Raw genomic sequence first — 143,014 nt, 5'->3', positions numbered from 1 at the left:
GGGCGCCTGGGTGGCTCAGTTGGTTAAGCGACTGCCTTCGGCTCAGGTCATGATCCTGGAGTCCCGGGATCGAGTCCCACATCGGGCTCCCTGCTCGGCAGGGAGTCTGCTTCTCCCTCTGACCCTCCTCCCTCTCATGCTCTCTGTCTCTCATTCTCTCTCTCTCAAATAAATAAATAAAATCTTAAAAAAAAAAAAAGGCATTTCAAGAAAATCAAACTCAGTTAAAATCTCTAAAATTTAGAGATTGAAGATTGCAATAGGTTGTGGGAGATAGAGAAACACAATGAAAAATCTGCTTTCTTAGCCAGTACTTAAGACATGACAGATGATATAAAGTCTTTTCAAAAACACTAAGGACCTAAAAAACAGGGTTTTTAACATGCCAGTGTGTTTTAAAGGGGAAGAGAAAAGATTTTCTTCTCTTATATTTTACAAGGAATTGTACAAATTTCAACAATCTTTCTTTGGTTAAAAATGATTTCCATGAATCTGGTTTTATAAATACTCAAATTTATAAGGAATGAGTATAAAGCAATCTGACTTTTAGCTAATACCCCAAATAGCACTTGAATGAAATATTATTTCCTTCAAAGTAATCATCTTGGTAGACTGTGCTTATTTCAACAATGCAGGATTATTGCCCACAAGTTTTTGAAATTCCCTCTCAGAATTCCCTTCAAAACCTGAGGTACTTTCTCCTCTGTGGTGGCAAACATTTCTTCTCTGAGAGAGAATCTGATTTTTGGAAATGGCCAAGAATTAACCCAGTCAGTCCAGGTAAGAACAGCTTTTGTCAAAAAAGGATGAGATTATGATTCCAGAGTAATGATTTTTTTTAATATTTATTTATTTATTTATTTATTAGAGAGCGAGTGAGAGAGAAACAGCATGAGAGGGGAGAGGGTCAGAGGGAGAAGCAGGCTCCCTGCTGAGCCGGGAGCCCGATGTGGGACTCGATCCCAGGACCCTGGGATCATGACCTGAGCCGAAGGCAGTCACTTAACCAACTGAGCCACCCAGGCGCCCAGAGTAATGATTTTGAAACCAGTTCCCAAAGAGGTGTTTGAAAGGTGTTTTACACAATGGCAGCCTTTTGGAATAGGAGTTTGCCTTCCCCAAGATGGATGTTCACTCAGCTATATGAAAAGTCATTCTCTTTTCTTTTCAAGCCTAAATCGCAGTATTCAGGTTTTGCTAGTTTTTATGTTTTAAGTAATCTCTACACCCAACGTGGGGCTCAAACTCACAACCCCAAGAGTTGCGTGTTCACCAACTGAGCCAGCCAGGCGCCCCCACAAAGTTGTAATTAGACATTTACAACTTGATGATACTGTTTTCCCTTCCACCTGGGATCAGTCATTCTTCTTATTTCTGATGTAGAAAATTGGTTCTCTAGAACCCATATAACTAAGTAGCTCGCAGAAGGGCCACTGTGGATTTTCTTGATAGACTTCTTGTTTTGTTTACAACATTCTCTGGCATTCACAAACTGTTAAGATTAGTGCTAAATTGAAGCTTTACCATGTTTCTGATGCCAATAGCATGTGGGGGTTAGCCAGGTCTCCTCTCCTCTCTAATTTAAAAGCTCATTAGGAGACAGTTGCCTCCTTCAAAAGTGCATGAGCATCAAGGTTATCAAGTGCTAGTCTCTGCCATCCCATTACAAGAGCTGAGGAACAAAATCTCTCTACACCCCCAGTGTTTGTAACTGCTTTTTGCTCGGTTCCTATAGCACTTCTCCATATTCTGGAAAAAGATCAAGGCTGGTACCTCTGGGAAGAGAAACGATGCTCTCTGTGGACTCATTTGTGGCATCGGTACACCCCCTGTGGTCCACACTGCCCCTTTCATCCAACCCAAAAGAAAGCAGGTGGGCATCTTTCCTGGTCCATGGAATGCTGAGGCTCCAGACACAGCAGGCTGAGATGGCATCCTGCTGTTTGGGAACACAGTGGAGTCACCCAGGCTACCGGGGTGCCTGTTCAACAGAGGTCAGCTGTCACGAGCCCATCTAAAGTTGGCATCAGGCTATGACAGGGTGTGTGCTCCCTCGGGCCATGTCGGAGGAGAGCGCTTCGGGGAGGAGCCTCGGGCATCTTAGAAAACTCCAAGTGAGGAGGCACAGGGACCTGCCTACAAAGAGCCTTTCAGATGGCAGCTCCTAAGGTCCCGTGTTCCACCTATTGACCCCACCTGATATTTGGGGACCGGGGGGTCCAGGTTTCCCAGCTCCCCACCATCCCCCCACCCCCGACAAGAAGGAGGATGAAGGACTCCACGCCGGCCTACTATTACTGTGAGTGCTTACCTTTGTCACTGATGTTTACCTGGGGACTCTTATTTGATTCATAGAACTTAGTTCTTAATGTCATATGTGCAAGTGGAGCTCTGATGTATATATTCTTTTATTTCTTGAATCAAAGTTTTGTGCCTCTAGATGAGAAAAAGATACCATATTTATCCCTTTTAAATGGTCGTTTGGAATTACTAAACACCCAGGGTAGTTTACCAAAATGGAAAGTAAAGACAGGCTATTCTTTCTAACTAGTATCAAGTGAATTCTGGGCTCAGCAAGACGAAGAATGTCAAGTTAGATTCTCAACTGAATCCCTAAATTCGAAATGATGATTCGATACGGTGCATTCCACCGGCAAATGCGCGGCTGCTCTGGAACACGCAGAACCTGCTTTGGAAGATCGGTTTTGCGTGGAGTCAGTATTTTCCTGCAGGATCATGTGACTCGTCTCTGGCGGTTGGTTGCCTGAGAGGTATAGAAAGAAAGTACCAAAGAAAATTAAGGATAAACTAGAAGGTTATACCCTGTGGCCCTTCCCTCCTCTGCCCCCTGTTGCTTTATTTCTCAGTCCTCACCTGTGAAGCTGCCGCTAACTGGAACAGACATTGTTTGTGTAGGTAACTCTAATAATTTGTCACGGTAGTGTGAGCACGGAGCAAATCTTACGGAGAGAAATCTGCTTGTAAAACACCTCTCCTCCCACTCCACCCACACATCAAAATACCCTGTTTCTGACTCATAGAAATGGGACTGTAATCAGGTAATACAATATAGACCCAGCAAGCATTGCTGCATCCTTCCTTTTCCTTTCTTTCCTCAGCCTCTCTGTCTCTGTCCCTCTCTGTTTCTGTTGCCATCTATCCTCTTCATTTTTTATTTTTGAGTTTGCTGGTTTGCTGGGGAAGAGTAGGGGTGAGCGGGTCTTCGGTGGAGACAGTAGTGATGAAAATCTCTTACTCCCGAGTGACACAGGTCAAATTTCTCTGTACGCTGGCAAAGAAACCCATGGTCACTGCCAAAACCACAGAGTAAAGTCTTTTAAAAATCCCCTCAGACAGTGATGTTTTAGAGTTAAGCCTTCTCATTTATATTTGGACAACCACCTGTTGACTTCTAGTGGAGCTAGTCAAGGGCGGATAGATGGCGGGAACCTGGAGCCGAATTAGCCCATTCAAAGGGCTTGATATTCCCCTTTGAAGAGGTTGCCATTGTTTTCAATGGAGCCTAGTCCAAGCTCATCAGATCAAAACATGAAAAGCAAAAAGGAAAGCGTTTCCTTGGGGCAGGGTCTTTCTCTCCTCCTGTGATTATCACAGCATTCTCAGGCCATCCTTTTTAATCCAGGAATTGATTAGGGCAGTCTTCATAATGCATTTCCTAGTCCTGCAATGCAGGGTTGAGAGCCAGAGAGAACACAAGGGAGAAGGGAGGAAATCCACGCTGGACATGCAGGGCCTGTCGGCGGGGCTGGTTCCACGGCTCCTGCTATGCCTGCACGTGTTCCTGGGCAAGTTCCGCTTCTGCTACCATGACAAACAGGGGAGGATGAAGGCAAAGTAAAGCCAAAGGAAAGGGGACAAAGCGCAGAGTATGCTTCACTCATTTAAATCAAATCTCAGGCGCCTGGGTGGCACAGTGGTTGGACGGCCGTTCTTGATTTCAGCTCGGGTCGTGATCTCAGGGTCCTGGGATGGAGCCCCATATCGGGCTCCACGTTCACCCGGGAGTCTGCTTGAAGATTCTCTCCCTCACTCTGCCCCTCCCTCTGTGTACCTGCTCTCTCTCTCTCTCTCTCTCTCGTTTTCTCGCTCTCTCGTTCTCTCACTCTCTCTGTGTCTAAAATAAATAAATAAATCTTTAAAAAAATTTTTTTGAAAAAAAATTTAAATCAAATCTCAGATTTGTGATGGGAAAGTTGACCATTATATGGTGGAATCTCTGGTGAGATGTGGATAGTTCTAGGCATGACAGACTTGTGTAATTTTCCGGCCTGCCCAGATCAAGCCCCTTCACAAGTATTTTGTATCTACTATACTCTCGGCCCTATGGAAACTCAGTGATAAGCCCATCATAGATCCTGCCCAAATGAAAAGTGTATGTTGTCAATTATCCTTAACAATCTCTAAAAGAGACAAGACAAAACTCAAAACTGTATGTCTGGTTTTGATGCATAAAATATTCCACTGTCTCTCTTTGGAAGTAATTTCTTGGCCAATTCAACAGCATGAATATGTCCTTTATTTACCAACATAACATTTATTGTGTACCTCTACAGGGCCAGAATCACGTGAAAGACTAAGAGAAAGACGAAAGCCAGTCCTACCCTCCTACCAGATGCACTGTGGCTTCTCGCTGAGCTCCACCACCTCCCTCTCTAGCTCCTCTCCCCCCTCCCACGAGCCACTCGCTTCAGAGCCATGACTGCCCCCTCCCCCTGGCCAGGGATCATGCGTGTGCTCTGCCATAGCTTAGAATTCAATGCCCTTGACTTTCATCCACACCCATCCCGGCCAGCTCCCCAACCCAGCACCCAACTGGGCTTCGTCAGAGCCAGGGCAGGGTGAGCAGGCTCTGGAGTGGGGACTAGGGAATGAAAGCCAAACCCAGATGGTTTGTCCTTGCCCTCAAAGTCAACCCAGTCAGCCCTAAATTTGGGTGTCTGTGAACTGCTATGGGAATACTTGAGTATGTATTTGATTTTGCTAGGAAAGAAACAAAGACGGAGTCCCCATTGAATACAGCCTCAGCTGCAACTAGACGTGAGGCAGAGCTGGAGCAGACAATACAGGATGAGGGCTTCAGTGGCTGAATGCCTTGGGGGCAAAAGATATCACCTAGGAGGTTACTGGTCAAAGATCAGACAAGGACCCAGGCAGGGCCTTCCAAGACCCCTGCACTGAATAGTTCCTCCTTACTGGAAGGGAATTTTGTATTGCCTAGTGAGGCACAAAATGCCCTCCTCCATGAGGCCCCACACATGTCAACATTCCTTCTCACTGATTCCAGAGACAAACCAGCCTCTCTGGTTAAACCTGCCTGCATTACCCCAGCTCTTTCTCCTTTCCCACACTTGATGCCTCGTCTTCCCCATGCCCCACTCCTCCTCTGCCAATGCTTTGGCTTGGCTGATAGCTCCCTTTTGCCACCCCCGGTGGTCCCTACAGCTCTACCACACAGTACATGCTGTCTGACAGGGCTTGTGTCTTTGACTCCATCCCATATGGAGAGTTAGGTGCTCCGTATAGGTGGGATGGAGATGGATCTTAACACTTCTGTTTTGGAAGTGGCCAAATGGCGGTAAGGCCAACTTTTCTTGTTTGATTCAAACTAGCTCAACTCGTTTGTTGGACTAATTTGTTATTTCTAAAACAGCTCTCCAAACATAGTAGTGACAGCATGATTGGAATGTATGGTTAGACTTCCAACGGGGCTATATGAAAAGGGACAACACTTATTTGGATATGTAGTACAGTGGCTAAAGGCACAATGCGCTTGGGAGTCAGGGCGTCCATATTCAATTCTGCGCCTAGCACTTCCTTCGTTGTAACTGAGGGGCAAGACGTTTAATTTTTCTAAGTCTCAGTTTTCTTGCTTGTAATAGTGGTACCTAGTTCATAAGCTTGTCACACAGATCAAATGAGATAGTGCTTTAGCCCAGGACCTGACAGACAGTATAGGCCTTGATAAGTGTTAGATATCACTGTTATAATTACTTGTAGCTCATAAAGTCTAGCTTATTAGAGCTAGAAGAAACTGCACAGAAAATCTGGTCCAATCACTTCACTCATAGATGTAGAAATTGATGCTCAAAGATCAGGCCATGATCAGGTGAAGATCAGATATCACAAAACAAGGCTGTGATCTTTCCTCCACTGACTGCATTATTCAAGTGTTATATATGATGGTTTATAACTATACAGAGCCATGCTTTTACTTGTATTACAAGTGGTGGGGCAGAGGGACCTAAATCTGGTTTTTTTTTTAATTTTCTAAAGAAATACAACAGTTATCTTATCAAATCCAAACTACCTTGATCAGATGGAAAAAATACAATGAAGTATTTAAGACAAATTTTCATAAAGCAAAAGTTAGATTGGTCTTTAGTCACAAAAATCATTGCTGGTGATCCTAATTAATACCAATGCTTATGGGAATAATGAAAGCAAATATATGGAGAGTACACTTGGAGTAGAAGTCGTGGAAGTGTTTTGTGCCTGACAGTGTTTTGGTTTTGTTTTGGTTTTGAGACCATTATCTAGGTCACAGGAAAATAATTGTAATGAAAATGTCTGCCGATAGGTGGCAAACTTAGACTGCTAGCATTCTGTCCTTGACCGTCCTTGCAAATGTCACTGGGGATGGAGATCAAAGTGAAATTTAAAGAAAGAAAACAAGAAACCTAAATGGTTTCAGCAGTAACATTCTCACCCAAACTTGCAATTAAAAAAAAGAAAAAACAACCGCATGATTTCACAAAACAGTCTGATTTGTCTGCGAAAACCCCTCATGAAATTGTGCCAAATACATTTATTTTAAAATACATTTCCAGAGGTCCTAAAAACATAGCACACCCTGGCCAGGAGTCAAAGAGACGCAGATCCCTGCCTGGAGAGCTCCGATAGCCCAGTGGCCCATCTGGAGAGCTTCCAACTACAGCTCTCATTTCCCTGGAGCTGTCGTCCCTGATTTCACAGATAATGAGACAAGCTCAGAGATACTGGGCAAGCGGCACTTGAGACTGGAGCCCAGCCCCTTGGATTCCAAGTCCTATCTCTTTCTGCTACTTTCTACTGCCCCCATCATAAGGCAGAAAGTGACAAAATGATCCAGGATTTGGGGATAGAACTAATTCTGTTCAGGTTTATCTCTCAAAATGGGTGACAGCTGGTCCCTTCCAGAGCCTGTTATACTAGAATGGTCTTAGCTGCCCCAGACCCTGCCCCTTGCTCTGGCTAACCCAGACTCACTCCCTAACCATGGAGGTAGGGCTGTTTCCCAGACTGGGGGTCTGGATTTCCTGAGACCTCTAAGGAAGATAGTAAAGAATCTAACTACTTAACAAGAAAAAAATCCTTCTACTCCACTATAAAAAAAAAAAATCTTTGGATAAAATTCAATCTTTTTAAGTATGTTTAATTAGAACAGTATTAAATGTCTATTTAAACATATAAAGAGAATAAACTCCTTGCTCCTTTCAGAAGCTTCCTCCATACCATTCCAGACCTATTCCTGTGTATTTCCACATATTTGGGTAAGTGTGTGCACATAGAGCGTCTTCTTTACCCACTTCCTATATCATTCGGCATCTTGGTTTTTTTTTTTCACCTAACAGTGGACCTTGGAGAGCTTTATGTAGATATGTCGCTTGGTTTCATGTGGCATGTGGTTTGGATGGATCGTGGTCTATAACCCATTCCCCCACAGGCGGGTATTAGGGTTATTTCAATCTTTCACTATTACAGTTCTGTGGTGAAATCCCTTTACACATAACAGTGCACATGAACAAGTACCTCTGAAGGATAAATTGCTAAAAATGAAAAATTGTTAGAACAAAGCATTTATACATTTAAATTTTTTATGAACAGTGTTAAATCGTCCTCCTCCCCCCTCCCCCCCCCCCAACGAAGGCTGAACTGACATTTTTGTCGACTCTTTCCATTCTTCTTTTCTCTTTCTCTCTTGTTAACTTTCGGTTCTCATCCTATCCTTGGGGTTACTTTTACCCGGTGTTCTAACTTCAACCCTGAAGTCTTCCTTCTCCCTCTTTCTCTCATACATAACTCATCAGAAAGCCCTGTTGGATTTACCTTCAACTCAACCACTTCTCATCTCCACTGCTGTCACCTGGTGGAAAGCACCAGCAGCTCTGCCCCGGATCCCTGCAGAAGCCTCCCACACATCTCCCTGCTTCTGCTCCTGCCTCCCTCAAACTGTTCTCAGCACAGCAAGCAAGTCAGATCTTTGAGCCCCTGACACTCCACAGCCCACCATAACTTCTCACTTCACTCAGAGTGAAGTCCTCACAGTGGCCTCGGAGCCCCCCATGATCTGCCCCTCTTGCCTCTTCTCCTCTATTCTCCCTCTCCCCGCTCCGTTCTGCTCCAGACACTGACCTTCTTGCTCTTCCATGAACCCCGCAGGCGCCTCCACCTTGGGGTCTTTGCTCTGGCAGTCCCCTGCATGCAGACACCTACTTGAATAACTCCTTGTTCAAGTAGGCTTAAGTTGCACCTTTCAGCAAAGCCACCTGCACTCTTACTTAATACTGCACACATCCCCCTCCAGGGCTCTGCACCGTTTGCTCCTTTTTATCTTCCCACAGCACTTAGAATCCCCTTACCTACTATGTAATTTTTTTATTATGTTCATTGTCTATCTCCCCTCATCTGCATGTGCCACATGGATGCAGATCCTCGCTGTGTTGTTCACTGAAAAAGCCAGAGTACACAGAGCAGTACCTGGGACACAAGAGATGCTTAATAAGTATCAGTGGAATTGGAATTGCCATTCCTCCTCCTGTTACAATTATGAAACAGCCTCACAGAGCCGTGGTTTTGACATGGAGACATTCCCTTGTGGATGATGTTGTCCCTATGGCTTTTTGAAAATAAGTTTCAAAAAGGAAAAATGGAAAAATTGGACATCATGAAATTTTAAAATTTTTGATATGTGAAAGACCCTGGAAAGGGGATGAAAAGACAAATTTGTAAGAAAATATATTTGCAAATCATATATCCAACAAAGGACTTGCATATATAGAGTACATAAAAAACTCTCAAACCACCACAGTAAAAAAAAAAAAAAAAAAAAAGAATCCAATTGGAAAATGCACAAAGGACATGAACAGACATTTCATCAAAGGGGATAGAGAGATGGCACATCACATATGATAAGATGTTCACCATCATTAACCATTGGGGAGATGGAAATTAACAATATAAAGATATCAGACCTATCATAATGGCTAAAGTAGAACATAATGATAACACTGAGTGCTGACAAGGATCTGGAGAAACTCTATCACCCATACACTGTTGGTGGGAATGTAAAATAGTACATTTAATCTAGAAAACAGTTTGGCAGTTTCTTTTAAAACCTCAAAGTAGACATCCCACACAACTCAGCAATTGTATCCTTGACCATCTGTCCCTGAAAAATAAAAACATGTAACTATAGGAAACAAACTGAGGGTTGCTGGAGGGGAGGTGGGTGGGGGATGGGGCACTGGGTGATGGGCATGAAGGAGGGCACTTGATGTAATGAGCACTGAGTGTTATATGCAACTGATGAATCACTAAATTCTACCCCAGAAAGTAGTAATACACTATATGTTAACTAAATTGAATTTAAATAAATAAGTAAAGTTAAAAAACAAAAAAACCCATGTAGTTACACAAAAAAATTATATGTAAATGGTCATAATGGCTTTATACATCTATCAAAAAAAAAAAACTGGAAGCCACCAAAACGCTCTTCAGCGGATGATTAAATAAACTATGGTACCTCCATACCACAGAATATTATTCAACAATAAAAAGGAATGAACTACTAATGTATGTAACCACTTGGATGAACCTCAAGAGTCTTATGCTGAACAAAAGTGCCAATCTCAAAGGTTACATATTATATGATTCTCTTTATAAAACATTCTTGAAATAAAATAATAGAGACAAAAAGGTTAGTAGTTGCCAGGGTTTAGGGATGGGGCAGGGAATACAGGATAGGTGTGGCAGTAAAGGGTAGCATGAGGAAGGCTTGTTGTGATGTTCTAGCTCTGTATCTTAATTATGGTGATGGTTACACTAAGCTATGAGCGTGATAAAACTGCATATAACTACACACGCATGCACACACACACACACACACATGAGGGTATATATAACGGCAGAAGCCTGTGTAAATTCTGTGGATTGTACCAATGTTAATTTCCTGGCATCAGTAGGTACTAAAGTTATACAAGATGTTAACACTGGATCAGGCTGCATGACAAGCACACCAGACTTCCCTGTATGTTTCTTTGCAACTTCCTGTAAATCTGTAATTATTAAGAAAATTTCAAGAAGAAATCCGGGCTCACTGGTAAGCATCTCTTCTTTCCGCCCAGAGATGCTTCTGCTCCCTTGATTTCATGGAGATGTTTGCCCCCTGGGTTACACTATTTTCTTTTTTTTTTTTCCTTTTTTTATTATGTTATGTTAATCACCATACATTACATCATTAGTTTTTGATGTAGCGTTCCATGATTCATTGTTTATTTTCAATATACTTTTTTACTTGGTCTTTTTCTAAAAGTTTGAATCACTTTTCAAGGGAAAGTCTGGAAATTAATTGGGTGAACATTATCCCTGTGTGATTCTGGGGAAGCTACTCAGCTCTCTGTTCTTCAGCCTTCTCTCTGGAAACTTGGAGAAATATCATCTGTCTTCTTCCTCATAAGAATACTGAGCATTACAAATTCACAGAGGTTCCAGTGAACTCCTTTTATGCTGAAATCATAGAGCAAGTGAGAATTGGGTGAACCTCCCCTCTACTGAGTGCTTTCTACATTCTACTCACTGCACAGATGCTTCCAACACCCTGTCTCATTGGTCAGATTTCAGTTCATTCTAGAAAGATATGAAGGTCCTCTATAAGCTACAGCCTCACTGACCACTGGATTACTGGTAGCTAATAATATTATTAAATATTATGGACCTAGTGTGTTTATACTCTTCCTCAAATTTCCAATTAGTCAGGGACGCCTGGGTGGCTCAGTTGGTTAAGTATCTGCCTTCTGCTCAGGTCATGATCTCTGGGTCCTGGGATGGAGCCCCATGTCAGGCTTCCTGCTCAGCAGGGAGTCTGCTTCTCCTTCTCTCTCTGTGCTTCTCCCACTCCCGCTGATGCTCTTCCTCTCTCAAATAAATAAAATCTTTTTTAAAAATTTTACTTATTTGAAAAAGAGCAAGCAAGAGAGAGAGCACAAGTTGGTGGGGAGGGGAGAGGGAGAGGCCGGCTCCCCGCTGAGCAGGAAGCCAACCACAGCGCTCACACAGCGCTCGATCCCAGGACCCTGGGATCATAACCTGAGTCAAAGGCAGACGCTTAACCTACTGAGCCACCCAGGTGCCCCAATAAATGAAATCTTTTAAAAAAATTTCCAATTAGTCAAAGCAAGTGTGATATTTCAAAACTTACTTTTTGAAAAAATGCATAAACTGATTAGTAAATACAGTTTTAAAATAAATACATTCAGCTATCTTAAAGCATTTCCCCCAGAATTTGGTCAACAGATTTTTCAACCCATTTTGCTGCTGCATGTTGAGGTCAATTTTTTTGTCAAATTCTCCCTTCCATGCGTCCCACCTGCACATGCTCCTCTCTTTCTTCTTCTTCTCCTTCTCCTTCTCCTTCTTCTTCTTCTTCTTCTTCTTCTTCTTCTTCTTCTTCTTCTTCTTCTTCTTCTTCTTCTTCTTCTCTTACAGTCCCCTGGGATAAAGTGTTACTTGCCGGTCACTCACTAACCACTGAAGCCCCTGCCTGATTATTTCCAATGCATCACGATAAATCTTCCTTGATGTGTGTCACATAAGACTACTACCCACAAGGAGGGAAGTGTGGGCAGGGTGAGCTTTCCACCGTCCCAGTTATGAAAAGGTACTGTCCCCGGGGAGGACACGGGACAGCATGCTGGCTCAGTTCCAGTCCTGGCCTGCCCGGGCGTCACACAGCCTCCTGGCTGGACCAGAAGCTCCGGAGCAAGTTCGGGAGCACAAGCTGGGCTCCCCCACACCTCTACACTGACTCCATCACTGACTGTCAGTGTTTCTAAGAGCAATCTCTCTCTCTCTTTTTTTTTAACCATTTTTTTAAAGATTATTTATTTATTTATTTGAGAGAGAGTGTGGGAGCTAGCACGAGGAGGGGGAGGGGCAGACTCCCCGCCGAGCAGGAGCCTGACATGGGGCTCTATCCCAGGACTCCAGCATCACGACCTGAGCCAAAGGCAGACGCTTGACTGAGCCACCCAGGTGCCCAAGAGCAATCTCTTGACCCTTTTGTGACAACATTTCTCCCTGGGTCCCAGCAAAAATCATAAAACACTTCATCCTGAGGTTTTCCCAACCCATCCTGTTCCGGGTTTCTTTTTCTGTCACCAGGACAGAGGTGCCAATACTCTTTGGGAGGTGAGGAGATCACTCAGCTCTAGGAAAAGCTCCGACTATTTTGGTTTTCTTTAATGAGGAAGGGGGCCCTCTGGCTGGTCTGTGACTCACGGCCCAACACGCCCAACCCACCATCGGGGGCCTGATGCACGCATTCTCTTGAGCTGAATGAGAACATCGGACTCTGTGTCAATTAGCAGTGGGACACACTTTCCAGATTTTCTACACTATGTGAGACCAGCTCTGGACACTTCTCACTCGGTGTTCATCTCCGTCAGCTAGTCTGAAAATTGGAACCCGGAACATGTGACAAATCACTGGCCACATCATGGTTGCAGGTGGTGACATATTGCTGTTGCTGCTTATTCATGAAACCGGAGGTTAAGACTCCGTGTCTGAGCTGTAAACTAGGGAAAACCCCACATAAAGCACCAGTGTTGGACAGAATATCACACAGACAATTTCCGACCGAAATGCCGGTTATTAGAAGTCATGTGGAGTCAGGAGTTGCCATGGAAGCCATTTGTTTCTAAACCAGCTCCTCCTGCTGGAATAGTTTCTGATTATCATGTCTTATGGTAGGGAGAGGGGCACAGGAAGAGAGAGGAAGCGAGGGGGAGCCATCTGATATCAAACCATGTGTTATAATTCTAATACACTCGAGCCCTAAAATGAGTAAGAAATTAAAATGTGTAAGGAGACTTAATATCAGCTTGAACACACACTTACGTTCCTGTCTGGTTTGGAGTGAAAAAAAAAAAAATCACATTGCCATCATGGTTTCGTTTCTGGGACTTGTGATTATTCAGGGAGAAGATACACAATGGCTTGTCAGATGACATTTATCCTCACAAACAAGTTATCAGATCTCCAGGAGTAAAAATAAGTATCAAAGCAGATCTAAACCACCACAGGCTGCACATTTGCAGTACACTTGTTTCCTCCCATGTATCATTTTATTTAGATTCTTAACCAGACCATCACAGCTTTTCCTCCTGTGAAACGGCGGCCAGGATGAATCTATCCCCTGTTTCCTCCGAGTTACTTGTTTAAATCATGAGAAGTGATTGGCTGGCCTATGTTAATGCTTGAGTTGTTTTTGTGGTAAAGTCCCCGTGTGTTTGTAGGTAAAACACAAAAACAGGTTGATCAAATATCAGCTTGGGACAACTGAATTTCAAAACATACAGAATCCATAAATTAACCACTATTTTAACATATGTACAATATAATTGATTATAATTAGTCAAGAGATCTGTTAGATGAAGACACATTAAAAATATATTTGCATATTTATCTTCTGTGTTTTGTATTAAAGAGTATTAAATGTTTTATGGGAGGAAAAAAAAATGTTGGTAGATGATGCTAGGACCTTGACCCTGTATTTCTCTACCAGGGCTTCAAGAAACCCTCATCTTCATTAAGAGCCAAGTCCCAGCTTTTCCTCCTGCCCAAGGACCTTAACTCACTTCAGAGCCAAGAGGGTCCCACCTTCAAACGTTTCTGGACAATCCATAGGAAAGAAACTCAAAAGGCCCTCAGGGTATGACAAGATGTTCAACCTCCATAATTAGAGAAAAACAAAAGTAGGCTGATTTTTTTTCACCTCTCAGATTGGCCAAAAAAAAAAAAAAAAAAGTTACAACATGGTTCACTGCAAGGCTGGGAAACAGTCATCCTCATGCATTGCTGGTAGGAGTGTCAATTGGCACAACTCTTGTGGAGGGCAATTTGTCCCTATCTATTAGGAGTACCAATCTACGTGCCCTTGCTCTAGCAGCTCCACTTTTGGGGATCTGTCCCGTGGTTGCATTTGTACACAGGTAAATGATACCCGTGCAGTTTATTTATTGCTGCATTTTTTGCAAAAGCAATGATAGGAAACAACCTAAATGCCCTCAATGAGTGACAGGTTAAATAAATTACACGGATATGTTCTTAAAATGGAATAGTGTACAGATGTTTAAGAAAGGAAGGATGAGGAAGCCGTTATGGAAAATGAAAATACCAAGGTGCAGAACAGTATATAAAAGATCAATCTTAATGTTTTCTTAAATATGCATAAACAATCTAGAAGATAATAAGAAACTAACGAGTTGTAGAGCAGGTAGCCCAAAGGTGCACTTGCTTGGTTTGCATAGCATTTTAAAATTGGATTTCACTTAATAATCTGATATCCAAGTAACGATAGAAGTGAAGCTGGCCGGATGTTTAGAAATGGTGCTGATAACCTGTTTGCTTTTTCCACCCTGTTTTAGGGTACTACCTCGGACATAACTAAAGCAGGGTGGAAGGGCTCTGCAGTGGGAGCACTGATGAGCCAACCAGTTTCATACCAGGAGTAGAGGTATGGCTCATAGAGAGAAATCCTTGTACCAAGGCTCTCGCTAGGCTTCCTAAAGAGGCTTAGGAGCCACGGCTGGGAAAAGGCACTCGAAACATCCTCATCCTCCCCAATGTGCCCAAGAACAGCATTGACTTATCCATTTGTCACAGCTGGCACAGTGCATAGCGCCCATGATAGTTTTAGAGGCTCATTGAATGTTTTAATTTCTTTTACAATCAGAAAAAAGATACATATGAGAATAAGGAATATATGATAATGAATTCAGCCTGAATGACACAGTTGTAAAATATAACCTTTAATTTTTTTATGGAGGAAAGGACCCATAAAAACATGACAGAAATGCCCAAGGGCTGACAAAGTCATAATGTCCTAACGAAGCCATGCACGGGAGGGAGCCCTTGCCACTTGGGGGGAGGCCTAGACCTCACAGACCCAATGGGTACAGGCAGGGCCTCTTTCTCCAGGGACAGCTCCTCTGCACCAAGGCCACACACATCTTGGGCCCTTTATGTTTAAAGTACTCTGGCACAATTAGGGAACAGTTTCTGTGCCAAAAGGAGAACCAAAACTTATCTGCTATTTTTCCAATATGCCCTACTCCTGGTCGATTGACCCAAACCCTTTGGACTTCTTCTCTGTAGCCCAGCTAGAACCCTGGAAGCCTGGAACCTTCTGGGGATGCCCTGAGCACTTCCCCGCCCTTCTGAGGCCAATCTCCCCACTGAAGTGTGGCCTGGTTGGGTTCCTGGGCCTCCTTTCCTTCATCCTGAGGCCGTTATCTCAGGATCTTTCCTAAGGAGGCAACCTAATGACCTATCTTCAGGGACCCTATCCTATCACAGCTATGAGCCTCACCCCCAGACCTCAAATAGACAGTCATATCATTTTATACCATATGCCCAAGGTCCTACTTGGTACAAGGCTATCACTTCAAATCTTTCCCTTCCAGTCTTCTCCAAAAACAAACTGAGAAAAAGCAGACTGAGGCAATGGTTCTCACCTGGGCACTTGTCAGAAGAGCAAATTACTGGGTCCCAGCCCATTTCTGCTGAATCATAAAATTTGAGAGTGGGGACCAGCAATCTGTTTTAACAGGCCCTCCCGCAATTCCCATGCAAGCTGAAGTTCCAAAACCACCCAGTTAGGAGCAAGGGTGGCCAGATTTTTAAGGGCAGATTTCCATGTCCCCAGGGCCCAGAGATGATGAGTGGCTGGACGGTGGGACTCACGAATGTGCCCCAAATGCCCGAGGCACTTGGTCCCCGGCCCAGGCGAGCGCAGAGGTACTTCCCGGGGATCCCCGGAGGACGTCAGGAGGAGGGTAGACGCAGGCAGCACTTACTCGAGACCCCAGACCTAGGGCCTGGAGACTCAGCGACTTCTGTGGGGCCGTGCCCCGGCCGAGTTAAGCCCGGGCGTCTCGGAACCGGCCCGCCACCCTCACTGAACCTTGGGAGGCGGCGCCCTCGCCCCTCGCTCTGAGGTCGTTCTCATCCCTGCTCCTGCAGCTCTCAGAGCTGCTTTGTCTTTGGGCCACCCTCTCCCCTCCTACAATTTACGGAATGTCAACTCCAGAGTCCAACAGAGATTTCCAGTTTCTAAATCGGAGCGGGGTCCGAAAGTCCTTATTTTTAAAGCCACATTCGGCCACCACCTCCCCCCTCCAGGTGACCCTGAGGCTCGGCCCGGGCTGGAAGCCGGTCATTTGTGACAGATTAGCGAGATCAGTCTCACAAGAATACCTTACCCCCTCCTCCCAGGCAGTGCAGGGTTAGGGGGTCCTCTTTAGGCGCTCGCAGCATAGTCCCGGGGTTCATAGGTGCCAGGGAATAGACGCAAAGCTGGGGCTCAGAGAAGGGGAAAACTCTACAGAAGCCTAATTCAAAGGCTCTCAAAGCCAGAGGCGGGTGAATCACATGCTCTCTGGGTCCACCCAATTCTGATGCCCCTCACCCTTTTGGAGGCCACTGACCCCATTCCGTCCCCTTTCGGCCTCCCGCCTCACCCCCGCCCTCTCCGCCCCCTCCCCCCCACGCTGCATCTTGGCCACCCGCTCTCCAGCCCAGGCCTGGCATGCGCTCCTGAAGTGCAAGCGAGCATATTTTGGCCTGAAAATCAGAAACCGATTTAGGAATCAAAGTGTCTTTCAACCCAAAGTCACAAACCAACGTTCATCTTCAGCTTTTGAACCTTTTGGTCGTGCTCCTTTGCCCAGCTGTGGTGAAATATACAGACACATCATCCCCAGCTAGCAACAACAGCAGTAGTGTAAAAAGTGCTGGCACCCTTAAGGCAAGGCAGCGCCCTGCTCCTGTCCACAGAATGTGCATCATCAGAGTTTTCCAGCTGTTAATGTCTGAATAATCCATTTCTTTTAAAGTGGGCACAGTTTAAGAAATACTCTTGTTTCTCAGGGATCAACTCAAGATTCTATTAGACTATGGTTTCAAAACCTGAGTGGAAAATATTATCCAGAATACTTAGAAAACCTGCGTAAAATTCACCACTCTCATTTTTCAGGTTGGTGCCTTTCTTTTTCTTTCTTTCTTCCTTCCTTCCTTCCTTCCTTCCTTCCTTCCTTCCTTCCTTACTCTCTCTCTCTCTCTCCCTTACCTGCGCTCCCTTCCCTCCTTTCCCTCCCTTCTTCCTTTCCTTCTCTTTCCTCTCTTCCTTTATTTCTCCTTTCCTTCTTTTTTTCTTTCTTTGTAAATGTGTATTCATTGAAGCTAATTTTTTGGGCATTTCAAAGGTCAATTCAGTTAGGCGACCTCAGAAGCAGTGTCTCAGAAAAGGGCTGTGTTGTTTTGCATAAAATCTTACACTTTCCAAAACGTCCTTTTCAAACAAGTGATATATATCATAAGTTTTAGAAATATTAAATATGGCTATTTTTTGGAGGTTCCTTCTATTCTTTGTTTTCTAGCCGACTTGTCCCATCAGGTCGAAGTTGTAAGGGGCCCTTGTTTGCTTCTCAACATCAGAATGTCTAAATGTGATAATAAAATGAGGCTACAGCAGGATTCACTTACATACACCGAAGAAGAAAAGTGTTAGTATTTCCCTAGACATTAATATTCCCTAGATAAATTCTCCTTCTCAATGGTAGGGGGTGAACATCTGGATATAACTGAGATATTCAGGTGACTATCTTCAGATTATAAATAAATGTATCATTCATCCTGACCTTGGCCAGTGAGCAAAATCCGTGCCTGTGTGCTTTGCACAAATGTGTATATGTGATGTGAAAGCGAGTAAAAGTACATGTATGCATTCCTAGCAGTCCGTAAAAACAAAACAAAAAAGTGTGTTATGGGAGCAAGGAAGGGGCGACAGAAACCACTCCAGTTTTGCTAAGACGCTGAAGCAGCTGGGCGCAGAGAGGAGTTACCAGAAGGCAGGATAGAAGTCCGTGCCTGGGCACGGTCAGCATCACAATGCGCCCAGGTCGGGGCCAGTACGCTGAAACCCAGCTCCGTAGTTTGCACCGGAATTCCGCTGGGCGTTCTGGTTCTTTCCCAGCCCAGAGGTTTAGCTTCTCTAGTCTGGACTTTGCCTGCTGTTGGGAGGGGTCCGGCGGCCCTCGGAGGCCCCCTCCTCTTGGTTCCGGGAGCGCGCGGCGCGCGGGACTCCGCACGCACAGGCGCGTTGGCTCTCAGATCCGCCGCAGCGGGCACGCCTTGCCCCCTAATCTAGAGCCTTGGGCGGCCGCACGTCACATTCTCCGAGCGGACTGAAAAGGAGGGCTCCATGCGGGCAGCATCTGGGGTCGCCTCCGTGGTAGAAGAGACGCCCGGGGGTTCAACTTTGCTGTTTGCCCTCCTTGACCGAGGAAAGGAGGAAGATATTTGTTTACAAAGAGGCCCCGGTTTCTTCCCGCATTAGGAAATCGTTCCGTGGTTGCGTAGACAGTGCCCCCGCGCCAGAGGTACTCGCACAAGGAGGCAGCGGCCTAGACGGCCTTAGGATTCTTGTTTGGTGTTGCTGGGTCGCATGCGCCCATTTCTTTCTTTCCCGGGGCTTTCCCCCTTACTTTTTGGCAAAGAAGTGGGTAGGACTAGCTTCTTAAGCTCAAGAAATTATTTTAAAATTTCTCACGCTAGAGGCGAACGCAAATTCTCCGAACACGTGGGAGACACCTGCGGGTCCGGTTCACGCCCCTCGCTGGCGCGATGCTCCTGCGGGGCCGGCGCGCGGGGTCGCCGGGAGGGTGTGAGGCCGGGTCCCCGCACCCGGGCGGGGGAGGGCACGCAGGAGCCGCATTCCGGCTTCAGCCTAGGTTCAAAGATTAGAAAAACAGGTGTTACGTCGCCATGCTAATTCACTCACTCGGTAAACGCGGCTCAAACAGTTGTGTGCGGAGGACTTAGCGAGGGGGCCGTCCCCACATGGCCGTGCATTCACTTTGTTTATTAAACATCTACTCGGTTCATCGACTACTGAGTTTCACTGGGACGCAGGAACAGCCCGCTGGGCCCCCCAGGACGTCATCTTTGGTGTGAAGACCTACCTACTCATTTTGCCCATTTTGCTTCTGAGAGCAAAATACTGCTTTTCTTCCGGTGAAACGCTCTATTGTATGGGGAGCGGGGCCCCTCCTGACGCCCCAGGGTGTCTCTGCCGTGGGCAAGGGTTTCAGATCCTAATGAAGCACTAATACACCTGCACGTTGTTGAAGGAGAGGTAGGGTTTAAGTAACCAGTGACTTAACCGACATCCTTTCCAGAACATAGTCAGAATAGAAAACTGCTTAACTCTATAAAGTGCCATTGCTGCGCCTGACCCCTCCATTTACCCGTAAGATGTGTCCAGATTTGGGGGGGGGGGGGGGAGAAGGGTCACAGAAGGTTTTTTTCACCCTTCCCAAACACACACCCTCTCTCTTTAAATGCAGTAGTTAACTTGATCTTATCTGGTCTTCCTGGAATGTCGTGTGTAAGAGAGCCACACTACATCGCTCTCAGTATTCTTACTCCTCTCTTGTTAGGAGTGTATCACTTGGAGATCGGAACCCTCCCAGAGCCGGGTCTCTAAGTGTCCCCAGCCTCTGGGGAAATGACTCCTTCTAGATTGGAGCCTATCAGCTTGATTCCAGTTTTGAAACACCTGTAAAATCTATATGTTTCGTTTTGTCTTATTCTTTCTATCCAGACCGTTCACCTCTTCTTGCCAGGTGCTTCCCAGATGTGTAAATATCCCCAGAAAGCTCCCGTTGTCGTTCTGCGAGGTTACTGCCATTGGGCAGCAAGGAAGTTGCAGATGTCTGTATTTCTGAACACTCTTAAAGTTGTTCCGAATATCAGAAAAAATGGCACAACCCCTCTTCACAGTATATGTTTTCTTGGCGGCAGTTACGGCCACAAAGGAGAGGATGAGTGCAACGTCACTGGTGTTCTTACTGTTTTTTACCGCCGATGAAACAACTGCCTCCAAGTGCACCTCCAGGAGGAGAATGGTGGTCATCAGCTGCACCAAAAAACATGCGGGGAATCGCCTTTGTAGGGAGTGATTCCAAGTAGTAGTAATTATTTGGGGGGGGGGGCAAGTCAACTTTCCCCGTTGCTATCTGCTGTCTTTCCTCAGATGACAGAAGACAAGAGATTCAAATCAGAGGGTCTCTTAAATATAATTTGTCAGCGATAGTACTTACAAGCGTTTGTTTAAATGAGTCCTGTTGGGGAAACTGTGAATGTTGTAAATTTATTGATGCAGAATGTATCCTTTCGTAAGGAATATCACATTGGACTTGTGTTTCCTGAAACAAAACCCAACAACAACAAAAATCTTCGCTCGTTTAAGATAACAGATTGTTGTGAGATATCTATCTATGTATCAACCACTCTACCTAACTCTATTTTGTGCTGAAATGTTCACCTCTTTTCCTCTAGAGTCCCCTATCTGCTCCCCATAGGACAACTCCACCGCTGAGCTTTCCACGGTGAACAAATCAGCCCCCAAACTCGAGCCATTTCGAAAAAGACTCTCCTCTTTGGGATTAAAGACAGGTATATGTATCTTCTCTGGCGATGAATTCAGTGTCGCTGTGGTTTCAGAGAAACGTGAGAGAGAAAGCGCAACACTGGCCCCGCGCAAGCAGTGGGCCCCGCGACTTGCCCCATGGGAATGGCTCGGCCGCCAGGTCGGCCTTTGGGCCGCTCGCGCCCGCAGTCTGGGTGACTCCAGCCTCGTCGCCAGGAACCCCAGCCCCCCGGCCAGACTTCTGCGGCCTCAGGCCGCAGCCCGCGGGTTTCGGACGCGCCCGGCACAGCGGGGCCAGGTCTCGGGGCTGGGAGCGCAGCCACTCGACCCCGGGGAGAGCGGGAAGCGAGGGTCCTGAACATCACCCGCGAGGCCCCTGGAGGCCGGGAGCAGCGGCGGCTGCCGGGCAGCGCCGCCACCGGTGTCCAGGGCTCGTCGGGAGCGCTGCAGCCACGCGGGTAGCAGAGCGAGCCCCGAGCAGGGGCGCGCAAGGGGTGGTGCGGGTCGTGCTCGCGTCACTCAGCCCGGCCGGCCAATGAGGGCCTCTCCCCGGGGCAAGCCGAGCCAATTGGAGGCGAGGAAGTTTGTGAGTGGCATTAAGGGAGGGCGGGAGAGAGGGAGCCCGGGAGTGAAGTTGAAGCTAAACCCGGTGAGCTATAAAGAAGTTACAGGGGGGCGTTTTCGGCTTCCAGTTAGGAATAATACTGGCTTCGTAGCAACTACCGAGGAGGAGGATTCTAAAACCACCTCACCCGTGCCAAATCCTGCATCCCCCTCGTTCTCCCACGCACCCCTTCCCCAATTCATGACCAAGAAAAGAAAAGGGAGCCAGGGCGCGCTCTGCTCCTCTCTGCCGGTGGGAAGCCGAGAGGCCGGCGGAGTTGGATGGTAGGCATGAGTACAATTAAGCGGTGCGCGCCTCTGCACGCTTTGCCGCCAGCGGGGATTGAAGGTAGGTGAAGCGGAAGACACCTTGCGCCCGCCCAGAGGCACCCGCGGCTCTGCGGCGGAGGGGGACAGGCCGGGACGCCTCCCACCTCCCCCCTCCCCATGCCTGCGAGGGGCTGTCGTGAATGTGCCACCTGTTAACCTGGCGCTGCCATGCCCGGCGTGTTGCCGCCCCCGCTGGGCAGGGAGAGCCCTGGGTCGCCTTGGGAGTCCCGAGGGACTTGATGTGTAAGTGCCACTTTTTGAGGAATCCCTGAGACTTGAGACCCAAGTTAGAGAGGTAGCCAAATTCCAGATCTGCCCAAGTGGGGGGACAGAAAGGCGGCCTCGGCGCTGTGGAGGAATTCTGATTTGTGGAAACCTGCTTTCCTGGGACATGCGCTTGGCCTGGGCACAGGCACGGGGACCGGCGACTGAGGGTCTTCTAAGGGTCTTCAAAAATATGTATTTTGTTATTTGGGCAACTTCCCAGGGGGCTGGAGAATGTGGCTGGCATGGATGAGGGAATGGGAGCATTATTTGCAGGGGGCTCAGTCTCGCCCCTTCCTCCATATCTTAAACAAACAAACAAACAAAAACAAAAACGCGGAGCCTGGAGAGGCGCGCTGAGGCGAGCTGAGGCCTTTTCCGGCCGTTTTTCGGAATTCGGGCGAGTGCATGAGTGATTGCGGAGCTGCAGATCTCTTACGCTCTGATGCTGTTGTCTTCACAGTGGCCTGAAAGAGTTGCCCGGCATTCCTGTTCTTCCCAAAGGGGCTCGGAACCGCCTCAAACGCCGCGGGACTGAAGAGCAAACGTCGGGGATTATTATGTCGATCTTCTGGGGACCGGGGTTTGCCTCGCCGAACAGAAGAAAAGGCTGGCTTCTCAGGGGTCCCGCCGGCATTTGATACTCAGAGACGCCTAGGATTGTCCAGATTGCCGTTGGATCAGCAACTTTCCTACATTCACGTCCCCTATTTTTAAAGAAAATCATTTTCTGTTTGCTGCGTTGGTCTTTCACTGACATCAATACACTGAAGCAAAGACTTCGGTCTTTTCATTCAAAGTGTGCTTTATATTTTTGCCAAATATGATGTCTAATTGAAAGTTTATTGTTGCTTTTGGATGAATCTGTGGAGTTTATGCTGTAAGAAGAAAGGGAGAACAAGACACAATGAAAGAGAAGTCCAAAAATGCTGCCCGGACTAGGAGGGAGAAGGAAAACAGTGAATTTTATGAACTGGCTAAATTACTGCCTTTGCCCTCGGCTATCACCTCGCAGCTGGACAAAGCATCCATAATCAGACTCACCACCAGCTATCTCAAAATGAGAGTAGTGTTCCCAGAAGGTAAGTGACTCTGCCCAGATGGGATTTCAAAGGCAGAAGGGGTAAAGGTTTGCCAGTGAGTGAGCCTACACCACTGAACAGAGGCGTACGCTCACACATACATACATACTCTCTGCAAAGGGAAGTTTAGCATGGCTGCTTGACTAAGGACCTCTCTGAACTTAGAATTCCTGTTGCCTTTTTGTGGCCCTTTCTACTTCCCCATTACTACTTTCTCTCCAGTCCATCGGATATGTTTGGTTGGGAAGCAGCCCAACAGTGCTTTTGTCAACACTTCAGATACTGAGCTCCACTGAAAGTACAAGTAATCCAAACATGACTCTTTTTTTTTTTTTTTTTAATTCCTCTTGTTAGAATTGTATCTAGCAGAAGGCAGGAACATTGCCAAATTCTTGTATTTTGCTACATATAGACAGACCCATGTACATGGAGCTAGCTAAGCTAGAAAATAATTTCTCTCCAAGTTTATAATTCTGCAGAAGAGAAGCAGGCATATTTATGAACAAATTTGTCCTGAATTTACCAGTCTCTTGACTGCTTATAGCAAATTTATTCTGAGTTTTTGAGACATTCACACATTCTGAAACTAACTCGGGCTTAATGATTTGCAACTCTGAGTTTGATATTATCTCTGAGATAATAGGCTAGGACCCAAATACTAAAGGTTGACTCAAGAAGACTAGCCCGCGTGGAAAATATCTTCTAGGTGGCAGGTTGGCAAACGAGTCCTGGGAAAATTGTCTTTTAAGGCCTAGAAGGAAGAACAGCTGAGCTGGTCATGATTTAAAACATGTATTTAGATTATCAAGATTCACTGTGTGAGGACAGAGCAGCTGTCAAAGAACACTGTCCTGTATAAAATCATTTATACTCACTAGGAAAAGGATACTTCTCTCTTCCATCTCCCCATCCTTTCCTTTACCCACATTCAAATAATATGTACAGATTTTTAAAAAGTATTTAAGATACATTTTTGCTAGAGGAGAGAGATTGGGGAATATAAAGGAGAGAATACTAAACAAACAAAAAATTCCAAGAGAAAGAACCCTGTTTATTTACAAACCAGAATGTCTTATTTGACCCACAGAGGTTTATGTTATTGTTGATTTTGGGTGTTTGGGGTCTGCTGTTTTCTTTTAAGGAAATAGGGGGAAGGAAATAGCCATTATTGGGCATGGAGTTTCACTTTGTTTGATCTTGACTAGAAGTTATTATCTGAATCAAAATCTTGCAAAACGTGTCGACAAATTAGCCAGGAGCACTAAAGGAAAACTTTCAAATTATAGTTCAATTTTACCCCAGAACTACAAGTAGTGTTATAGTTGCTTTGTCTTAAAGCAGTTCCTTGAACAATCTCAAATGACCCTGGAAACCACAGGAAGAGAGGAATCAAAACCTAAAGTTCCTGAAAAGTTAAAAAAAAAAAAAGAAAGAAAGAAAAGAAAAGGGGGGAACTTATATATTAAAAAACCATATTTCCCATTCAAACTGTGCTGAGAAATGCTGGTGGGAAAAGTACTATTATGCTACACTGCCTTCTGTTTAAAAAAAAAAAGAGATTTCGTTGTCTTTTATACTGTCAGCGCCTACTTTATAAAAATAAAGCTATTGCGAACTCGGCTGGCCGCGCTGTTCCTAACAGGATTATTAGCAGTGATTTGTCAGCCCCTGCGGTCTCAGTGGGTTCCCTTTCTGCGTGATTTCTAGCGGGTCTCGTCAATTATCGGTGCCGATGTCGCTCGCTGTTTGATCAGAAGAAGCATATGGTGCTGCTTGTGGGGCTGCGAGTAATCGCGGGAGGAAAAGAATAGGGGATCGGCGTTCCCGGGCGGGCACAGAACGAGGGCTAGGAGCGCCCAGGGAGTTGCCGGGCCGGGGGCGCTGGTCTTTGTCGCGCAGACCCGGGCTGGCGCGGCCGGGAGGGTTGCGGGCTGGTTTTTTGTTGTTTTGGTTTTGTTTTCTAAGAGAGCAAGCTGTCTTAAATAAGTGCTAACTCCACAAATTATAAATCGCGTGGTAAATAGGAGGAACAGAAGGTAAACTCTCTTAGCCAACTTCTTATATTTTTAAAGAGAGCACTGGCGAAGAACCCCCCCCCAACCGCCCCCTGGAGTTCCCTTGGTGGCCGGGCGGATCCCCTGTGGCTACTTTAACTACGACTGTGCTTTCTGCAGCCCCCTTCACTTTCCTCCGGAGCCCCGGGCCCCTCCCTCCTCTCCCTTCTCCGGTGGACTAGTGTGAGTTTATGGGGAGGAGGGGATGGACGATGTGTGAACTCTGGGCACATCATTTATTTCTCCAGCTACTGTTGAGCTCATAACTCACCCGCAGTCTCCACCCGGTGAGTTAGAAGGGTTATCCGAACAGCTGGCTCCTAGGGATGAAGTTTTAATTTTAAGGATAGATTAGCTTCAAAAATCCAAAACCCAGACAACCTTTAAAATATTAAAGCCCTTTAAAATATTGAAGAATAACGACAACACACACACACACAAAACCCCAAAGAAAACAAAACAAAAAAAACCACAAAAAACCCAACATCTTTCAAAGGAGTGAAAAAACCACAAGCAGCAAAACCAGGCACAACCTGCAGAGGGTGCCAGATTTGGGTTCAGGTGTGGACTGAAGGCAGAAGAGTAGACCAAACTGGGCCCATGACAGTAGGGGAAACTGGGCACTTTATGTGGAGGTAACCTTTTTTTAGTGATGAGAAATAGAAAGAATTTGAAGCTGTAGTTCATGTTTACACCTATCTTGATGCCATTCTAGCACATAGTAGGTCTTAAATTTTGTTCTAAGGATGGAGTAAATGATAGCTATTTCATCATGGTAAGCATTCTGTCACATGTAACATATGGATTTTGCAAGGTATATAATCTAAAATAATTATAAATCTGATGACATCTTAGTTATAAGCACAAGGATGACTATAAAACTCCACTGTTTTGGCTCAGATTACATTTCATCTACAATACCCAGGTAATATCAAAAGGCTTAAATCAACACACAGAAATCTTTCCATACTTACATTTGAAAGACATAAAAAAATACTTAAAATATAGCTAATTCCCCATCACTAAATATAGCTCCCCCCTTCCCCAGGTTCTGGTAGATTCCTGGTCTGGGGCAAACTTCAGTTTTTACTTATCTGAGTGGATAAAATTGAGCTGTTGAAAGAAAAAATGAGAGAGAAAGAGAGATTGGGAACACAGGAACGGGATATGGGTGCCTGGAATAATTAAGAATAAAGCATTAGATTGGAGACTTCATACTTAAAAAAACACAGGGAAGATTACTGTGAAATCATTAAAACTGCGTATCTCCCATTGGCAGCATATTCCATTCTAAAATAGCCTTGCAAAGAAAAAACTTGAGAAATGTATGAGTCTTTGGTGTTATCAAAGCTAGAAAGACAGGATAAAAAAGAGAGATGGTGTGCCTTGTGTGCAAAATAAGACAAACTCAACTAAAAAGAAATATGTATTTGTTATCCAGATATAATACAGGTTTTAGCTGGGGGCGTAGTGGCTTGCTGAATAACCTTTGAAAGGATCAGACATGTTTTCAAATCTATAGCCATTGAGAATCTTGGTAACATCACACTACCATTTCATTGTCAAGATGTCCTGGGAAAATAAAAATAATCACAGAAATGAAATTAGTCACTGTGCAGGAAAGCGAGTCTCTACAAAGACTGGAAGGACAAGGATGATTAAACAAACCTCCACAGACCCCTTCTATAATATTCACCTCAAGATTGAAATCCTTAATCGCCTTATATTTTTTTGAGGCCGAGAACTGAAAGAGAAGAAGAGGCCCCATTTCCCACGTGGATGGGTGATTTAAGGTTGTTTTTCTTGCTGCTCGGGGAAATGATTGAGCATTAGGTTTCCATGTTTATTTTCTTACAGAAGTTTTTCTCATTTAAAAGCCTTTAAGCCCAGTTTACGCTCCACGCTGGTTTTCTCTGTTTAATTCCAGTTTTGATGTTGACTTAAAATGTAGAGGGCAGAACTAACCTCTGCACAGAGCACTTGCAAGGCAGATTTATGTGCTAGAAATTGTAGATTAGATCAATGAAAAAAATACTTTTTTTTTCTTTAAAGGGGACGGTCACTAATAAAAACAATAACAACAGCGAAATAGGACATTATAAGCTATGGCGAGATGCTTTTAAGCAGGGTACAATCACACACCTGAAGCTAAAATCAGGCTAATTTTCCAGAGGACAAACATGATTTCTAGGGGAGTTATTTTTCAATCCCGGGGGAAATCTCGGCAGCTTGGAGATTTGCAGACGCAAATGTGGACACAATTCGAACCCATGGATTCTGGCTCTATGTCGGCCCAGGTATTTCTCAATAGAATGAAGTTTAGACCCAGCTAACACCTTATAATGTTAGCTGTCCACCCATTGCCGGTCTCTGATTCATGGAATTTTAAGTTTTGCGTAGGGAAGGAGAGCCCTCAAGTATTTAGCAAGGGGCCTGCTACTTAGTACTAAAACATTGTTGGAGAAGTGTGGAGCAAACTTTCTGCAGGTAGTCCCATCCGGGAGGCGTGTCCTGCGCGGAGTCGCTCGACCTCGGTGGCTCGGGCCAGACCCGAGACAGCGACCTTGTAGAAACCTCTACCGCCCTCTGGTACGTAACGAAGCACGCAGCTGGGAGAAGCCTGCTTGCTGCCGCTCGCAGGCCAGGTCGGCCCGGCGAGGCCCATTCTGTCCCGGCCGCGGGTGGCCGCAGCCGAGAATGCGCCAGCTGGAGTCTCCGCACGGTCCAGACCAGGTCTCTGCCCTCCAAGGTTCGAAGACGTCCCAGCGCGCCTGCCCCAAGCAGGGGCCGGGCGGGTGCGGGAGTGCTCCCGCTGTCATTCGTGCTGCCCGGGCCACCGCCCCAAGGACGGGCCGTTGTTTAAACCTTAAGTGGAGACCCCGCCCGAGCGGACAGTAGTGCGGCGGTCGAGTCCCGGCAGCCAAATGGAACACAAGCGGGATACGCCTGAACAGCGGGGCAGCCTTGTCCGCCCACCCGCGCCTGCCTTTGGGGCGATGGCATTGCACCTTCCGGCCACGTTTGAAGACGTGGAGCCCTGGGGCGACACCGCTTGACGTTTTCCAGCGTCACGCGTGCACTATTGTCAACCCCGCGTGCATTTCCGTCCCACAATTTAGTTGGGACAAGGCTGAACCCCGCCTGTCCTTGGTTCCTGCAGCTCCTGCTCTCTTCGCGGCGGGTTCTGACGCCGGAGGCCAGCTTGACCGGCATTCTCGATCCCGACCTGGAAGCCCTAGCTCCAGGGCCAGAACACAGCGAGGGTGCAGAGACAATCAATGCTGGGACCATCAGGCTCCACCCCAGATTTATAACTAATATTTGCAGATTCCCCGGGCGCGGCCAGGGGTCTCAGAGGCGCGTAAGGGAGAGCAGGGTACACACCGCCACTGCGGAGTGCAGAACACACAGGGGAGTGCAGGACACACACTGTAGGGTTCAGGCTGCTGCGCGGCCGCGCACAGCTACCGTCGCCCTCTGGAGGTCGGCCACACCCGCCAGGTGGCCGGAGGGCGCCTCGAGCCGAGAGGGCCACGGCGCCCGAGGCGTGGGGGTGGGTACGCCGAGCCGCGGGAAGCAGCCTTCTACCCAGTGACCGCTCCGGGCTCTCTGTCTTGTCTAAGGGCGCCCAATCTCCGTCCCTCTCTTCCCCAGAGAGCACAGCTTCTGAGGCCTCCGGAGCCCTCACAGGAAGACCGCTAGATTGCTGGACGGGGGTGGTGGAGGGAACCCAGATGGCTGACACAAGTCCCTCCGGGACCCGAAGTTAGGAGCGCGGTCTCGGAGGGCATTTCCCCACCGTAGTCACCAAATTGTGGTCAGATCCTGGGACAGCTCTTCAGTCCCCTTCCCACCCCCATATTCCTAAAAGGTATATCGCGATCTGTCAATCAGATGAAGCTTTCTGGGAACTACTATAAGGAGGACACATTTCTATTGAGGTATAGTTTATTTATTAAAGGGAGGGGGGAAAGAACAGTAGAACAAGCTCTTCTCTTCCTCCTCTTCCTGTCTGAGTGAAGGAGGTGATGATGCCAGGTCTGTAATCTATATTTTGTCAAGGGTATGAAATTCATTCCGAAGGAAAAGCTCGATCAATTTATTTTTGCTGCTTGTAATAACACAGCTGGATGATGCTTTGAGCTCACGCTAGACTGGGGCTCATCATTCATTCGCCAAGAACGGGCCTAAATTGTGCCTGTGGGATTAGGTCAATTTTAGTGGATCTACTTCGCCTCATTTGGTTACTAATTGGTTTCTTGTTTTATAAATCGAAATCTCATTTTCAGGAAATTACAAAACCCGTGCAGTCAGTCCATTGAGGTAATCCTTGGGTCAGGGGGTATTTAAATGGAAATGGCTCAACCAAGCACTGAGGGTAAGAGTGAAACTTCGCCGGGGTTTTCACATGAAATGTGAGCTAGCCCTTCAGATCCATAATAGATACATCCCTTCTAGTACTACTTATGTAAATATGATAAACCAGACTTTAAGGGTAGAGGGGGGCGGGGAGAAGCAAAATTTATCTGCTAAGGTTAATGTGGCATATCTTGGAAATCTTCCAAAATAGATTATGTTTTCCTTTGTCTTCGGCCACTTTAGCTGGGGAAAATCCTTTTGTCTAAAACCCGATTTAGTTATCGCCTCCCTCACAGAGCTCCTTTTCTCCTTTGCAAAACCCTGTTCCCTCGGCCTCACCGAATTACAAGAGAATCTTTAGATCTTGTTCCCACTGTAATCCTGCCGCAAAGGGAGCTGGTTTCCTCCTCATTTTAAACAGACAATCAAAGGATTTGTGAATTTTCTGCGGTAGGTCAAGTGCAGAAACGAAATCTTAGCTTACCCCCCTCGCCAACTGAAATTGGGTGCGGGAGCACGTCACCGCCTGCAGGAGGTGAGGGGGTCCGGGGAGAGGGGTCTCTGGCCCACTCCAGGATTTTCGGGAGGCCGAACCTTTGACCGGGGCTTCAGAAGGTGTCCTGGGAAGGCTGAAGGGCGAGCTCAGCCCTAGGATTAGGTCAGGAAAGCCTGGCAGGTAGACGAGGGCAGCCAGTCCCTTATGAAACATTAACCCAGACAAAACCGTGTGACGGAGATTTCAACCGCAAACATAGAGGAGGCAATGCTCCGTGAAAGCAAAAGTTTCCTTAAAAGGTGTGGGGGCTGGGGCAGGAGAGGGCGAGGGAGGCCCCAGTTAACCTGCGCCAGGCCGGCTGTTTATTAACCTGAGGGGAAGTCTTGTTTTTCCCTCGTAGGCGCATACTAATGAGGCCGCAACCCGAGACAACAAACAGCCCAGGCTGGCGCTGGGGTTCGGAACCAGTACTTAACCCCGAGCCCAGCTCGGGGATTTTCAAATGATTCGGGTCGGGAGGCCGTTCCCGGGCTGTTTCCAGCCGACTTGGGAGAACTTCACAGTTTTTAGAATAAAGGCGTTTGTTGGCCCCAAGCGCAGGCTTCGCACCCTCCCGGAAGACAAGATTCCAGACGCGAGGAGGCCTCTGCCAGCTCCCAGGGCGCCGGAGCGCGCCGGCCCTTCACCTCCGCACAGCTTGGCGCTTTCAGGCCTCGGCTGGGCCCTGGCGTCCCCGGCCAGCGCCACCCGCGTCCCCGGCCCTCCCAGCAGGTTCCTTTCCCCTTTCCCCAGTTTGCCCTCCTAAACCAACAGCCCCGCCCCTTCCGCCACTTTTGGGGGTGTGTGTGTGTGAGCAGCGATGAAAAAATGAACGCGTCGTGCCGGAAACAAGGGAGGATAGCTTGGCCGAGACCCGAGGAGCAAAGGGAAGGTGACACGGAAGGGGTGTGTACAGGTGGCCGTGGCGGAGGCCCTCCTGAACAGTCCAGGAGGACCAAAGCGTCTGGGCAGTGGAGTCACTCAAGGGAGGGAAACTGGGGCGGGCTCAAGAGGCAGGCGGGATTGACGAGAGGCGAGGGAGGGAGAGGAGTCCGGCCGCGGGCGGGAGCCTCAGTGTTTGCAGAGCGGTGGGGAAATCGTTAGATTTATTTAGATGTGCAAACACCCAGAAAGACCCGATTCGAGCTTAAGGGGCGCTCATGGTTACTCGTTACCAGGGTTTTGATCGCTTGCTTAGGAAGCAGCTCCTGGCCAACACATTTTAAGAGTCCAACTCCATCTTTTATTCTGAAAGATCCGCCCTCACCCCCATATTACAATGCGAGTGTGTCTGTCATTGTGTACTTCACAGTGATTTGTACTTTAATGCAGTAAATCAGTAAATCATCCCCCTTTTTGTCATGTTAAACCTTGTTTATTGGTGTAAGAATAAAAGAGTTTAACTACCTAGTTAAATCAGCAGCAACACTGTTAAAAAATATTACCTGTAAGTAGTTACAGGTAGTATAACCTCTGTCTCCTCAGGTTTCCTCTGGCTTTTTTTTTTTTTTCCCTTTTCATTTTCTTTCTACAAACAGGTACTATAGCAGATTCCATATTAATTTTTTTAAAAAATCAGCCACAGGTATTCAGAGAATTTTATTTTTTAGGCATCACCGGAGAAATGATTTCTGGCAAAGCCTGGAAAGATCTTAACGTGGTAGCATCGAGGAGAGAAAGGGACTTTGTTAATAGATGGTACCTGGAAAGTAGAGAAACGGAATGATTGTCTATATCCAATAAGGAACGGGAATATTGCTAAGACGGTATTAGAACCTGAAAGTAACTTCAAAAGAGCGTATACCTTTTTTTTTTTTTTTTTTTTGAGTCAAAGTTAGGACGTGTAAGTCGAGGGCTGGCTAGGTGGGGAAGCAGAGGAAGGATTGCTCTGGGATGTTGGTGCTGGAAGCCATTCGCAAGCAAACGGATTTCTACGGAGGGAATCAAAGTCAGAGGCCTAGGGGAGGAAAATAGCTGGAGAGCCCCGCAGCCAATGAGAAAGCCCATCAAGGGCCAGCTGGACCTGGCTCGAAGCCTCAGGTATTCGCCGCGGCATTCCCTTGATGTATGGACATCCTTGGCCTCCTGATAAGGAAGATGATGAAACTTTGGGAGAGAAGTAGTGTCCCTCACCCGTCTAAGCACACTAGTGAACCTACCCAAAAGTTACCGCGGGGGTTCGGTGTCGGCCCCGTCGGGGCACAGGCGGTCCTCAAATTCAGCCACTTGGGGTACTGCCAGGAGGGGCGCTCCGCCAAGGCCCTGCCCTTCCTGAGAAGCGGTCCGGGAGGGGGAGTCTGACCTCTACGCAGTCCTTTGTAAGTGGAGAGGGCGGGGCCGAAATTTACCGGCTCGCGTCCCAGGCTGTCCTGGTGCCGGGGATCTCGGATGGTATCCAGTCATGGGTGCGAACTGTGTGTGACAGAACCGCGAGATTAGGCTCAAACTGCTAGCCAGGTCGGAGTCCCATCGCTAAAGGGTGTCTCTGTGTCTCCACAGGGCTCGGCGAGGCGTGGGGCCACTCGAGTCGCACCAGCCCCTTGGACAACGTGGGCAGAGAACTGGGCTCCCATCTGCTCCAGGTACCGGCGCGGAGGCACACATGCTTCGAGGGCCCGGGTGCTTGGCACCGGCGCCGGGCTTCTTGATTTTTAGGGAAATGGGATGAGGCGCAGACGTAGCCTTCTCGCAGCCCCTACAGCTTCTTCAAAATTAAAAAGTTGAGTTCTTAACCTCGTTGGGTGCTGATGGCACCTCTCGAGGCAGAGAGGAAGGCAAGGTGACAATGGGTACGTTGGGTTTAGAAGGGAGTCCCGCAAGGCCCCAAATCAGGATGGCTGAACCGAGGGAGGGAGCACCATTCGACACCATTCAGCTGAAGGAACGGGAGCGCGCCGGGCCAGGCTGCAAAACCGCCAGAAATGAAGGATTTACACAGGAATAACGGGAATCTGGTAGAAATGCCCATCAATGCTTTAAGCCCACACATTCCGGATCCAGCTGCGTCTGCAACTCTTTCGTCTCCTCCCTGTAGTTCGCGGGCCCTCTCCTCTCTCTCCATGAGCTCTCACCCCAGGCCAGCCCAACCCGTGTACAGACCCTCACGTACACACACACAGCTCCCCAGGTAATGAGTTTACCCAATGTGGAGGCGCCCATTACCGCCTTGTTTGCAGTGTACACCGTTTTAAATTGCCCGTTGCCCGCTTAAGTCGCATAGCAAATATTTAAAATAGCAAAACTCCCGGTGGCATTTTTAGGCTTGACACTTGTCTCCCACCCTCCACCCCCTTATTATTATCCATGTCCACCGCCAGCTCCTCATGTGGGAGCCTCAAACCTAAATAGCATGGTGGGAATCTGAGCTGGTTCTTCCTCCTGGGCCCGGCAGGAGTGCTGTGGCTTCCCCTGTCCTACGCTGTCCCTCCCTCAGTCCTGGAGGCCAAAGAGATTCTCCTGTCACAGAGCACACAAAAAGGCCCATGTAAGCATTCCCTCACAGGCCTGGCCTCCAAACCTCTGAATTAAATAGAAAGGCCTTGTCCCTCTCCTTTCTCAGGGACACCTTTCATCAGTTGTCTCTCAAAAAGCGCCACCCCCCCCAGTCTTTCCATGCTCCCAGCTAATTTCCCTCATCAATATAAAAAAGAGAATGAAACCCAAACAATCTTCCACTCCTAGTTCTTGCCCAATCTTTTCCCTCTTCTTCATCCCACACTGCTGGAAGGACTTAATTACCCCCTCAGTTTCCATCACTGCCTGCTGCCCTCACTTCCACACCCTTGCAGTCTGGCATCTCTCCTAACTGTTGTGCTCTGTCTTGGCCCCACCACATTTTGATATCCAGCATAAAGATGCTCATCTCTTATCCTACCCGACTTTGTTCATTCCACAAATATAGGAGGGCCAACTGTGTGCCAGACAGAATGTCCTGCCCACATGGAGTTTACATTCTAAGGAGAGCAGCCTTGCAAACCCACACAGGTGCTTTACATAGTATAACATAGTAACAGGTGGTGTAGGTGCTGTGGAGAAACATAAGAAGGGCGGGGGGGGGCTGTGTTTCAGTAGTGCCACTTAAAATGGAGACATTATAGAGGACCTCACTGAGAAGGGGACATTGGGGCAAGTACCTGACAGAGGTGGCACTGCTTACTTGACATTCACCCTCTCCCTTGGCTTCTAAAGTAACACAATTTCCTGGATTCTTCTCCCTCTCTACTTGCTCCTCTGGTTTCCCCCTTGCTGTCTGGCTGTAAATGCTGGCATTTCTCCAAAGTTCCACCTCTGTTTCTCCTCTCACAACTTCAAGGCCTCATGGGTGATCTCAGCCAAAACCATCACCTCAACTTCTTTCCCACATTTGCATGACTCCAGCTGGTTTCTCCAGTCTAGACACCCTTCTGGAGCTCCAGACCTTTATTTCTTACTGCCAACTGGAAATCTGCATAAACGTGAAGTTTAGCGTCTCCAAGACAAGAATTCATTTCTTCCCTCCTCCAGACTGCCACTCATACAAAAACTCACCATGCTTCCCTAAATTTTCAATTTTGGTTCATGGTGTTACCCTCTACTCAATGACCTTGAAGTCCCTCTCAGCTTCTCTTTCTGCCACTATAAATTCCACAGCTAGAACCATCTTTGACTTAAACTCTCCCTCTTTATCACCAACCGGTGACCACCCAGATTTAGGCTCAACCATCTCTGATCTCTTCATCCCCACTTGTTCCTCCTGTAGGTCACTGTCCACATTCTGCCATTAAAAACAAAACAAAATGAAACAAGGCACACACACACACACACACACACACACACACACACACACACACACCCCTAAGCATGCTATTTCCCTGCTTACTTGTGTAGAAACTGTTGGAAACCTGATGCCTACAAGAGCATCTCCAAATTCCTCAGACTGATATCTCAAATTCTCCAAAAACCCAGCAGTGGTGTACTTTCTTAGCCCATCTCTGGCACACCAAATCCATCACACCTGAGTACACCAGATACACCCTCCCCCCAGTCCCTGCCTTTCTCACGTCATTCCTTCTGCCTAGGATACCCTTTCTCCCATCTCCAGTTCAAGCTTCCTCTTCAAGGCTCTGCTCAAATAGTTCCTCTGAGGCCTCTCTGCTTCTCCCGCAGGCCTCTGGCCCCTCAGCCTCTGTGGCCCTACAACACTGTCTATTCAGCTGTGTGGTCATTATATCTGTCTTTAGCCAGTTACTGCTGCTGGACTTCCAGCAACTTGAGAGCAGGATCTGACTCATCTTTATGTCCCCACTGCCTGGACTGAAGCCTCATTCACAGAGATAAAGGGATATTGAAAGTCTAAGACTTTCTTTCATGGAAAGCCTGTCAGTTTGATGCATCAACATAAACACACATATGTACACACTATACCACTACTCTTACAGACTTGCTGCCTGGAAAGCCTCTCATTTCCTAAACCCCTTCTCCCAGATTCTTTCTGGAGCTATTGAGCAGCTGCCTTCTGTCTACAAACTTTTCAGGCTACCAGCCCTTCCATATGGTTCAGTGCCCATTTCCCAGCCCTGCTGGTACTCTTTCCATTATAGGATGCTGCCACTATGGAGTCCTCCAAGACTGAAACAGGAAACCTTTCGTTCTTTCAGTGACCATCACCCCAAGAACCTACCTTCTTATCACAGTCTGTGACCCCCTGCCCCCTGTATTTGTGTGTGTGTATGCTATAGATATGTCTGTATTGTCCATTTTGGTGAATCCCGAGTCTCGGAGGGCAGTAGCCTTGCCAGCTACTTCCTCCGGGCATCTCCCAGTGTGTTGCATGTCCCAGATGCTTACATATTTGGAATGAACAAGAGAGGGACTCTTGTGGCAAGTTTTCTACGCCCTATTTCCTATCAGCCTCTCTCTATCCCCTCTGTCCGCTCTTCCTGACTGAACATCTCTAACTTCTGCCCCCAACCCCAGTTTCTCCCCATGGCCCCGGGCGGGGGAGGGGGTCGTCTCCATTTAACTCTGTTTCTATCTCCCTAGACCCTGGATGGCTTCATCTTTGTGGTGGCCCCAGATGGGAAGATCATGTACATCTCGGAGACAGCCTCAGTCCACCTGGGTCTTTCTCAGGTAGGTGAGTGGTCCACACCTCCAGCCTTCCATGTTTACACTGAGAGCTGGAGGCCCGTGGTAAGGGTGCGGGTGCTTTCCCACAGCTCTTATATGTGCATTTCTGGGACTGGAAACATCTCAGCTGGCAGGTCTGCATCTCCCTTTTCCTCTACTTCCCTTATCCTTACCCCTTATCCTGCTGCCTTTTAGAGTCCCTACCGTAAGTCCAACACCATGGGTGTTGTTTACTTACTAATGTCTGATGTGTTCACCTGAACATTGTCAGGGCACTGCTGTACTGCTACTCTAATTACTATTATTATATTATCATTATTTCCTTTCATAGATGAGGGAGCTGAGGCTTAGATAGACTGCAATAGGTAGCCGGCAGCAGAACGGGAATTAAAACTCAGGGCTGACTCTAAAGTTCTGGCTCCTGTCCTCACAGTCCTGTAGACTCCCTGATCCAATCTTCTAGCCCTGCCGGGGCATTCCACCACCTCGGAGAAGGTGATACCCCCCTCTTTACAGGTAGAGCTGACTGGGAACAGCATTTATGAATACATCCACCCAGCGGACCACGACGAGATGACTGCTGTGCTCACGGCCCATCAGCCCTACCACTCTCACTTCGTCCAGGGTAAGCAGTGAGGACCGGCGACACTTGGGCTCATCTCCCCTCGCTTATTGCTTTTCCCCAATTAGCCACTGCAGGGGCAGGGACTGGGTCGCGGCCCCACCCGTTTCACTGGCTCACGACCTGCCCCTCCCTCCGCTCCTCTCTCCCAGAGTATGAGATCGAGCGCTCCTTCTTCCTGAGGATGAAGTGCGTCTTGGCCAAGAGGAACGCGGGCCTCACCTGTGGTGGCTACAAGGTACGTGGCTGAGAGGGACCATCCCAGCCGCGTGTAGCGGAAAAGGGCAGGACAAGAGGAGCTGGCGGCGTGGGAGGGACATTTCGGCGTCCCTGACTGCCCCGGAGGGCATCCCCCTGCACGCGCCACAGCGCTGTCTGCCCGGGAGCACCTCGAGAGTTGTTGAACTTTGTGAACACTTGGGGACTACTAAGTTTAAAGACTTAGTTTCATTGTGTCCGGTTACTGCCCGGCCGCTGGGACTCTTAATCTGGGGCTCATAATGGGCCTTGGGGGTGTGTAAAGCGTCTGAAATGGTCATTCATTTTGGCGGATCCTGGAGTTTACTCACAGCGTCAGATTCCGACCCCCAGAGGGGTTAAGAACCAGAGCTTTAGGTCGAATCCATGGTTCTCTTGTTTAATGAGAGGAAACACGATTAGAAGGCAGGTTCCAGGGCCCCACTTCCCGATTTTGAGGAGTTAGGGTTGGCAGGTGTTGCCAAGCCTCTGTATTTTTACAAGCTCCCAGGTGAGTTCCGTGTGGCAGGACAGTCATTCCCGTGAGACGCTGGAACACCAATAACTTTGGACACCTCAGTGCGGGGCGTGGCCCACACGGCCTTTGTGGCCCCGGGGGAGTCTCAAAATGTTTCAATCCCTTACCCACCTTTTTGGGGATGTTTCCTGGCTGTGGCTGAGTCTTCCCGCCCCCCCCCCCCACTACAGGTCATTCACTGCAGCGGCTACCTGAAGATCCGCCAGTACAGCCTGGACATGTCCCCCTTCGATGGCTGCTACCAGAACGTGGGCCTGGTAGCCGTGGGACACTCGCTGCCTCCCAGCGCCGTCACGGAGATCAAGCTGCACAGCAACATGTTCATGTTCCGCGCCAGCCTGGACATGAAGCTCATCTTCCTGGACTCCAGGTGGGTGGCTCAGGCGGGAAAGGATCACCCGAGCGGGAGGGCGGCCCTGCTTAGTGTCTGAGAGCTCTTCCTTGACCTTCGGAGCCCATTTTGCAGATGAGGCGACTCACCGGGCTCTGCGAAGTGGGGGCGGGCACCCAGGTCTGAGGAGGCTGTCTGGGGGGTGGGGGGCATCCCGGCACCCTGAGTTCATGCCGCGAGGATTGCTCTCCGCAGAGTAGCGGAGCTGACGGGGTACGAACCTCAGGACCTAATTGAGAAGACCCTGTACCACCACGTGCACGGCTGCGACACCTTCCACCTGCGCTGCGCCCACCACCTGCGTAAGGCGCCGCTCTTCCCGGCACCGGACTAACCCCAGCGCGTCCCGGGGAGGGGAGAGGGCGTGATTTAAGTCCACAGTAAGCGGATGGGTGGAAGCCCTGGTAGCGGGGGCGGGGGGGGGGTGGTGGTGGTGCAAGGTCCTTGCCAGCGAGCGGCCGCTCCAACGCTGAGCCCCACCTTGTTCCTCTAATATCCGCGGGACGAGTTTCTGAGTTTCTGGGTAAATTCCCCCAGGAGGGGTTTTCTGCTTCCCTCTCCTTGCCCTCTGCAAACCTCACTGAAGACGTGAATAAAAACTGGGGCTAGGCCACTTGGCTCACGTGCACTGATCTGCTTCGGCTTTTGATAGAGCTTTGCTTTGAACTTAATCTCCGGGAACAGGGACCATGAGCCTCGGAGTTCAGCTGCCCAGACACTACCTTCCTTAGAAAGTTGAATGGGGAAATCCCCCTATTTTAAGCGCCCTCCACCGCTTTGCCAATCGCAAGGGACTGGAGGACTCAATGCAAAGTAACAGGACAGTCGATTCCTTTGGGAATGCACGGGTTGTCTCTCCCTCCTGCCTGGCGCAGTTGTCAGAGCCCGTAGGGACCTGCACTCCCACCGCCAGGGTTTGCGTTTGAGCGGGCTCCTTCACCCCCAGCTGCCTCCTGTCTCTCCATCAGTGCTCGTGAAGGGGCAGGTGACCACCAAGTACTACAGGTTCCTGGCGAAGCACGGCGGCTGGGTATGGGTACAGAGCTATGCGACCATCGTCCACAACAGCCGCTCATCCAGGCCACACTGTATCGTCAGCGTCAACTATGTCCTCACGTGAGTGCAAATCTGGAACCCTTCGCCCACTCCAGGCAACCCTGGTCTCCAGGAGGGTGCGGGTGGTGGGCACTGCGGGTTAGAGGAGGCTGGGGTCCACTGGGACGCAGGTTCTGACCCCGAATGCAGGCTGTGCTGGGAGACGGCAGCTTGAGCACTTTCATCTTTATGAAGAAGCTTCCTTCGTTATATTCTAGGGAAAGACTTGGGAGTTTTTCCATCCACAGTCTATATTTGCTTTCTGCTCTCTCTCTCTTTTAACCTTTTAAGCAAACTCTGCATTAAATAAAACTTAATACGGCAGAAAGAAAAGAGAGAGAGAGGAAAGCATCCGACGTACGGAGCCATTTATGGTTAACAAACAGGACATCTGTTTCACTTTTTCAAATCTGGGTTTGAAGTTCTTAATATTAACCAGAGTCTCCAATCAAAGTTAAGAGTTCTGAGAGAGTGATTCTTACGCTGAACCACAAAGGGGGTTTAAGTGACCAGGAGGGTCTGAGTTTAACCTCCAGGAAGCAAAGGGACCCGAGCTAATGCTGCAAGTCTTGGCCGGTGCCCAGGCCCCGCGCGTCGTGTGACCGCATCACGAGGTGAAGAGCTGGTCTCGCGGTGCCACCTACAGGCACAAATGGCTGGACAGACGCGGTGGCGGCATTTGAGCCTTATTCTTTCTAGAAACAATAATCGTGTCTGGTCGGCGGTGTGGCCCTGCAGGCTGATCACGTGGTATGGTGTGTGGCTGGTGAAGAAAGCACCTTCTGTATAATGTTTGTGAAGTCGAATTGCTCAGGTTGGAAGCCTTTATGAAGAGCCCTTTTGTGTGCACAGTTGCCGGGTTTTTTTGGTAGTCACTGAAATTTTTGTGATTTTAGGGGACCTCAGGAGTTTACTTTGGAAGCATTGACACACCCGGCACTTAGTAGAAATGCTATTTTCACATTAGGAGTTGGTTAAGGGGTACTATTTGGAATCAGACTATACTACAGGCCATGAGGACTAGATTCATTCCACGTTGTTTTAAATTGCTGAGTTAAAAATGTAGTACTTGAAAATATTGTGCTTGGCAATAGACTATTTACTCTGTGTCCTGTTTAATAAGATAATTTAATTCAATAGACTTGGGAAATGAATTTGGTGTAAATGAGGATTCAGTATTCAAGAATAATAGCTGGTTATTAAGAAGAATCTTTTTATTCCTTTCATTTAATGAATGGTACTGAAATAAATACTGTTAGGTTTTTGTAATAGCAAGAAAGCTGTGGATTTTAATACAGAGCAGCAAACATACCAATATTTTGGGTATCATGAAACAAAACCGTCTATTTTATGAAAGCAATTTTTTATATTATTAAAATAAACATAAGAGAAAATGGCAAAACATAACTCATAAAATAAGCCACTCTGTGAAGCAGAAGTATTAAGGAGTGAAAAATTATGTCTGCTTACCATGGAAAGGAAACGGACATTCTTTAAGAAGGTGCTTTGTATGTCTGAGACATCACAAGCATTATACATACACTCTGTTCTCTGGTGGGTGCCTGTGGTTAGTAATCATTTTTTATCAAACAGCAGGGTATATAGTCACACAGACCCATATAAATGATCAGAATGCAAGTTAGACCTCCCAATGGGTAAACTTAATTTATGTTTGGAGTCATTTTGAAATATTCTGTTTTGTTTTCCAGTGGATAAGTGTACTTCCTTTCTTCTGTTAACTCTGTCATTCTTCACTTCACACACTTCTCCAGAGCTGCAGGATTAGGCTACCAACTCTACATCAGCTTAAAAAGATGTAATGAGGATAAATGATTTACAGAAGGAAAAATAGCATGGCTCATATTTTTCTAAATGTTTTCTACCTCCGAATGAAAATAGAAATAAACACACAGAAGCACACAAGATGAAAAGCTGAAATTGATTACCCTTTTATGAGTCTCAACTCCAATTCTTTGTATAAAAATTCTTAGGACAATTTTTATAGCTGCAAATGTGGAAGATGAAATGTCATCAAGTGGCTCTGTGTGTGTTGACAGGATTTTCATAATGAACAGGTTGCAGTTTGTTTGATGTGTATATCACACATCTGGCTGGAAGTTACTAATTTACATTGTCTTAGCAAATTAAATAGATGGCTATTGATTCTCTATGGTAGCAGTGAACTACCACATACATTTGTTTTCAAGGCTAGTTCTCTATGAAGCCTGAGAGTGATAAGTGAATTCTTTCCAAATATGCCACCTCAAACAATGTACTTAAAACAACAAGCCCCCCAAATAATTTGACAGATCAGATGTTTTCCCAATTTAGACATGTTAATAGCATACATTTTGAAGGGATTGTCATATCATGAAAGTAGAGAGAATTTTAAATAACCATTGGTTAAATGAAGGTGTGACATATTGACGGAAGCTACATTCATAAGAAACTCATTTTTCAAATTTCCTGTTGGCCAATTTATTGTTGAAGTTAAAATATGCCTAGAAATACCCATCATTATTATCTGACAAAAGTGATGATGAATAGAAATATTCAGTAATCTTGTTCTAATAAGCAGCTGCAACTGCGAATATAGGAATTTTAGAGGCAGGGGGTAACCGCCTTTGTACGACCATCACACAAAATGTTGGTGTTCTGAAAATCTAGAGGGGAGAGGGAGGGGACATTATGATTAAATTTTAAAAATTCTCTTAGTTTTTCTCAGGGTGCTTGAGGGTCTCTAAAGCTTATACAGCTCTTCATTAAAACTCAGAAACAAGAACAAAAACAAAAACAAAACAAAAAACTCCTTTCAAACCAAAAGACAGACCAGTTCATGATTTTCTATAAGACACACATATCCTGTTAGCTTTATGTTCCACCTTAAAAAAATCATTCTTATAGGTCTTGAGTGCCCACAGGCTTTGAAATAAGTGTTAAGTATGACAGGCCACACTCCCTGATTATTTCCAGGAGGATAGATGAATGGAGATAGTGTCTAGTAACAGTGAATATTGGGGAAAGTCCAGGCAAGTATGGAGAGTACAAGGAATTCTGTATGAAAACTGAGTAGTTTTCCTGAATTCATATTTCCTTGAGTTTGTTTAATTAGTAGTGTTAATTATTCATTGCCAGTTCAGATGGAAAACATTAGTGCTCAATGTGAAGAAAATTGAAAATGTGGAACACCCAATAAACTACGAAAAGTAATTTCTAGAAAAATGAAGAAGAGTCTTGATTATTTTTATGTTTCTAAACTTCATATGTTATAAAAATAAAACTTTTGGGCGCCTGGGTGGCTCAGATGGTTAAGCGTCTGCCTTCGGCTCAGGTCATGATCCCAGAGTACTGGGATCGAGTCCCGCATCGGGCTCCCTGCTAGGCGGGGAGCCTGCTTCTCTCCCTCTGCCTCTGCCTCTGCCTCTCTCTCTCTGACTTTCATGAATAAATAAATTAAAAAAAAATAATAAAAAAAAATAAAAAAATAAAACTTTTAAAATCTACTTTTAAGGATAAACCAATGAAGTATAAAAATCCCATTTTAAAATATTTAAGAACAATAATTTTTCAAACATACAGAAAAGTTGAAAGACTAGTACAATGAATACCCATACACACATCATCCATAATATAAGCCATTTTGTTTTATCTCCATTTCTACCTATATGTCTGTCTATTTGTATGTGCATTTTTCTCCACTGAATTATTTCAAAGTAAGCTACAGACATCATGATTCTTCATCCTAAATAACATTCTCCTACATAGGCACTGTACCATTTATGATGGCACATTTAAAGGGTTCAAAATTACTGTGTGTAGAAGGTTGCAAAAACATACATGAGATCTAGTTTACTGATACCATTAAAAACAATCTGTCACTGACATTCATCAAGTACTCACTGATATATGACCTCAGTAGATTGATTGATAGATGATATTTTGTGAGGGGACTTCGTTGGGACATAGTTGTGAAAGCTAGTGTATTTTAAATTAGACTTCTCGTAAGAATTGTTAAGTTAATAAAATTCTGGCATTTTCTTTCTGGAAAGTAAAAGAGATTTTGAGAGTGATTTTTGGTAACTTTGGAATCAGACAGATTTAATATTTTCAACCATTTTTGTTCGTAAAGAAGGCTTCTCTGCTTATATCCTAAGTTTAGGATAGAACATTGTTTTAGTGGAAAATCTCACATACTGTTTTAGAGTGATTCACTGAACACATAAAAGGAATTTTCTATGCTAAAATTTCTATTTCAGTGTTTCAAAAAGCAGAACAAATAGACAATTTACATTAGTGGTCTATGCAACACTATCTACTAAATAACCCTTTGCATTTGTAGAAAAGTTTGGGCAAAATGCCAAAGGAGACATACTTCCTTCATGTAAAAGAAAAAAAAAAAAAGGTCTCTATATTGTAATTATTGCAGGCCCAATATTTTTGCTTTTCTTTTTATAAAACCGCTATAGTTCCCACATTTAAAAAGGGTCTTTAAGTGTTAACATATTCTGTGAATGTAAAGCCTTATGGATTCTTATCACAAAGCAGCAAATGTTAAAATATGCTCATGTTAGTTTGCTCTTTCAAGTGTATTAATAGTGCTGAGTTAATTTGGGCATTTAAATTAAAAATTATTTTTTTATTAATTTAAAGCCCCAGTGATATTATTGTTATTACTACCAGGAAATTTTAGAAAATGCTTTTTAAAAACTTGACCAATAATATACATAATTATAGAAATAGATTTTATTTTTCTGGCTAGCAAAACCATTTTTAATATTATAAATAATGTCAAATGAAGTGCCTTTTGACTTAGCAAGCCATAGCAAAATGTACTCTCATGCCTTGGATCTGTGGAGCACTCATGGCATAGAATTAATTTTTTGATCATTAAAAATAATAATCATGCACTAATGTATACCCATAAATTAGATTTGAACCTTAATTGTGTTTAATCTTTATCATAATAATATTGAACATCAAAGTCCCAGTTGTCCTTTTCAAATGATCTTTTAAGTAACTGAATGATTATAAAAATGAATTGAAGACACATTTCTATGAATGGTAATTTATAACAACTAAAACTATTAATAGTAATTAATAGTGATTTTATAACTACTAAAACACTTTATTAAAAGAAAGAGCTGGGACATTTAGTCTGTTTTATAGTTCATACCACCAGTACTCACTTAAATAATGTTCTCCTTCATATCCTTTTTACTTATTGTAATTTTTTAATCAGAATGAGCTGTATTTAGTTTTGAATTCATCATTTATGTTAAAATTTTGTATTATTATTACAAATGTTGATTGCAGCATCATTACAAAAGCTGAATATTTCTTTCAAAGTGCTGTCACATTCATTACATAGCTCCTTTGACAGCTCTGTATGAGGGTTAGGGCAGGGATTTTCTAGGTGAGGAAACTGACATCAGATATGCTGAGTAAGAGTAAGCGGGGAGGGGCGCCTGGGTGTCTCAGTTGTTAAGCATCTGCCTTCGGCTCAGGTCATGATCCCAGGGTCCTGTGACTGAGCCCGGCATCGGGCTCCCTGCTCAGCAGGAAGCTTCTCCCTCTCCCCCTGCCCCTGCTTGTGTTCCTGCTCTCACTGTCTCTCTCTCTGTCAAATAAATAAATAAAATCTTAAAAAAAAAAAAAAAAACGGAAGCCAGGATTAAAGCTTGGGTGTTGACTCCTACTGTATGCCAAGTTTCTCTACATGGAGGTGGTAGTCAGGCGTGGTTGCAGGGGAGAAAATGTCTGGGAGAGAGGGATGGATTTAAATGGGTGAGGCCTGTGGTGTTCAGCCCACCCAACTTCTGGAGAGACTTTCATCTGATCTCATGATGGAAAATTAAAAAGCTGTTTCTGTGTTGCTGCTTCACAAATATGTACAGATATTGACAATTTAGTGGTTTAAATTTAGCAATGCTATCTTCTCAATAACATTCAATTAAGAATATATCTTTTTCCCCCCATAAGTCTCACTAAGGACATTTTCATTTTGTAAGAAAAAAAATGTGGCCTTGCAAACATTTCAGTTTCTCACTGAGTTGCTTGCCTTTAGTTTACATAGATACATTATTACTATTCCTAATTATTTCATTTCTGCAACCAGATTTAATATTTTATGTTTTTGTTAAATGTGTTAAAACAAATGTCAGTGGATTGGCAAGCTAAATCATCCTTTTCATCAGACGAGGCACAAATTACCTCCCATGGCAATGGGGTATTTCTTAGATGGTGTTCTGCTTTTGAGGGAGAATGGCAGGAGAGGTTGTCCCCTGGGGATCCTGTTGGTGGAGGGAGGCTAGGGATGGGGAGCCTCCCAACACTTTCTGAGCAGGTGAGTCATTCTTGGCCCTTTGGCAATGCTGCTCCTGGGCTTCTTCGCTCTCCCCAGTCCTTTCTGGCCTCCATTCCTTTCTTTGTTGTGGCCCTGACCTGGAGGGCATTGAGTCACAGGACCTCTTCTTTAAAAGGATCCTATGTGGAGGCCACTTGGTATGTGCTAAATGACCAGCCTGACCACTATTCTCTGGCTGTTGGGACAGAAAGGGTTCTGATCTTTGCGTCTTATCACGGAAAAACATGATCATTTTTGAATGCTCAAAAACCATACCTTCCTGAAGGCAGGGATATACATGTTATTGTGAATGGACAAATTCAAATGAAGCTTTACTTGAACTCCGGAAAAGTATGTTTTCATCTTTTGACTTCATCTATTTGACTTCACTATTTGTGTTGTGAGCACTGTTATGTTTGATTCAAGGTGTGTGTATGTGTGTGTGTGTTGCGGGGGGGGGGGGTGGATTATGCATATCTTGATGATTTAGTAAAAGGCTGCTACTTGTTTCCACGTATCCAGTGCTTTCCAGTCTGTTGTCTGTTCTCATGCCACATTGGCTTGTGGCATCTTTCCAGGCGAGCAGGTAGTGATAGAAAATTCATCTGGGTTGAAGTGCTGGTGTCTATGCCTAAGTAGTCCAGCAAAAAGGACTGACTGGAGTTTAGATGAAACCTGGAAATGCTTGAGTGCTTATCAGTAGAGGAATTTCATTCTGTCTTATCTGAAGGGGTAACTTGGCCACTTCCTTTCCCCTGCCTCAGGCATTCTGAGGTCTAGGGAGCTGGCTGGGGTGAGAAAGGTGGTCCATGGTGATGGCAGGGCTAAGGGGGATGAGAAGAGAACTTACTTTTATAGGGCATTGACAACGTTTAGGGTCTGGCTGAGTCTGGGCCATCTGTTTACCATCTGTGACTTTTATTCTGGGAGGTTATATCGCAGTTGGATTGTGATTTTGTCTTTATAAAAACCCACAGTATCATTTGAAGCAACCTGCAAGGGAAAGGCATGGGCTTTGGTGTCAGATGGATCTGGTTTGAATATGCTTTACTGCATTATAGCTATGAGACTTTGAGCACAGCTCTACTTCTTTGAGCCTGTTTCCCCATCTGTGCAATGGGGATATTTTTACCCACCTTTTAAGGATTGAGGAGGATTAAATGAAATAATGTATATATAGCACAGAATCTGGCAGAAAACAGGTGCTCAAAATAACTATTGTTATCAGCTCTTGCCAGTTATGTGATGTCAGCTGAAATAGCTTGAAAAGAGAGGAGTAGTTCCCTTTTTAACTTGAATTGCTAAATCTTCAAATTCACAAATTTAAGTGTTTATTTTCCTCCCCCTCCCCAGTTCCTCAACACACACATCTCCAAGTATTGTGCTCTTTGTGGGTGGTGGTTTCTCTACTTTGGTTAAGCTCACCCTGTTTTTCATTGCTGTCGTTGTGTACTCTATAGGGAGCTGAGTTTTGTGATTGGAGGGAAGGAAGCCAATAACTATTGAGCACCTTATTTGTCCCAGGCAAAGTGGAAGGTGCATTACATGGTGCTTTGCAGGGAAAAAGAGGGATCTAGGAAACCAAGCTTTTATCACATTTCTCAAGTTAATTTAGTTGGAGCCAATGTTTTGTCAACTTTACCAATGTCAGTAATTATAATTTAAAGTGAATAAAACATGCAGTACTGACATTTTTGATGGTGTCCAGTGGAACCCTTTGTATATTTCCCTTTACTCTGTATGGACTGGGTATGGCTAAATCAAGTGTTTCAGAGAGTATGGCAGAGTGCAATGATTTATTGCATGAATACATGAAGCAGAGGTCTTGGCGTCTCTTGAGTAGTTTACAATTTAGTTTGAAAAGTAGAAGAGTTCCATTTAAATATTTAAGAACTCAGATTAGCACAGTTTGAAATGATATGGCACACTTGTGCTATTTGTTGAGAGCAAAAATTCAGAGAAGCTTGAATGGTGGAGCTATTAGGGAAGGAGTAGAATGTAGGGGTGGAAGCAGAGGTAGGGTCTTTTGAGATGGAATGGTGACATATGCATATGCACATTTGTCTCACTGGTCTTTTTTCCATGAACATTATAGCACAATTAGTATTGCTCTTCAAATTAGATTCAGTGCCTGTCTTGTTGTTCTTATCTGACCTGGTTTTCTTTCCTTCTCTCACCTTTTTACCCTGAGCTTTTTTGTTGGAACTGAACATGCTTCATCAGGTTTGGTGATTGTTTTCTCTAAGCCTCTTACCTTTCTCAGATTAGTCCTGGTATATATCTTGAACATGTTCACCCAGCCTTAGTAACATATATATAATATATATTTATATATATTAGCATCTGGTATATAGCATTTAGACCTAGAACACAGTTTTTAAAAAATATTTATTTATTTGAGAGAGACAACACGAGTGGAGGCAGGGAGAGAGGGACAAGCAGACTTCTCCAGGGAGCCCGACATGGGGCTTGATCCCAGGACCCTGAGATCATGATCTGAGCTGAAGGCAGACGCTTAACTGACTGAACCACCCACGCACCCCAAGGACACAGTTTTTAAAGTTGGAAAGGATGTCAGTATTCTGAATGGAATGTAGAATCTTAGTGAAATGAATACACAGAATTGCCACATGTATAATGGTTGTATTTTAAAAATTATTTGTAGAAAGCAACGTGAGGTATACATTAGGACAATGAACATCAGCAGACTGGAGGAGAGGGAGGTGCAAAGAACCTGATTCTTTGGTTCCAGATTTGCAGGGCCAGCCAGAAGGCCTCCCCAGTGCTGTGTTTGACATCATAAGCATAATGCTATTAGAATATGATGCAGTCTAACCCCTAGGCTCTTTAGTTAGATGTTTCAACCCTGATAACCATAGGAATGCATTATAAGATACTTGCAAAACATATTATGAAATGAGATATCACTACTTTATTATGCAACATAGCATATTAGTTAAGAGCTTGGGTTATGGGTCTACTGCCTATTCGAATTCCAGTGCTGCTATTGGCTATCTCTGTGGCTGTGAGCAAATTGCTTACCTTGTTATTTTTTTTAACCTGTAAAATGTGGGTAGTAGTAATATCTATTTCAGTAATATCTATTTTATTGTGAACATTAAATCAGGAAATGTGTGAGGTTCTTGGCCCTGTGCCCTACACAAAGTAACATTGAGTAAATGTGAATTATTAGGGTGGTTATTTCAGTGAAATTAAATAAAATAATTTTTGGCTTGCCAATAAACACAAAATAAATGTCTGTGAGTCTTTGGGCTGGAGGAGGGAAAGCATGAGTCTTAGGAAGGCAGAGTGTTGCCCAAGAATGAGAAATCACCAATCATGCTGATCCATCTGGAATGGATGTTAGATCCTACTTCAGATGATTAGGACTAGTAGGCCTTTAAGCATTCATAAATGTTTTCTTGAGCACCTATTATGTGTCAGGCACTGTGCCAAGTTCTGGGTATATCAAAATGAATGAGACAGTACCTGCTGGAAAAAGAAATAAGCACAAGTACAAGCTCTATCCCAGTGTGATTTCCCTATAGGCTTGCTGATGACAGATTCCTTCCTGGAGGGAAGCGCTTCCATCCAAAATTAGAAGAAAGCCCAAAGTGCCTTGGCACTCTTAAGGTCACCTGGGGAATAAGCTTGCGGGTATGGTCAGACTCCCCTTGGTTAGATGGCGGGGAGGGAGTGGAGCAGGGAGAGCAGCTGAGCCCCCGGGGAGGGCTGTGCATATGTGTGTGTGAGGGAGATCAGGATGGGCTGCAAGGTAAGGAGTCCATCTTAACTCTGACAAAAACACTGTTGCCCATGGTGGGTCCTGTGTATCTCATTATGTCAGCCAGAGAGAGCAGTTGTGTGTGCCAAGTTGATTTTTATCCTGTTGGAATGATATTGAGCTGCTTTTTGTTCTGCTTTGAATGGAGTATTTCGGTGTTTTGTGGGGTTGACTTCTAATAGGATTAGGAATCTTAGTGAGTTTTAAAATGAAGAATCACATGAGAGTCAAAATAGTCTTTGCAGATTTATTACATTAAAAAAAGTTTCTAATGATTTTTAGGTCTTTGTAATACTTTTAACTTTTCTTTTGTAAGAGGTCATTCCCTGGCTGCCCTGCCCTGGAAAGACTGTGATTGTCAGGTGCAAGTGAGGGAGGGTGGGAAGGTGCTCTGTTTGTTGCCATACTTAGAAAGGTCAGGGAATAAGAAGGACTTATATTTGAGGGGCTGCTACTTTGTTCCAGAGGCTCAGAGAAGCCAAGTAACTTAGCCAACACAACACAGCTATTGAGTGGACGTGCCAACCCAGGGACGGGACTCCAGGGCCCACCTGATTTCCTCTTTGACAAGCTATCTTTAAGTTGGTAACATTGTACTAGGGTGAACCGTATGTAATTGCCATTTATGTACATTGAAGCAGTCCAATATTGGCAATTTCATATGATTCCACCTAATACTTGGGAAGTAATAGGACACTTTGAAGAGATTTTGCAAAAGTCTATGGATAGTTTACTAAAAGAGTTCAATACGGGGTCTCCACAAAGTGACCTAATAGCTTCACAGAAGTTTTGGCGTACTCAGAACCTAGTCAGCTGCCATGCAATGTGCTTAATCCCTGGGCCCGACCCCACCTCCCCTTCGCCAGTTTAGGCATCAACAGTTATGACATTCTCACAGAACAGCGATCCATCCCCACAGAACACTATTTTATTTGGAACATCTAATATTTTACCAGGATTCAAATGGGCATTGCTGTCTTTACTGGAAGGGTATTTTCCCCTTTGATTGATTGTTAAATGAGACTGTGAAAGGATATCTCTCTCTCTCTCTCTCTCTTTTTCCTGGGGATTTCTTGTTCAAACAGAATTTGTTGTATCCACATCAGTAAAGCCGTGTTAATATGGGCTGCTGGCCAGACCATGGAAATAGCCTCATTATATTGAACTGGATGTCATAATGGTACCCATTAAGGTGGGATTCTCTCTCTGTTTGTACTTTTAAACCCAAGTCCCTTGCCACTTTTTACATCTCTCTGAGAATAGCAACACTCTCTGGTAATGCAATCTGAGAACGTGCTGTCTCTTGCCTCCTCCTACTGAAAACCATTACAAAAATAGAATCCCTGGTTCTGAGCATTTTTAGGGGTTTACAGCTTGTTGTTGCTCCTTGGTCATTCATTTTACTCTCTGCACTTGGGATGATTATAATGGGTTCTGGTGGCTGAAGGTAAGAACCCATGAGATTTACTTCTTTCAACACTCCCATTAATTGATATTGGTGTCCAAATGTATGACAGGAAAAGAGCAGCTTTTTTTTTTTTTTGAAATGAACCAAATGCAACACAAGGTTTTGCATTTTAAATTTTATAAGGCGTTCAGAGACTAAGACTGTTGAAAGTCATAGCATTTCTATTAGCTGTTGAAATCTTACTACAGTCCTGGCAAAGTGAAGCATTTGTTGTGCTGGATTTGGGTAATGGAACCCTGCAGGGTTCCAGCTCAGGAATGGTGGAAGGATGAAGCCCATAAGCAGAGGGCAGAGTGAGTGTCAATTTCATTCTTCCAATTAGAGCAGTTAAAGAAATAACAAAATGCAGGGTAGCATTTTATTGTGAGAGCTAATTGAAAATCAGGGGAAAATATTTAGATACGCTACATTATCATCTCTTTTCTATTTGTGTCTCTTCCCCATTGACTCAATAGGACCTTCATTATAAACAAATCTCTATCATTAGAATTAGCTTAATTTTTGTTGCTATAACTAAGAGGATGGTAAGAAGAGTTGTAGAGTATAGTCCTTCCTTCTGCAAATGGGATGGTTCTTGCATTCACTCAGCAAGTCTTTCCCCAGTGCCTAATGGGTGCCAGGGTCTGTAGGAGGGTTGTAGCGTGACCAACACGGACAACATCCCTACCCTCGTGGAGGGTAAATTTTAGTGGGAAGAAACAGATAGTACTTATAAACAAATAAATATGTCTTACAATATCACGAAATGAAAGGAAAAAATTAAGCAGGACAAAGAGTGGTTGGGGAAGGCCTCTCTGAAGACTCCTGAATGAAGGGAGGGAGGCAGTCATGCTGAGACCCGTAAGAAGAGTATTCCCAGCAGTGGGAAGCAAATGCAAAAGCCCTGGGGTAGAAACAAACTAGGTAAGTAAGCCGATGAATGAGAAGGTCACTGTAGCTGGAGAAGAGAAAAGGAGGGGAAGGGCATAAGAAGTTGATGCTAGAATAGGCAGGGTCAGACCATGCTGGGTCTTGAAGGCTTTGGGAAGTCCCTGGATTTTTGAGCAGAGGCATGGCATGAACTAATTTAAGCTATGAAAAGGTCATCTGGCTGGTGTGGAAAATAGGCTTAGGGAAAGATGGAGGGTAGAGGCAGGGGGACCAGTTAGGAAATGATTGCCATCGCCTAGGTGAGGGAAGATGATGGCTTGAAAGAGGGAGGTAGTGATGGAGGGTCAGATTCAGGATGTGTTGAAAATAGACAAATAGGGTTTGCAGATGGACTAGATGGAAGTTGTGAAAAAATGAGGAGTCAAGGTCAGCATCTAAGTTTTTAGCCTGAGGGGCTTGGGTGAATGGTGGGAAGGGGCAGATTTGTAGACAGGGGCAACAATCAAGGGTTGTGTGTGGACATATTTAGTTTGAGATGCCTGTCATTCATTTAAGTGATAATGTCAGGCAGGCAGTTGGATCTGGGTATCATGGAGTGGGGAGGTCTGGCTAGAGATGGTGGGTCATCAATGTATAGGATTTAAAGCCAGCAAAAGTGCATGAGATCCCTGGAGAGTGAGTGGTAACTGAGATGCAGCCTAAAGACCAAGCCCTGTAGCTCTCCATGTTGTGGGATCTGCAGGAGCAGGCAGTGTCCCCAGAGGAGGCTGAAAGGACACGAACAGGGATCGGGATGGGAATAGGCTGGTGAAATATGCAGTAAGGCTGGGCCCTGGGGAAAGTGTGAAGTTTGTCTTTGGAATGTCCCCTCCCTTTACAGTGGTTTTCCATCTTCTCTTTGGGCCCCTTTCATCTGATTTCTTTAGTTTTCTTATCCCACATAACAATGGCTCCAGTTTTCAAAATATGGTCCCCTGACTGGCAGCATCAGCACCATCCCCCCCAGGAGCTTGTTAAAAATTCAAATTGCAGGCTCCTCCCGAGACCTGCAAATAAGAAACTCTAAGGGGTGGGGCTTAGCAGGCTGAGTTTTAATAAACTCTTCAGGGGCTTCTGATGCATGAAGTTTGAGAACCATTGCTCTAAAGAAAGTAGCTGCTAAACTGAACCAATGAAAAATAACAGATGAGACTTACTCTGTTAACCTTTTCTGAGCCATCTGTCTAAAGCCAAAGAAATAAATATCTAATAGTAGATTTTAAGTATAAGCCAGTAGACCATTCTTGAGATACCTTTGTGGGGGCCAAGGAAACTTCTCAAGCCCTACAAGTCATAAATGCAGGCAGCTGCCTATTGTATCTCTGGTAATGAACTCTAGTAATAACTTTATAGTCTGTGTAGTATTGTATAAGCTCTCTGACTCCAAATAGAAAGGCAATGAAAATTTGGGCATTTTGGTGGGCAATCCAAAATCTCTAGTGATAATTCAGAACTTATTTTGTTTAAACACTTACTTTGTTAAAAGTTGCTTATTTTTTTTTAAGATTTATTTATTTAGGGGCGCCTGGGTGGCTCAGTCGTTAAGCGTCTTCCTTCGGCTCAGGTCATGATCCCAGGGTCCTGGAATCGAGCTCCGCATAGGGATCCCTGCTCGGCGGGAAGCCTGCTTCTCCCTCTCCCACTCCCCCTGCTTGTGTTCCCTCTCTCGCTGTGTCTCTCTGTCAAATAAATAAATAAAATCTTAAAAAAAAAAGATTGATTTATTTATTTGGAGAGAGAAAGAGAGAGAGACGGAGAGAGAGCATGCACAAGAAGTGGGGAGGGCAGAGGGACAGGGAGACAGAATCCTCAAGCAAACTCCCCGCTGAGTGTGGAGCCCCTGGCAGGGCTCCTCCTGGGGCTGGACTTGGGACCCTGAGATCATGACCTGAGCTGAAATCAAAGAGGCAGCTGCTCAACTGACTGAGCCACCCAGGTGTCCCTATTTAAAGTTGTTTAAACACAACTTATCTACCAGGCAGTTTAAAATGCCTCAACAGCAATGCATATAATAATAATAATAATAATAATAATGATGATGATGATAATGGCAGAACATTTGTTGAATTGTGAATTTTTATTCATAAAATACACCTCAAATTTATTTTAGCCATTTAAATAATAGAGTTTAATGTATATTTAGTCAAGCATTACAGTAGTAAGGGCTTAGGGAGATTAGAAATAAATGAATCCAATTAAAGAACACGTCTGTGAGATTTGATATGTCATAGGTATGAATGAACTGTTTGCACAGCAACTGTAAAGAAACCGTTAATGATTAACTGTCTAGAAGAGGTTTAATCAAGAATAAATGCTATAGGACATATTTTAAAACATTTAAGTTAAACAAATGAAGATTTGTGCATTTGAAAACATCACATCATGCCATCATTTTTGCTGTGTCTTTTCCTGGAGAGTTCAAAGCCTGAGGTTCTACTTTTCTATTATCTGCAGAAATGCCCGCGCCTTTGTGTTGTGTTGAAAAGGGCAGAGATTTCAAAGGTGCCATGAGGTTTAGCCTTGTGGGGTCTCACCACAAACTGTGGGAGTTTTGGGACCCTCTGGTCTTGAGTTCAGAATGCAAATTTCTCAGTGTTGTGGGAAGATTATTTCTTTGTGATTACAAGTATTTTTTTCTGTTCTAGGAGTTTGTGTGAAGTTGAAAATAGGAGGTGTGCTTTTTCACCCTCTATGCCAGGGGGTTATTTTTAGGGTTTAAGAAGAAGCTTTGTAAGAGTCAGAACTGGGTGAGAAAGCTATTCCTGTGGAGAATAGAATCTCAACCAAATATAAGGTGTTAGGTGATGGGTTCCCCATTGCTTATCTATCTTGGGTATTGGCAAGTTCTGAAGGGAACATACATTTGAAAAACGTCAGCTTAATAAAATGACAGTGAGGTGAGGGGGATGGACACAGAGCATGGGGAGGTGAAAAAGAATGGAAAGACACGGAAAGCAGGGGGCCGGCAGAATAGCATGTATGCATTTTATTTGCTATTTGCGAACATTCTTAAAAGTATTGGCCTTTTTTTTTTTCCCCTAGAAGAGGCCTAATTAGTGGCCTTGATTGTAGAAAAGGAGATTGGCATTTTTAAACTTATGCCTTTGGTGAAAGAGGCAGCACATTTTCATTTAATTTGTTCGGATCTAACCTTTAAAGACCAATACCTCCCTAACTGCCCCCCATCCCTGGCCAAACTTTGAGAAAATAAGAAACAAAAAAAGCTATAATATCAATAGAATTTGGAACTTAGATCTGTAGGATTTACAAATACATCTAAACTTTACTAGCTATAGATACAGAATGAATTTCTGAGCATAAAAAATTAAGTTTTTCAGAACAAAAAATGTGGCCCCCAAAGTAAGGTTTACTCTATTTAAACAATGATAAATATGCCATCTATAACTCACAGGAAGCTGAACTGTTATAAGAAACTACATGGCAAGACTTTCTTTTTTTTCAACTATAAGTAATAATTTAAGTTATATTCTCCAACAAAGGAAACATAGAGTCATAGAGTTCACATGAAAGTCTTCAGAGACAGATAATTCTGTAAGGTAGGAAGGGTGGAAAATAGATCAGAAAGTAAGTGAAATGTATAGGCACCGAGAGAGCGTATGAACATTTGGACATTTTAAAATTATAAATGGTGTTCATGAGAAGTTGAGCCTATGGGAAAAGAAGTTCCATAATTTAATATTATTCACAAAGAAGAAATCCTGGAAATACAAGGAAGAGAAATTGGGGAACCATTTCAATATCAGGTGGGAGTACCTGAAGTTTGCCTCAGTTAGAGTTTCTTTTTCACGAAATATTTTTGATTATGAAAGTCATACATGTTTATTACAGAAAGAATTAAGATAGTATAGAGAGGAATAAAGAGAAGATAAAGAACATCTTTAATCTATTTTCCAGATAGTCACTGTTAACATTTTAATTTTTTGCTTCCCACCACATGTATGTGCAAATACGGGCATATATGGTACATGTTAATTTAAAAAGAGATAAGTTTTCACTCTATCAATAGTATTTTTCACATCATTAGAGTAAAAAAATTAATGACTGCATAATATTTTATCACATGGGTATGCCATAATTAAGTAATGGTTCTATTGTTGGTTTTTATTTACTTATTTACAATTAAATGTAAGAAATTATGCTAAGTACCCTTGTATATAGACTTTTGATACTCATCTCTGACTGTTTTCATAAGACATATTCCTAGAAGTGGAATTACTGAATTTAAGGAATGAACATTCTTAAGACTCTTGATAAACACTGATAGTTTACTCTTTTTAGCATTAGTATATAAGAACGCCAATTTATTTCACCTTGTCTTCATTGAGATTTATTGTCATTAAAATAAAATCTTCGTTGATTTGAAAGATAAAAATGACAAGAAAATCTGATAGTTGCCTTAATTCATATAGGTTATTACAAGTGGGCTAAACTTTAAAAAAAAAATTGTTCCTTAGCAATTTGTACGTTGTTTACATCCTTTTCACATTTTTCTATTTCAGAGATATTGTATTATCAATTTGTAGAAGTTATTTCTCTGAGGTTTAAAGTACTATTCCTCCTCGCTACTTCAATACAGTTATAATTATCCTGAATAAATTGTTGAGGATAAAATTAATTTAGTATTCTAGTTTAAGTATCACATATACCATGCCTGAATTGTAACTTGACGAAAAATAAGTGCATTTTCTTAATATGCATAATGCTAAAATAATAACATGATTTGTTTCTTTAAGATCTCACAGGATATCAGAATGATCATTATCAATTATAATCTTGGAATTTAAAAATCCCTCACATAAACTTGCTTACTTAGTAGATTTTTTTTTTCTTACTTATGTAGAAAGGTTTGCCAGTTTTTGAATTTTTGGTCATTTGGTCATTTGGATTTGAGAAGAATAAAAGTTTATTGCGTTGAGAATTATTTTGTTAATCACTTGCAAGTGGGCATCTGTTCTCTGTAAGATATGGTGCTAGACAGTCAATAGAGACTATCGTAAGAGAAGGAATTTGGGAGATTGTTGTCAGATACACCATTCACCACACTGTGTGACAGGAACTAGATGTGCTAAATGAGTGTTAGAAGCAGTGACCTGCGTAGGAGCTGAGAGGGGGGAGCAGGAAATCACTGTGGCCTGTGAGGGGAAGAAACGAATTCAGATGCATGTCGTGGCAGGTCTGGACTTAGCTATATTGCAACTTGTGTCATGGGTTTGTGCAAAGGTATTCCGTAATCCCTGTTGTGAGGATGGTTGACTTTGCAACATCTTACCAAAATATTACAGTTTTTTACTTCCTTTTTAGTTATTGTTTGCCTACTGTTTACACCCCCCCAATCTTTCCTTCTTGAAATTACAATGTGATGGCAGACTTTGTGCCTAAGCCATCCCTCCCCCTTGTCCTGCTATCCACTCCATAGCATGTTGGATAAGACCTACAAAATAGAGGAGAAAGATGTTTCTAGGCAGAGGCAGTGTTTATGTAAAACCAAAGACTTTTGGGGAACTACTGAAATCACCAAAGCAAATGGAGAAAACCACAAGGAGCAAACACAAATCCACTTATTAGTATGAGACTATTATATTTCCAAGGGTGCCTTAGCCTAATTTCCCAGCAGATGTCTTCGTTTGTGAACCTCTCACAGTATGGAATCCTCCTTATCAGCTGTTTCTGCTGGGCTCCATGGGAGCCTGAAAATGAAACATAAACTAGGTCTCTCTGCTGCAGAGGTTTACCCAGTGGCCAGGCGGTAACTCTGCCAGAATATAAAGAAGGTCATGCACTTCGTGTGACAGTGATTCGAGAATCCAATTAAAAAGTTTAGTATAGACGCAGTCGTTCCTACTTAATCCGATCACAGTTTAATGCAATCCTCTGCTTATTGCAGTCAGCGCCTTTGGAGCTAAATCAATTGTATGTCTCTGTTTCCACGTTTTCCTCTGTAATTTGATCACCTTCAGCTGTTTTGTTTTTTTTTAAATAGCTCAATTGGGAAATCTGGCAACATCTTTTAAGTATTGCCCATAACATAAAGCCAGCAAAGACACTTCACAATGGCCAGCTTCAAAACTGACATGACAGAAGCAAAAAGTTACTTGTCTAAAATGGAAGCGCAATAGGATATGGCAGAGTTGAAGAGGAAAGGTTCTTGCGAAGAATCTTGACTCAACATGAGCTGATCAAATACTGCTGATTGCTTCTCTGTGCAATCATTCCAACTCACTTGAAGGTTGTAAATATAGTAGTGCTGCTGTTGACATCATGGACACCAGTCTCCCGGTCAAAATGATAGAAATTATATTAATGCATTTCTCTGAAGCTAAAAGTACTCTTCGTGATGAAGATAACTCTTATTTGCTTTGCAAGGGTATCACACTGAGGTTCCCATATGGCACTTACCTCATGGGTGGTCATGGCATATTGCTGAAGGGAAGGCCGAGAAGGCCAATAATGCAAAAATGGCCCCTTTTATTCTATTGGAATTTGAGTAATTCCAAATATGTACATGACTATTACAAAGTTTAGAGTAGACTCAGATGGTTAATTCTGCAAATTGAATGATTTCTGACTGTCCATAATGGAATAAGAGGATTACTTTGGTCTGTGCAAATACGAGTGAGATTGACAAGCTGCAAGTCCTAGTGACTGCAAATTACCCATTTCACATTGCTTTCGGAGCTGAGGTACCTGATGTCTGCAGCTCTAGTAGAGGTCACTCAAGGGAGAAGAAAAAATGTAAATTGATATCAATAACCATTTTGAAAAATATGCCAAGAGGCATATGCCACAGTTCCTCTTTTGATATGCCGATTGTATCTGGGAGAACAGCATGAGCTGCCCTAGTGAGCGGAGACTGTGGAGTCCTGAACATGGTCTAGGTGGTACTTTTCAGGAAAGCTTTAGAAGTAGAGTAGGGCTGTGTCCTGTCCCTCCTTTATTAAAGTCAGCTAAGTCAAATTCCTCCCTATACTCATTGCAGAGTCCAAGGGCTGTGCACCCAAGTATTTTATTTTGTCCCGCTCCACAGGGGAACATTGAACAGCTTTACTAGGCATATACCTAACTTTGAGGATGTGTGTGGTGTGTGTGTGTGTGTGTGTGTGTGTGTCTGTGTGTGTGAGAGATACCAGAATATGCCTCACTGAGGAGAAGGGAGGGAGTGTCTGAGTTTGGAGGAGGGAAATGGAACCCATAATGTGATTCCCATCAGCATCTAGACCTTTAATCCATACAAATGAAATGCTCCAATTTAATAGAATTCTAAAAGTAAAACAAATGCTTTGTTCTTAGTGAATCTGTCATTCAGAGCTGCTCTTGGCAGCACATCAACTGTACTTGAAATGTCTTTAAGTGGGTATTTTTTTATTGTGCTTTTCGTCTTAACACATCTTTGAGTTGGTAGAGGAATAGGAAGGCTGAACTCCTTTCAGCATGTCAGGTCTGTGCAGCTCTGAAGTCCCCATTTGCTTACTTAGCCATGAAGAGCTTACCTTATTTAGTAAGTATTTTGGCCATAGTGCAATAGAGTTTACAGACTAAGAAGCAACAGAGCAAATTAATATGAGTTAGCGGTAGAGAGGAAAGAAATACACCATAAGGAGGTGTTTGTAATAAAATGTATCACAATCGCTACCAAAGTGGAACTATTGTTTTGGGGAAATCAGGTGCCAGAAAAGCACCACAAAGTGTGGAAGTGAAGAAATAATACTTAGTATTTATTGAGCATTTACTATGTTCTAGGCACTGTGCTATGAGTTTTTCGTATAATACTTTTCTAAACCTTAGCACATCCATCTCTATGAGCTATAAAGAGGAAATTGAGGTCTAGATGGGTTGTTACACAGTAAGTGGCTCAAACCATGGTCTATCTGACCTCATGATCTTTTGCTGTTTTGGTGGATTCTTTGTGGTCTTTTTAGATGTGCACCAAAATATTAAATTTTTTTTACCGAAAGTATTTGCATAACTATTCTTATAGTTCTTAACATTTTCATGTGACTGTGCAGAATTTCAAATCGTTTATTGGTTTTGAATTTTTATTTAAGCCTATTCAGAGTATTTCTATCATTGGAAACTATGCAAAAACTTCGGAAAGACTTCTTCAGTAGTTGAGATACATATTTTGGGGGTCTGATGGTGTACATGAGAGAAATGAATCCTTGTTTACTGTCTATTTATCACCATGAAGTCTCTGTGCTGAAATGTTGCATTAAGAGTGTGTTTTAAAAATTATGTGGCCATATGTTCAGGGGTGCAGGGTTTTTGTTTTCAGTCTAGGTCCTGTTGGGAAGGGACTGAATGGATATACTAGTACCCATTTGACACAGGAGATACCCAAGCAAGGGAGCTCTACCTCCTGTCAGAGCCCATCTTGCTCACTGTCACATGCATGTGATCTCAGGGCAGGTGGTTCATGGGACTCACCGCCCAGGAGGGTCTTTTCCAACAGAGACATACTGTTGGGCTGCTGGTTATTAATAGTCACTGAGGACAACAGTCCTTTCTGAGTTGCGTCTTTATCTTCTTCCTCTTCCAAATGTGTGAAATATTATGCAGTTGCCATTGGAACATACTAGAATGTCTCTTGACTCTTGCCCTCTAGGAACTTAGAATCCCTAGGAAAGATTAGACATTATCACTTGAAAAATAAGATTGGAGATAGTTTCTGGTCCCCGCCCTACTTCCCTCAGGAACTGGCCCTGGTGTCTTCTTCATGAGCACAGCAACTTAGTCCTTCTGTTTATTGATGTGTCCCCAGGGCCTCCACAGAGTCACTCACTCAGTAAACATGTGTTGAAGGAATGAATGGGGTTAGCAGTTGGGAAGGGCTTCAGAGGCAAGTAGGATTTAAGACAGTTCTTCATTAGAGGAGTTCTATAGGAATGTGTTGGAGGAGGAAGAGAGGAAAGTATGAGGTTAGTTTGGGGAGAACTATTTTGGGTAAAGTGAGGGGCTGATGAAGGAAAATTTTCAGATACTGTCAGAAAAATAGGTGGGAACCACATTTTGGAGGGCATTGAATTTCTGATCTGAGAGTGCAATGACTCTGTGTTGTGTGTTTTCCTTGGGAGATGATTAGAGTAGTAAAGCAGACCAGTCATATGATTCAACTTCCCAAGCCCAGAAGACAAATTGCATGCCCACCTTCTAAATTTTTGTTGCTAACATAGGATAATTTTTTTTAACTTGCACTGAGTAGATGCACTATTTGATATAAAGTCATTGTAACTTGCTGACATATACCAGCACACTGTAGTTTGTGGCAGTGATATTATTGAACCTGTTTTAGCTGATTTCTATCCCTTGTCACTTGAGGGACTCCTTGCCTGAATTATCCTTTTGCCTTTGCCTGATCTCTCTGTAGAAGAACAAATAGGGAAAAGGAAGAGAAGATAAATGAATCTTTGCTGATCCCTGGAAATCTACCTTTAACATATCTAACTTTATTAGTTTATTACATTTAATATACCTATCTTAATCCAAAGAGTATTTCGGAAAAATGCATGTACATTTTTTAGAAAGGTGAACCCATTAGAAAAAAAGGAAAAATAAAATTAGAAAAATGAAAGAAGCCAGTGAGGTTTGTTGCACAAAATGCCTGCCCCGAGGACTTGTCCACTTGTTAGAGGTGGTTACAAATCAGATTTGGGGCTCAGGGCTTTTTGACTTCCAGGGCAACGGGGGAAATATGATGGGTTATATGATTCACGGTGTCTGTGAGAGAAAAAGAAATCAATTACCCAGGAACAGCCCAACTAGTTCTAGAACCTGAAAGGAAATTCTCCCACGAGTCCTCATAAAGAAGGCTATGAAACATTTTATTTTGGCTGCCAGTGGGAAAGGTTGATATCCTCTTATGAAAACTGAGGAGTCAGTCAAGATTCTCTGCTGCCTGGAGCGGGCTGAGGTGATAGCTGTCATCTTCAGTCACTAAATACCTCATACCACATACCTTTGTAAAGAACTCTCCAAGACATACTCTTTATCCTCTTCACATCACAGTCTGCAGTGATTATGTTTAATTAATATTTGTTCACTGTTTCTTCTTGGAAATAGATTGTAATCTCCGGAAGGGCAGGGACTCTAGGCATCTTACTCATTCTTTCGTTTCCAGATAACACAAAACCTGGTATGTACTAGGAGCTTAATAGGTATTTATTGAAGATGAAGTGGAAATAACTGATGGTAAAATGTACCCTAATGTAACTGAATCAGTTAGCCTATTAAAAGGGATTTTTAATTACTTAGTAGCCTAGTTTCACTGGTTTGCTAGCTATAAAAATATTAGGAATGTTTGCCACAATGACTGATCTTGGAACAGCTGACCTTCTTCTTGCCAATAATCCGATAGCATCAGATGGTCAGTTGTCTGTTGAATTCACCCTAGACAGAAAATCCTTTAGAGTCGATTTTATAATCTATACCTCACCAATGAGGACACAAAAGCTCAGAGAAGTTGAATTATGGATTTATTTTCTACTTATAAAAATAATCAAAAATGTGTTTTAAAATCAAAACATTTTCATGAGCATATCATAATTTGGCTGTATACAGCTACCTCTGTATACATTAGTTAAATGTTAGGCATTTCTAAAATAATCAAGGTGTTCGTGGCGACCAGTTATATGGCTAACTTTTGCTTGCTTCCTTTTCAAATATGGATTACTGCCTTTCCTGGTGAGAGAACACATGTAGCCATTTCCTGTGGTGGCAGATTAAGGGCTGTGTCCTCTCACCCTACAGGGACACGGAATACAAAGGGTTGCAGCTCTCCCTGGATCAGATCTCAGTCTCTAAACCAGCCTTCTCCTACACCAGCAGCTCCACTCCTACCATGACTGACAACAGGAAGGGGGCCAAGTCCAGGCTTTCCAGCTCAAAGTCAAAATCCAGAACATCCCCGTATCCTCAGGTGGGTGCACTGCCATTTTGCAACTTTCTTGTGTGTGTGTGTGTGTGTGTGTGAGAGAGAGAGAGAGAGAGAGAGAGACTTGGTTTGGACTCAAAGTTGAGGAAATATTAAAACAGTTTGAAATTCATTATCTGGTTGTAATAAATTTAAAACTTCTATGTATCTGGAAAGCTTTCTAAAACTATCTTCATCCTGCTCCTCTCCTTTTAAAATAACTATGCTAGTAAAAATTTGAAATGATCTTGTGGTTTGCTGCTTTTATACGAAGATGGTGAGAGTCTCAGTTGCAGTTGGAGCCGTAACTTTGTTTTTTCAAAGAAATTGATCCTGACCAAAAAGATGTAGCCAGCATAGCAAAATATGGAAAACAAGAGCTTAACATAGTAAAACTGATTCTTAGGACAGGAACTGAAGTAGAAGGAAATGAAGAGGCAGAGGCAAAGAATCAAGGATGCATCTCGTCATGAGATTTGTGCACAGGAGGACTATCTGGGGAAGGAGGGAAATAGAATCTACCAGATGGGAGTAATGATAGGAAAAGCAACTCTCTTCTCATCTTTACAAGGTGGTGAGCTGATGAGACCCAGAGGAGATATTCCAGAAATACTGCAAGGCACAAGGATGAGTCTGTATTCTAGGAAGGAAAAAATTATTTTTCTGATCAGTCACTGAGATACAGAAACTAGACTGTGCCAAGATATGTGCACAGCTCTCTCCTGGCCTGAAAGAAGTAGGACAGAACTGGGGATTCTCTACTCCTAGGATCTTGGGACCATCTTACCTCTATCCTTTTGCTTATAGCACCACATCACTAGAGTAACCCAGGAGATGATTCCTAGGCTTATATAAAGCCAGACTGGATTTGGAGTTATTTTGTCTAAGTGGTCTTTATCATTTATGTTTTAAATATATTTTTTAGAGTAAAACTGGCCATCTACTAGTTACAGAAACTGTTATTTCCTTACTTCTCAGAGCTATATTACTCTGTTGATTTCTACAAATGTATATACTGTTTGAAGAAATGTCATTTATTGAACCAATGCTTACTAAGAAGCTACTATTTGCTAGATTATTTTAGCAGCTTGGTATCTAAAGATGAGAAGATCATGGCCCCCACAAGAGACTTATGTCACACAATTTAAAATCTCCCACAGAAGGCTAGATCTCTTTACTCTGACAAAAGAGAGGGAGTTGATACGTGATGTCTAGACAGTTTTCAGTGTCCACCCTCTGTTATGAGGACTGAACACTTTACTTAAAAAGTACATTTTAGTTAAAGTCACTGTGGAAGAGGAGTTGCTTCTTTTTATTGAACATCTGAGAAGCTTTTCTTATTATAATCTTGTACCTTGGGAAAAAAATTTTACTCTCTCTTTTTATTACTTGGAAGGGTCAATTATGCCTTCAGGTAATTTTATCCTTAAATATACAGGAATGTTTAACACATAGATGAAAGAAGAATTTAAATTAGGAAATACTAAGTTAAGAAGGAATTTATCTGTTGTTATGCAGAAATTAAGCCACAAAATATCTCCCCACTGGACTTCTAAAAACTCACTAATTCTGTATTCTTTCATGCATAGCTCTAACATCTAAAATTTCTGTTAGTTTGCTCTAATGGTAGACTACTCATTTTTTAAAAATATTTATTTATTTATTTGAGAGAGAGAGAGCATGCATGAGTGGGGGGAAAGCAGAGGGAGAATCTTAAGAAGGCTCCATGGCCAGCATGGAGCCCAATGTGGGGCTCGATCTAATGACCCTGAGATCATGACTTGAGCTGAAATCACAAATTGGACATTTAACCGACTGAACCACCCAGGCGGCCGTAGATGACTCATTTTTTAAAAAATGTTGTAACTGTCATTAGACTGCTCTTTGTGCATGTGGTCATACACAAAGGAGGAGGAGTTAATTTGAAAGTTATACATGTTCCCTAGTTTATTTTATTTTTTAAAAGATTTTATTTATTTGAGAGACAGAGAGGGAGGGAGGGAGGGAGAGCACGTGCAGGAGCAGAGGCGAGAGGCAGAGGGAGAGGGACAAGCAGGCTCCCCACTGAGCAGGGAGCCCAAGGAGGGGCTCAATCCCAGGACCCTGGGATCATGACCTGAGCTGAAGGCAGATGCTTAACCAACTGAGCCACTCAGGCACCCCACATGTTCCCTAGTTTAAAAAAAATACAGAAGATTGTCTACCTTGGACTGGCTGTTTCTGCCTTTGGTAACTCCTATATATAAATTCTCCAACCTACCAATGTTGACCCATAGGTAGGGACATCTCTATGCACCTATTTAGCAGGAAGAAGTTACAGAAGATAAGACCTTCCATCCTCAACAACTTTCATGATTTAACGGTCAAAATTGTTCAGGGGGGCATGATGTGGAGAACAAAGGCAAGAAAAGAAATGTAGATAAAATTAAATTTCCTTATAACCTGCAGCCCATCGACAAGTACTTGAGGCTGGTAGAGTAGACATTCCTCTAGGAAACTCCCATCTTAATGTTAATGCTTTGCTAGAGGGAAAAACAACCTTCCTTGACAATAGCAAGGCCTCCAGGATCCCTCGCATCTTCTTTAGCATATGAAAGTTCTTTTGGAAACTTCCCTTTTTCTTTACCTTCCTCAACTCCAAAGTATATAATCAATTGCTCCGCACAACTCCAGTGCTGCCCTTTCTGCCCATGGGTCCTGTCCCCCGTGCTATAATAAAAACACCTTTTGCACCAGGAAAAAATTATAATACAGAAGAGTGGAAAGTAGAAAAAACACCTCTATTCCCTTATTTTCCCTCTCTAAAATTGTGCTTTCTTCTAGAAATATTCTAGGATGTATAAAAATCATGCACATGCAAACATGTATGTCCATATAAGATTTCTCTTGATGTTTGTGTGTTCATTTTTGTGCTTAGTACTTACATATATGTAGTCCTTAAAATTTTGGCTATATGTCTCATTTGAAATCACACAGTCATGAATTAAGTTTCCTTAATGTTTATGTGCCTAGTAAAGGTTATTCTTCAATTGTGTTTACTTTAGACAATCATGGTGCTAGGTCAATCATTGACTGACTTCCTACTATATGGGCTACTAATATGTAGAGATCAGAAATGGAACATACTGCCTTTGCTTTCAAGGAGCTACTCCTATAGACAGATGAGGGAACAGGCATTTATCGTGAATTGTCATGGGGTGAGCAGAAGGCCCTCTGGGGGCTGGCACATTGGCAAAGCATGAAATCCAGGGCAAACTCATCACTGTATCTTCTGGAAGAAAACAATTTGGTAGCATCATCTTGGATTCCAAATCCTTAGAAGTGTTAAAGAAAAAAAATTAGCTACTCAGAAGTCTCATTTGTTTCAAATTGTCCTTGTATTATGAAAGGATACTTAACCTTTAATTTTCATGCATCATTGCTATTATGTGTCTTTGACTCAGTAGATGCTAGCTGAGCACCTCCATTGGAAAGATGCTGGCCATTGTGGTGAATGAGGGTAGGGGTTGGGTGAAAGGTGCTAGAATATAAAAAAGTGGTATAAGAAATGTCCTTAAGTTTTACAGCACAGCTGAAATAATTTACACATTAGAATCAGTAGTGTATAGGAAAGAGATGGTGTACACAAAGGGTTTTATGAGTGGTGTCAGTTGCAGGGACTGTGGCTTGGATGACTGGAGGAGGCATTGTGCCTGACCTGGCTTTGAGAGTAGGATTCAGGCACACAGGCATAAGGGAAAGGAGAGGACACTTCAGGAAGACCAAGATTATGAAGAAATGCAGGGATGCATTGTTACTGGAACTGGAGTGAAGTGGGGGAGAGTTTGTCCCTGTGGATGAGGACTAGGGATGATATGTTGGGAAGCATTGACTGGTACCAAATATCTGCCAGGCCAAGGAATTTAGAGTTTGTTTTGTGAAGAGCCAGTAAAGGCTTTTGAACAGGGAATGAAAACATAAGGTGGTTGAAGCAAGGCAGACTCCTCATGTGAATAGTCCCGGCGTGCATCTGTGAAGGTCTGAACTAAAGTTCTCTATGGAAGTAAAAGGCCTTATAGAGGAAGAATGGATGAAATCCTTTTTGTCCTTGGCTGCTTGCACCAATTCTCCTTACAGAGTAATTTGATCACTTAAAGATTTATCTTGAAATTATACTTTTAAAGCTTATTTTTTGTAGTTAATGACAAACTCATACTGAATTTTCCTTCATAGGTTAATAGATCCATAATATATGCATTTTTGGTTCCTAAATGATCAAGCTTTTGCATTTAATTTTAAATACTTCTGCCCCTTTTCTCAAAAATAAAAAGAAAATCTTGTCTGTTATTTCCATGGTTACATGCTTTTAGCGTGCAAATTCTTCTCATTAGAATTTTCAAGAGGCAGTTTCCAGAGCAAAGCTGAACTCACAGGGTACTGTCTTGCTCCTCTTATTAGTTATGTAAATGGAGATTTAATGATTCTATCAATGTTATTTATTAGGCTCCTTGCTCTATGATGTGTTGGGCATATCTAGAAATTTCTCAAAGATGTCTGCTGAATGGCAAATAGTAACGCTGCTTTTTGGAATTATTTAGGCGCCCTTCTTTGAACATGTGAGACATGCACAAATTGTAATTTGCTGTCACACCCAGTTTGCAGTAATAGATGAACCTTCAGGTCCCCTCCTGATATGAGATGCTCTTGGGAATGATTTTAGACTTGATTATATTATAGCCACTTAATGAATGACTCAATCACCTTTGTACCTCTATGTATTACTCAGGACAAGAAAGGTCAAAACAGAATTGTTTTTGAATGGTTTTGGAAAAATTCTCATAGGCACTATTATAGTTGATTTCCAAAGACTCTGCACAGAGCTACTGTGCTTTTCTGTACAGTGGCAAAACTGTTAAGGCCTGGGGATACATTATGACAGTTGTATTTTATTGTTATTGGGTTTATAGTCATGAAAATAGCAACTTGTTTTCATAGTTCTGTTGAATCAGAAATGTTGAATTTGTAGAATTTATTTTTCAGATCTTATCTATTATCAATTGTTACAATATTTTTCACCTGTTTTTATGGAAGGAGTCATGGCTACTTTAATATAGTTGGCTGTTATCTTGCTATGGTTTAATCATGTCAATCATGAATAAATTGCCTTCCTATCCCATAGCCCCCCCATTCCACCTCCTGATTCCTGTTTCCTTTTAAACTTCTCATTATAGCATGTTTATAATTGTCACGTTTATTATAGACAGTGCATGCCCTCTTGTTTTATTGCATCATCCTGCCCTCCTCTTGCTTTTTCCCTAGTCAGTAATAACCAATACACCATATAATTCTGTAATAACAGCGCATGCATAAGACTGTGTGTGCTTCTGAAATCTGAAAGTATTTAATCACTTGTTACAGATATGCTATAACACTTGCAGGTTTTACTCCACAGCCGTTACCTTAAATAATCCCACAGAACCCTCTTAATTTTCACTGCCAGCAATCTGGCTTTCTTTCGGTGAAGGTAAAAACTCTGTTTCTGCAAAGGTGCTTTCTGACCTCAAAAATACACCAGTGACTGCTATGCTAAGAGCCTAACTTTTTAAGTTCCAGAGAAAAGAAGGACCAAGGATTTCTCAAATATAGTACTTCTATGACTACCAGGAGAGACATCCCCTCATTTCATGTTTTATATGTAGCATGAAAACATGTAATCCTGGATCATTAACCACAAGAAAAGTTTTTAATGCATCTTTCAAATAAATGAAGTTATCTTTTCAGAAATTTTATAGGCTTGTTTATATTTTCTGGCCATGTATAAATTTGAGATTAGTGTCCCTCTCCTACAGAAATACCGGGAGATTATTAGAGTGGTCCTTTATGGTTTTTTAAAAACATCTTCATAGATGAAACTCTGAGTATTATTTTATTTTTAAATTTTTTATTGTTATGTTAATCACCATACATTACATCATTAGTTTTAGATGTAGTGTTCCATGATTCATTGTGCGTAACACCCAGTGCTCCATGCAGAACGTGCCCTCTTTAATACCCATCACCAGGCTAACCCATCCTCCCACCCCCTTCCCCTCTAGAACCCTCATTTGTTTTTCAGAGTCCATCATCTCTCATGGTTCGTCTCCCCCTCCGATTTCCCCCCCTTCATTCTTTCCCTCCTGCTATCTTCTTCTTCTTTTTTTTTTTTTTCTTAACATATATTGCATTATTTGTTTCAGAGGTACAGATCTGTGATTCAACAGTCTTGCACAATTCACAGCACTCACCATAGCACATACCCTCCCCAGTGTCTATCACCCAGCCACCCCATCCCTCCCACCCCACCCCTCTGAGCATTATTTTAGAAAAGATTCTGCTCAATAAGATGAGACCTCTGTGTTATGGGTTTGTTCTTTGTTTTTTACTAACTCTTATATTTAGTTAAATAACTAGTATGTACACTAAAAGCTAAAGGTAGGTCCTTAAGGAACCGTGTGCATGGTCTTGTTGGGGAGGCAAGGCAACATTTTAGAGAAGAATTATAAGATGTGGTCATTCGTGGGACCTCAAGACCACAGCTTCTGCCTTTTTATTCTCTTGGCACATGGTTGAGGCAGGGGCACAGTGGTGTCCAAGATTAATGGATGGATGAGCCCATGAAGAGGGTAGGGGAGGTAGAGAAAGAAATAGGGCAGTGATGAGATGTATTAAGTCCTGGAGATACAGTCTTTGCCCCAGAGGGCTTACAGATTCATTGGGAGAGATAAAAAAGTAACGGTAATTTTTTTTTTAAAGAAACAAAACAGATGAACATAGGGGAAGGGAAGGAAAAATAAGATGAAAAGGGAGAGGGAGGCAAACCATAAGAGATGCTGAACTCTAGGAAACAAACTGACGGTTGCTGGAGGGGAGGTGGGGGGAGGGATGGGATAACTGGGGGATGGACATTAAGGAGGGCACTTGATGGAATGAGCACTGGGTGTTATATGCAACTGATGAATCACTAAATTCTGAAAGTAATAATATGCTATGTGTTAACTACAATGAATTTAAATAAAGAATTTTAAAAAAATAAAAAATGTTAAAAAGGATTTAAAAAAACTGTAAAAAGATAATTGAAACCCAGTGTAGTGGACGTGTGATAAAGGCTGAGCTGCCCTTCTAGCAGTGGGCTGGAGGTCGGAGTTGGGGGCTGACAGTGAGAGAACCAATGGCCTCGAGGCCTAGAGACCTCACATGTCATGGGGAGTTATCAGCAAGTGCAAATTTATCCCTGTTTGCAAGGTTTGCAGTGGGACTATGGAATGACAGTCAATAAAGCCCTTTAGTTTGTGGGTGCTCCCTCAAGGACCAGACTCCATGCTTGCTCTAGCAGCTGTGCTTTTTTAGCTTCCCACCCACCTACCCTTCTCCCATTGCCTGTGTCCTAGAAGTTCTCTCACTCTGGAGGATTGCAATGGTATCTTAATTTTGCCCCCACTCTGGGACATTTTCCTCTACAGTTTGCCCTATTTCCCAGATGGACCTTAAAAGACCACCAACCATGTCAGTGCGTGGAGAACTGCCATGGCCCTAGCTGTTACTCGAGGTCATCTATAATTGGGTCCTTAATTGCCTGAACCCTGTGATGCAGCCAGATCAGTCTGCTCACTATTTGCTGAATCCCCTGTCCTTCCCTGCCTCCATGCTTGTGCTTGTGCATTTATTTCTGCCTGCATTGCTTCTATTTTTAAAAATTCTGCCTATCTTCCAAGGCCTAGATTGAATGCTACATTTTTCATGAAATATAACTGGATTATATTTCCCCTTGGTTCTCTACTTAGAATAATCTACCTTCTACTGCCTTCTAGTTATGTTGTGTCTCCTCTCTTGGATTATAATTTCTTTGAAAGTAGTAACCGTGTCTATTTCATATCCAACCCAACTCCACCCCAGCATCTAGTATGGTGTCTTCCACATATTTACTCACTAAATGTAAGGGAATGAATGAATGAATGAATGATTACATTAAAGTGTGAGAATACTTTGTTGGTTGCCTTTAGAGATATAAATACTCCAGGGAGGGAAAACATTCTGCTACTAAGGAATTTATATAACCTATGTAAAGAGGCAAAAAGTACACACCAAAAACAGCCTGGGAATGGTTTCATAGGTGCAAAATCCTGCAGCACAAATCAAACACCTAGGTGCTGAGGAGGAATTAGATGTGGTAGCATAAATTAGATGTGTTGTAAGAGTATAACTGTGAGAACCATCCACATCTCAAGTGGGCTTTCTATTCTCCATGTCCCCACTGCATCTTGAATGCAACAATGGAGATGTGACAGCTGATATTTGTGCACGCGCACGTGTGTGTATATGTGTGTGTGTGTGTGTTTTGATTACAAAATAATTGCATTGACATTTGAGTGTCTGCATGAAATGCCATTTTGGCAAGTCTTCCATCTCAGAGACCTGTCTTTGTTTATAGATTCAACCCTAGTTCTAGGGCTCAGTCCCATGATCAGTAGATACTTTCTAGATCACTCTTTTATTCTTTTAATAATCTATATGCACTTTTTGTATTATACCTTTAGTAATATTATGCTCTATGTGGGATAGATTTCTTCTATAAGAAAGGGAAAATTCTCTTAAAACACTTTTTTTGTTTGCTGGTTTGGTTTGGTTTTTGATTCTTTGAACACAAAGGGCCTTGTGAGGGTCATGTTGCTTCATGTTTCTTGGCCCTTGGCCCTTCTTCTACCTTATTCCTACTGTCTTTGTCTGGTTCCAGGCTCTCTGGAGTAGGACATCACATTTAGACTACCTCCTGTGCCTCCTTACTATTCTTTCAGTCTCTGATCATTCCTGCCAGAGCAAATCATTTTTGGCATATACCCACCTCATTACCCTCTGCCCCTGGCCCTACATAAAAACCTACAAGTGGTGCCTGGTGGCTCAGTCGGTTAAGCATCTGCCTTCGGCTCAGGTCATGATCCCCGGGTCCTGGGATCAAGCCCCATGTCAAGCTCCCTGCTCAGGGAGCACCTTCCTACCACTCCCCTCCCCACCACTCGTGCTCTCTCTCTCTCTCTCTCAAATAAATAAAAAAACCTACAGAGGCTCCTTGTTGGTTATAGTATGAGCTCCAGCCTCTAAATGTGGCCCAGGCCACATCTCTGCCTCTGCCTGCCTTACCTGCATGGGCTCCACCTTCCCCTACATCAACTCTCCACTCTAGCTGGAGTCCACTGTATGGATGCCTTGCCTGTGGGGTCTCTCAAATCGCAGCTACCCACAAAAGCCCAGCTGCAGACTGCCTCTCATCCCCATAGATTCCCGATTATAGGGCATAATTCATGTTACACACATCTGTGCCAAAACATAGGATGGTGTGAATCTGGGGGAGAGTTAGTGTCAAAAATCAAGTGGAAAGCCTCTGCTTTTGGCTTAGTAGAAGTGATAGCAATTCTGGAATTAGCAATTCTGCTCCCCAGCTGAGCAGAAAGAGGGGAATGGCTGAATCTCCCATCAAAATGTATCCAGGGGAATTTATTTTAACAAAAAATTTGTTTAGGGGTGCCTGGGCGGCTCAGTTGTTAAGTGTCTGCCTTCGGCTCAGGTCATGATCCCGGGGTCCTGGGATCGAGCCCCGCATCGGGCTCCCTGCTCTGCGGGAAGCTTGCTTCTCCCTCTCCCACTCCCCTTGCTTGTGTTCCCTCTCTCACTGTGTCTCTCTCTGTCAAATAAATAAATAAAATCATAAAAAAACACACACAAAAACCTCTTTAAAAAAATTTGTTTAAATAAAAATTATTAAAACTAAATAGTGAAATTAAAGACAGCAGTGCCTTATTTGACAGTTCATGGTGGGATTTGACCCACTCATAATGGGAACCTTCTAGAGTTAAGAAAGTTAGATTTGGATATCTTTAAGAAATCTAGATTTAACTCTTCCTTCTTTCATAACTTTTAGAAAACTCCTGTTGCATATTATACTGCATCGAATTGCTATGATTTTCTGGAAGAGTGAAGGTTCTGATTTATATTGTTTAATAGTTTGTGCTATTTTAATTTTCCTCATTATTTTACTGTGTTTGACTTAGCAGAAGAAAAGATAGAACCATTTTTCCTTTTACAGATACCACTTTGAAACTGATTAACTTGGTAGAGGGCCTTTGAGCTCCAATTTCTTTTCACAAAATTACAAAGCTGATAGATCTTCTCTTTTACCAGGCAGAAAGCAGGTAATACAACTGCCAGTCTGTTGGCCCAGTTCTAGGACACTGCCAAGAGTAGCGTGGGCAGCCAGTCCTTTGTCCAGACCCAGAACAAACCAGTAGAAGACCCAAAAACACTGCACTAAGGGGCTGGAGCAGGTGACACCACCTGTACCCATCTAATTCATGCCCATCTAACCTGCCACTTCTATGTGAAAAGTCAGAGGGTGAGTTAGAGCATTGATGAAAGAATGGAAGTGGTTCTGGCTCATGCCCGAAGCCCATCATGGAAGAACATCACCATTAAAACTAATGTTACTGGTCCTAGAAATCCAGGATTTACCCCATGGAATAGAGCTATTTCTGTATTGTCTATGCAAGTTGGGATATTCTTGATCATTTACAGCTGCATATGCCATGACATAAGGGGCTTAATTAAATGCTTCTTCTATGTTCATTACCTGTTTTAAAATCTTTGGTGCGATGAAAATGCCTGCAAGCCTTTAGGACTTTACCTTTGGATTTACAAAAGGATGTGAATTGTGGATTTCATGGTTTGGGAACAGCTCTCTCCATATGGAACGCTATAAGAGATTCCTTACAGAATTACATTGGAGGAAACCTAGCCTCGGGTCCGGAGTGCAGATTCCCTTCCAGCTGCATATCACCCTGACAGTTAATGAGATGTCAACTATGGTTACTTTTCTGTGAGAAAAAATGAGTGAACCAGATCCCAGGAGCATTTCTTTAACTGCGGGTGGGGGGGGTGGTGGGGGGTGGATTAAGAGAAGGCCTATGATGTTTCGAACCATACTTGAGGCACATTAAAAAACTTCCCATGTTTCTACTTCATGAAATGTATCGGGGAACTTACAGGTATGAAAGATTTCTCACCAGAATATTCTTTGAGCTAAAAATAACTAAAATGTGGATTAAAGCTAAAAGCAATGTCACAATAAATAATAGTTGTAAGTGGAGCAAATCATAAAAATAATGGGAGAAAATCTTGTGAACACATTTTTAAACAGTGATTATGAGAAGCTGACAATTAATACCATTTTCTAAGTGAAAGAAGAAATGGCCAAAATATTTAAAATTGCAAATAGTAGAATTTTGAGTCTGTATTTGCTTTCTAATTGTTTGTGGTATAAATGGAAATATTTATTGCTCAGTTCTTTTGGTAAAACCATCCTTGACTCTGGGATGTGACTCAATTGATTTTTTTTTTTTCTTTTAAAGTGCATTCTCTAATTTTTCTTGAGGAAGTTTTTTTTTTTTTTTTAACTTAACTCTTTAAGACCGACATGTAATTAAACCGGATTTCATAGAAAAACTCTTGAGGATTCTTTTCCAGTGCTAAATATTTTGCTACTTGTGTATAAATTATACTTAGCCTCTCTTAATGTGTAGCCTGTACAGAATTACTCTTGCTGTTGATTAATAAGACAATAAGTTAGAAATAAGTGGTGCAAGAAATCTCTACCTGCTACTAGCAGGAATTTAGGAATGTAGAAAGTAATGTCTACTTGATATCCTCTTTGCCGTTTCAGTTAGCTATGACTTCTAGGTAGTACAATTTTTTAAGTTAGAAATGGACTCTTATTTCACTGCTGTTCTCTTACATTATCACAGGCACGTGTTTTCACTCAGCTTCTCAGATTAGCACAAAATAACCTGCATAATTGTTTTTTAAAAATGCATTCGATTTTGATGTTAGTTTTTCTCTTCCCCTTCTGTTTATCCTTGAGAAAAACCCCGGCAATCTCCAATTTGTGTAAGCCAAAGTCATACTGTATAGTAAACACAACTCCTGTCTGAGGGAAGCAGCCCCAGCAGTGGGGGTTATTTTAATGGACATGCTGTATTACTTTAATCTAACCCTTTTACCATCTGTTCTTCCCAGAACAGTGAATGAAAAAAAAAAGAACATATTTCATGTTTCAGGGTTACATTAGTAAAAAGTAAGATAAAAGTGATTTAAAAGCATGCATATGTTCTTAGTACAATGTAGTCTGCATCTGTGATGTTTTTTCTCATGGTTCAGACACAAATCAAGAGGAAAGCTGCTCATGCCTGATAGAGTGAAAGTTTTTCATGGAAAACAGGACTTTACCATAAGAGGGTCTCTCTCTATATTTTACAGTTAAAAATGATAAAAACCTCAATGAGCTGCCAGAATAAAAATAGATAACTGTAACATCTATTGTTGGAACATCTGGCATTTTTCCTGAGTTGGGTTATTGCTGCCACATCCAGATGAATGCAGAGCACCTGTCTGGAACATACTGTGGAGGCAGGAATGAACCACCTGACTGTTACTGAAGGAAGACTATCTGTGGGTGTAATTGTGGTGGACGAACTTTCCTGGGATGGGAGAATACCACCCAAAGGTGTGTGGAGATAGTTTACTGTAGCGTAGGGCTTAGAGAAAGCGTCCTTAGTGAAAACACGCTTGGGGACCTGGCATCCATTACTGCTTAGAGAGTAGGACACTGTTGTCCTTGGTATCTAAATACACACATCTGGATGAGTCTGGGGAACCGGAAGGAGCAAGGGCTCTGGAATTGAATCTCTCCTCTTAAACTGCAGTCATGTGACCTTGGGCAAATTTTTTGTTTGTTTTTTGAGCTTCATTTGCTGCATCTGTAAAGGGATTAATAATACTTTTAAGATGTTAGCATTTAATAAGATAATGTCTGTGGGATCTCAGCATAGTGACTAGCGCATACAAGTATTTGGTAATGGTAGCTATTGTTATGGCTATTAGTTAGCATATGCCAATCATAGAGTCAATTGCCTCTTAATCAGTCATAAACTCCTGTTTACCTTCCCAAGCAACTACAGTGTTGAGAGAGAGAGAGAAAGATGGCTCCCTTCTTTGAACTCCTAAACTATATTGGTTTCCTCTCTATTCAGGCCAATGCCATTTTCTTACTTGTATTAAAGTTATGTTCTGTGCACTGTTTATGTTCTGTTCACTAGTGTGAAGGTGGAGCTGCATTTCTCATTTCACCAGGCATACTGCTCTGCAAATAGTAGGCACTCAATAAATATTAGACTGAATCACAGGATGAATTATTGCAAAAAGTTCCCATTGGATGCATATTAAGCCCCAGCTGATGGTTTAAACCTGTAACCAGATGAGATATCGGTCTCTTCTGGAAGGGATGATTCTTTCATGAACTGAATCCCAAAGGGGAGCTGGGATACGTGGATGTCATTGACATCCATTTCTGGCAGTCATCCAAGCTCTTTGCCTGCCAGCTTTAGCCCAACTTTGGTGGGTGGCATTTGGTTTCATATTTCGTGAGAACAAGGGCATCTTTCATCTGACCTACTTTTTAATTTGCCAACATGAATGCCTTTTTTGAAAATTAAATTTTATTTTTTTATTTTTTATTTATTTATTTTTTAAAGATTTTATTTATTTATTTGACAGAGAGAGAGAGCACAAACCGGGGGAGCAGCAGGCAGAGGGAGAAGGAGAAGCAGACTCTCCGCTGAGCAGGGAGCCCGATGTGCGGCTCGATCCCAGGACCCTGGGATCATGACCCGAGCCGAAGGCAGATGCTTAACGACTGAGCCACCCAGGCGCCCCTGTGGTCTTTTTTTTAAGTTGACTTTACTTATTTTATACTGACAGTGGTTTCTTAGTCTCCTTGCATCTTCTCTAGGTTTTTTTTTTTTTTTTGTACATAAGTGGTATTGATGTGTTCTTTGATGCACAGACAGAAAGACATAAAAAAAGAATGGTTTTAAGCAAGAAAGTGGTATGATTAGATAATAGTGCCAGAAAGATCTGCGAGGTGGCTAGGTTCTGGGAATACCCAGTGTTAGGGCAGTTTGGGGGTTCCTGGGATTCATTTGGTTTTCCTCTGACAGAAAGTAGAGTGGTGGTTTCCAGGGGCTAGAGGGAGGGGAGAATGAGGAGTTATTGTTTGATGGGTATAGAGTTTCAGTTTTGCAGGACACAGTGTTCTGGAGGTGGATGGTGCTGATGGTTGCACAGGAATGTGAATGTGCTGTCACTGAAATGTACACTTAAAAATGGATAAGACTGAAAATTTTATGTGCATTTTACCACAGTTAAAAATAACTTAAAAAAAAAAAGAGCACAATAACAAAGAGGACCAGACGGGCACCTGGGTGGCTCAGTCTGTTAAATAAGCATCCAACTCTTGGTTTTGGCGCAGGTCACGATCTCAGGGTCGTGGGATCAAGCCCAGAGCTCAGCTCTGAGTCTGCCTGAGGTTCTCTCTCTCCCTCTTCCTCTGCCTTTCCTGCTCATGCTTTCTCTCTCTCAAATAAATAAATAAATCTTAGAAAAAAAGAGGACCAGGAAGTGGAAAAAAAGATACTGTTCTAGACATTCATGTGTAGGTTTTTGTATGAATATAATTTTCCTTTATCTGGAAAAATGTCCAGGATTGCATATGGTAGTTGTATGTTTAGTTTTTTTTTAGAAGCTGCCAGACTGTTTTCCAAGGCAGCTGTACCATTTAACATTCCCACCAGCAATGTATGGATGATCCAGTTTTCCTGCATCTTTGTCAGCACTTGTTGTTGTCACTATTTTTAATGTTAGCCAGTCTAATAGGTATATGGTGATATTTCATTGCGGTTTTAATTTGCATCTCCCTAATTGCTAATGATGTTGAACATCTTTTCATGTGATTGTCATCCGTATATCTATTTGGTGAAATGTCTCTTCATGCCTTTTGCCCCTTTTTTTAATTGAGTTTCGAGAGTTCTTTATATATTCTAGATTCTAGTCCTTTTGTTGGATATGTGGTTTTGAAATGTTTTCTCCTGGTCTATAGCTTGTCTTTTCATCCTCTTAACAGAATTTTTAACAAAGCAAAAGTTTTCAATTTTGATCAAGTCCAATTTATCAAAAAATGTTTAATGCATTGTGTTTTGGTATCAAGTCTAAAAAATCTTTACCTAGTCCCAGATTTTAAAGATTTTCTTTTTTTATTTTCTAAAAGTTTTAGAATTTTATATTTATATTTTTAATTTAAGTCTTTTATATATTTATATTTTATATTTAAGTCTGTGATCCATTTGAGTTAATTTTTATATAAGGTATGAGACCTGGGTTGAGGTTCATTTTATTTTTGCCTGTAGATGTCCAATTATTTCAGCAACCTTTTTTTTTTTTTTTAAGATTTTATTTATTTATTTGACAGAGAGAGGCACAGCGAGAGAGGGAACACAAGCAGGGGGAGTGGGAGAGGGAGAAGCAGGCTTCCTGCCGAGCAGGGAGCCCAATGTGGGCCTCGATCCCAGGACCCTGGGATCATGACCTGAGCTGAAGGCAGACGCTTAACGACTGAGCCACCCAGGCGCCCCTATTTCAGCAACCATTTATTGAGAAGTCCATCTTTCCTTTCTTGAATCGTTTTTGCACCTTTGTAAAAAATCAGTTGGGCATATTTGTATGGGTTCCTTTATGGGTTCTGTATTCTGTTTTATTGATCTATACATGTACTTCTCCATCAATACCACACAGTTATGATGGTAAGTCTTGAAGTTGGGTAGACAGATTCTCTCTCACTATATTCTTTTTTTTCAAATTGTTCTAAAAATTCTAGTTCCTTTACCTTCTACATAAACACTATGCATACATTGAAACTTTTCTATCTTCTTTCAACCACTTTGACCTTTTAATTTTTTCTATCCAATTTTTTTAAAAGATTTTATTTATTTATTTGACAGAGAGAGACACAGTGAGAGAGGGAACACAAGCAAGGGGAGTGGGAGAGGGAGAAGCAGGTTTCCCGCTGAGCAGGGAGCCCGATGCGGGGCTCGATCCCAGGACCCTGAGATCATGACCCGAGCCCAAGGCAGATGCTTAATGACTGAGCCACCCAGGCACCCCTCTCTATCCAATTTTTGTATCCTTACATGTTTTCCAGCTTATCTTCAATTTCCCTCATTAAATGTTCATTCAAATCTGTACCCTTTTCACAACTTGTAACTTATTCTTCACTTATTCAATTTCTGTGAGTTTGGTCAGTTTTCACTGCATTTTTTCCTGTTTTGTTGTTGTTGGGTGGGGTTTTTGGGTCCATTTCTTAGTTTTAAAACTTCTGGTTCTGAGTGTGTGCACCCAGGTATGTCGTGTGTGCTTGTTGAAGGTACTTATTTTAGGTTGGTGTGTTGTCTTACAACTTTCCTTTGTGAAGTAGTGGCTTATTTGATGAGAATTTTTATCAGCTGAGATGATCGTATTTCCATTTCATTTTTTTTTTTCCTACAGGAGTTTTATAGCGAGTTTAATTTTTTCTCCTATTCCTTAGCATTTCATGGGTTGGGTTACTATTTAAAGAGCACCCTATCTTGTCAATTTTGTGAAATACGGTTGTGTAAATGGATGACAATGGTGGTAGAAAGGGGGTAGAGAGGAAAGAAGGGGTTCACCTGTCTTTTGTTTTTCTTTCCTGTCTTTTGGATCCTTAATTTCCCCCTTTTCCTTCTTTCCTTTCATGCTCTCTCTTCTATGGACACAACCCATTCTCGATTTACATTTTTCTCTTATGAAAATGACTCTTGTCCCAGGCTGCTACCTTAGATTTTGCTTGATTTTAAGCCTTTTCCTTGTGGCCAGTGTCGTGAACTACCAGACACTGACTTCTGTTCTTATTTTGGCACTTACTTGTGGTGTATTTTTTTCTTTCTGTGGACAATTTTGTCTGTTTTGCCTTTGTCCTAAACTTTTCTCTCTCTCTCTCTCAGACTTCTCTCTCTCTCTCCCATCTGTCTCTGTCTCTCTCTTGGAGTCTCTTATACCTGCCCTTACCCTACTCTCTGGACCCATAGGTTCATAGTGTTTGCTGTTTGACTTTTTATTTTTATTTTTCATAAATTGAAATTTAGCATACTCTCTACCTCCCAGTAATGCCGATAGCATGGGTCATGGGTGATTCCATTTGTGCTCTTTGTTCTAGGGTTAGGATTTGTGAAGAGGTACAGATTCAAATGGCTGCCATTATCCTGCCAGAAGCCTCTAGAATATAATAATTTATTGACCAAAAGACATCATGTAGTCCCTATAAAACTTGTGCTGTAAGGGGACACTTGGGGAAAAATTTACATAATAGTAAAATAAAACTTACATAACAACTTTCTTTTTATAACCATGACAATAAACATTCTTGGACTTGGATTATAGTTCTAAATAATTTATCTCCTTTAAATCAATGAAATATAAAGGCAGGCATAGGAATCCTATGTTTCAACACTAGAAATGATACCAAATAATGATTCTATCGTATAGAATTTTAAAGCTGAAAGAAAAGTTAGAGAGCATCTAATATAATCCAATGTATCATTCTATAGGTGAGGCTAAGAAAGGTAAAGTAATTTGCCCAAGGTTACCCTGAGAGTTACTAGAAGGGGTGGACCTGGAACCAGGTTCTCTTGGCTTCCTGGCCCTATTTCCTCTTCTGTTAAATGGCCCCCATTCTGGTTTGGCCTTTGGTAGGTTAAGTACCATCACGACCCTTTTCCTGTTGGTACAAAAGAAATTAAATCACTTGCCCAAGATTGTTTATGTAGTAAGCAGCAAAGGTAGGTGTGAGGAAGACCAGGAGCCTTCTTATGCAGCAGTCACTGATTGTATGGCACGGTCTGCATGTATCAGCTGCCCGCCTTCCCTTCTGCTCTCTCTCTTGCCTCTAAGACTTGATGAACACCTGAAATTTTTCAGATCAATGTATGGATCTATAGGGTTCTCAACAAAGTTTACATCCAGTGCAATTCATTTTAAAGAGGTGAATGTGGTTCAGAGGATTGATGGTACACACAGGTGCAAGTTTACAGGTCTTGAAAAACAAAGGTTTGCATCTAGGCTTTTCCTCTGTACCAATCTTCTTGGTCTAACTCAACCACCCAACTTCCGCCTGCTTTAAGGGCAGTGTGCTTGCTGTTATAGTTTCCTGACTATTGACAAGAGGCTTATCCATCAAATTCTTCTTTGGGTGCTCTTGAGACGTGTACCTCATGTCTGCCAGGGTTGCCTTGTGTTGAATTTTCTTTGTGAGCCAAGGACAGAATGTTCTTCTCTGCTGCGCCAATAGCACTTTCCCATACACACTCAGGGAAAGCTTTTTCACTCTCAACAGGCTCAAAAGTCTTGACTGGAGCACTTCAGAAATAGGCCTGGTTTATACTTTTATCAAAACAAGCAGAGCCTGGGCAATTCCTGGCTTGGAAGAGCACTGATGAGCTGAAATTCTCCCAGGCAGGTGCACATATGGTGTTACCAAAGGGCAAGTGTATAGCACTCTGATCCCCCCTCGATAAGGAAGGGGGTGCCAACGTTCACTTGGTGAAAGTGAAGGTGGTGTCTTATAAAATGAGAGGCTGGTGTTCACGGGGAGAAAAGGCCGATGGCATGTGGAGGTGTGATGTAGGGAAATGGCACTCGGGATACGTTATGGTGCTCATCTTACAGTTCTGCAGGGAGAGAATTTGCATTTACTATTTTTTTTTTGGTGGAATATACTGATAGTCCATATGTACATTTGGAAAATAATTAAAGTAATAATGAGATGTGGTAACAGAAAGATCTCGAGCTTGGAATTTGTGTAGAACTCCTTCCTGAACATGCTATGTTATTGGCATACTTTGGAGTTCCCCCAGAGGAACCTCTGCACCTCATCTCTCTGGCTCTAAGAGCCCCTAGATAGAGCTGCCTGAATTTCTCCTGGGCCCCCCACAGCACCACCAGCACCATCCCTCTTTCTTCTGGGATAAGAAAGAAAATGTAATGGACTCATATTTTGGTTCCAGAGACTGTATTTTGGTCCCTGCCACTTTTCTGGAAATGTCTCTAACACTGGATCCTTTTTTTTCTCTCTCCGCTCTTCCTTGACAGTGTTTTCCCTTGAGTGTAAAATCAAGGTTGGAGTGCAGGCTTTGAGCCAGATAGACTGCGGGGTAGCCATACCATCTTATTAAAACTCTCAGTGATGCAGTTTCCCCATCTGTAAAATGGAGATATGTTACAGTCCAGGGGGTTGTGAGGATTCAGTGATATGATATATGTACCATGGTTAGCAACTGCCAGACACACTGTAAGTTCTCAATAAATGGCATCTGTGATTATCATAGCAGGTAATCTCTGTATGGTACCTAGACTTGTGTTTAGCCTTAGTTAGCTAACCAAAAACTGGTAGAAATTATGTTACTAATTTGAGTGGCTCGTGAGGAACTTCAAACTGAGCATACCTCCTAGGGAGGTCTGCTAAACCTTTTGCGTTTTCTTTCAATACCAGATCAAATAACTCTGGCAACAGGTGAGCAGCGTGATTCCAGCAAGGCACATTGTTGCCTGCAGCTGTTTTGTCCTATGAGCCTGTGCATACTTGAAGTTTTACTTTGGGAAGCAAGAAAGGCCTCCTAGTGAGTAGGTTCAGCCTATATGGGCAAGTCTTTTTAACCATTGTATTGCCATTGAATTAGTTAAGCCTTTATTAACATGGCCCTCAGAGAGTTACCAGCCTAGTATAAAGAGTGAAGATGTAGCACTTTGGGCCTTAAACCTTATTTTTGTCTTGTTTTTAAATTAAGAAAAAGAAATCTGAACAGCAAATTGGAATAAAATATAGAGCTTTCTTGGACTCTCCTTTTGGCAATACCCTGTGGGTAGTGACGGAGGACTTGGGTTTGTATCTTGCCTCTGCCGCCTGCTCACCTGTGGCCTTGAGCAGATAATTTTCTCTCTTGGGCCTTAGTTTCTCTCTTCATGCAATGGGTTACTAATCTCTTCATTAAAGGGTTGATAGAGGAACTACGTGAAGTCACTCACTTCGTGAAGCGCTTCTGCAGCCTGCTATTTAGTTCCTCCATCTCTGGTATCATGTTTACCTCCTTTCAGCAGCCAAAAGGATTTTCTTTTGAGGCACCATGACTGATTAAGTGGTTCCAAGTCAGGGGTGCCCAGCGTGGTGCTAGAGTTTATAGAGCTTATTTTGGTGCCTTAAAGCTCACGTGACCATCGTGGTGCTTTTTTTGTTGTTGTTGTTAAATGTACTTTTCTCACTCTCTTGGTTTCAGTATTCGGGATTCCACACGGAAAGATCTGAATCTGATCACGACAGCCAGTGGGGTGGAAGTCCCCTGACCGACACAGCCTCTCCGCAGCTCCTGGACCCCGCGGAGAGACCCGGCTCTCAGCATGATGCGTCGTGCGCCTATAGACAGTTCTCTGACCGCAGCTCTCTGTGCTACGGCTTTGCGCTGGACCATTCCAGGCTGGTGGAGGAGAGGCACTTCCACACCCAGGCCTGCGAGGGCGGCCGGTGTGAGGCAGGCAGGTACTTCCTGGGAACGCCGCAGGCCGGGAGGGAGCCCTGGTGGGGCTCTCGCGCAGCCTTGCCCCTGACCAAGTCTTCCCCAGAAAGCAGAGAAGCCTATGAAAACAGCATGCCTCACATCGCTTCCGTCCACAGGATCCACGGTAAGGGCAGTTGAAATGAGTCCTGAGCTGGCAGCATTGGGCCCCTGGGCAGGTCTCTAAGATTCTAGGTTTGACACTGGAGGGAACAAGCCAGTGGTTTTCTCCTTTGAATTGACAAATCAGGAACTCACACCAGTGGGATTTTACAAACCACATCCACTCTTTTTAAGTGTATTAATTTTGCTCATGCTTGCCACATGCATTTATTTTTGACATGTGAGTAAAAATGATTCCCATTGTAAACATCATAAAAAGTATAGATATTAAGTCAAAGTCAATTGTTGAGTAAGTCTATTGAACTTGTAATATGTATGCATTTAAATTTCTTGTGCATGATTTTCTTCTGTATTCTGATGGTTCAAAAGTGGACCCCTGTAGTTTTGGGGCTCATTTAGTAATGCTTCTCAATGAGGGCCCCACTGACCTGTTGGGGAGTCCAGGCTTTGCTTTATGGTCTATCACTCACTTCATAGGTGGTTTAACCCTCCTGGTCCTCTGGGCATTAAATACTGGTAACCACCCCCTTCCCCCATTATTATGACAACCCACAATGTCTTCTGTGGGTGAAAGATGGAGTGATATATAGAACCCATGGAAATTTTCACCTTGGGATTATTATACAGTTCTATGACCACATAGAAACGGGCACTGTGGTTGAAGCCTTTAGTCCAGTAATGCTCTTATTTGTTCATTTCAAAGTAAACTGGTGAAGGAGAGCCCGTTCTGTCCATTCCAGGCTTGGGTCCGGGCAGGTCTCTGACACCCTCCCTGTTTCATTAAAAGTCAGTGACATTAAGATTGATTGAACAGGGTGATATTACTCTTCTTGCTGGATCTTTAGGGTGGGAAATGGGCTAGACAATGTTGTACTCATCCATGGTCTCTGTCAGATACCACCCAGGCACTGACGGCCTTCCACGAAGGATTTTAATTTGTTTCTGTTTTTGCTTTTTATTTTTTTACTTTTGCTTTGAGTTTCTTCAGTATGGTAGACTGGTAATGGAAACCCAGGGCAAAGGGCAATTGCTTGCCAAAGAATGGAGTGAAGTGAAAATCCTGGCTTAACCTACACAGTCTGGAAGAAAATATTAGAAATAAAATAAGAAGAAAGAGAAAAAGGAAAGCAATGAATAGTGTGATCCAGGGCTTCTCTTCTGCATTAAGCAGTTTACAGCTTTCATATGTCCCTTCCTGCTTTTCCTTTCCCTTTTTATATTGACTTCACACTGCTTTAAGAATAATACAGCTTATGGAATATTTTGGATGCATTGTTCCTCTGTATTAGATCTCTCTCCTGGGTTCAGAACAGATTGTTATTAACATTTTAAGTATTTATTTATTCTTCACCTTCAGAAACTAAGATACCAGAATTACCATATGAGTATATGTAAAACTGAGATTTATATCTCTAGATTTGAGGAGACAGTATTTATATTTTTGATTGGGACAAGATATATATATCCATGCATACATATACATATATATGTATTTATGAATATATATATATTGAACCCTCAAATAGTTTTAAAACTAACACTAGAGCTTTATTGTAATTCTACTTATGATACACTTAATAATTTTAACATTTTAGATGATTTATTTGGAATTGGGAAAGTAGTCCAGTCTCCATCATTGTCTTCCTCAAACCCAATGGAAGGCATTTTCAAAGCATCAGTTTAATGTAACATTTCTCTAGAAAGGATCATAAACCAAATGCTATGCATTTTTCTTTTATTATTATTTACAGTCAGACAGGTCCAACTATATGCATACACGGAGAAGTATAAACACTCTACCATTTTGTTAATTGGCATCCAGGACCTACGGGCAAGGTTTACCTTCTAAAAAACTTGTGATAAACTTCATCTGCACTTAAAAGCCACTGAAAACTAGGAATGCCAGTACGATATATTGACGCTTTGTCATGTGAGCCTGTGTCTGTTTCAAATATTGGTGCATACATTTAAAAATGAAAGATAAATGTTTCTTTTAATAGGAAAAAGAAACACACTTACAGTTTTGGGGATGAATTTTGAGACCACTTACTTTTTACTTTTTCTAATTTCTAGGGCGAGGTCATTGGGATGAAGATAGTGTGGTCAGTTCTCCAGACCCTGGGTCTGCCAGCGAATCAGGTGACCGATACCGCACTGAGCAGTATCAAAGTAGCCCACACGAGCCTAGCAAAATTGAAACTCTGATAAGAGCCACCCAGCAAATGATTAAAGAAGAAGAGAACAGATTGCAGCTAAGGAAAGCCCCCCCAGACCAACTGGCTTCCATTAATGGAGCTGGGAAAAAACACTCCCTCTGTTTTACAAACTACCAACAGCCCCCGCCAACAGGGGATGTCTGCCACAGCTCGGCTCTTGCCAACACTTCACCATGTGACCACATCCAGCAGAGAGAGGGAAAGATGCTGAGCCCCCACGAAAATGACTATGACAACAGTCCCACTGCACTGTCTCGAATAAGTAGTCCCAATTCGGATCGCATTTCAAAATCCAGTTTGATCCTAGCTAAAGACTATCTACATTCGGATATGTCTCCACATCAGACAGCGGGAGACCATCCTGCCGTCTCTCCAAACTGCTTTGGTTCTCACCGGCAGTATTTTGATAAGCATGCTTACACATTAACTGGATATGCCCTGGAGCACTTATATGACAGTGAAACCATTAGAAACTATTCCTTGGGCTGTAATGGCTCACACTTTGATGTAACTTCCCATCTAAGGATGCAGCCAGACCCGGCACAAGGACACAAGGGAACATCTGTTATAATAACCAATGGAAGCTGATGTTTTTCTAAAATATTTTGTTCTTTAAGGATCTCTGAAACATATTTATAGTTTAATGCCCCATTACCAGCATTTACTATGCCACAGATGGTTAGAGAGGATAATTTAAGTTACTGGATATTTGACATGTGTTCCTGCAAAATCAAAGAGCACTAGCATTCAGGGTTACACACAGACAATGTAGTTAAAATGAATACATAAATTGCCCATCTAATTATATGGAACCAGAATAGATAAATTTTGAATTGAAAAGTACTCTTGTAGATTAAGTGAGCATATATACCACATGAAAGGACTGGTAGAAGACAGTATTGCATTGTGATGTAAACCTCATACACACAGACCACTTATCCACAAACTGCTATGTACACTTTACATGCAGAAATGTCAACTATATACCTTAAATACAACCCACAAATGGGTAAGTTTTCTTAACCCTAGCACATTAAGCTTATTAAAGAAATTTCCATTCCTAAAATAACTAAGAAAGAGAGAGATACATCTTGTAAACTGGTTTCTTCATTGTGATTTCAACCAGTCAGCTCATTTGGTTCAGGCATAAATTAGGGAAATGGTTCTGGGCATGGTACAAGAATGAGTTTCCACCTGGTATCCATTTTAAGCAATCAGGAAGTGGTGATTTTTCACTTTATTTTTGAGTTAGACAAGGAACAGGATCACACTGACATAGCAGTAAGGGTTTTCTAAGTAAAAGCACCGAGATGTTGGGACACACATCAAAAATCTGGCATGCCCAATTGGAAATAGTTTAGTAAAGATGGAAAGGCCAGAGACAGAGAGAAATGAAATGATATCTCAACACAAACAATTTAAGCCTCCGAATATGTAATCAACATATTTCGGGCTATAAAACCAACCAAATTAAAAACTCAAACCGATTCACCAAGAAAAAAGGCTGCTAAGTGCAAGAAAGAACTAAGGAAAGCCAATGGAGGGCTATATGGCAGCAGTGTAAGTGAGAACATTTCAGAGCACAAATGTGCAAATGCGACAACATGTGGAAAGCCTCAGGAGAGAGCCTAAGATAAAAGCTCGGGCTGATGGACAAGTGGTTAAAAGGGTAAGAGTTACTTCAACTGAAGGAACACGCAAAGCGCTCGTTTTCCTTATTGTCTGTGAATGACAAAAACAACAAACTTGGTCTTAAGTTCGGGTGATAACGGTAGAAAAACCAGCAGACTAGAAAGCAAGATCTCTGGGTTCCAGTCCTGACCCCGCCTATAACTTAGTTTGGGAATATCGATGTATCACTCACCGTGCCTGGGCCCTAGTTTCTTTGTCTGTATGGCCGTTCTGACTTGCCATGGTTCTGTGGATCATCGGTGCGACAGAACTACACTTGTTAACCAGTTAACTCTCTGCTGTCAGTTGTCAAGACCGATCATTCTGGCTTGTCTGCACTCCTGCAGAGGTCCAGGTCCTTTGTAACTTCAGCAGGTGCATGGGCTCTTTTAGGCATGTGTAGTTACAGTCAACTTTCTGGTCCAGCCAGAATGTAGATGGTAGAAACTGATGAGGGAGTAGGAAAATGAGGACAATTTATTTCATGCACTAGTCTCTAGTAATCAAAGCAAAGTGACACAAATGATTAGAGAAGTTTCTTAGGCAGTCTTTTCTAGGCGCCCCATGCCTGCAACTCTTGCCATCTGCAAGGAGGGGAATGTTTTGGAAGAAACGGACTCATGATTTTCAAGACAGAACATGACACTGACACTCAGGGATTAGAACTCTAGTTGCATCACTTAACGGTTATTTGGCAGTTTATAGGCAGGTGACAATCTGAATGATGATAGTCTGAGAGATGAAGAGGGGGTCGTTTGTATATGACAAAAGAGGTGACATGAAATTAAATAAGTATTTCTTGGGTATGACATAGCGACATTTGTGTCATAAATGGAAAAAGTGCAAGTGAGAAAGTTAGTAGTTATCATATATACTTTCAAAAAAGTTCAAAGAACAAGAAAAACTACATGTTAAACCACAGAAGCAAAAGTGTTCAGTGACTTTGAGAAAAATACTCATTAAAAACCCCTGGAATACTTAAAATAGATTTTTGATCAATTTGAAACACGAAGTCAGGTTTTAGGAATGCTAAACTTTTTGGGGAATTCTGTAGGTGGGTTAATGGTTCAAAGACACAAACATCTGAAGAATATGGTGTATTTTGGAAAGGAAATCTATACAGATGGGTTTTACTGATGGATATACATCCTACCAAAAATGTCAGGGACAGATGCTATAAAATAAATAGAATCTTCAGAATCAAGGAAAAGGAACTGATATGAAAGAAAAGAATGTCATTGAAGAGACTTCAGTGAAATCTTAAAATGGCAGATAGTTAATTGGCAAAAAATAAATTATGAACTCTACAAATAAGGGGTAATCAGAAGAAATAAAGCCCTGTAAGGTGGTATGACCAATATTTTTAAGTGAAGACAGAAGTAACTACATTACATCCTAATTAAAAATTTTGGTAGGCTGACTCAGTTTTAAATACAAACCATTTATTTAATTTACATGTCAATAATTTTATAGTGGCAGATTTATTACATTACATATAATGCCTTACAGGCCCACAGTATTATAAGCTTACATTTTTGGCAATGTGGCATGATTATTACAAAATGCCCCCAAAATAAGATGAGACAGTTTATGACAAAGTACCTTTTTAATATGCACAAAAATGTATTAAAATGTATTTATAATCTACATTATCTTGTTCTGTCCAGGAACATATTTCCTCATAATGAAGATGTCATCTGTGTCTTTTTAAAATATGGGATGTAAAATGTGCATGTTACCAATAACTTAAAGTTAAATTGGCTTTAGTTTTAATCCTTGATTTCCATAACTTTGCTAAATGTTGAGAATCATGATACTAGATTGAAATAGAGAAGTATGATTTTTATATCACATTGGGGATTCATAAAAATGTGCTATATCCAGTTGCTAGTATAATATGTAGCAATTCATTAGATGATACAAAGTTCATGCTTTCTAGTAATAGTAAGAATATCTTTATTGCCCATTTACCTACCTGTCATACCTAATTTACCAATTTGGATGACCAAATAAATAAATAAATATTTCCCCAATGTTCCTTGAGAAAATTCTATTAAAACTATTGAGAATATACAGATTTGATGTATTATTTTTGGGTGCATACTATTAATGTCCTAATCACTACAGGTCAGACATTTAGGTGTCCTTCAGTTTCACAAGTCTTTTGACATACTATGCTGAATATAATTGGCTAGCTTTTCTAAACTGTAATTGCCTGATCTAGGATAATATGATGCAGTGCTGATGTGACATTCAAAATGAGACAGGATGCAATAAGTAATTAGCTTTCAGCGTTTATACAGAAAACCCACTCATTCTCTCTTGATTATATTTTATAGGGCTAGAATATTTCCATTGGGCACTATTCTTAATTCTCTCTACGCCCTGCTGCCACATGGTGCCTTTGGGCAGAGAATCCCACTTAAAATAAGCTTTAATGGGATCTTCCAGAAAAGGATAATATGCTCCATTTTCTTTTCTTTTTTAAATGGGGGATAAAGATCTATCCAATAAAAGATCATTTGGAAAATATGCATAGTTATCTTAAAATAAAATGAAAGGCTTTTTACCCCACAAGACCTAGACCAAATAAGTTTGCTAGAAGACACTGCAGCTAAAGAGACATTCTGAAGACAGGTATGTTTTTTATAGCTCTCTCTGCCTCTCAAGAGCAGGATGTTACTAAGATATTCAGTACATTTCTATTAGTACTAGTAGTATTTGGAAGTGACAGAGTGAATGCCAATATTTGGAAAACGGAGGGTTTGGTTATCTGGGGGTTACTTACCTTGCCCAGTGGAATAGCTTCCACTTTAATATACTTTCTTTGATTTAAACAAGTTTGAATGCCCAGATTTGGTTCTTCAGTTCATTCAAACCATAGAACATAGATCGACATTCTATTTACTGAATGATTTAAAGAATGTAAATTCAATGGCTCTCCAAATAAGTGATTCAACTTTCACGTAAATGTCAGTTTTTGTGAATAGGGATCTGACTCTAAGACAGCAGAAGCTACTGGTTAGTTCTTACTGGGACATGCATTGTGGATAAAAGATCATTCTAAACTTTAAATGAATGACAGAACAACTATGGACACATGCAAAGGGTATCTTACGTAGAAAATGTTCTTGGGGGAAATTACCATGTGGTGCTCATTTCTTGTGCACAAGAGTTGTACGGGTAGTGCTTAACTCAAAAAGTGATATTGTGCTCATATTCAAATAGGGGTTTGTTCAGAGTTCCTTCTCTAGGGCTGTACGCAGAGAGGCTATATGTGTGTGTGTATGTGTGTGTGTGTGTACACACACACACACAGTTGTCAAGCAAGTAACAAGATTCTGTTCCGCTGTGCTCCTTAAAAACCGATGGTTCACACAAGAAATTTTATTTTATTTATTGCAATTTTGCTGCATGGGACTTTGCTTTCATATACCTATACAGTGGAGAGTTTGTCCTAATTTGCTGATCTGGAACACATTTAATCACAGTTGAATTTACACCAACAACCCTGGTGTGTTTACATTTCAAAAGAAATGAAATTGGCGTGGAAAAATTTTTAGAAGTACTGTAACTTTTTTCCGTTTTTTTCCAAAGGGAAATATTTCAAAAAGTGAAACTTATGAGTAGGCATTTCAAAAAAGATAAAAATATTTTATGTTTGTTTTTTGACTGACATGCTATAAAAAGGATTATATTTGTGAAAGAAGATACTGATTGCCAATATTTCAAATACCATCTTGCAATGTATAGTTTTTAGTGACATCGTAGTATAAATCTGTAATTTGAACTTTTCCTTTGGAATGTAAAGTAGAAGATATTAGCTATGTCAATGATATCTTGCAAAGTGTTCCCATTTATAATTATTTATATTGTAAATAGCTTTCTGAAGTAAATTTGAAGTTAATGTGCATAAAATGTATTTATTATGTGAGGAATTTTTTTGGTTTAAAATATAGTTACCAATATGCAGTTTGAGTCTGAATTATTCATTGAATGAAAAGTTTCTATAGGACAAAACAGACTGTCCACTAGAAGACTGGAACTGTAAAGAAATAAGAACCATTTTAGCTCTAGATTGTGTTGGAATAGGTAACACACACACACATACACACACACTTTGAGGGACCTAGCAATAGAAGCTTACACATATACACAGTTAATATTAAGTAATCGGTCTGATTTTCATTAGATACTAGAAAATGGTTTCTCAATTTAGAACATCTTAGGGAGGACTCCTTTGATCTCCTCTTTGCTAAAATAAAGCAAGAAATGTAAAAGTACAGATTACATTTTTAATGCCCAAGGGAAAAGAAAACTTATAATACGAGATTTTTAAATTTGCTGTCATTCAAAAACACTTTAAAAAACACATCTTGAATTATTTATTTATTTTTAAGATTTTTTTTTTTAAATTTATTTGAGAGGGCGAGAGAGAGAGAGAGAGCAGGAGCACACGGGAGGAGCAGAGGGAGAGGGAGAAGCAGACTCCCTGCTGAGCAGAGAGCCTGGACTCGAGGCTTGATCCCAGCACCCCAGGATCATGGCCGAAGGCAGACACACAACCCACTGAGCTACCCAGGTGCCCCACATCTTGAATAATTTAGATTTTGGAATCCAAAGTAGTTTTTAAATCTAGAATTAGTAATTTAGGTCAAACAGAAATAGATTTCTGGGTAGTTCATAGCATCAAACATGTGTTTTTTTTTTCTTCCTTCAGGGTTTTTTGATATACCTTCATGTATTCTAGAAATTGTCAACCATTAGCCAATTTGACAAACTTACACAATATATTTTTAATTCAATGGAAATGTTTGTATTTCATAAAGCTTTTTTGATAAAGCCGCCCCAAATATCATTACCATTAATATTATAGCATTTATCAGATATTTTTTCACATGATTTTGTAAATAATTGTTTTAGTGCTTTAGTTTCTGAAAGTAAAATTGTTTTCACCACTTCATACTTCACAATAACTGCCCTTTCAATTTAATCTACAACATTTATGGAATACCTATATATTCCTCAAATGGGATAGACACCAAAAATCTTCCTCATTGTAGGACATTATAAAAAAGCACATAGGGAGGGTTCTTGATTTTCCCTTTGTGCTTTGAAAGTGTAAATTCTTCAGATAATCATAAAAATGACAAACATTTATTGAGTTGCCAAGTAACAGGCACTGAACCAGGCACTGTCACTGAAGGAAATACCAATATGCTCCATTTCACTAATGAGGAAAGTGAGACTCAGAGTCGTTAAGTAACTTAGTGACACAGCCAACCATGGTGGAGATGAAATTTGAACCCAGCCAGGTTTACTCCAAAACTTTACCTTACTTCATTCTGCTTTCTTTATGTAATTAAAAAAATAAATAAATAAAACAGTGTCTGCATGGCGGTCACATAAAGCAGATCACTCCATTCAGTCAAGGGCAGCTCCAGTAGCCCCATGAATGGTCTCAGGGCCAAGGATGCTGTTTCTCCCTTATTCCATGGACACATGATGGCCAGCCTGAGGGAGACAGAGGCCAGGTCCACTACCCTCTTACATAATATTTTGCTTCCTGCCAAATGAACATTCTGATGTTTCTTTAATAGGAACATGATACCAAGAAAAGTCTTTGGCACAATTAATTACAGGTAGAGTATCTTAACAGGATCCCTATTATTTGAAAAAATTTTTTGAGGCTTCTCAATAAAATACGAGTGGTTTAAGTTGTAATTGAAAACTATACTTAAAAAAAGCTATAAATTTTTTACCCAACGTTTTCAGGATATGCGCCAAAGCAAGTATTGCTTTTTCGTAATTGTCGTTAAATACTCTGCTTTATAAAACTTTCCTTCCTCTTTGCAGAAAGCCCAGTCAAAGCCCACACCACCGAGAACAGATGTGTCAACACTGCCTGTATTATTCAAGGGCCTAGTTTCGAGGGTACTTTGAGAGTAGCGCTTACTGGGCTGTTGCAAACTACCACATTATGGGATTTCCTCATGTGAAGGAAACCGCTCAAAATTTATCTGACAGGAAGGCTGCCCCTATGATGATTCCTATAAGATGTCTTTAAGCAACAGCAGGAGGCTGCTGGGATCTCGCTGCCCTGGGAACTGTGGTAACTCCTGGGTGCATGCAGCCCAGGCAGGCTGTTCAGCCACCCCTGGCCCTTGGCATCTGCCTCACAGTGTCAGGAGGGTGGATCCTTTGTAGCACTTCTTGGCCTTTTCATAATTATGCTTTATAACTTAACATGTGCTGTATCTACCGATGGAATTAGATCCAGGGTGGGAGAAATGTAAAACAGCCCCCGCTTTGGGAGTTTGTAAATAATCTTTGCTTTGTTCAGCTTCCCCCAGGTCAGGCTCCTGTGTGGGGAGTGATTCCATATGGGAATCTTACTTGAGTGCCATCTAAGTAAACCTTAAAGGAAATCTTGGCAGTATCTCCTGAGCCATAAGGAAATCATTCTCAGTTTCTGGTGAGGATTTTCTGACAGCTTTGTGTAGTATATATATTTTTTAAAAAGCTGAACCCAAGGAGTCTTTTTATAGGTAAAGTCTCCAGAGTTCACTTGGGAAAGTGTAATTGGGATCTAATGTGAGAAGAATCATCCAGGCAGTAATTGAGGTTCATTATTTAGTTCAGTTCTACAATTCTAATTTCTAATTTCTAATTTCAGCCCTTGTGTTAGTCACATGCCCCATTAGTTAGGCTAGACAGGTTTATGTATGGTGGCATGCTGAAACTTTTTTCATTTAAAAGGTCCGAGACACATTTTTAATAAACATTTGCTGTTCTGTTATATAACTAAAGGTTATCAATAGCTAAGAAATTTTTTCAAGGTGGTGAGAACAAGTGGAAAAACTAGCAAGTTTTTAGATTACTTAAAAACATCTCTCAGTCACCTGTGTACCTTACTTAGATACCTACATCTGCTATATAATTAACCCTGATATTTTTTCTGCATAAAACTAAGGTATGTAGAAGGTGTCTTTTTTTTAAATTTTATTTACTTGAGAGAGAGAGAGGAGGAGAGAGCAGGAGCAGGGGGAGGGGCAGAGGGAAAAGCAGGCTCCCTGCTCAGCGGGGAGGGACTTGATCCCAGGACCCCGGGATCATGACCTGAACCAAAGGCAGACACTTAACGACTGAGCCACCCAGGCGCCTCTGTAGAAGGTGTCTTTTAATGTAAGACATAGAATGTTTTATTTTTGAAATTCATTTTTCTTTCATGGACACTGCTATTGTTCCACTTAATGTCCCCAGAAGGAAATAAGATGGCTGAAAAATTCTAGCACTCGGTCATATTCCCTTTGGTTGGTTTATGGCCAGGTCTCCTTCTTTGGACAAAGACTTCCTGTCGTACTGTATGGCTCCAAAATTTTTACCTTTTTCTCCAGCTTCCCTCATCTTACAGACATGTTATTTTACTTCAATGACCATCTCTAAATGAGAAGGACTTTTAAAAATATGCATCTATAGCCATCATGCCACTGTCACACCTACAAAAATTAACAATAACTTCTTAATGTGACACTTTTTATTTATTTATTTATTTATTTTAAAGATTTTATTTATTTATTTGAGAGAGAGAGAATGAGAGACAGAGAGCACGAGAGGGAAGAGGGCAGAGGGAGAAGCAGACTCCCTGCCGAGCAGGGAGCCCAATGCGGGACTCGATCCCGGGACTCCAGGATCATGACCTGAGCCGAAGTCAGTCGCTTAACCAACTGAGCCACCCAGGCGCCCAATGTGACACTTTTTAAAAGGAGGAGATGGAGATCAGGCATGAAGTTCTGTCCTTATGTCTTATGGTCCTGATGCCTCTCTGGACCCTTCTTTCACCCGTCCACAGCTCTCTTCATCTACTTACCCTCCTCTCCTTCCTTTCCTTTCCTTTTTGGCTCTTCTCAGCTCCTCCCCCCAGATTTTTACATGTACTAGTGTTCTTTGGACACATACCTAGGCTAATAAACACATACATGCACACACGCGTGCACACACACACACACACACACACACTCCCAGATGAGCCCAGCCCTCAGTGCATCAGGCCTCATTCCTGCTCAGCTGCTCTTGGCTCAGTTCTCACAGCTTCTGTTTTAAAGCCTGAGAGCACCCTGAATCCTGCCCTGAGTTGAAGACCGAGGGCTCTGGGGTCCTTGCTTTCCTGAAATATCTTGATTTCTCTCCCCAACATCTCAAAATACCTCTGTATCTTTGCACTTCTTTTCTGCCTGCCTATCTCATGAACTAGGTGACTCTGCTCTGTCAAATGAGGATGTTATGTGAAGGCTTCCTATCCCAAAAAACTGTTGTGAGCATTCAAGGAAGAGTGCCCGTGGAGCCCTCAGCGTCCAGCAAACGCTCAGTAGATGTTGGCTCTGATAATATGCTCCTGCCATTTTCCACTTCCCCGCATTCATCATCCAGTCAGCGTCCAATTAACACTTACCAAGTGCCTCCATGTACGACGTTCAGCTTGCCACTGGCAGTGCAGATGAAACACATGGGGCCCCTGACTCGCGGGGTGGTGGGGACGGAGAACCCCAGCAGCCCTCCACTCCTGCTCCACTTCCCTGAGCGCTGCCCCTTCCCTGAACCCTGCGCTTGTGGCTGAGGCTTCGACTGACACCACCCCCAACCCCCTCCCACCCCAGGACTCCCTTTTTCTCTGAACTGCCCTTGCTGATGTCCTGAGCCAGCTTGGCAGTTACTCCCTCACGTTCTCCAGCTCTCCAGGGTGCTTGTCTGGGCTCCTTCGTTCGCAGCAAAGATCCTCGATGCAGGGACTGTTCCCTCTCCCACCTTTACCTCCTTGCCCTGGTGCCCAGAACAGTGCCCAACGACTCATCGCAGAAACGTGGCAAATATGCACCGGAAGGGTGAATAAATGCTCCCTCAGAAATGATGATGAGGTATTTCAAGTCACTGCATTTTGTTCTACTGTCCGTATTATTATGCTTCCCGTGGCTTGTACTACCCAAAAGAATACTCTGGATCCTATAAACATGATTATCATGGCTTCGTGTTTTTTCTCTTTTTTTCTTTGGGCGAGGGGGTTTGCAACTTGCTTTCAACATTCTGATTTTGAGACCTGAACAAGTCTCATCCATGTTCATGATTTTTTCCTATTACAGAGTAAAGGAGTGATATATATGTGACACTTTCTATCAGTTCCTGGCTTACTGCGAGTATGAGCACCCTTGTGTTCCACCTCTCCCCTCCCCCTATCAAATCCGCTTTTCCCCCTAATTTGCCCCTAAGTCTCTTTTCTGTATTTCTGATGCATATTACATGTCACATGAGACAGATCCATTTTTTAAAACACTTTTCTCGGATCTTACTCTGTCACTGTGTGAAATACCACCACAATTTGACTTTCTTACTCTCTTTCCAAAATTCTTTTCTTCCCCCTCTAATTTCCTCCTCCTGTTCTCCACAATGTATCTCCCTCACTGTTGGCAGGGTCTTTTTCCCACAGATTTTATGCCACTCACCTGCTTAAAAAGCTCTTTTGTGTCCCTATTGCATCTGAATGAAATTTAAATCCCTGACTTGTCACACGAGGTCTTCACAACTGAGCCACCAACTACCTCCTTGGTCGTTTCTCCACTTGGCCCCCCAGACACCCCAGGGTTCTGCTGCACCAAGTTTTCCCTCTTCCTGGAATGTGCCATGCCTTTTGCTCCCCTCGGTCTTGGCACTGCCTGTTCTCTGGACTTCTTTACAGCCATTCTTTATTGGGAAAATTCCTCTTCACCCTTCAGGGCACAGAGTTCTCATGTGATGCCTGAAGCCTGACTCCCCTTTGGGAAAGTTTTATACTTCCTTTCTGGGCTCGCACAGTACTTGGTTCATATTTCTGTTACAATATTTATAGAACATACTGGGAGTTGTAGGATCTTTATTAAATTATGAAAACATTTGGCCAGTTACAAAATTGACACAATACCGAAATGTGTGCAGTCATAAAGAGAATAACATACAATTTTGTGGCCTTTTTTGTTTTCATTCAACTATGTATTATGGGCAACCTTCATGTCAATTTCTATATATCTCTTTTATTCTCCTTGATGGATATATAATATTTTATAGTATTGATGTGCCATGGTTTATTTATTCCCTTTTTGATAAAGACCTACTTCTTTCCAATTTTTATTTATTATTTTACACTATATACATATATATATATATAAAATAAACATCTCTGCAAATAGATCCTTTTGCATCTGTCACTGAACGGATGAGAGTGTAGAACGGATTCTTAGAAGTAAAATTGCTGACTCAAAGGGTATCTTCAATTTTGATAAATACTACCCAATTGCCCTCCAAAGACATTGTAAAAGTGGACTCTCCCCTCAGTAGTATATGAGACTATATTCTTGTCCTTTAATGAAGTTTCATATAGGCCTTGTGTATTTCTTAACTCTATTCTTAGGTATTCAATAATTTAGTGATCTACTAACACATGGATCTTTTTATATAACTTTTTTTTTCTAATCTGGTATTGATAGCATATAAGGAAAGTGCTTAATTTTTATATACCTTATGCTAATGACATTTTATTTAACTCTTGTTGCTTCTAATAGTTTTTAGTTGATTCCTTTGGATTTTCTGGGTAGACAAGAATTTTTATTTTCCTATATTTATAATTATTTATTTTTTTATTTCTATATTAGTAAGTTTGTAAACCTCAGTAACAGATACTGTTTTATCAAATGCCATTTTGGCATTCAAGATGATAATATGTTTCCTTTTTAATTTCCCAACTTGAAACATTCTTTCCTAATGTTAAAAAATCCTGCCTGCCTGGCCAAAACCTGCTCAAATTATTCTTTTACCAAATTCTGTATTCAGTGTGCTAATGTTTAACTTGAGAATTTTTCCTCTATGTTTTCAGTTGTCATCAATTTGTTGTGTCTGTCTCTATTTGAATATGGGCTCTTTGAGGGCAGGAACCGAATGCTGTTCAGCTGTAAATACCCCTCACCTCATAGAACACCTGGTACATAGTAGATGCTAAAAACTGTGCCTCTATCTGTGCTTTGAAGAACTGGGTTCAAATCCCAATCCTGCCTCTTTCTAATGATGTAGGTGGGTCTCTTACTATCAGCCTGTTTCTTCCTTTGTTAAATGTGATGTTACTTCCTCTGAGGGCCCATGGAAAGATTAAATGAAAGAACATGTATAGAGTATTTATTACAGAGTTTAGAGCATAGAAAGAAATTAAGATTGGTTCTTTCTCTTTTCCCTTTGAAATAGAAAAATAATCTGAATTTATCTGTCATGGGAGAGTTATCAGGGCAATCTACGAGTTTTTAATAGACATGGTTATGGGTGACCCTGAGCCTCCACATTCTCACTGCAAAGTGAAATGATGCATGTCAACCTTTGATTACTGTCATTAAATAAATAAATAAATATTTACTATTTAAATAAATATTTGTTAGGCAGCTTATAATTACAACTTGAGAAGAAATTACTATTGGATAGGTGTCAGGGGCCAATTTGGAAGACATTTATGTTGAAATTATAGTTCATCACTTCATGCTTCTACTTTACTCACGTGTGTACACCTACCACACATCTTTTTTTTTTTTTTTACCGTTTTCCCCCCAGTTTATCTCTAACATGTTCCAAAAGGGTTGAATTGATTGCTGATTTCTTAAGTCACCAGTTTAGCAGTAAGCTTGAGAATTTCATAATAAGAATGGTCTAATTTGGGCTTTTTATTTCTACCAGAAGAGAAAAAAAGTAACTGGCCTGTTTAAACCTGAAATCTCCTTCTGCAAACTTAAATATTAATGTTTTATCATATACAGAAGAATAAATTCTATTGCCTATGCATGAAGTTGAATCAATGCCTCAGTAAAGCCCTCTGGTGTCATCTCACTGGATGGTTTCAAATAGGAATACAAAGCCCAGATGAAACTGAGATGAGATCGTAGAAATTGTGACAGGGCTATTTTTGAAATGATGCTCTTAGGAAAAGCTGCTGATTGAAATCAATATCTCAAGACCGGGAATTTGAAAAGACCATTTCTGAGACCTGAGAGGGTCACTGAATAGAAGTGTCAGTTGATGGTATTCAGACCATGCAATTGCTTTCACCAAGGTGCCTCCGTGTTTACTTAAGTGACTTGTGGTAGCTGGTGGCTGAGCATACATTGAGAGAGTATACCTCTATTCAGGCTCAGGGGAGGAGGAGGAGACTAGAGAGGACATTGTCTGTGGTTTAAATGAGAGGAAGTCCTAGTGCGCTATATTGGAAGAAATGAATTGAACTGGATTTTCTTTTTCATTTATCCCCTGGAAAAAAGAATCGGTGAAGGATATAAAGAACAGAAACCTTTTTAGTATTAAGAAAAATTAGTGTACCCCAAACTTTACAATATTCATTTCAGACCAAGTCCTATTTAATAAGTTATCATTGATCCGAAAAAAATCATTTGCACAGATCTCTGCTAATGTTTCCAATTTTCCACAAGGCACATGGAATCATTTTCTTTTTGTTAAGTGTGAGATTTTATTGGTGGTCTTGTCCTGGGGCGTGGGGTAGCACAGAGGCTATTCATGCAACTTCGAATTGCCTTATAGAGAAGTGGCCAGACCACTTAATTGCACTAAGATTTGAGATAATTTTGGGGGGATAAATGTAGTTTTTAATGAGGCCATTAACCTTTCAGGTTTTTTTTTACTGCATTTGATTTTAAAATTTGTATTATAGGGAAATTTGGTTTGTCTTTTTTATGTCAAAATGAGTAAATTACATTTTAGTGTCCTAGCACATGTGTATCTTAATTATTAATTTTGTTCACTATGTTTAGGATCGTTCATTTTGCACAAGATTGAATACTTTTATTTCAAGTACTGAGAACCTAAGCTCTCCACTTTACCATCAAGCCATGGCACTGTTCCAGATTCACATGCATGTCATAGGTATATAACAATCCTTTGTCCCATGTTGCTGGTCTGGACATGCTCTTCAGGACCATAAACTCGGCCAAGATGGATGCAAATTAAGCTTTGAAAATTGAAGCAACATTTTAAAATGTCAGAAGAACATCCCCATCAGTTGCCTTGGTTTTATAAGATCATGTTTAAAGGGCAGGGGATGGGGGCGGCTGGGGGAGGGACCCTGTTGTTGCTGCCAGTGTTCTGAGAAACTCCTCCAGTGGAGAAGCTGTGAACACAGACAGGATGAGAAGTAAGACAGGGTTGGGTTGTCAGGAGCATTAGGAGGAAAACAACAAGCTGAGTCTTATAGGTCATCCAATCGTGTCCTGTGTACCAACATATTTGATCTTGAATCAGAGCCCAATTCTTGGACATTTACATTACATGATTACTGTAGCCACTGAGACTCTGCTTACAAGACCCAACAGTGTAAGTTTGCTTTCTAGGTCTTTTATATGCAGGGGAAAAAAAAAAAAAAAAAAAGTTGATGAGATGGGCTGAAAGCCCACCTGGAGAAATACTCCGCCATCTCCGCTCCTAGCTTTTTTGGAATCTGCGGAATCATAAAAACAAGCAGTTTAATTAATGGACTTGAAGCCAAGTCTTGCTAATTATATTCTATCACACCAGCAATGTGACCTTGAGCAAAGTACTTGATCTCCAAGTCTCAGTGTCCTCAACCATAAAATGGAGAAAAGAAGAGTCCTTCCTATAAAGAATTGATAAAAGGATTAAAAAGTAATATCTTCAAAGCATGGAAACACTGGGTACTTAGGACATAATTAGCTCAGTACTCAATCAATATTATTTATTATGATTAGTGCTATGATTATTATAATCATTATGATTTTGAAATTGTTATTTGAGCTAAATTCTGTAATTTGTATTTCTAGGATTAAACTGAAGTTAGAATTAATATTGATGGATATTTTTAGTTCAGGGGTTTTAAAGGACATTGCCTCCCATCAAAAGGATTCTTCATAAAAAGAAAAAAAATGTTGGAATGTATGTGATAGTTTTATTTTTATTGTAGTTCTTTAGTGGAATTCCAATATTATTCAGCATGTTTTATGTTTACAGAATTATTTAGGGTATAATCAAGAATGCCATAATACTGTCTTCATAAATGGGCACTGTTTTAAAAACTAGGCACAATTAGCAGGAAGATATTCATAGTGTATGTCTGACATTATTATGACTGCAATATAAATTCCACGGGGTGGAGAAGGCCCAGAGAAAGAAGGCTACAGATTTATCATAGTATGATGCATTTGCAATATGGATTGTACTTATCTTTTTATTTGCCACAGACAATGTAAATTAGGAACATCTGAACGAAGATTCAAATAATTTAGCATCTGCAGCCCACTATAAAATATGCTGCTCTGATGCCTAGAGTGGAAACAGAAATTTACTGTTTCCTGCCTCTAATGAAATGATTTGGCTTTGGGTCCCAGAGGTAGCCTGCCACCAAAGATGGACCGGGAGCCATCGTGAAGGAAAAGTGGGGGAAATGGTGGTGGGTCACTTACCATTGTCTCCTCCTCTTCTCTCTTTAGTGCTCTAAAGAGCATATTGTTCTTTGGTCAAGACGTCAACAACAAACAAAACCCTTTGTGGGGATGACGTTTGGGGTAATGATGTCATCAACCCATTTTCCACCTTCCTGTTATTTATTCCTCTTTTGCTGAAATTAAAAGCAAGTGAACATTTTAAGTTCGTTTAAACACGAGCGATTTGGGGGAGTGTCCTTCATGGTTGAACCCCTTCTGGTTGGCTAACTGTCCCAGCAGGTAAGAACTCGACCGTGCTGGGAGCACGTGAGCCGCCATAGTGATAGACAAGAGCGAGAGGAATTACAACAAGCCTGGAAACCGGTCATGGATTTTCATGTTCGCTTTCCCCCTCCACCTGGTTATCCTCATTTGACAGATGAGGAAGCTGAGGCTCGGAGATTTTTTAAATGACTTGCTCTGGGTCACTTCCCGTTCTGTGACGGAGATGAAATACCACAATTGGGCTGTGGCTAGAGCTGCGGACACGTGTCAGGGTGGCGAGCCTCGGCCCTTCCGGTGCGCTGGGAGCACCTGCGAGCCCAGGAGCAAATGTCGGCTGCGAAGCTGCCGTGGAGAGAACATCAGATTGGGGGTGTGAGGCGTGTGGCCAGAGAGCTGTGAGGGCGAGAACCGGCGCGGGACAGAGAACAGGAAGAGCCCGGTGTCATCGGGGAACGTGCGCACAGCTTTCAGCCTCGGAGGCAAGAAGACCGACGGAGGACCGCACTTTCCTCCTGCACTCTGAGCAACTGGATGCATTTCTGAAGTGGTGTTCCAAGTTTTCTCATTACACAACAATTCGGAGAGTTTGAGTAAAAGCTGCAGACTCTCTACGGCCTGAGAGGTTGTCTCACTCCTGTTTCATCTGTGTCTGACTGAGCCATTTTTCCCACTGGGGGCAAGAGGGGCTTCTCCTTGCTGCACCCATTTAGCAACAAACAACAGCCGGCTAGTTTTGGTCCAATTATAGCTACTAATTTGCAAGTGGCTCTAAGCGGACCTGAGATATCCCATGACTTTCTCTGAGCTGTGTGTCTTAAGTTCAGAAAGTGGAAACACGATGTCCCTCTGGGCTCCCAGGCTACTATGAGAGACTCGCCTTAATGCGGAACTGATTTCTTTCTTTGAGCTATAATAGCAAAGCAAGCACTTCAAGAAGACCAATCCATCTCCTCTCCATAAAAGGTTAATACCCTTCAATGTGCAAAAAATAAAAAGGTACAGGCTCTTACTCTTTTCATGGCAAGCACCAACTGAGAAAAGCAATAAGGACCAAGAACTTTTGAATATCTTCTTTTGCAATCCATCCACTATCCATTTATCCGATACTGCAAGAGTTGGAGAATGTGCATCCTGCCTGTGGCTTGCCTGTAAGCTTGAGCTTTGCTTACACTTGGGGCGGGGGGGTGGGGTTGTCCGGGGTGGTGAGGAGGGACAGCATCCTCTGTGAAGCTGCCCCCCCCACCCCACAGCCCTCTCCAGGAGGCTGTCTGTGTGGGACTCTTGCTCCTGGGCACTTGCTGTGCAACTTCACATCAAAGCCAATCCCCCCCCCCCCGCCCCCCATGGGAATTAGGATCAGGGATATAGGAGAGGAGACGCTGTTTTCAAGAGACATGTGAACATGAACTTCTGAAGAGGCTTTGGTACTGTCATCATCTCCTGCCCAGTCCCAATTTGGGAGATTACACCACTGGATTATTAGTTTCTCTTTGCCCTCACCAACTTTCTACACTGTTCAGTTAGTCTGATGCTTGGAGCATGCAGTCACTTTTAGAGGGAGGTGTTTCTGGTGAGGAGAGGGGGCAGGAAATAACGAGTAAACAAGTAGCTTAGTCTCATCACTCTTTTTCCTTTGTTCAGGACTAGAGACCAACTCTTGGTTTGGAATACTAACTGGTAATTTTTCAACACAGAAGTGGCAGGAGAAATATTTAACACATTTCATCGACTATCAGTTTCAGAGTTTGTCACCCCCTGGCTGTTAAGGACTAGTAGCAGTTAACAACTTGCACCCTGGACCAAGGTTCCTTATTCAAATTCCAGCTTTGTCCCAAACCAGCACCAGGACCTTAAGGGAATTTGCTTAACTTCTCTTCGTCTCCATTTTCCCATCTGTACAATGAAGATAATAATAGAGCCTACCTCACAGGACCTCAAACCCTATCTGGCATGTAGTAAATACTCAGGATGTGTTAGCTGGTATTTTTTTTTATCGTAGGTATTAGGGAGCTTAATTCAATTTTATTTCGTGATACCATTTTGTCAACATTATATAGGTAGCTTATTCTTCTTGCTGGAAAATGATTGAAACAATTTCTCTTAGACTCAAAAAGTAAGATTTTCTACAAAAACCAACTTGTGCTCTTTTTTGGAGTGAAAATCATCCCTCATTGATAACCATGGCTTCTATAAAATAAACATAATTTCTGACACATTTCTGAGTTAACTCTCATAGGGTATCACCAGGGAAGAAATAATTTGCTAGTGTATTTCGATAGCCTGACAGACACAAGTCACCTTTAGATTTAAATCACATAATATTTTCTTCTTTCTTGGTTTATGTTTTTTGAAGGCTAATTGGTATAAGCTAATTACTCTTTTAATGATACTCCCGGGGCGCCTGGGTGGCTCAGTTGGTTGAGCCTCTGACTCTTGGTTTTGGCTCAGGTCGTGATCTCAGGGTTGTGAGACTGAGCCCTGAATCTGGCTCTGTGCTGGGCGTGGAGCCTGCTTAAGGTTCTCTCTCTCCCTCTGCCCCTGCACACTGCATGCTCAATCTCTCTCCCTCTAAAATAAACAAATAAATCTTCAAAAAAAATAAATAAAATGATACCCCCCATTTAATTGATTCTCAGGACTTTCTGCAAAATAGGTGAAATTCTAGATAATTTTTAAATGAGAGCTATGAGATATATAAATTGTGAAGAAGATCATGTTCCCAAATGATAACATAGTGGTGTTATCAGGTTACATAAAATATCCTTACGCCATTACTCTTTTCCATTTTCAATACTCTCGACAAAATAACTAAGAGAAGCTGAGATGAAGTCTAGGAGAAATAGGTAGCAGGATTGTTAGAAAATATAGAACGTAATATTGCTCTGGGACTTTGATTTCATCTTCTTACTGTGAAGGATATTCTGTTTTTCTCTGAGTCTAATAAAGGGAGGATGTGAAATATATACATCTAGGTGGGGCCATATGATTAAATGCTGGTCAATAAGAAGTGGTGAAAGCGATATCCAGGCTACTTCTAGGCCTGGCCCCTCAAATCTCCCGCACTTACCCGAGCTCTCTTTCTATAGGCTAGATGGAGAGGATCCAGTGATGGGCTCCAAGGCCATAGACTAAGGAGAAGCACCTAGATAGGAAGAGTCTGGGTCCCACACTGGTGAGCAGAATTACCCTCACAACCTGTCCTGTGATGTGGATGAAAACACTTCTGTTGTGTTAGGCTCACCGAAGTTTTGGAATTGTTTGTTATACCAGCTGACATTGCTTTCCCTGACTAAAACAGCTCATATAAGTGCTTCTTTACCAACATAGAAATGACTCAAAATAATAAATGTAGCTAATATCTATTGAATACTAATTCAATGCAAGGACTGAAGCTTAGAGAGGTTAAGTTCCTAGACCAAGGTCACAAGCTAATGAGCGATAGAACCAGGATTGAAAGCTGGGTAGAATGATCTCAAAGCTTATGCCCGAACCATTTTATTTTGATATTGTCTATGAAATATATCATTTATTATAATTATTTTTGCATTATAGAGGTAAATCATGGGGTGGAGTGAGCTTCAAATAAGTTTTTGCTCTAGTCATCATAGAAAATATTGTGACAAGTAGCTACAAGTAACTATAATTTTCATAGCTGAAAAATCTCAGTTCTTGGGTCATTCGTACCTATTTCAGTACATATAACAATGTAAATAGATATGCATCATCTTTATAGTTTTTTTTTCCACTTGGGCCAGGATACCTCAACTGAGTAAGACATTACACAATAGAATCGACCCACTTTTCTGTTTTTTATTTGGCGGGATTACTTTTTATTTCCATTAGTTCCACATCTCCCATGTGACTCTTTGCACCCCAGCTATCAAGGGAGTATAGCCTTTGAATCCCAATGGCCAAGGTCCTGATGATGATGGAGGTAGTCTCTGTGAGCTTGGGTCGGTGGGGGCCTAGAGAAATACCAGATGAGGGGCAAGATGGCTCTGTGTAGCTCTGTACATTTTTGCTCCATGAGAATCCATTCTTCGTACTTGTCTGTTAAGCCTCCTGAAGATCATTATTTATTTCCCAAGTAGAATGTGTACACTCAAACTCCATTGACCTTAAGGAATTTTAAGTCTGATTGTATGTGGTCCTTTCAGGAAAAAAACAAACAAAAAAAACCAACACCTTTAAAGTGTTGAAAAAAAAAAAAGGTTTTTTTTCTTTCTTTCTTTCTTCTTTCTTTCTTTCTTTCTTTCTTCTTTCTTTCTTTCTTTCTTTCTTTCTTTCTTTCTTTCTTTCTTTTCTGTAAAGCTAAATTAGAAACAAAAGATCTGAAAACTCTGGAGCCTATACATATAGAAATAGTTTTTTGGGGGGCCATATGTTCCTCTTTGTAATACAAACGTGTCGAAAGAGCAAATATCTGCAAAAAACAACTACAAAGAATACCATGCGAGTTAATGCATATCAAGCCATTCAGTCACGAGAAAAATTTGGAGTAACCAGCAGTGGGTCTGTCCAGACTCACTCTCTGCAGTGGTGATAAAATCCCAGATGCTGTGCCAGCCGTGTGTGTGGAGACTCCAGGTCGGAGGCACCCTTGGGATGTGTGTGCTTGGGGAGAGGACAAGACCAACTCAGCCTTGCCATTTCAAAGCTTTGAACAGCATGTTTGGAATGCTAATGGGTAATACTTTCTGCTTGTAGAGAAGGATGATTTTTCTGCAAAGCGTTAAATCATTCCCTTCCCTCCTGCCCTCACCCCCCTCCCCGCTCAGGTCTTTCCAGTAGTAGTTTTATCAAATTCTATCAAATGATTCTTTCTGGACTGATTTTTACATTCATATTTGGAGAATATATACCACGATCCACAGTGACGTAAGGAAGGCATAATAAGCAAAGCAGGCCAAATTCAAAAGAGGTAACACGGGAAAGTACTGAAAAGGTTCTTGGGGGAAGAGAAAGGGTGAGAAGGAGCAAGAGAAGGAGGGAGCTGTGGAGCCATTTGGCGTCCATGTGCAAGGCTGAAGCACAGAGTTCTCGAGCATGTAGTGGATCTTCACCCATGACCATGGCAATGTCAATATTAGCTGTGGGTTCAACTCCAGTTATAGCATATTAATTTATATATAGAACACATATTGCAAACAGAGAAAGCTGGGTTTGTTTTTTTTTTTTATCTGACAGACCTTCAGAGGGAATCGTGTTAACTAGCAATTTCACACATCTTCAGCTGAATGATAAATAGTGTTAAATGATGTGCCTGAAGCAGAATGAGATTCTCAAGGGCCTCCCACACCGTTAAGGGAAAAAGAAGTTTATCCCATTGAATGCAGGAAGTGTAATGTTTTGCTGTCGTATCTTCGGACACTGATAATCCATAGATAGCGTGTGTCTATGATAACCGGGGTATTTTCTTACCCAGGACTTTCATTTCTAACTAGGCTGCGAATAGTTTATACTCAAGGAACTCTTGAGTTTCTTGAACTTGTATTTCTTCTCATCTTGAAGTGGAGCTCTTTGGGGTGCATAGTTGTGTTCTCTGGGGTTGATGTCGAGGCTCCTTTGCTGAAGACCAGAGAGGAAGAATGCATTCTCGGACTTGCCGCAGTTCATTCTTGTCCCTCTTGTGCTGGTCAGGCTCTCCTTGTAGGGAGCCTGTGCTAATCAGCTCCAGGCTTCTGCTCTTACCGAGGCTGCCTCTAGGTCATCCTAGGAACACTCCTTGAGTTTGTTACCAGTCCTCGTTTCTCCTAATCTTACAACTCGGGTTCTTCCATCCCAGCTGTTGAACCTTTTGTTGCCTTGGCAGTTCCGTAAACAGAGCTGTGTAGTTAAGAGCGGAGTCATCTCTTTGAAAACCAGTGTGTTAATTGCCAGCATATGTGCTGTTGGAAAGCCGTGTGAGGCCATCCATGCGAGGCCATCCATGCGAGCGTGCGCCCAAGTCACCTGGCAGTGTGTCCACAGATTGCGGCAATGACTATGCGAAACACGGAGGAGGAGAGCCTTACCAGTACCACTTTGGGACCACTTGAACTTGTCTCCCCTCCAGCTAAAGCTAGGTCCTCAAAGACCTACTATCTGTTGCGAGCGAAAAGGCTGGTCCGGCACCAGACCTGACTGGCCTACACAACCACTGTCTGCCAGATGCCCCCTGTTTGGGAAATCTCCAGATCCTACAGCGTCTATCAGACCTGGCACCAAGCTGCTATCACACAACTGAAACATTTTATTTTTCATGACAATTTTATATCACTTCCAGACTTTCAAACTTTTTTCCATTTTATTGAAAATTCTTGGTTTGCTTGTTGGCAGATCAAACGCTGTTCTTAAGTGCACGTATTTTATTTTTATTTTTTTTAAAGATTTTTTTATTCATTTATTTGAGAGAGAATGAGATAGAGAGAGCATGAGAGGAGGGAGGGTCAGAGGGAGAAGCAGACTCCCCGCCGAGAAGGGAGCCCGATGCGGGACTCGATCCCGGGACTCCAGGATCATGACCTGAGCCAAAGGCAGTCGCTTAACCAACTGAGCCACCCAGGCGCCCAAGTGCACGTATTTTAAAATTAACTGTCCTTTAACTCCAGTGAACAAACCTGGTGGGGAAGCTTTTTACCCCCAACACAAACTCTTTTAATTCTCCCCCAACTCTTGTGAGTAAGGAAAAATCTAATTCCCAGCACCCGCGGGTTGAGTGTCTCTCTACATATGGTGTACAGGGTGTGGGCCTGACTGCTTTCGGAAGCAATAATTTTTCAAGTCTTGTGTTGTTAGTGAATTTTTTATGTTTCCTAGGCTTTGTTAGTGCACTGATTTAAACTGCAGTTTGAAGTTTGAAGATACTTACTTTACCTCATGAGAAAGGTGGCTGATATCTAGATGACATCGAGGAGGCACTTGGTTATATGTGACTGCGGCCCAGGGCGGCGTCAGTTTTCTCCCAGACTCCGGATTGGACAGACTGATTACTCGAAGGCCTCCACTGTGACTCCTTAGGTTGAAAACCTAGCTAGCTGTGTGATCTTTGAAAATTTACTTAACCTTTTTAAGCCTCAGCTTCATAGTTTGCAAAGTGGGGATGAAACTAGGACTTAATTGTAGGGTTGTCAAGATTATTAATTGAATTATTACACCTAGGAAACCTAGAAGAGTGTCTCAGAAAATGTTAGCCATTATTGTTAAGGGGACCATATTTGAAAGATAATCTTAAAAGTATTTTTTCTTGTTAAAAAATTAGTTCATGTAGTCAGACAAGAGGGGAAGAAGTCTCTCATCGCATCTTCTTCTCTGAAGTAAGGTTATGATATTCTACAAACCATTGCAATTCTGCTCCATTAATTTGCTCCTTAGACCTTTCCATTATTAGTATTAGTAATGGCATTTGACAATCTTCCTACATCTGTGGGACTGTCTGGCCTATCCATTTTCTCAAGACCCAATGTCAACTCCTTAACCTCTGTGCTCCCTATGGCTCTTTAGGAACTATCTCTCAGCTCCACAGGGTGGGCCCTTGGTGGTCATATTTATATGCTCTGACCTTTAACCAGTGCTATCAGGACACCTGAGCTAAAATGGACCAATCACATTCTTTCTCCCCAAAATTTGGCTTTGGGACTAAGACTTTTAGTCACTATATGTGGCTGGTTCTATAACATGTAAACCTGGGAGCCATAGGGCCGCCATATTGGGCCATTGGTGCAGAGAAGTAGAGAAAACCTGTCTGCAGAGAGAGGAAAGAATGGAGCAGACAAAAGAAGCCAAGACGTGATTCAGAGAGATTTGAAGAGAACTGGCCTACAGAATTTCTGGTTCCTTGGCAGTTCCAGCTGTATTCTTGCCCCTCAGTTTTATGAAGCCTCCTCTGTCTATATCATTAATTTCCTGTTTTTACTTAAGGTAGTTGAGTAGCAACCAAATCCCTTAAAGACTCTTAGTTCTGATTGGCGATGATTTCAAATCAAGTTCACAAGTCCATTGCCATCAACCCACAGGCCTCCACCACTCACCTGTGACCTCTCATTCTATTGTTTTTATTTACTTATTGATTGATTGACTGATTGATTTTTGGTGCAGTGGTACTTGATCTCCACGTATGTTTCAAACAGTTGTTTTTTTTGTTTGTTTTTAACACTTGGAACACTTGGAACATTTCATCTGGTTTAGTTATACAAATTTGGAATTAGTCTAATTTTATAATTGAGCTGAAAGTTTAAGAAATAATGATTGATTACATTCATTTACTTCTAACCCAGTGTTTGAGAGGTGCCTCAAATTCTGTTAAGATTATTTGTAATAGTGCTAATTCATGTTTAAGAAAGAAACTGTGCAACATTTCTGGTATCAACTAAAGTTGAATCTCAGAGGAGAGGATTCCTCACTTTGGGCAGCCCAGAAACCCAGACCCAGAGGGTGGTTATAGTCGAATTTCCCCAAGTATATTCCTTAGGACTCTTGTTTTCAGATGTTCATGAATGTAATGAGAAAAAAAGGTCCATGTTCAAATATTCTGTGAAATACTGAATTTAAACACAGTTCAGCTCTTTTCTTTATTGAAGCATTTTAAAGACTTTATACATGATACACATCGTGATTCTCCATTTGTTGTAGACTTGTAGTCATTCCTGAACAAACTGGCCATGGAATCCTTTTTCTGTAGAGGACATTTTCAGGACAAATGTTCCATGGGACATATTCTGGGTGTATTGTCGTAAGAGAAGTACTTAGGTAAGATTGGCATTTCCTGGGGTCGCTTGGCTTGTCACCATTGTCTTATTGCTTACACATGGCTCTTTCATTTATGAATCCTGCCAAAATCCCTTGGGAATCACAGGTATTTTTTTATCGGTACCAACTTTTAGTGACATGGCAATAATGAAACAATACTCCTAAAGGCACATCTGGGGACACATAGATGACCCTGACTCGATTATAAAATCCTTGCAGTGTCCCATTCATCCTCGGATCTCTGTGACAGGGCCTGTCGATGCCTATCATATCGGTTGAATTGAATTATTAATTTGCCGAAGATCTAGAATTAAATATTGTTCATTCTTTCAACAATTAGGAAACTATATTTCTTTTTCCAACAACACACTCCTTTAAAACATTAACTTTGATGTAACAAAGCTATAGCTAAACTGGCTACCTCAAGTGGCATGATTTTAATTCTTGGAGAGAGACTGCCAGGAAGTTTTTTACAAATTTCTTTATAATTTAGTGAAATATCTGTTCTGCCTTTGCTAAAGGAACGAACTAGAAATCCTTATGAGTCAGAGAAATCAAGATTTTGTTTTGGCACTGCTAAGAGGGCCTTAAGTAACAGACCATCAATATGATAATTTAATAAAATTGTAAGAGAATGTGATGCAGAACAGTTCCCTGTAAGATCTTGTTGTTCTTATATCATTAGCGGAATGGAGTCTGGCAATATGAAAACAAGCTGGGTAAAGTTAAGATGCTTTAGATAACATAAGTATCCATACTTATAATCCATCTAACATATGCCCTGCATTTTAATTTATGGGCTTAAGGGAACAGTGATTAAGTAGGAGAGAGAAGAGCTTTTTAAACACCTTCTGGGGAGTGATTTCTATTCTTTGCTGTCACATCTCCAATTATTCTTTCTCTTCAAATACTTATTCTCAATCTTTGAGTTTTCCTGGTACAGGTGGCTGCCATTTGTAGAGCTATCAATTTTGCTGCCCCGTTTTAAGGCGGCTATTATTTATGCCAGTTCCTGCTTATCCTTCTTTGGATTCGTTTGGACAAAAACAGCTACAAAACGTTTTAAACAGCTTCAAAAAAAAAAAAAAGGTTAACTTTAAGGATCACATGTTATGATGCATAACCTCCAGATAAAACGTGTGATCGGCTCCAGCACACCTCTCAGGGATCGCGGTTTTAACATGCTTTTAATTGGAGCCACCCTTTTAGGTGTCCGCAGTGCGGGGACCCAGGGGCCATGCCAGCAAGGCTGCTCCGTGGGAGGGGCCGCAAACCTGAGCTCTGTCCGAGGAAAGTTGTCTTCCTCTTCGAGACAGTGTGGAACTCATGTCCCTTGGAAGAATTGCTTTCCTTCTGTTAATTGGCGCTGTGTATTCTACTCTGCCCCATCGTTTGGTTTAAGGTTTGTTATTCAGAATTAATGTCAGGTTTCATAGTCTTTTAAACCATAAATTACCACTCCTTGTCTTGGTACTGAAAGAGATTACTTAGCCATTCACAATTTTCCATGGGATGTTCTCCGGATGTGTGCCATCTGAAGTCTCCTGACGCCTCTCTCCAGTGGACGAAGCCGGCCTCTTGCTGAGGAAACAAAGAACTGGGAAATATATACATCAACGTTAAAGCATGCAGGTCCTCAGACAGTGTTAAGACGCCTTCACACTTGCACGGAGTTCATTTGCGTCCCCTAACAATGCCCCTACTGTGGGGACCGAGTGCCACGGCTTTACTTGCCCTCCTGTATGGATAATTTTATGCTAATCCCTGAATTGTTGCAGGAGCCTTTAGTGGTCAGCTGCCTTTCTCTGTCTTTTGAGGTATCAAGTGATGTTACAACTTGGAAATCCCATAGAGGCAGCTGATGGTGTCTTCAGACAATTCGGGCCCATCGGGTTTTCTGATATGTGAGGTGTTCAGGACCAGGTTCTCTCCCGTCCACCCTGAAACAGGGCGGCGGATTCTCGATCTCAAAGTGGCCCAGAGGAGATAGCCATTAAGACGACGCTACCTCTAATCCAATTTCCCATCATCTCAAACTCTGTGCAAAAGCAAATGTTGAACCTGTAGCTGAACCCAGTCTTTTGAATGCCAAACCGAGACCCGTCATGTATTATTTTAACTATTTCGGGGAGAGGCTGATTGTTTGCAAAATATCTTTGGGTTGCCATTAGTTGGGGTTTAATCCTTTAGAAATATTCAGGGCTCAGGCCTATTCAAGCACGCCGGGCCCCTGCTCCTCGCAGCAGCTCGGCTCGGCCCGCGCTGTGGCTTGTGTACTCAGGCCCCACTTATTTTGTTCAGGTTCACGATCAGGCGAGACAGCGCTGTCAATTCAAAAAGACATTCTTTTTTCAAACTATTGATCTCCGTTGCTCTTGCAAATCCTTTCGTATTGGCTCTCAGGATTACTATAATGCTATAATCATTCTGTTAAGGATTCAGATTTGTGGTGGGCTAAAAGATGGGAACATCAAAAGGACTGAAATGCCCTTGAAGCAATCAATTTTTGTTCATCAAATACAAATGCTGAGAGGCTGCTTTCGGCTAATAATTTATAACTGAATTAATGACACATGGCTTCCTTCAGTCTTTTTTTCCTTGAGTTCCCCCCCGCCCCCCAATGATCTGATTTTATATTCTGGGAAGTGAATTTGAATCGCTTCGTGTTCTAAACAAGAGGACTGCTTTGGGGAGTGAAAAGCTCATTTCGCTTGCTTTCAAACTTCGAAGGCAGTACAAATCTTTCCTCTTCCTTTGGGCTCTACGAGAAGGTGAGCCCAACACCGTATCTGCTCCACTTCCTCTGGTAACAAAACAATGCTCTTGTGGTTACGGTGTAGGTCACATCCTGACAGAAGCTTCCACCAGCAAAATAATTTCTGCAAAATCACAAGCGGGCTGCTGTGTCTCTATCAACTTTTACATGAAACAGTTTCAACAAACACTGTTTATTAATCATAAGATGATGATGTTATAGGACAGGCTCTTCTTTGGTGTTAATAAGCACAGTTTGTAGATCTCTGTGAACACCATGATTAAACCTACTAAATGTTTAAAAAGTCCCGAAGGTTCTAAGTTATTTTCAGTTGCATTTCTCACTCACGGCTTGGAGCACATGATGTTCTAGAGGGCAGTCTTCAGCTTTCATGTTCCCTGTTGCCAAAAGACAAAGATGACATAGCTGTACTCTTGCAAGAGAACTGAGACAGACTAACATTTTCAGACATTGGGGGTTGGTTCTCTTTCTTTCTTTTTTTTTTTTAACATTCCAGTTGAAAGTCATCCTGGGGAAATAACAATATAATTTTCACTGAAGTGTAAATAATGCTTTCCTCATTGATGTAGGCCTGTTAATTTGAGACAAGCTATAAGTCACAGAAATAGCTTGTGATGGAGGAATTTTACTTAGCAGGAAATAAGGGAGGTCCTTTTAGCTAGCAATGTCTTGAAATCTTACCAGCCCGGAGCCTGCTACCGCCAAATTCACATCCTTTTAAAGACTGGTCTCGGGGCTCCTGGGTGGCTCAGTCGTTAAGCGTCTGCCTTCGGCTCAGGTCATGATCCCAGGGTCCTGGGATTAAGTCCCACATCGGGCTCCCTGCTTGGCGGGGAGTCTGCTTCTCCTTCTCCCTCTGCCTGCCGCTCCCCCCGCTTGTGCTCTCTCTCTCTCTGTCAAATAAATAAATAAAATCTTAATAAATAAATAAATAAATAGACTGGTCTCAGTGGCCCAGTTCCAAAATCTGCTTCTCATTGTCTGAGTCAAAATCCACTTCCAGAGGTGTTTAAACACTCATAGCTATACTATTATTTTCTCCAAGCTATTTTTATAAAGCTTTTGACATCTGCTTCTCCCCCCACAAATTTCCCACTGCTTTTTGCACTGTCAGGAGGAAGTCACATCTTAAGTTCTTTGCTTGCCTGAGTTTCTCAGTGTTGTCTGCCTTAATCTCTGTAAACTCAGATCTATCGAGGGCAATGGTAGAATGTTTGTTATCCTTTGTGTCATGTGATATTTATCTAGCTGCAGCAGTCATACTGTTGGTATTTGGAAAGAAATACCAGGCCACTTGTTTTAAATACCCCTGGCACTTTTATGCAGGTGTGGAGGGTAAGGGAGAGCTTCCTATCTTGGAATAACTGAGTTATCATCTTTTAAACAGAGCCTGGGTTTGTTACTAATGGCACCTAGGAGCTTACTACATGCAGGTGTGAGTATGGGTGGGGGAGAAGGAGACACTCTGCCTGCTGTTGTGGGGTCACTAAGTGGCAACGACATTTATAGATTAATAACCTGCTAGAAACTGGCACCCATGAGGAGTGATGTTTTTCTTCCTTGAAAATAAGAACTATCGCTTCCTGATTCATTATTCACACACTCCACATACTCATGCAGCCAGCTGCAACAGAAGAAAACACACACAGGGGTCACATACATTTTAGCTACAAGGCAGTCTAGTCCCTACTTATTTGTGTATTTATATTTATTTATTTATTTATTTATTTCCCTCCAGGGGCAGCAAAGCAGGGAGGGTGACTTTAACATAAAGCATGGTTTCACAAAGTAGGAGCTGACTCGCTCATCCTAACACAATTTCAGAGAGTGGGTTGCGTTGGAAAAGTAATGCTTACCCTGTAAGCCACAGGATATCAAGCCACACTTGCCAGGTCTACTTGAACTTAGTACCGGGTCTGGTCCCAGATCCTGGGGTGCTGCAGGCTCTGTCTAGACTCAGTACATTTAGCAGCATTGTGGTATAATTACAAAAATAAATAAAATGTGATATCTTTAAAATGAAAATCACAAGTGGCCTAAATAGAACTGCCAATCTGTTCATGGCACGGACATCATGTATTTGGTCCATTTCTGGCAAACACCATGTTCCTCGCTTTATTGGTTTCACAGATATTTCAGTGAGGGTGGGGAAGAGGGGAAGCTGAAAGCACTTCCTCTTTCCTGGTTTGAAGGTTTTTCTCTCCATCAGGAGTTGAAAACAGAATTTTGTTCAGGAAAATAAAACCATTGCCTCCCAATACGGAAACATTTGGTATTTATTATTGTGACTATCTCTTTCTCAATGATAAAAGATTGGATTTTTCTGATGAATCTAGAGAGAGTTTAATACCACTTCATACAATCAGTGGGTTGGCTTTTTCAAGTCGTAAGGAACAATAACATGTTCTGGGACCTTCGCTGGTGGAGTTGACCTGGAGAGAGTCCATGGGGAAAGGCAGAAGGCTGGGAAGCTGCCTCTGAATTAAAGAGCCAGACCTCAGTGAGGACTGGGACATTTTCTAGAACAAGTTGGCAACTCCATCAGGTGGAGTGGTGACTTTCTGGTGACTTGGCCTTTCCCCTTTACTTTTCTATCCATTCTCCCTTCTTGCTTCCCCAAGAACTCCTCTCACAGTCTATCTCCTGGGGTCGTAGTCAGTCGGTGAGGGGCCATCCAGCGTGGTGTCTGGCTGTGGGCATTGTCCTTTCTGCCAGGTGTTTGCTGGGCTGGGGATCTGAGCCGGCCAGTGTGGCGCGGTCCTAATGTATCAATCTCTTCAGATGTATTATGTACTACATACTTACTTGTGATGGATTATGTAATGTGCATCTTCTACTAATATATATGTCCTTGAACATGGTCTCCTAATTGTGCCGGGCCCACATCAGCTTTCAGTACGTGTTGCTGTAATTTGCAGAGGAATCTGACCTTCTGCTTCTCATGCTCATGGCTCTGTAAGAGCAAAGAATGCCTCCTATGCAGTTTAGGTAATAATACACACGTTAGAATCACTGGAAGCACCAGGCCACACCTCAGGAGTTCTTAAAACTTCCCAGGTGTTTCCGATGGGCAGCTGAGTTTGACACTCCCTGTTATAAAAAAGCATGGAATAGGGCTTACGTGTTCCTTGGGTTCTAGAGCCTCTGTTTGCATGCGGCTGTGTGTACACGTACATGCGCATAAAACTAGCTGAATGCATCCACTCTAGCCCAACGCCTAAAGCAGTTGTTTCCTTATTTGGGTCTTCTCCAGTGATCCAGACATGAAATAAGCCAGGGCTTTGGAGTCAGACCCCCTGGGGTTAAGAGCTCATTAGGCTGCTTTGTAGCTGTGTAACCCACAGCGAGTTCCTTTATTGGGGCGGTTCTGTTGTTTATGTGGAACGAACGTGATATGGTCCTTAAGATCCAAACATAGTAGGACCCCCTTCCCTCGCTGTGCTCCTCTAGAGAGATCGGTTTGGCAGCTGTTATTGCAACCAGCCTTTCCCAAAGTGTGGGTGTCTTACTGCTGGTGGCACGAGAGATGATGTTTGGGTCCCAACATGGCATTAAATAAAACTGAATCATAGTAAGAGAAAATTTTTGCCTTTTCAATTTTTTCCAGTTAAGTTATATTAAAGGGAAAGTTTCAACCTGGTGCTAGCATTGCCTTTACAGTAACTCTAACCTTGCTGATGATCCTTTTTAATAAAACAGAGATTGGGCCTTCAGCTCAGAGCCTTGATGGATTACGGCATCTAGCTAGAATTTACTGACATTGAACATATTTAGTTGTATTTATTTTTATGGAAGCTCTCTGTTTATGGTACCGATTTTTCATTTTTATAATGCCACATAGTTTTCTTTAGACAGATATTTTCTTTGAAAATACATAGGTTTCTTTAAAATAAGTGTATTTAAGTTTTAAAAGGTGAGTTTCATACTACTATAAAAAAACAATAACATCTGTGGTATGTGGTTTTCTGAGTTTTGGAAAAAGCATCGTGAACCATGGAATGTAAGGTATCCAAGGGATTCTTTTCCACTGCCTCTGCATCCTTCCAGAAGGCAAAGTCCCCAGCAGTGCTGGTGGTAAATTTAGCTAGTCATACCTCTTGTTTTCAATCCCAGCACTCATACTGCCCTCCGGCCTCTTACTCCCCGCTCTGGTGGGTTGGTGGGGGTACCTGTGGTACTTGTCCTGAACCTGGTCAGCGTCAAGAACCTTTGGTATCCCAGGCTTGTAGTCCATTGAGGGAACGGAGGGGCGTGGCTTACTGTAAACGTGGAGCCACACCCATCCCTAGAAGACTAACTCTGCAATCCAGTTTGCAACCCCCTGGTGTTGGTGGAATTGGATATGGCAGGCTTAATAATGCCCCCCCCCCCCCCAAGATGTCTATGTTGTAGTCCCTGGAACCTGTGAATATGTTACCTTACACGGCAAAAGGGACATTATTCCCCCCCTGATGTGATTAAATTAAGGATCTTGAAATGAAAAGATTGTCCTGGATTAGCTGGGCAGTCCCAATATAGTCATGAGGGGCCTCGAAAGAAGGAGGCAGGAGGATGAAAGACCAGGCAATGTAAAGACGGAAACAGAAGTTGCAGTTGTGCACTTTGAAGATGGAGGTGGGGGGCCACAAGCCAAGGAATAGAGGGTGCCTGAAGTAAAGGCAAAGGAGTGGATTGCCCCATGAAGCCTCTAGAAGGAGCTCAGCCCTGTCAAGACATTTTAGACTTATGAGCTCCAGAATTATCAGTTAATAAATTTCCATTGTTTTGAGCCATGAAGTTTGTGTACTTTGCCATGGCAACAATAGGACACTAATATGTGACCCATGGGACAGGCTTGGTGACAGATGGTGTCTGAGGCTCCAGGAGGAGCCCCTGCTGAAAGATTAGGCAGAACAGCCAGAGGGTCTGGACCTGTATCAAATCTGCCTGGTGCTGCTATTCCATGATGCATGATTCACCATGTTTGGGCTTGGTGGATCCAACATCCAGCCAGGCCTGAGAAAAGAGGAGGTCCTATAAGCCTGGGGGGAATGAAGTTAGGTTTGGGCGCAGTCAGAAGCTACAACTGAAGCAGACAGCTTTGGTTGCCAGCCTGACTTCTGTTTTCCCTTTCTCCCACCGAAGCAGAAACTTAATTTTGTTCTAATTTCCTCTCCCCAACCAAGTGATGTTCTCCTGGGGAAGCTGGCTCCATCAGCAAGTTCCAGTGAGAGTCAGTCACTAAGCCATTTCAGCACATGGCATTTCCTGATGGCTGTTATTGGTCCAGAAAGGGACACATGACCCTAGAAGCCCAATGGGACTGAAGCAAAGGTCCTATCTCCACATGGAGAACAGCTTTACTCTCTCGTGTGAATCTGAAGGCATGGCTCTGTCATTGTTGCAGCAATCTTTTGACCACAAAGGGAAACCAATTTTAGGAGAAGCTGTTACTGAGAACAGCTAGCAGATGGACAGAAAGAAGCTGAGTCCTTGAGAACATAATAGACAAAATAGCTGATATAACATCCGATGTGAGGTACATTATTACTTAAAACCAATTTGAGTTGGCGTTACTTATAGCAAGAATAATTCTATTAAAACACTTTCTCATGTCTGAGTCCACGTCTCACACCTTCCTTGGTGGATGGTAAATGTGGTTTTCACTGAAAGAAACATGTCTGTTGATAACACTTAGTACCTACAAAATAATGTCACTTTTCCCGTCTATTTTCTTCCGTCAAATTAAGTTTGTGATCTAAGTGGTAGGAAATAGGTATTTTTCTTCAAGAGACCCAATAAATGTTAATCTGAATAAAGACAAAAGCCACATGGATTATGAAATAACTTAATTTTTTCCCCAACTAGAGCATAAGCTCTTAAAAGTACCTTGCCCACATCTGGTACTCAAATGTGTTTGATTTTAATAGGCACTTTCTGAAACCATTACTTTATCCCAGGGATGGTAAATAGGTTTAATCTGGTGTGTCATCTCCTACTGATTGTTGTGGATTTCTGAAGATCTGCACTGAGAAGGATTCCAAGGCTTGCTGGCCCCAGTGTGAGAAGATGCTGAGGTTACTAGCAATGTCCATCATAGACATGGAATGGGGGTTGCTGAAATTGCTGCTAGTGTTCAGCATCCTCATCTTAACCCAAGAACATTTCTCTTGAATGAAGGGAGTTCTAAGTTCCCTGGAGGCTGATTATGTTTATATATGAAGGTGAGTGGCTTCTTTGCTTATGAGTGAGTCAACCCTGCAAGAAAACATTTCTCATTTGTTGGTTTTCTTTCTTGTGTGTGTTGTTGTTATTTTTTGGACAATACTTTCAGGAAATACAGTGGACACATAGAGGGTTAGGTTTAATCTCTGTAGAAATCATCTCTTTATCAAAGACGGTAGTAGGCAGCATTCTAAGATGGCCCTCAAGATTCTAACACTGGTGCACCTGTGTACGTGAATGTGGGCAGGACCTGTGAATATGATGGGATATCACTCTCGTGATCATGTCACATTTTCACAAGGGTGAAGGGATTCGGCAGATGTAATTAAAGATCCGAATCAGTTGATTGAGTTAATCCAAAGGGAGATTGTCTGAGTGGGCCCAATTTATTTTAAAAACATACTGGACCCTTCCTACAGAGAGATATTCTCTCTCTATCTTTTTAAGATTTTATTTATTTACTTGAGAGAGAGCACATAAGGGGGGAGGAGGAGCAGAGGGAGAGGGAGAAGCAGGTTCCCGGCTGAGCAGTGAGTCCCACATGGGATTCAGTCCCAGAACCCTGGGATCATGACCTGAGCCAAAGGCAGACACTTAACTGACTGAGCCACCCAGGCATCCAAGAAATATTCTCTTTTTGGCCTTGAAGAAGTAGGTAAGCCACTGTGTTGTGAGAAGGCCACGTAGCATGGAACTGAAGCAGCCTCTAGGAGCCACGAGGGACCCCAGATGAAGTCAGCAAGGAAGTAGGGACCTTGATCCTACAATTTCAAGGAAATGAATTCTGACAACAGTCATTTGAGCTTGGAAGAGGAGCCCAAGCTCCAGAAAAGAACACAGATACTTAGTGTGCCCTATAAATATTTAATTGAAAGATGACTTGGAAAACATATGGGAGATACAAGGGTTATTTGTGGTCAACATCAAACTTAGTTAATCAAAAAGACTTAATGAGGAACATGGGAGTTATGTTGAACCGTGACAGATGGTCATAAGTGTGTTTTGTTTTAAATTGGTACATTTGTGATAATTTGTAATGCAGCAAAAGAAAACTAATATAATTACCATTAAATCATAAATGATAGAGGGGAGAATGAAAGAAAAAGCCTGTGACAAATGAACTAGTGTGGACATCAGACCATGAAGAGAAAAGCCTTCATGGGTGAATGTGTACAAACTGTACCCTCAACGCCATTGGACACATTGATTTGTCCCTTTCCCAGCTGTATGAGCAGCATAGGGTCCACAAAATAGCTTATGATGCTTTTAAGTCACCTAGAAGGCACTCCTGGTCCTTCAGCATTTACTTGTTAACATTTTCTATGAACAGGGTAACATAAACAGAAATAAGTAAACAGCCTCGCCTGATATCATTACTTCTTCAAATATAAATGTTTATTTCCCCACAGTTCCCTTCACTTGTTGTCTACTTATAAACCAAATATTTTAGATATGTAATGCATATAGACACAATTTTGTATTCTTAAACATTACATGATACGTACTTTTCACGTTCTTTCATGATCTTCAGTTATTTTTAATGGTTGAATATCTTACTGAATTGATGTGCTGAAATTTCTATAATCATTTTCCCATTGTTAGGAATTTAGATGATTCCTTTTTAAAATTTCTACTTCTACTACTGTAAATAAAATGGATTTTTCCTACCAAAGTTAACAATTTCCTACATGTAGATTTTTTTAATGATTACATAATGTTTTTTTGGCTTAAAGGTACAAACATTTCTTTGGACCTAATTGTTTCCCCCAAATTTTGCCAATGTACACTCCGACCAGTAGTGTGAGTTGTGTTCATTTATTCATTTCAGGGTCCTCTTGCCAGCTTTAGAAATTCCCTTTTTAAATATTGGCCATTTATTTTTTTAGGCATAATCTTCACTGAGGTATAATTACATCTAATAAATGCACCCGTGTATAATTCAATAGCTCTTGGCAGTTGCAGACATCCATGTAACCACCACCACAATCAAGCTATAAACCATTTCCATTGCTCCTCAGAATTTTCTTGTGCCTGTTAGTAGTCAGTTTACCTCCCATCCTGTGCCCGTACAACACTGCTCGGCTTCCAGTAAATCAGTTTTGCTAGTTTTACTAGAATTTAATATAAATGGAATCATACGGTCCTAACTTTTTTTTTTTTTGGTCTGCCTTATATAATATATTTGAGATTTATACATGTTGTGTATATAGGTAGTTTGGGGTTTTTTTTTATTACTAAGTAGGAGTCCACTGTAGGGATATACCACAATTTGTTTATTAATTGACCTACCCATTGTTGAACATATGGGTTGATTTTAATTTTTGGTGTTATGAATAAAGCTGATCTAAATATTTGCACACAGTCTTTATATGGACATACATTTTCATTTCTCTTCGGTAAATACTTAGGAGTAGGATTGTTGGGTCATATGAAAGGCAAATACTTAGCTTTTTAGAAAATTGCCAGACTATTTTCCCAAGTAGTTTTATCAGTTTACATTCTCACTCTCCATGGATGGGCGTTCCAATTGCTCCATATCTTTGCCAACACTTGGTATAATCAGTCTTTTTAATTTGAACTATTCTAGCAGGTGTGAACTGGCATGTCATTGTGGTCGGTCATTTAATTTTTATATGATTGTTATATACAGTTTTTGGGGAAAAACCAGGCTATAAAATTTAATTTCTAATATTATATCAACAATAAGAGTAAATGAGATAAAGAAATACTAGAAATTTAATTTCTCTTTTTGTAATGAAAATGAGCGAAAATTAAAGAACCTGAAGAGAACGCATACTTTGCACAGGAAATGAGAATACATTAAATAGACTTTATCATGTAAGATGGTTTCACAAAGTAGGGCTACTTTGATTTGTTTGAAATGAACAGACTGCCAGACACCATGAGAGGGCCGTGGGGGCAGCATTAGCATCGCGAGCCGTGTGGGAAAGCTTGCGACAGGCAGGGCGCTTGCAGGTAGCCCGCAGCAGCGACAGACTTTCCCGAGGCAGTGCACTGAGGCTGCATGATTGCTTTTCTCATCTTGCTGATAGAGGTTGCATTATTAAATACAGAATGCCGCTTCCCAGGTTGACTCTCTCTTTCGCCTCCTAAACCCAGGGACAAAGGGGATGGAATTGAATATTTACTATTGTCGGACAGTGATCTCCCCTTCAATTTCTGCTCCGCTTTGGTGTGCTGGGATAACATTTGGATTAGGTCTGTGGGAGTAGGAAGGACAACGCCAGTCTATTGGCTAACCTGACCAGGGGTCAAGGAAAAGACAATACTCCCGAATCAGCAATAATCATGCCCCAAACCCTCAGTCTCCAATGTGCTTCATAGATGGTCAGTGGCTTATTTCTGAGTCTAAAATCTTTGTGCAGCTAATCCCCTATACCATGAGAATTAAACTTACCGCTTTATGCAGAACTTGATAAAATGTGGAGACATGAGGGAGATGTAATCTCAGTCAGGTGATCTTTAAAAGATAAGCACAAGATGATAAAAATGACGACATTCAATTTAGAAATTCTCACAAAACCAGTCGTACTCCATTCTCTGAAACATCACTGATGCTTATGTGTGTGCTGACGTATTTTGTCCTAATGGGATATCAGAAAGCTCACAACCTAAGAGAGATTGCCAAAGAATAGTGATTTTTGAGCAGCTTATCATCTGTGATGGGGGACAAAGTTCAACCAGTAACAGCCAGTGTGGATGAAATTGCTGTTTGGAATTATTTGAAACCACATCATCATCACTACCCACTAATGTATCTTTTCCATTAACATTTATTTATATCTTTCACAAAAAAGGAATTTGAAAGGGCAAATTATATATCTTGGTTTATGTGAGAGTCATAATCAAAGCACACAGATTTAACCCTGACCCACCCTCTATTCCTATTGGGACCAGATTTTCAAAATTCAGTCAAATGAATAATGCCTTACACTCTTATCCTCAGTTTTCTGAGATATGTCCTTTTCCAAATCATCTAAATAAAGACAAGACCACTTTGTTTATTTATTTTTGCCCCAAGTTTTGGTTTTTTAAATTTCAGTGCTGGGCTTGTAATACCATAAACTAATTAATATTCTTTAAAAAGATAGTTTAGGTGTGAAGTAATTGTGAGGTTACTCTTGCCACCAAATATATAACTTGGAACTTAATGCCTCCAAGCAATGAGTACTTCAGAGAAGACTCCTGAGAGAATTAGACCCAGAATTCTCTTCTAGAGCTTTGATACTTTTCAAACCCTACAAATGAAAAGGAATAACATATTGAAAATGGAGATCATATGTATGGTGTAGCTTTTCTGCAGAAATTCCTTAAAATAAAAAAAAAATGGCAATAAAGCCCTATTCCTTCAAGCTGAGAAATGGTGCCACGAAGCATCAGTAGGGACCTGGGTTAGATCCAACATGGTCCATCCTTAGTAAAGAATACTGTTCAGCTGTTGAAAAGAAAGAGGTAGACTTACACATACTGGCTTGGCAAGATCTCTAAGACATATTTTTAAGTAAAAAAAATACACGAAACAATAATATTGTATAATCCCATTTATACAAAAAAAGACATGAAGTATAATTGCGATATGAACACACATGTATGTAAATGCATGGCATACATACCAAACTATCGACAGAAGTTACTTCTGGGAGGGGAGTGGCCGAGTATGTGTGAGCATGTGCGGGTGTGTATGGATGTGTATGTGTGTTTGGCAGGTGGCACGAAAGTCAGTGAAATGGAAACTAACATGTTTGGTACCATATGATTCATTTTGTTTGACTATTTTGCAAGACGATATTTAGGCAGATGACAATTACCCCCAAACAGAAAAGGTTTAATTAGCTATATCTTCAATGAATCCAAGGTTATAACATAACACTGGTATATACCCAAATCTTCTACATTTTCTTTTTTAAAGATTTTATTTATTTATTTATTTGACACACAGAGAGAGTACAAGCAGGGGGAGTGGCAGAAGCAGGCCCCCAACAGAGCAGGGAGCCTGATGCGGGGCTCGATCCCATGATCCTGGGATCATGAACTGAGTGGAAGGCAGTTGCTTAACCAACTGAACCACCCAGGTGCCCCAACATTTTCATTAATAGCAAAATGGAATACTGTTCTGGAATTAGTTCTTCAGCACCAAATCATTGAAGAGGGAAATACAGACACAATCCAATGATGAATGGTAAACTCTGTAGGTGCCTTGCTCTCTACCCTATCCCTCATGCCTAGCACAGGTCCCAGCATTAAATAGGGATTCAAAAATATTAGTTGAATAAAAGTTTTCAGTGTGTTGGAAGCATATTATTTTTATGACTTAAAATGCAAATATGAAACGAATGCTATTATATTTGAGACACGGATGAATTTTACTACCTGAATTAATTCAGCTTCCTCCGCAAAGATAACCCCATCACAAACACTAGCAGCCAAGTGCTTTGTGAAACAGAAGACTGCCAGGAACCAACATGGCATCCAGCTCCACACCAAGTGGAAATTCTCTGGTATGACGGTAGTGCCCAACCTTCACTAGATGTCACATCTGGCTTCTTGAGCCCTTCCTTCGGCATCATCCACCAGCCCTACTTAACATGGAACGCAAAGCAGGATCACCCACCACGTGCTCCTGGAACTCAGCCAGGCTGCCTGCCCTGTGGCAAAGCTGTCTGCAACGCAGGATCTTTGGGGAGGACGTGTGTGGAGAATGGACGGCAATGCAGGCTGTGCACTGAGCTGAAATGGGATCGCGGCGAGCAGGGTGGGCGGAAGCGACACTGCGATTTAATATCAAATGATAGGCTATGGAGGCGGACTGCTGGGAAATCAGATGCAATGGAAAAATTCCTTTCAGGCCAAGAGTCTTGTTGTGGGGAAAGGGAAGAGGATAAAGAACGAAAGAATTTTTTTTTTTTTGTTAAGTTTTAGCTTTGATTGAAGGCATATTAGTGAATGGGTGGGGTATCAAATAATCTGCCCACCACTGGCTGTCGTCATTACGGTCATTGGCAACAGTTCTATTAGTTTTAGGCACATAGGGATTTTGTACGGTTGATAGAAAGTATGTCTATAGATGTTACATTTATAAGGAAAAAAGTGTTTTCACAGTCACCGGGTTTACCTAGGTTTGAGATTTGCAACCATGTCACATTTTAAAACTTTGGAAAATGATTCTATGTTCATAATTTCCAATGTAAAATGAAAACACAGACCATCTGGAAATTATCAAAATGCTATGTAAAGGCAATGATGCCGTTTACTGTATAGAATCAATTTAGCACACCAATAAAATCACGCACACGTATAAACCTCGAGAAAGGAGGCTATTTTTTTTCCATAGAACTTTCCATTTAAATTCTGTTGCCATTGTTGTGCAATAAATTTTGTTGTCACACAGCTATAGCTAAAGTGCTTTTTATTTGATGTAATCCTACTGCATCATCAAAATATCAGTATTTTTTATGTTTTGCAAATATTTGTGGACACCATTAGGCAGCATGAAGCATAGTGCAGTAACAAATGTCCATTTTATGGCCACTGTCAGACTATATATTGTATAATGCCCCAATATTATCAGCAATCTAGACCTAAATTATCACAAACCTAAGTCCATGAAACAGAAGACACATATATAATCTCCATTAGTCCATGTATTGAAATGCTAGAATTAAAAGGTTGGGCTATCAATTCAGGCAGAAAATGTCGTTTTCCAGAGGAATTTTTCACTCAGGACAAAAAAGGAGAAAAGGCAAAGGAATGAAGCTCAGGGCTGATTTTTGACAACTCTAAACCCAAAAGAAGATTTTTATGTCCCCGAAGAGGAAACACAGGTGAGAGGGGAAGTAAACGTGCAACTGGGAAAGTTGTTGGTCACTGGGTTTTATTATTATTATTTTAGTTAACAAAGACATCAGATTATCAGTAGACAATGTTGGTTTATGGTGTTAGAGAGTTTTCTCCCAATTCACAATTCTATTTGAAAGAAGCCAAGGAGATTGATGTTTTGAAACGATGATGACAAATTACCCACAACATACGGTTCATTGTAAATACTGAGCAAATAGTCTCTAAGGTGCTGTGGAATGTGACCAGCCAAGGGGCCGCAGGGAATCTGCATGAGATTGGATCAAAATTGGAAATATTTTGTCACATAACTAGGCAGAGTTAGTGTGGGACTTGTTGTAAACACCCCGTGGTTCAATCTGCCCTATAACAGAGCCCCCTAACTTACTGTTAAATATTTCCTTTCTTCTGCTGGATTTATCACTTCCGTAAATTATAAAAGACAAATCGCCTCCCGCCGGCGGCCATACATCCCCTGGTCTTCTTTTTGTACAGCTTTGAAGGTGATGAAAGAATCGATCTCATTGACTACAAATGACAGTATTAATCATAAGAGTTTGTCAGGACTCATCATGATGAATGTGTCTAGAGGAGTCAAGTTGGTAAAATAATTTGGCCCGCTGTAGTTTCCTTTTCATTGTGACCCTTGGTGGTGGCAGTTGGAAGGATGGGAGGGAGGTGCTGGATCTGGCTACCAAAGAGACAAGGCGGGGGGAGAAAAAGCACTTCTAAAAGCAAGTGTTATTTTCAATACACTTGTATTCCAACAGCAAGGGCATTTTGATGGAAGGCAAGCCGTTACTAATTATGAAGGAGATTTCAAAGTCTTCTTCTGAACTCTGCAGACCAAATGCACATAATCTGCTTCCCAAACATACTCTGCAATGCAGTGTTTTTATTTTTAATTGCCTGTTTATTATAAATTTCAGAGGCTCTCTTCCAATGGAAGAGTTGTATCTTCCCCTGACAGAAGCTGCCTTATCTATTAGATGATCAGTTTGAATTATAGCTTCTTCCCCAGGTGTTTCTTAATACGAGTGCTAATTGAGAAGTTTGATTTTCACTCTGTCGTGGGTCATGTTACTGATATTGGCAAGATTTGCTAATGTTAGGAGACACCTTGATCAATAATTTTGAAATAATAAAAAAAAAATCACAGATTTACTTGGAGAGTATTTTTTCCCATATGAGATAAATTGTTGTCAAAGAATTAAATGAGAGTTATATGATTTCTATCCCTAAATAATAATGAAGTTTTTGATAGATAAAAATGCAATTTCAGGTCAGAATATGTTGAAATGAAGGAATTGTTTCTTATTCATGTAAATGAACAAAATTGTGATTTTTTTTAAGAACTTAAAAATAAGGAACAGGACCATGAATTATTTTAATTAAAAATATTAAAAATATGTCTAAATGTAGTAGGCAACTGTTAAAATTTCAATTTGATGAGATTTCAAAAAAATTGAAATATTGAGACTTAAAAATTTCAGTTGCTCTTTTAAAAATCTAAATGGGAGCTTTTGGCAAGAGAGTTTTACTTATTTTTACATATGATATAAAATAAATGGGAATTTTAGAATATCAATTTTTAAAACATTTACATTTCTTAATTTCTATATCTTCCTATGTTCAATTTAAGCAGTGATGGTTAAAGTTAGGTTTTTCAGATTGCTTTAAGTAGTGGTTTATAAAAGAAATTTAAAATCATACAATCGGCACATAGGTCTTCCTTATGACTTGTTTCTCTTTTAAGGTTTTTATTTTTTTAAAAATATCAGCATTTGAAGTTTTTGTTGTTGTTGTTCCATTTTCCTTTGAACCTATGTAGAATTATGTGGATAATTCTCCCTATTACTTTTAGTGGAGATTTGGATGTGCTGCATGTTATGAGTCATTAGGATTAGTGACAGGGACTTGAGACAGCAGGAAACAAAGCACAAACAACTGATGAATTTATTTCAGAATCATGCTTCTTATAAAATGTAGTGAAGTCATCATAAAGAAAATGTTCACATTTTTCTACACCAGTTTTCTCTAAAGCATAGAGTGGAATAGTTGTTGCATTTGTGTTTTGAAATGGAAGAACATTATACACACGCTTGTACAGTGGTAGGTGAGTATTCATAAGTGTGAGTACAAATATAAACATGCATTTCTGGATGGATATATTAGAAAGTTTTAAACAATTTTAGGCAAAGTCCAGGGTAGCTGGGGATGAGGGAGGAGGGAGATGTTTACTTTTCATTTCGTTTCCCTCTGAATAGTTGGAATTTTTAAACTATGTGTGTTCTGCTCTTATTTTTTAAAGTCGATGATTATAATAAATATACTAGATGGAATTATGTATTATTTTCTTCATATTTTCCTGCGTTAAAATTTTTTTGGCTAGTAATTTTTTCCCAAATACAGGAGATTTTAATATATTTTTAAAAAGCTTGAAATCTGGCCACCTTGTTACTTGGCTTTTAGGAACAGGCCAAAGAGCAGTTACACAGGGTCAAAACTATCTTTTAAATTGATTTTGTCACTTGTTTTTGTGCTCCTTCTTGCTATACAGTTTCATATCTGGATATTTATGATGATCAGAGCATTGCTTGACTTAGAGTTAGTTGTTTTTCTGTTGATTTTCTTTAGAAAAAAATTAATATTGAGATCTTTCAGCAACATTGCCTAGATGCCACTCGCGGGTTTGAGAACTCACTGCTAAGCAGAAGTGCAATGTCCTCTGTAAGTCTATAGGAATTGCCTGTATTTGGTGTCCCTTAAAGAGATAGGATTTTCTTTATCAGCTTTGTTTCATTTGGAATGTTATGTTTGCTTGGCATAATGTTCTGGTCTGACTTTGGTTGTAATATGATAGGTCTGCAGTGGATATTATAGTGTCTTTTGGTTCTAAACATCCATTTGGATGTCATTAAATAACGTCTACTATTGTTTCTTGTTTTCTCCATTTCATCGTTATACATTTAGTATCTGGAAAGAACATTGTGTAATTTTGCCACATGCTAAAATAGGATTTTTAAAATTAAAAACAATGCCAACTTTCCAAGATGATACTCACCAACCCCTGTAGCTAGAACTACATATGTGTGAGGTAATAATTCATTTACTTCCAAGGCATATCTGCTGCTGGCAAGAGAAGACAGAATTAAGTAGTGCTAGCTTGTGTCTAAAAGATCCCAAAGCAATAAGTTTGGTAACAAAACTGTTTGAAACAATTGCCAGAAAATTTTTAGCCAAAACAACTGGCCATTGAATATTTCAATTTTTAAGGAGGTTTTCTGGTATCGCATTGAAGCAATAATAAAAAAGTAAATAATAAAACATGTTTCTATATAAAATCTAGTCTACAAAATAAATAAAAATAAGATAATTATTATTAAATGTATTTCTGTCTCAATCCAGAATGCAGAAAATAATTGGTGGAAGAATTTGATATCATATAGATAATAAGAGTGTGCTAAAGCTGTTACTTGGATTTTAAGGCAGAAGATTTGTTTTTAAATTTATAGATATGCAGATTTTCAAGATTAAGGTTAAAAATATATTTTGCTTTCAACTTTTTGTATTGTCATAAAAGGCCCTGTGGGAAATAATAAACATAGCACATTTAAGTTCAGGTTTATTTTGTTATGCATTTTTGTTGGAAATTATACTTTCTGCTTCCTTCAGAACCGCAAGTCACTGTGGTTTTTATACATCTAACAGATAATATTATGACAGAGATTCAAGAGTCTTATCACCAAAAGTGAAAATTGAAGGCCATTTACCATTAAGAAAGCACTATAACACCAAGATTTTTTTTTTTTTTTTTTTTTTTACTATTATGTACTCCTAAGCCTAAATGAAGTCTAGTTTTTCAGTTGCTGGAAATGGTTATAAGACTATGGTCTATGAAAATTTTATTTAATATAAAGACACAAAGATTAGTATTAAGTACAGGAGGAAAAACGCATTTATGATTCTGCATTTAGAAAGTTATTTTATTTGCAGATCATTTTAATCAGACCTCTTGTGAATTAATTTTTAAAGTAAAAGGATGGTTTTTATTCTTAAAAAGGAGTCAAACTCTTGGAGCAGCATTTTTAGCTTGATCTTAATTTTAAAACAATAAGGGCTTTTATATTTTCCAAGACTTTGATATTACACTATTGAGAAAGCAACTAACTGACTCAAATGTTTGAAAACACAAAAGTCAAAAACTTACAGTGTCAATTCCCCTTCATCTTTTTTTTTTAAACATAAGAATTTGTGAGATGTCTCATAGTTTGCTTTACATAATTCCTGTAACAGTGATTCAACACTTTTTATACAGGTATCTCTCTAAGTTATACTTTAAAAGCCATGATGGTTTGGTTGGAGATTTTTCAGGGAGTAATGCATCAACAGAATGATTTTTTTTTCTTGCCTCATAGCCACAACTTTCTGTCATAAAAATTTTTAGAATACTTCCATTTTGTAAACAGACATTTCTCTAAATTACCGCTCTACTGTTGCTATTATTACTACCAGTAGATATTATCAAACACTTAATTTTTCCAGTCACTTTGCTTAATGCATTATATGTATTATCCCATTTAATCCTTCTGACAACTGTAAGAGAAAGAAACACTGCATTTTACAGATGCAGAGGTGAAGGCACAGAGAGGTTAAATAACTTGGCAATTGTTTCATAGCTAATAGCTATGATCTAACTCATCCTTTAGTCATCTCCTAAGTAAGTTTTAAATCTATCCTCTTTTTGGGAGGTGAATTTCCATTTGGGAGTGTGAATTTCCATTTTTTGCTTGTTTTATACAATAACCACTTTTATGAGCAAAAAATTATAAAATTTTGAAAAATGATTTTAGTTGCTTAGTATTTTTCCTATCTGTAGATGGGCTTTACATTTATGGAAAACATAAATTGCATGTCCTCTTTAGATTCAAGAAAGCAGCTGCAGGTAACTAACTGGGGCAAATTGAACAAATGCAGATGAGTACTTTTTTTCATTTATTAGTTGCTGGCTTTGGGTGAACCACTGATATTTAGAAGAAAAGGGCACACTGCCTGTTTTCAATTCCTTGTAGTCTAGTTGGGGAATCAGTTGAGTAAATAGATAATTAGATGCAGTACAAACATGACTAGATCAGAGGCAAATGTGAATTCACAGAAAGGATCACCTACCTTCCTTAGTTTTAGGGCCGGTGGAAAGACTTCCTGGAGGTAGGGATCCTTGAGCTGTATACATTTTGAAGGATGTGTTAAAGTTTTCCAGGCAGAGAAGGGGTAGGATGGAGGGTCTTGTGGGCAGAGGAACAACATGTTCAAAGGTACAGGGACTTGTAACAGGGTGTGATTTGGAAACTTCATGGCTACAGCATGCGATGTGGAGCATAACAGATGAAGCTAGAGAAATAGCCAGAGCCTGTAAAATAAACTGCCTTGTATACTGTTCTAAGGGTCTAGGATTTTATCTTGAAGGTCACAGAGAACCACTTAAGGATTTTAAGTGAGGGAGAAAACATAATTAGATTTGTATTTTAGAAAGATTGCTTCAGACAAGTAATGAAGGTTTTGATGCAGTGGGGCAACATGCGTTAAAAGATGGTTGTACATGATTATAATAACCCTGGCGAGCTGTAATTAGAACTTGAATTAAAGCAATGGAAATGGGAATGAAGAAGAGAGAATAGATTTAAAACTTAACTTAGGAGACGACTAAAGGATGAGTTAGATCTAACCCAAAGGTAAAAAACCATTCTGGTTTTTGTACTACAGGTTAGTTTTAGTTGTTTTTGAATTTTATATAAAATCATACAATACTCTTTTTTTTTTGGTCTGGCTTTTACTCGACATTTATGTTATTGCATGTAACAATAAATTGTTCTTTATTCCTTGCTATAATTGTATTCCCTTATGTATTTATCACAATTTATTTAGCCTATTTATTATTGTTTGCCCATTGGGTTGTTTTTATTTTTGTGTTAATAGTGCATGAATATTCTTGTGCATTTTTTTGGTGTACATATATATGCATTTCTATTCAAAATGCTGGATCATGGGCTATAAGTATGATCAGCATTAGTGGATGTATCAAACAGTTTTCCAAAGTGGTTGTATCAGTTTTCACCACTCTCAACACTAAACAAGAGATTCAGGTGCTACCTACTTTCACCAATTGTTAGAATTTTTAGACTGTTTAACTTTAGCCAATCCCATGGTTGTGTTGTGGTATCTTACAGTTTTATTTTGCATTTTGCTAATGACTAATAATGCTGACCACCTTTTCATATTCTGGCTGACCATTTGGATATCCTCTTTTGTAAAGTTCCTGTTCAATCTCTTGCCCAGTTTTTAAAAATTGTGTTGTCTGTCGTTTGCTTATTGATTTTTAGGAAATGATTTTATATTCCAGATAAAAGTCCTTTGTTGGAAAATACTTTATTGGACCTATGTTCGGAATATCTCTTCCTGATCTGTGGCATTCCTTTCATGCTCTTAATGTCTTTTGGGTAACAGGAGTTCCAAATTTTAATAAAGTCTATTTTATTAATCTTCTTTGTGGTAAATGCTTTTTGTGTTCTGTATAAAAAATATTTGCCTATCTTAAGTAAGAGGACTTTTGTCTTTCTTTTCTTCTATTAATGTCATCTATGATAATCTAGAATTGATTTTTCTCTGTATTGTGAGGTAGGGGTCAAGTTTCTTTTCTTTGGTTTCTCTTCTCTTCTCTTCTTTCTCACGTATGTGTTTCCAGTGGATCCACTGTCCTTTCACCAGTACTGTTCACCTTTATCATAAATCAGATAACCATATATATGTAGGTCTGTTTCTCAACCATTTGTTCCACTAGTCTATTTGTATATCTTTGCTCTAATACCACACTATTTTATTATTGTAGATTTATAATGTCTTAATACCTAGTTGTGTGCATCCTCTAAATTTTCTCCTTCTTCTTTTTAAAAAAATATTTATTTATTTGAGAGAGATAGAGCACAAGCAGGAGGGGCAGAGGGAGAGGGAGAGAGAATCTCAAGCAGACTCCACTCTGAGTGTGGAACCCCATGCGGGGCTCGACACCAGGACCCTGAGATCATGACCTGAGCCTAAACCAAGAGTCAGACATTTAACCAACTGTGCCACCCAAGAGCCCCTAAATTTTCTTCTTTTTGACCATTACTTCTGTATTAGCATTTCCTTATAAATTTTGAAATTATTTGCAAATTTTCCCAAACCTACCATTACTAATATAGTCTGTTGCCTATTCATAATGGAAATAGCTGTTCTTTTTCTATTTGAGATTAGTAGAAATGAAGTTGTACATTTTCTCTTCCTATTTCATGGATCTTTTGAATTTTAGTCCCTAATTAAGAATTCCTGATATAGACATAGCTTTTACTGTTTCTTTCATGTTCCTTATAATTTTTATTATGCTTAGGTTAAAGTATTTTCCAATTTTCATTGTTATTTGTTTTTTTTTTTGACCATTATTATTTAGAATATTGCTCAAATTCTAAACATGTGTTATTGCTCTCTAGCTTGGCTTAATCTAGTCTGATAACATTTCAATACTTCGAAATTCATTGGACTTACTTTATGGCCTAGTATATGGCCTATTCTGATAAATATATCTTGTGTCCTTAGAAGTCTAAGAGGTCTATTTGGTTAATCATGTTCAAATCTTCTACAGATTCAGTGATTTTTTTTTCTCTTTCTTCTATAAATCACTGAAAGGCATGTAAAATAATGTTAGTTTTTGCTTTACATGTTTTGTTACTAGGCACATATAAATTTTGGATTGTTATATCTTCTTGTTAAATTGACACTTCTGTTATTACAAAGTATCTTTCTTTATCTCTAATAATACTTATTGCCCTAAAGTTTTTGTCTGATATTATTATAGCTATAGAAGCTTTACTTTGATTGATACTTGCATAATATACCTTTTTTAAATCCATATACTTTGAAATTTTTTGTGTCATTGTATAAAAAGTACAACTCTTATAAGTAATATAGTTGACCATTGAACAACATGGGTTTGAATTGTGCAGGTCCACTATACAAGGATTTTTTTTTTTTAAATCAATACAGGACTGTAAATGTATCTTCCCTTTGTTATGATTTTTTAAAAGATTTTATTTATTTATTTATTTATTTATTTATTTGTCAGAGAGAGAGAGAGTGTGTGAGCACGAGCAGGGTGAAGGGCAGAGGGAGAAACAGGCTCCATACTGAGCAAAGAGCCCAATGCGGGACTTGATCCCAGGACCCTGGGATCATGACTTGATCTGAACGCAGACACTCAACCGACTGAGCCACCCAGGCATCCCTCCTTATGATTTTCTTAAGAACATCTTCTTTTCTCTAGCCTACTTTATTGTAAGTATACAGTATGTAATACATATAACATAAAATATGTGTTAGTCGACTGTTTATGTCATCAGTAAGGCTTCTGGTCAACAGTTGACTATTAGTAGTTAAGTTTTGGAGAATCAAAAGTTACATGTAGATTTTTGACTGTGTAGGGAGTCAGTTTCCCTAACCCCCACATTGTTTATATAAAATATTATATATATACAGTATACACATGATCATTGCCTTTTAATTGGGTTATTTATTCTATTTATATTTAATGTAATTACTAGCACATTTTGGTTTAAATTAGTTTTATATACATTTTGTCTCCTCTGTTCTTCTTTCCCTTTTTTGGCATTTATTTAATTATTAATTAATTTTATTACTCCATTTCCTCCATGTTTTAGATTACTAGTAATATATTGCTTAAGGATTACTCTAGCCTATAGCATGCATCCCTATCTTCTTAGAGCCTACCTTCAATTAGTGTCTAATTAGGCTCTGATTTTCCATACAATGGAAAAACTTTAGATGCTTTAATTTCATTTACCACATTTCTGTCCTTTGTGATGCTGTTGTCATATATTTTACCTCTGCATTGTTATAAACCTCACTATACATCAATATTACTGCTTTAAACAATTGAAATTCATTTAGAATTAGCCACATGATTACCCCTTTCCAGGCTTTTCCAGGCTTCCCATTCCTTCTTGCATTACCATAATTCCATCTGAGATCATTTTTATTCTTCCCGAAGAACTGACTTTCTGATTTCTTTTAGTTCAGACTTGCTGACTATGAATTATCTCAGGTTTTGTTTGTCTGGAATCAGCTTTGTCTTCATTTTACAAGATTATTTTCACTGATCATAGAATTCTAGTTTGGCAGTCATTTTTCTTTCATCATTGGCTTCCATTGATTCTGTTAAAAACTCAGCTGTCAGTCTTATAGTGGCTTCTCTGAAAATGTGTCTTTTCTCTTTGGACGCTTCTAAGACTTTTCTCTGTGTCTTTAGTTGCCTAGTTCTGGTTCTATTTGCATTTATCCTTCATAGTATCATGGAGTTTCTTGAATCTATGGGTAAATTATTATTCAGTTATCTCAACAAATATTGCCTTTGCTTCCTTCTTTCTTCTCCTTTGGGACTCCAATTACATGTGTGCTATTGATGTCATATATGCTTTTCCTCTGTTTTTTTATTATTTTTTTCTCTCTGAGTATCAATCCTAATTTTTAATTTTTATTGATCAATATGTTATTTCTCTTTTTTTGTTGTCTGTAGAAACCATCTATTGAATTCTTTTTTATATTGTATTTTTCAGTTCTATAAGTTCCATTTGATTCTTTTCTTATAGGTCTCAGTATGCTGATTAAATAGTCCATCTCATTGTTTTTAATAAAATGCTAATCATAGTTATTTTAATGTCTGTTTTATACAACTCCAACATTTGTATTGCCTCTCAATGTATTTTTATTACTTGCTTTCTCAGTTTTCAGTCATTGGGCTCTGTTTTATTTCATACTTAGAATGTTTTATTAGATGATGTGCAGTTGGTTTTCCTGTCTCTTTTTTTCCTTTATGATCATTTGTTTTGTTTCTTAAATTCTACATATGAGTGAAATCATATAGTATTTGTCTTTCTCTGCCTGACTTATTTCACTTAGCATAATACACTCTAGTTCCATCCATGTCATGTAAATGGCAAGATTTCATTCTTTTTCTATGGCTGAGTAATAGTCCATTATAGATCTATACCACTATAGAGAACAAACTGATGGTTACCAGAGGGAAGGTGGATGGGGGGATGGGTTAAATAGGTAATGGAGTTTAAGGAGTGCACTTGTTGTGATGAGCACTAGGTGTTGTACCTAAATGTTGAACCACTAAATTGTACATCTGAAACTAATATTACACTGCATGTTAACTAACTGGAATTTAAATAACAAAAAAAAAAAAAGCTATTTTCCTTTATAAAATCCTTTAGATTTCTTCTGGCTGTATGATACATACAATAGGAGAAGGTCACTAAATCTCATTGAGGCTGAACTATTTCCAGTTTGCCTTTATTTCTATGGGGTAGCCCTTTCAGAGATCTCAAAAAAGATCAGAACCCCTCTTCTTTGGTAAGCTCTGTACTCCAACTTTTGTAACACCATAAGAGTGTCACAAATCTCTGCCTAACTTTTAACCTCTTATTAGATGCCTTCTGCTTGGTTTCTCAGAGATTCACCTTGTACATGCACATTCACATTTCATGTAGACTATTGGTTATGCTTTCCTGTAGCTCTGTTTCTCTGGGACCTTGATCCCTCAAGACCTGGCTGTTTTTGTAGCATTGAATATCAACTGTATACTGCTGTTTCTGTTTGGCATTTTAAACTTCCCTTGTGATTTGACAAATGTCCTGAGAGGGAAACCTGCCTTGAACATAGATAGGCCTTTCCTCAATGTACTTCCCTTTCCCACATAATCCTATCACCTCAAATGCTGGCTGCCTTCATTGCTCTTAGTTATTTTATAGTAACATTTTTTAAACAATTTATTGTTTTCTGAGATTTTATTTATTCATTTGAGATAGAGAGAGTGAGTGAGAGAGAGAACACAAGCAGGGAGAGGGGCAAGGGGGTAGGAAGAAGCAGACTCCCCGCTGAGCAGGGAACCAGACATGGGGCTCTATCCCAGGACCCTGGGATCATGACCTGAGCCAAAGGCAGATGCTTAACTGACTGAGCCACCCAGGCACCCCTATTGTAACTTTATTGGGTATTGTCTTAGTTGTTATAATTATTACCAGTGGGAGAATTATTGTCCTAGCTTGGATATGTTAAGTTGAGGCACCTGCTCAAATGGAGATGTCTAATAGGCAGTATGGTACATAAGGAAGGAATTCGGGACTGAAATTTGTATTGGGACCATGGATTAAGAGTTAACATCACACAGGGGTTCCTGGATATTATGAGAGTGAATGAATCTCCCAAGGACAATGTGGAATGTGCAAGAACAGCTGAGGAGGTTAATTTTGCCAAATATTATGTTTTGGGAGTGAGTAGAGCAAAAGGAAGTGGCCATAGATGTTGGAGGAAATCCAGGAAATGATAATGTCACTGACAGTAAGGAAGGAGTCTCAAGAAAATTTGGAGTGTCAAGAAAAGTCAAGGTAAGCGAAGAAATCTTAAAAGTGTTCCATTGTATTATATGGGCATTCCATTCATGACTTTGGCTAGAGAGATTTTAGAAGTCAGAGGTTAAAGAATAAAGTGGTTTTAGAAGTCAGGTAGGTTAAAGATTAGAGCCAGTAAAAACAGTAACTAGAGACGTAGTTTGATAAGCTTGGTTGTGAGGAGACAGAGAGAGAAAGAAAAGACTTGAGCATTTTTATAGGCTGAAAGAAAAGTCCCATCGGAGAACAAGAGATAGTGCCTAAACTCTGTGAAGGCGGGGGTCACATCTCTATTGTGATATTGTGATTAGCTGAATCCTCATCGTGAAACAGAATGCTGGGACATGCCTGGGTTTCGGTATTTATCTGTTGAATGAAAGACTTAAATGAAGCTGATGAGGATAAATTTGAGAGGCAGGATATGGCTGGAAGGAGATCACAAAGAAGTTTGAGAGGGAAAAATGCAAAGAGATGTACCGACCCGGGAAAGATGCAGATGAGGAAGGGAGAAGGTGCATATAGTTTGTAGGTCAGGAAGTTGAGGGAATTCTTATTTTATTTTCTCTGGGAAGAAGGAAGTGAGAGTGATGGAGGATGCTGACTATGCCTGAAAGCTTACAGGATATTTAAGGTTGAGACCATGAATTTATTTAATCTGATTTTTATTTCTAAACATAATATATTTCAGATATATAGAAATAATGTAAATTAATGTAACACACACCCTCTAGAAGCCCAGATATGCACCATCTAAGTGTAAATTGCTAATATTCTTTTCATATTTGTATAAGATCTAGGAGATAAAATTTTACTGAAATATTAACCATCTGACATTCTCCTTCCATGACCTTTCTCCTTTCCTTCTCTCCTCATGTTCCTAAAGATAGTGCACATCATTGCCATATAGATTTTAAATTTTTATCATAATGTATCTACTCATAAACACTACCAGAATACCTCCGAGATATTCCGGGTTTGGTTCCAAACCATCGCAATAAAGCAAACCTCACAATAAAGCGAGTCAAATGAATTTTTTTTGGTCTCCTAATACATATAAAAGTTATGTTTACACTGTTCTGTAGTCTATTAAATGTGCAGTAGCATTATGTCTAAAAGAACAGTGTAAATACCTTAATTTAAAAGTACTTTATTGCTAAAATATACTAACCATCATCTGAGCTTTCAATGAGTCAGAATCACTGATCACAGAATATATAATAATGATGAAAAAGTTTGAAAGGTTGTGGGAGTCACCAAAATGTGCCACAGAGACACAAAGTGAGCAGATGCTGTTGGAAAAAATGGCACTGACAGACTTGCCCAATTCAGGGTTGCCACAAGCCTTCCTTTTGTAAACCAACGCAGTATCTGGGAAGCACAATAAAGCAATTAAGTGCAGTAAGATGAGGTGTGCCTAAATATGCTGCGGTTGTTGTGTTTGAATTTCTCATAAATGTAATACTCTATCATTTTACAACTTTTAAGCATGATTTTTATTTTTTAGGTATATCATGCTAATGCATCTAGACTATTCATTTCAGCTGCTATGTAGTATTACAGTGTTTGAATATACCAGAAAGTACTGATCCACGGCCCTGAATGACAACTGGGTTGTTTCTGCCTTTCTGCCTTTGCAAACAGAGCTCTACTGAGCTCTCTTGTACATGTCTCCTTGTCTACATGTACAAGAGTCCTTCAAGGGTATTGGTAAAGTTTCTAGGGTTTATGGTTTGTATGTCTTCAGCGTTACTCAATATTGCTAAAGTGCTTGCTACGAAATTATGAATTTATAATGGAACAATACTATGTGTGTGTGAGGGAGAGAGATTTTTCACTCATCAGCTTAAGGTTTGGAAGGCAGAAAGTAAATGTTTGGGGTGGCCTATGGTTGAAATATTACTGGTAGTGTGGCGAGGGTCGATAAAGTTGAAACATCAAAGGAAATGAAGACTGGAAGAGAAAGGTAGATTGAGAGGAAATGGAGGATGAAAGAATTGAAGATTTCAGCCAGGCCAAAAGCAAGCCTATGAGAGAACAGGAAGTTCTATGGCTAGGATGTGGTTAGCTTGTGGAATGCTGTTATTTAAATTTTTGGCTCTATATCAGTTATGTTAATTATAAGGTATAAGAGCAGAAATAAAGTGGAGGTGAAGGCAAATGGGAAGACTGGGTGTTAAACCCATCACCTACAAACACCATTGAATTTGTCCAGGATAATAGTGGGATTTCACCCCAAATGATGTCACACATTTTGAGGGGTCTTTTTCTGCCAGGTAGCAGATGGGAGGTAGACCCTGAAAGCTCAGTACAGCAGCGTGTGATCTTTGCTGAGAGAAGTTGGGAGCAGTCTTTTTTTTTTTTTTGGCAGAGAGAAGGCTTTTGAATAAGCGGTGCTTGGAATTAAGATGGAGGTGTTAAAAACGCAATGGTTATTGCATATGCTCAGTCTGGGAAGTGGTCAGGGCTGAGCTGGAGCAGATGGAGGGAGGAAAGGATGGCAAATAACAATTCATGTCACATTTTACTCTATAATTGGATGTTTGGGGATCATTTGGGATCAGTTGCTCAGTTGGGATGTCTATGACAAATTTCTATGCTTGTGATAACATCCCACCCCAAAGCTATGGATGCTACTAGTGGAGAGAGAAGCTTGAGAAGATGAGAGAACAGGTTAAGGAAGACAGCACTCCCAAGTGTGCTTTAGGTTCATTCCGTAATCCATATAGAATGGGAAATAACTTCCCAGGCTGGAGTAGCGGCGAAGGCACCATGCCATGTAGTGCCTTGGTTTTTTTTTTTTTTTTTTTAAAGATTTTATTTATTTATTCATGAGAGACAGAGAGACAGAGAGAGAGAGGCAGAGGGAGAAGCAGGCTCCCAAGGAGCAGGGAGCCTGATGCAGGACTCGATCCCAGGACCCTGGGATCATGACCTGAGCCGAAGGCAGACGCTTAACCATCTGAGCCACCCAGGCGCCCCCAAGCGCCTTGGTTTTGAAAATGGAATTTACCAGGCAGCTTGGCAAACTCAACAGTCCAAGTATGTCATTATGATGATAAAGCAACATAGGGATGATGAGGCTCACTATCCTCAAGAGTGTTGTTTATTCCAGGCGGACACTGTGGAATCATACCGAGTTAGAGCTCTGTCACGGCTGCCAGGTTTATATTGTCCTTGAACCTTTCTTCTCTCCGTCCGAGCCAGGTGGGTTACAAGCTGTGTCTCTTATGTCTCTACCGTGGTACTTTGCTTGACCATATACTGATTAATTCATGATTTCTTGCCTGAAAAATAAAACAAAATAAAAACTATTGTATGCCCCCAGCTAGAGAATCTGGACATGTCCTATTAATTCATTTTCCAAGTGAACAGATCCATTTCTCATTTGGTTGCTTGGCTAGAATTTACACTTGCAGTTTAGTGGAAAGCTGTTTTGCTTAAACTTTCTGAATTAATCTTTGTCTCTGGATAGCTCTCTTTTTAAGGAAAGAAATCTGAAGTTTAGCTGCCATGCTAGACAAAGGACTACCTATATATTCATTCTTACTATCATCCTATATTATAGATGTGACAGTTTCTTCTTATGCAATTTGTCACACCTTTTGGGCAGCTGTGCCTTACACTGTTTCACAAGGAACACCCTTACATGACGCATTGGGATGGAATTTCCAAAATCAGAGTTAAACTTCTTAGTATTTTCCTTCTTAACATATAGGGTTTTCCCCAATCTCACTTAGGGACAAAAAGCCAAAATCTTCTCTAAAAGATTGTCTTCCATCCCTACACTGCTCTGTTAACCCATCTGACTGGGGGAATTCCCAACTGTCTTCCTAAGAAAACCAGGCCTCTTGTGTTCACAGATAGTTTTTAATTTAGCTCTATAGATAATTTTCTCTCTGGGCATTATTTTAATCCTTAAATTATATTTAACATTTTTAGTTAATACATTTATCATCCTTATAGGTAGTATATTGAGGTGAAATTATTATATATATATATATATATATTAATATACCTAATTTGGCAAATAATCTTTTCTTTACAAGCTCCACCTACAACAATTCATATTCATAAAAACATTTCCACAACAGATATATCAGGGACGTAGTCATTACCAAGCGGTATGGTTAAAGAAAAAGTGCTGTGGGGAATATCCAGTTAGAATTTCTTCCATCATTCTCTCCAAATGTATCTTCCTCTTTTACTTATTTATTTTTTGGCATGTCTTTAAAGCTAAGAAACGCTGTGAGTGTTTGGTAGCATGCACTAACAAGAAATCTCATGAGGGATTTGTGAATTGTTTAAATGACTAAGTCATGTGGCAGCAAATGAGATGTGTGCAGAAAGGGTTTGCACTGAGTATCAACAAGGTAAGTTCCAAATTCCCTCATATTTGGAAGGTGGCCAGTTGAAGCAAATGGTATAGAAAGTATTCCATGGTGAGAAGGGCTTGATCCCAGTCTGATTGCTCAAGACTGAGACCCATGGGCCAGGCAGAGGAGGGTGGATTGGGGTGCAGAGGAAGTGATTGGAGAAAAGTGAGTTCCAAAGTATTGAGAACACTTCAGTGGCACTCTTATCTAAGGACCCCTCTCTCCAGAGCTCTAGGTTGGTTGTAGAGGTTCCTTGCTAATTTAAGGCAGTGTCCTGCTTCAGGCCAAGGGCATGCATCATATGACCTCCTGGGCTCTTCTCAACGCTATGACTACCACTTTAGGCCTTACCATGCAGTGGGATTTAATCAGGAACCACAGGTACATCCTTACACGCTTTCCAAAGCTCTGGGATTTTGTGGTGGGGCGGCCTCATTCTACTTATCCTCAGCTCTAAGAGAGTTTGATGTTGGGCTGGCTAGAGGATAAAGTTTCCAAGGACAGGGATGCAAACACGACCTGTACTGAATAGCTTTGTAAAGCACAGAGCACAGGGCTCTGCATCTTGTTGAGGACATTCTCTGAGCACCCATAAACCCCCTTGAGATAGGTGCCACTCTTTTCTCCACTTTATGGGAGAGAAGCTGTAGCCCAGAGGAGGTAAAGAACTTACATACAGTAGTAAACAGCAGGGGTGGAGTTCAAACCCAGAAGTCTGCCTCCAGAGACTATGTACCCTGAGATTTGTTGAATTAATTTTAAATGCTTTGCTAAGGGAGGAAACTGTTGCTGGAAGTGGGAAATGCTGTTTTTAGGATTGTACTTAGTACAAGCTACAAAACCTAAGGTTGGCCTCAGTGGAGGTGCATACTTGAGATAATTTATATGATACCTATGAGGTTGGTTA

At 41.4% G+C, this 143,014-nt stretch overlaps 1 protein-coding gene across 2 annotated transcripts; it reads left to right on the top strand.

Annotated features, from left to right (window-relative positions):
* The first annotated feature begins 21,406 nt into the window (after positions 1-21,406).
* SIM1 (SIM bHLH transcription factor 1) lies at positions 21,407-90,867 on the top strand. 2 transcript variants are annotated; one of them, XM_081828712.1, is made up of 12 exons: positions 21,407-21,719; positions 22,428-23,046; positions 32,494-32,576; positions 36,016-36,109; positions 36,623-36,727; positions 36,877-36,962; positions 37,670-37,869; positions 38,086-38,192; positions 38,859-39,006; positions 62,251-62,419; positions 82,651-83,053; positions 85,123-90,867. In XM_081828712.1, the coding sequence occupies exons 2-12, from the start codon at positions 22,872-22,874 to the stop codon at positions 85,851-85,853; spliced, it is 2,301 nt and encodes a 766-aa protein (XP_081684838.1). In that variant the 5' UTR covers positions 21,407-21,719; positions 22,428-22,871; the 3' UTR covers positions 85,854-90,867. The 2 variants fall into 2 exon arrangements, with proteins under 2 accessions (XP_081684838.1, XP_081684839.1); XM_081828713.1 differs by lacking the exon at positions 21,407-21,719 and having other exon boundaries at positions 22,233-23,046.
* The last annotated feature ends 52,147 nt before the right edge of the window (positions 90,868-143,014 follow it).

This window comes from Leptonychotes weddellii, chromosome 8 (assembly GCF_054177405.1).
Source record: "Leptonychotes weddellii isolate Sample4059 chromosome 8, ASM5417740v2, whole genome shotgun sequence".
NCBI classification, from domain to species: domain Eukaryota; kingdom Metazoa; phylum Chordata; class Mammalia; order Carnivora; family Phocidae; genus Leptonychotes; species Leptonychotes weddellii.
The sequence above is the reverse complement of the archived record's forward strand: the minus strand, read 5'-3'. Positions and strand labels throughout refer to the sequence as shown.

Excerpts from the sequence above, each read along its gene's own strand:
- SIM1 (XM_081828712.1), top strand. The coding sequence starts at position 22,872 with ATGAAAGAGAAGTCCAAAAATGCTGCCCGGACTAGGAGGGAGAAGGAA. Across the intron at positions 32,577-36,015 it reads TGGGCTCCCATCTGCTCCAG|ACCCTGGATGGCTTCATCTT; the intron begins GTACCGGCGCGG and ends CTATCTCCCTAG. Across the intron at positions 36,110-36,622 it reads CCTGGGTCTTTCTCAGGTAG|AGCTGACTGGGAACAGCATT; the intron begins GTGAGTGGTCCA and ends CTTTACAGGTAG.